This window comes from Solanum lycopersicum, chromosome 5 (genome assembly GCF_036512215.1).
Source record: "Solanum lycopersicum chromosome 5, SLM_r2.1".
NCBI lineage: Eukaryota > Viridiplantae > Streptophyta > Magnoliopsida > Solanales > Solanaceae > Solanum > Solanum lycopersicum.
This window is the reverse complement of record NC_090804.1, coordinates 1,538,834-1,680,726: the sequence shown is the minus strand read 5'-3', so window position 1 is coordinate 1,680,726 and position 141,893 is coordinate 1,538,834. Positions and strand designations below refer to the sequence as shown.

General features: G+C 31.8%; 17 protein-coding genes across 30 annotated transcripts; 7 read left to right on the top strand and 10 right to left on the bottom strand.

The window, feature by feature from the left end:
* Positions 1-1,116: 1,116 nt before the first annotated feature.
* On the bottom strand, positions 1,117-7,779 carry LOC101250988 (uncharacterized). The gene is made up of 5 exons (XM_004238699.4): positions 7,083-7,779; positions 6,128-6,478; positions 3,415-4,017; positions 1,957-2,248; positions 1,117-1,393 (listed from the first exon to the last, which is right to left on the bottom strand). The coding sequence occupies exons 1-5, from the start codon at positions 7,320-7,322 to the stop codon at positions 1,374-1,376; spliced, it is 1,506 nt and encodes a 501-aa protein (XP_004238747.1). The 5' UTR covers positions 7,323-7,779; the 3' UTR covers positions 1,117-1,373.
* Positions 7,780-13,483: 5,704 nt separating this feature from the next.
* On the top strand, positions 13,484-16,249 carry LOC101255593 (LEAF RUST 10 DISEASE-RESISTANCE LOCUS RECEPTOR-LIKE PROTEIN KINASE-like 1.5). The gene has a single exon (XM_004239324.5). It carries the CDS (start codon positions 14,018-14,020, stop codon positions 15,938-15,940), a length of 1,923 nt encoding a protein of 640 aa, XP_004239372.1. The 5' UTR covers positions 13,484-14,017; the 3' UTR covers positions 15,941-16,249.
* Positions 16,250-16,898: 649 nt separating this feature from the next.
* On the bottom strand, positions 16,899-24,107 carry LOC101250691 (uncharacterized). Its single transcript, XM_004238698.5, has 14 exons — positions 22,809-24,107; positions 22,521-22,673; positions 22,338-22,436; positions 21,551-21,652; positions 21,185-21,328; positions 20,527-20,621; positions 20,315-20,444; positions 20,133-20,237; positions 19,479-19,585; positions 19,353-19,404; positions 18,667-18,756; positions 18,489-18,573; positions 18,024-18,088; positions 16,899-17,228 (listed from the first exon to the last, which is right to left on the bottom strand). Exons 1-14 carry the CDS (start codon positions 22,956-22,958, stop codon positions 17,139-17,141), a joined length of 1,467 nt encoding a protein of 488 aa, XP_004238746.3. The 5' UTR covers positions 22,959-24,107; the 3' UTR covers positions 16,899-17,138.
* Positions 24,108-25,339: 1,232 nt separating this feature from the next.
* Positions 25,340-26,696, bottom strand: LOC101250402 (glutathione S-transferase U17). Its single transcript, XM_004238697.5, has 2 exons — positions 26,102-26,696; positions 25,340-25,856 (listed from the first exon to the last, which is right to left on the bottom strand). The coding sequence occupies exons 1-2, from the start codon at positions 26,417-26,419 to the stop codon at positions 25,485-25,487; spliced, it is 690 nt and encodes a 229-aa protein (XP_004238745.1). The 5' UTR covers positions 26,420-26,696; the 3' UTR covers positions 25,340-25,484.
* Positions 26,697-27,192: 496 nt separating this feature from the next.
* On the bottom strand, positions 27,193-29,105 carry LOC101255298 (glutathione S-transferase U17). Of its 2 annotated transcripts, none has more exons than XM_010322348.4 (2): positions 28,652-29,105; positions 27,193-27,729 (listed from the first exon to the last, which is right to left on the bottom strand). In XM_010322348.4, the coding sequence occupies exons 1-2, from the start codon at positions 28,970-28,972 to the stop codon at positions 27,355-27,357; spliced, it is 696 nt and encodes a 231-aa protein (XP_010320650.1). In that variant the 5' UTR covers positions 28,973-29,105; the 3' UTR covers positions 27,193-27,354. The 2 variants fall into 2 exon arrangements, with proteins under 2 accessions (XP_010320650.1, XP_010320651.1); XM_010322349.4 differs by lacking the exon at positions 28,652-29,105 and adding an exon at positions 28,042-28,443.
* A 106-nt stretch (positions 29,106-29,211) lies between these two features.
* On the bottom strand, positions 29,212-31,072 carry LOC101249821 (glutathione S-transferase U17-like). Its single transcript, XM_026031023.2, has 2 exons — positions 30,725-31,072; positions 29,212-29,744 (listed from the first exon to the last, which is right to left on the bottom strand). The coding sequence occupies exons 1-2, from the start codon at positions 31,043-31,045 to the stop codon at positions 29,388-29,390; spliced, it is 678 nt and encodes a 225-aa protein (XP_025886808.1). The 5' UTR covers positions 31,046-31,072; the 3' UTR covers positions 29,212-29,387.
* Positions 31,073-32,304: 1,232 nt separating this feature from the next.
* Positions 32,305-38,417, bottom strand: LOC104644350 (pentatricopeptide repeat-containing protein At1g05670, mitochondrial). Of its 10 annotated transcripts, none has more exons than XM_069297730.1 (7): positions 38,346-38,403; positions 35,679-37,362; positions 34,890-35,516; positions 34,632-34,704; positions 34,158-34,331; positions 33,254-33,651; positions 32,305-33,155 (listed from the first exon to the last, which is right to left on the bottom strand). In XM_069297730.1, exons 2-3 carry the CDS (start codon positions 37,270-37,272, stop codon positions 35,014-35,016), a joined length of 2,097 nt encoding a protein of 698 aa, XP_069153831.1. In that variant the 5' UTR covers positions 37,273-37,362; positions 38,346-38,403; the 3' UTR covers positions 32,305-33,155; positions 33,254-33,651; positions 34,158-34,331; positions 34,632-34,704; positions 34,890-35,013. The 10 variants fall into 10 exon arrangements, with proteins under 10 accessions (XP_069153831.1, XP_019069568.1, XP_069153830.1 ...); XM_019214023.3 differs by having other exon boundaries at positions 33,254-33,637; XM_069297729.1 differs by lacking the exon at positions 38,346-38,403 and adding an exon at positions 37,487-38,342.
* On the top strand, positions 32,941-33,643 carry LOC138348483 (HIPL2 protein-like). Its single transcript, XM_069297733.1, has 2 exons — positions 32,941-33,170; positions 33,250-33,643. Exons 1-2 carry the CDS (start codon positions 32,941-32,943, stop codon positions 33,641-33,643), a joined length of 624 nt encoding a protein of 207 aa, XP_069153834.1.
* A 669-nt stretch (positions 38,418-39,086) lies between the features above and the next one.
* Positions 39,087-41,500, top strand: LOC101254998 (putative RING-H2 finger protein ATL21C). The gene is made up of 2 exons (XM_004239322.5): positions 39,087-41,140; positions 41,239-41,500. The coding sequence occupies exons 1-2, from the start codon at positions 40,306-40,308 to the stop codon at positions 41,280-41,282; spliced, it is 879 nt and encodes a 292-aa protein (XP_004239370.1). The 5' UTR covers positions 39,087-40,305; the 3' UTR covers positions 41,283-41,500.
* Positions 41,501-44,097: 2,597 nt separating this feature from the next.
* LOC101254694 (UPF0481 protein At3g47200-like) lies at positions 44,098-46,401 on the bottom strand. 2 transcript variants are annotated; one of them, XM_010322339.4, is made up of 3 exons: positions 46,140-46,401; positions 45,338-45,958; positions 44,098-45,222 (listed from the first exon to the last, which is right to left on the bottom strand). In XM_010322339.4, exons 1-3 carry the CDS (start codon positions 46,260-46,262, stop codon positions 44,452-44,454), a joined length of 1,515 nt encoding a protein of 504 aa, XP_010320641.1. In that variant the 5' UTR covers positions 46,263-46,401; the 3' UTR covers positions 44,098-44,451. The 2 variants fall into 2 exon arrangements, with proteins under 2 accessions (XP_010320641.1, XP_025886806.1); XM_026031021.2 differs by having other exon boundaries at positions 46,052-46,178.
* A 215-nt stretch (positions 46,402-46,616) lies between these two features.
* On the bottom strand, positions 46,617-53,323 carry LOC101249547 (hydroxyproline O-galactosyltransferase GALT6-like). Its single transcript, XM_004238696.4, has 7 exons — positions 49,836-53,323; positions 48,835-49,070; positions 48,464-48,754; positions 48,240-48,368; positions 47,977-48,150; positions 47,286-47,393; positions 46,617-47,153 (listed from the first exon to the last, which is right to left on the bottom strand). Exons 1-7 carry the CDS (start codon positions 50,701-50,703, stop codon positions 46,944-46,946), a joined length of 2,016 nt encoding a protein of 671 aa, XP_004238744.1. The 5' UTR covers positions 50,704-53,323; the 3' UTR covers positions 46,617-46,943.
* A 13,306-nt stretch (positions 53,324-66,629) lies between these two features.
* LOC101254386 (LRR receptor-like serine/threonine-protein kinase GSO1) lies at positions 66,630-68,752 on the top strand. Its single transcript, XM_004239320.5, has one exon. It carries the CDS (start codon positions 66,774-66,776, stop codon positions 68,682-68,684), a length of 1,911 nt encoding a protein of 636 aa, XP_004239368.1. The 5' UTR covers positions 66,630-66,773; the 3' UTR covers positions 68,685-68,752.
* A 455-nt stretch (positions 68,753-69,207) lies between these two features.
* On the bottom strand, positions 69,208-77,190 carry LOC101249264 (uncharacterized). The gene is made up of 9 exons (XM_004238695.5): positions 76,614-77,190; positions 74,294-74,377; positions 73,704-74,195; positions 72,211-72,346; positions 71,852-72,014; positions 71,060-71,188; positions 70,525-70,719; positions 69,757-69,879; positions 69,208-69,665 (listed from the first exon to the last, which is right to left on the bottom strand). The coding sequence occupies exons 1-9, from the start codon at positions 76,801-76,803 to the stop codon at positions 69,570-69,572; spliced, it is 1,608 nt and encodes a 535-aa protein (XP_004238743.1). The 5' UTR covers positions 76,804-77,190; the 3' UTR covers positions 69,208-69,569.
* Positions 77,191-91,741: 14,551 nt separating this feature from the next.
* On the top strand, positions 91,742-97,132 carry LOC101248972 (transcription factor BHLH094). The gene is made up of 6 exons (XM_004238694.5): positions 91,742-92,460; positions 93,285-93,473; positions 93,608-93,673; positions 95,460-95,528; positions 95,646-95,714; positions 96,562-97,132. The coding sequence occupies exons 1-6, from the start codon at positions 92,164-92,166 to the stop codon at positions 96,688-96,690; spliced, it is 819 nt and encodes a 272-aa protein (XP_004238742.1). The 5' UTR covers positions 91,742-92,163; the 3' UTR covers positions 96,691-97,132.
* Positions 97,133-98,974: 1,842 nt separating this feature from the next.
* Positions 98,975-114,843, top strand: LOC101248674 (phospholipid-transporting ATPase 3-like). 2 transcript variants are annotated; one of them, XM_004238693.5, is made up of 27 exons: positions 98,975-99,557; positions 101,256-101,321; positions 101,769-101,830; positions 102,173-102,254; positions 102,412-102,522; positions 104,185-104,262; positions 104,428-104,524; positions 105,157-105,263; positions 105,549-105,614; positions 105,935-106,056; positions 106,147-106,231; positions 106,326-106,403; positions 106,503-106,619; positions 106,761-106,907; positions 106,978-107,082; positions 107,863-108,005; positions 108,780-108,881; positions 108,972-109,035; positions 109,108-109,320; positions 111,048-111,213; positions 111,299-111,378; positions 111,463-111,702; positions 112,158-112,379; positions 112,461-112,628; positions 112,742-113,101; positions 113,181-113,287; positions 114,259-114,843. In XM_004238693.5, the coding sequence occupies exons 1-27, from the start codon at positions 99,387-99,389 to the stop codon at positions 114,563-114,565; spliced, it is 3,666 nt and encodes a 1,221-aa protein (XP_004238741.1). In that variant the 5' UTR covers positions 98,975-99,386; the 3' UTR covers positions 114,566-114,843. The 2 variants fall into 2 exon arrangements, with proteins under 2 accessions (XP_004238741.1, XP_019069588.1); XM_019214043.3 differs by having other exon boundaries at positions 98,978-99,557; positions 101,774-101,830.
* Positions 114,844-116,925: 2,082 nt separating this feature from the next.
* Positions 116,926-126,796, bottom strand: LOC101254091 (disease resistance protein RPV1). Its single transcript, XM_004239319.4, has 5 exons — positions 126,172-126,796; positions 121,206-122,313; positions 120,204-120,587; positions 117,649-119,247; positions 116,926-117,558 (listed from the first exon to the last, which is right to left on the bottom strand). The coding sequence occupies exons 1-5, from the start codon at positions 126,657-126,659 to the stop codon at positions 117,040-117,042; spliced, it is 4,098 nt and encodes a 1,365-aa protein (XP_004239367.1). The 5' UTR covers positions 126,660-126,796; the 3' UTR covers positions 116,926-117,039.
* A 3,831-nt stretch (positions 126,797-130,627) lies between these two features.
* Positions 130,628-140,603, top strand: LOC101253784 (disease resistance protein RPV1-like). Of its 2 annotated transcripts, none has more exons than XM_010322337.4 (6): positions 130,628-131,330; positions 135,897-137,010; positions 137,269-137,694; positions 137,996-139,105; positions 139,178-139,684; positions 139,819-140,603. In XM_010322337.4, exons 1-6 carry the CDS (start codon positions 130,849-130,851, stop codon positions 140,452-140,454), a joined length of 4,275 nt encoding a protein of 1,424 aa, XP_010320639.1. In that variant the 5' UTR covers positions 130,628-130,848; the 3' UTR covers positions 140,455-140,603. The 2 variants fall into 2 exon arrangements, with proteins under 2 accessions (XP_010320639.1, XP_025886804.1); XM_026031019.2 differs by lacking the exon at positions 130,628-131,330 and adding an exon at positions 134,554-134,714.
* The last annotated feature ends 1,290 nt before the right edge of the window (positions 140,604-141,893 follow it).

Sequence of the window (141,893 nt, the reverse complement as noted above, 5' to 3'; positions counted from 1 at the left end):
AGTTAGTAGTAAGATACGTATAATTATTTAAAAATATAGATAGAATTAGTATTATATGGTATGAATATAGGTCTAACAAGATAATTTCCCCTAATCAGATTATATTATGGCCAATTTACAATGAATAATGAATCTTGAGCTTCATCCCAGATTTATATGTCCAGTATATTATATATATGTATTTAGTGTGATTTATATATATATAAAATATATATATACTATCTTGTTCGTGTACCTCTTATCTTGCTCATAATTCAATAATTTTGGCTTCAATTTTATATGTATAGTAACAAGCTCACCTAATATACATGATTAATTTATTTACTATTCAATAGATAAAAATAATATAATTTGAGCTCTATAAATTTAATATTCTGACTCCGTCTCTAACTTCTTATCAATTTTGGAATGGGTCCCATACCTGCAGAGATTAATGGTGAAAATAATGTATCAATGAAATTGTCAATTCAGCCACTTATATCTGTACCTGCAGCATTAAATTTGGTAAGAACAAAATTTTTGGAAGCTTAGAAATCCATTAATTTAGAAACTAATTTACATAGATACATTTCAATTTATAATATTATAAATTTTATCAAATTTTAATACGTCTATGTATGTTGAGATATATGTATCTCAAAATATATGAAGTTAAAATTAAATATAATTTATTCTAAAATCATTACATTCAAATAAATTCACATATATCTAGGCTCCCTCTCGTCTCACTCGCCTCTCAGCTACATGTGAATCACACCAGATACATATATTTGAAATTCATAACTATTTCATTTCTCTGCCTCTCCAACTCGCTGGCCTCTCTTTTCTATTGCAATGTATCTGATAGTAAAATTATACTACGTGTATCTTTCTTAATATATGATACGAAACTTTTAAGGAGTAATATAATACTTAATTATTTAAAAGTAAAGATAAAGAATTTATAGTATAAATATATATATATATCAGATAAAGTAGTTTATATACAATTTTATACCTAATTTATGTTTGTGAAACTTTTCATTAAAAGTATAAAAAGATTAGTCGTAAATTATTGTTTTTGTAAGTTGTGGTAGTTCAACTATATATCTATTTTGCAATTTTTCCAAATGTCACATAGAATGTAAATATGAACTAAAAACTCCACCAGATTTCAATTTTCAATTATTCTGTGGAAGTGTATATGTATGATGATGATATTAACATCAAGAGCAGATATTGTGTATATCTCTCTGAATACTCAAAACCTTATATACAAATGCTTAATAAACAATGGAGATACACGTTTACGCGATTTTACTGATACAAAAATCCATCTACTGCAACAATCCGCGATAAGTGCTCCACGAGTAGGGCTACAATGGCCTTCTTGGTTATGCAATATCACTAGCTTCTGAAACATGCCATAACACGAAGATTAACACGTTAACAATGAAGACGAATTCAAAGTATAGTAAGATAAGCTTCATTGTGTATGGGACTCAACAACTGCTACAGTTATGTAACGCGGTAAGAATGATGAGCTCGCGTGGCTTACAGAACACAAGAAGTACTCTCAAACTAAGCACTTGTGTCATCAATTGATACCCTCGAACGAGCATTCAAGCCATCAATTGACAGCCAAAATGATGCAACAAAGTAAGCTTAAGACGAGCATTGAGTAAGTTTCTTAATTGGTTTATGTTATGTTGGTTAGAAGGCAATCAAGGGCTGGCATTGATGATGTTTTATTCAAGAACGGAGGCGTGAATGATTCAACGAGACATTAGTGATTTTGGTTGATTCCAAATGGAAGGTGAAGGGTCAATAGCATCAATAGTATTATTTTGATTGCTATAAACGTTTATAAGTTCGTTATGAAACAAAATTCTCAAACAGAACGATGGATCTAAAATTTCAAACTTTCACGAAATGAAACCAAAGTTTTAAGACCAAGTAGAAGAGTAAAAGGCTCACCTTTAGATGAAGATGGCAAAATAATAACGTTCATATTTGCGTTGTTGGGAGGAAGCTGCAAACGGAGAGGATAAAGCTTCCCATTCAAAGCACTCCGAGTACACACAGTAATATCCTCGAGCCCAGTTTCCTCCTCCAATCTCTTCTTTAGATCCTCAACACTATTTCCCTTAAAAGTTATGCAAAGTCCCTCGGCTCCTTCGTCAATTTCTCCAAATTCATCCGTAACGTGATAATATATAAGCCTTCCATCTACCAACTTAGGCGGTGAACTAATCAATGAATCACTTGACTGCCAAAAGAAAGAAAAAAGATAATTGAGTATCATAACATAATAATTATTGAATTCCGATTCCAAATTAACAAGTTCAACCGACACTTCTATCTATTGATTATAGCAAGTGATAATATAAGTTGACTCGAACACCAATATGTTAAAAGAACACTCCTAATGGTCATAAGCCAAAAGGGTAAACACACTCGAATACAATACGAGACCAAGTCATATAACAAATGATCTCGTATTTGTCCACAACCATAACAAGGCTCCAAACCAAATTGCTATCGAGCCTAATTTTATATTAATTCCAAAAAAAACAACATAGTTCTTTATTCAGTAACAACTTAACTTCAAAATATTCATTTCATTCATCCTTAATAAGATGATCCATAGCCACACAAACACTTACTTAAAATCATAATTTTCAAAAGTCTTTCTTTTCTTCTTAAACTCTGCGTTGAGTCAAACTACATCTAGTAAATTGGGACAGATGGAGGGAGTAGCTACTCCTCATAACCAAACAACAAACAACGTAATCCCAACTTCTATCCTGAATTATGGATCAAACCAACCCCCTTAAAGTCCATATCAACAACAAACCAATTTGCTAATTGAAAAATGTTTTTTTTCCTTAATTGGGACACAAATAACCCGAAATGAAGAGGAGAATACAATGTACTTAATCAAACCCTCACCAACAAGGTCAAAGTTAAAATACCAACTATCAGAGCTACTGCGATTCCCAACGAACCCCATAAGGTCAAAAGTTCATATACCAACTAACTGAGCTACTACGATTCCCAACTAACCCCATAAGGCCAAAGTTCAAATACCAACTAACTGAGCTACTACAATTCCGAACGAACCTCATAAGGTCAAAGTTCAAATACCAACTAACTGAGCTAATACGATTTCCAATGAACCCCATAAGGTCAAAGTTCAAATACCAACCAACTCAGCTATTACGATTCCCAACGAACCCACAAGGTCAAAGTTCAAATACCAACCCCATAAGGTCAAAGTTCAATTACCAACTAACTGAGCTACTGCAATTCCCAACGAACCCCATAAGGCCAAAGTCAAATACCAAACTAACTGAGCTATTACGATTCCCAACGAACCTCATAAGGTCAAATTTCAAACTTTATATAAATTGAATGTAAAAATTGAAGTAATACCTCTTGTCTCGAAAAGCTGTAAGATTTTGATGAACCAGTAGTAGTAGCAGAACTCGATTCAGAAGCAAACGAATCAGAATTACCACCCACCACCGTCGTCTCCGCCACCGTCTCCGCCGTCGAATGCGCCAAAATTTCAACAACATGAACATCCCAAAGAACCCAATCTTGAGTTTTCGTCCTATGAGGAATATCATGAGTAACAGAATTTCTCCATGGAGGAAGACCCCCATTTCCCCTCAAAAATTGCCCATATCTCGTCCTCAGCTTAACTTGATGTCCTTCTCTAATGGGTTCCCATTCAATTGAAGAATCAAGTCGATTAGGCAAAGTTTGAAGAACTTTTCTACCAGTCATACCCAGAAGAAATGGCTGATTCGAAGCTGTTAAATATTTCCCATAACAACTCTTCAATCGAATAACATTTTCGGTTTTTTCAACAAATTCAACTGTCCATTTCGCGTTTTTTGATGCTCCGTTACGATCTTGAGTCACTGATTCTTCATCTTCTTCAGCTGTTAAGTACTTCTCATGGTGACTCTGTAAACGAACAGCTTTTGCTTTGTGAAATAGCTCCATTGCTGATCTTTTTGGTAAAGAAATCTGTCAAAAACAACACCAAAAATTATGAAATTTGTGAAAATTTTAAGGATTTAAAACTTGGGGTTGAGAAAAGATTGGATTTTCTTGAGTATTTTTTATAGTAATTGAAGAAATAATGAAGAAGTTTTTTTCTTTGTTATGATGATGACAGCCATGTTTGATGGGGGAGACGCAGGAAAGCGCGTTAAATATTTGACACGTGAGAAAATATAGGTTGACACGTGTGAAGATATGTGTTTTTTTTTTTTTTACTAATTGAAGTTTTTCTATTTTTAGACATGGTCAAAATTAGATCATTAAGGAATGGAAAAAAAAAATACACTTTCATATTTGGTTAAGTTTGTTTAAAAAGATAATTATGGTTACTTTATTTTTTTTATATGGTTAATTGATTGGTGGTGCAAAAATAGTAAATTGTCCTCACAAAAGAATCTAATTATATCGATAGAGTAACACAAAATTTATACTTTTCATATATATAACTTAAAATTTGAAAGAATTTTTTTTTGATTCTGGCTCTAGAATGAGACTAGAATGAGACGAAGAAGAAAGTTTACGATATTATTAATATAAAGTAAGCTTTAATAATCGAAACAAAAAAAAACATTTTTAATTTTATGAAGGTTCTAGGTTACTTCCTTTGTATAATCTTTTTGGATCAACGTTTGTCTCATCTCTATTTATCTTGTGAGACTTTGTGGTCAAATTTTTTTGATTCTCGATATTTAAAATTATTTCAATATGAATTTAAAAAATTGACCTATATTAAAAAAATATTTATTTTAATTATACAGAAATTTGAGATTCTTAATTAATAGGATAAGAATCTCAATCATTTCATTACGACTGATTTATTTTTATACTCATTCTAATAGAATCATTAAAATATAGATTGTTGGTTTATAGAACAAGAAAAGGATAAAGAGGGTAATTAATTATCTCATAAAAGTAGGAGTGTATGTTATGAATATTCTTTATTATAGCCTAAGGTTTCTCAAATATAATAATATCAAAAATGATGGGGCAATAATCAAAAGTAGGTCAATTTTGTATCCTTCTACAAAAATGTATTTCAAAAAGTTTTTATCCAAAAGACATAATAAACAAGCTATAGCCAATTTCTAAACAAAATTATAGGACTCAATTACATTCAAGCTAATAGTTAATTTGGGTAAAACTTCGAAAATTTATTTTTTCTTTTATTCAAAAGTATTTTTCGAATAGAATTACAGGTTATGTTTAACTAATCAGTTAAAAACTTATTTTTTTTTAATATTAATACATCAATATGCATCAGACAATCATCTCAAAAATACTTCAAAAGAAGAAATTGTTTTTTTTTCTTCAACTTCTAAAAAACAACTTCTGTTACTATAGAAAAATTAAGCTTAGCCTAATCAACTTTTTAAAATAAGATATTTTTAATTTTCAAAAGCTTAATCAAATATACTAAAATGGTGATATTTACTTAATTAACTACTTTCTTCAAAGAAGAAATTGTTTTTTTTCTCCAATTTCTGTTATTATCGAAAAATTAAGTTTAGCCTAATCAACTTTTTAAAATAAGATATTTTTAATTTTCAAAAGCTTAACCAAATATACTAAAATGGTGATATTTTACTTAATTAACCACTTTTTCTCAACTCTTTTAGTTGAGTTAGCGATCATAATTATATCCTTTTAATTACTTCTTTATCTCAACTTCCTTTTTTGTTGTTAGTTGTTACGTAGTGAAGTATACTTCCACCTAATTATGGTTTATAGAAATGTAACATAAACTCCTACAAAGAAGTATTAATTTTCCTAATTAGTAATTAGTCATATTCCCATTTAGCTAATAAATCTAAAGATCTAGCACTAAACGCAAAAGACAAGCTAGTAATTATGTTAATTATTATTAGAATCATGGTGGATCAATATAATATCTTTAATTTTTAATTACAAGATTCGAATACTAAGTCTTTCATTTAATGGATCTTCTATATGAATTCAAATTAATCAGACATTTTACTCATTTAATAATTATAAATCGCAATAATGACCTAATAAAACAATAAGGCAATACAAACGCAAAAAAAAAATAATAAGTTGACATAACGAAATAACATACCTTAGCCCTCCTAGGTGAGAATGAAAAACTTGAATGTACAGAAGTCGGAGATCCTAAATCCAGGCTTAAAAGCTCATCAGAAATCGATGAAAAACTTGAAACCATAGTTAAATATTCCGTCAACGATTCATTTTCGGGCACATCAATAGGTTCAACGTTCCACAAAATCCAATTTTGTGTACTACCACTATATGGATTATCATGTGTTACTTTATTTCTCCATGGTGGCATTCCTCCATTTGCACGTAAATATTTTCCTCCAAAACCCCTTAATTTTACTTGAAATCCATCCCTTATTACTTCCCATTCGATTCTCAAGTCCTTCATTTCTTCGGGCAAAGTTTGAATTACCTATTTAAAATATAATTATATATATAAAAAAATATGTAATGTTTTTTCAAAAATAAAACAATTACATCATTAAACATAATAAGCATAAATAAAAAACACGAGTCAAATCTTGAGACTATTCTTTTTTTTCAAAGAAAAGCCATGTTTGATCAGAAAAATATTTGAACACTAGCGGAATCAGAATTCAATAAAATAAACATTTTAATTTTTTTTTTATATTTAAGTGAAAAATACTTAGCACTAGCAAAATCAAAATTTTAATTAAGCGCAACCAAAAATCTCAAGACGATTCATTTTTTTTTAAAAAAAAAACTCATGGTTAATCTAAAAAAACATTTAAGCAATAACTTTATATAATAAAATTCAACAAAGAAAAAAAAAATCACAACTTAGAATTAGAACATGTGACCTAATTCAATATTTCAAACCCCTTTATTATTGATTTTTTTTTTTTAATATCAAGAACATTCAATAATTTATATAACAACAATAATATATTTAAGAAATTATCTAATCAAAACGTATTAAAAATATAATTAAGTAAATAAAAATATTAAAATTACGACATATTTTGTAATTAATAATTACTCTAAGTAAAACTTACCTTTTTTCCGGTCATGCCAAGAAGAAACGGCTCGTCGGAAGCCGTGAGATACTTGCCGGAGCCACTTTTAAGCCGTATAAAGTGGCTGTTTTCGGCTTCAACAAGTTCAACAAGCCACCGGGCTTTTCTTGATGAGCCGTTTCGGCTTTGTCGGATATTTTCTTGATCATCATCGGCTACAAGGTATTTGTCTAGATGACTTTTTAATTTTACAGCTTTGGCTTTGTAGAAAAAATCCATTTTAATAAAAAAAAATTGTAATTAGTGATGAATATATATGGAATTTAAGTAAAAAAAAAAAATTGAAGAGGAATATTAATAATGGATTTATTATGGAAAGGGTATAGGAATCAAATATTGAAGAATTAAATAATTGTAGTGATTTTTTTTTTGTTTATATAAGGGGAGAAAAGATAGGTTTTGTTTGATGGTTTTTGTATTCTTTGTTGAATTGATTAAGGAAGAGACTAGAGGGACAAGAAAGTCCATTTTATATTCATTTTGTAATATAATATATAGTTCTAACGGTGGGACTGTTTCGTCCTTGATCAAAGATCTCGAATTTAAGCTTTGAATATGAAGAAAAACATATTGAAACATAACCCCTCAAATAGGTCTTACAAGACGCGATTTAAATTTAGTCAGAATTTTAATATGAATTTCTGATACCGAGTGAGAGAAAAAAATATTTATATACGGCCCTTTCTAATCTATGGCAATTTATGAATAGTGAAACTTAAATTATTTTGTCCAAAGTGTTAATATAATATACATAATAATTAGGAATTACAAATATTTTTTAAAATCAAGTTAATAGTACTCCTTGCTTACTATAATTACTTAATAGTTATATACGGCCTTTTCTGTTATTTTTATTTTTTTGTTATTCTAATTTATGATTTTTATTTTTATTCATCACTTTATTTATTAAAAAAAAAGTGAAATTTCTTTTTTACATGTTCTTATTCTTAACATTTATGTCTTATTTTCAAAACTCATTACTAAATATCAGTAATTATTATGTTAATCTACTTATATCAAATAACGAAATAAAGTATCTATTAAGTGGTGTGATTGTAAAAGGAGAAGTATTTTCACACATAAATTTATAGAATTTGAAGTGAAAGTTAATTTAGTTATTCAATTAGCTAATGATGATTAGTGTAAAGATTATGGCTAATGAGATGTGAAAAAGAAGAAGACTATTAAGAAAAGGTAGACCGTTGAATTTATTAAATAGTGAAATTTCGAGGCAAAAAATTGATAATAAATTTAATAATCATCCACGCGTTTAAAAGTATATGACTAAAGTCTTTGGAGAAAATAAAAGAAGTTTCTATGTGTAGTATATTCCATGAACCATTTCACTTTATTTTGCGTTAAATTAGGTTTCAAATCTGATTAACGAGTTTAACATCTTACTCGTATTAAAGTGGGATATTTTCATTTTCTCAATTATTTTTTTTCAAGATTCTATATAAGATGAATCTGATTTTGATATTATCATGTCAAATTCAGTTTTAGGCCTTGTTGATATTTCAAAAATTAGCTTAAAAACTAAAAATTGTTCGATCTTTATATGGAATTTGAAAAATTCCATCCCTATTAATGTGGAATTCACAAGGCATCAAAATATTAAAGATATGCATGACTTGTGTCAAAATATTTTTTAAATTTTGTGAATATTTAAATATTTCACGCAGAATAGTAATTGTGATATAAAAAGTTAATATTACTAAATAACATAACAAATTAAGAAAAAACAATTAGATAAATAAATTAAACCAGAAAAAATACTAGTAGCTTTGAAATTAATAAAGTGTGAATATGATATAGGTTCATTATATTTGTAGATTTTTTTTTGTTAGTATTTTGTATACATTGAATGGTGTATATAAGAAGACAAAAGGTATACACATTAATGTGGCATAAAATGGATTCAATAACTTGATCCAATGGATATATATCCTCTAATTCTTTCATTTTCTTGGTCCTATTCGTTGTATATTCAAAGAAAAAATTGTATATACAACCAAAGAAGATTTCACGTCTTTTATATATATATATATATATATATATATATATATATATATCTTCAGATCGAAAGTAGAGGATACTTATCATAGATTTTAGTGATACTTAAAAAAAAGAAATATGTTAAAATATAGATTCTGGATAGTAAACACTCCTTAGTTTTTGAGGCAGTTACTAGTGATAATATAGAGAAATAAAATTTAATGACAGTTAACTAATAACGATAAAAAATCTAGCACTGTTTATTAGTAATATGCATATTTATTGATGCTAAAAGCTACTTTTGTTGTAGTGTACATGCGTCTCTACTTGGAAAAAAAACGTTATCATATTCAACAGTCATAATTTTAATAAATGATTAATGATAATTTAAATAAAAATACAATAATTAAATTATAAACTAATCAAATTTCTTCTCAATTTAATTTGATTTATTAATTTGAGTTAACACTCCTAATAGAGACCATTATCATATGTTTAGGCAAATAAATAAATAAAATATAAATATTGTGCACGTATGGAACTTTGCCTATTTGGAAAATTTTAATGGAAATGACAAATTATGGCAGCAACAAAATAGAGTGAATATTATATAAAGTGGATAAAGGTAGGTATGGTAATTTGGTAGGTAAATGTACATATCCATCACTTGTGTGATGGCACTTTTGCCACTCAAAATCTAGTTTTTTTTCCCCAAATATTTTAAAAGGTTAATAATTTATTTATAATTCATATTTATATCACATGTAACACTCTAATTTATTAGTGATATAGTCTGCTCTGAATCTAGGTCTACACGGCTTTAAAATGTGTCACTGGAATGTAAAATATATGCTTACTCACATATTCAATATCTTTATTGTATTTTGTTGATACAAGTCCTAAGTGTTACATAATATTTGTATGTTATTAAATTATTATTGCGTAAACCATGATGTTAATATACATTCTTACCTTGTTATAACTTGTTCACCATAAGTTAATATGATTTTATGTAATAAATATCGAGTGTAAATAAATAGTTATAAGGTAAAGCCTTACTCAATATACTAAATATATACACCATATTCCTTAATAAATGCATGATATATATATATATATATATATATATATATTAGTTATTAGACTATCATTGCTTAATCATGATTAATAAATATACAATATTATCCTATTAAATAAGTTAATCAAGATAAGCGATATGATTTTGATGTAATATACAACAATATTTGAACATTTGGTAATTACTTGAACTATTATTAAATATACATTGAATGTTGACAGTATGATTATTTAATCTTGCACATTTAGTTGTTTTAACAACAATTCAATTGCATAAGTATATAAATTCAAAAAAAAAATATAAAAAAGTCTTTGAGATAAATTTAAACTTGATTTAGTTCTCTCATATTTAAGAATCCATTGTTTAAAAGTAAGCCAAGCAACAAAAAAGGGCAAAGGTAGCTAGGGATGGGGATTTATAAATATAAGTGTGCCTCTAAATTTATAAACTGATCAAATTGACGTATAATTTTTAGCTTATTTATGTGTTTACTGTTTAGTAAACATTCAAAGTATTTATAAATTAAAATTAGTTGATTTATGACTTTTCAGCTTATAAACACTTTTAGTTTGACAAAAATTTTAACTTTATACACCTAAAGAATAATCATGGTTGCATTGACGGAGCTTGAAAACCTGAGTTTGAATCTTCATGGTTGCATTTTTCTTGTTGTTTCTTCAAAACAAATAACAAATACAATGGAAATAGTTTCTATTGTTCTCGTAGTGACTCAAACCGCGAGTAAACTCATAACTTAAGAATTGAAGATGAAGATTGCTTAACGTAAGGAACTTGAAACTAAGAAGTTTTATTATGACTTATGAGTGAGATATCAAAACTAATTGCCCACTGCCTTCATAAATTATTGGAGACACACACTTAATTAGTATAGGAAATTTGATGAAAAAAATGATTAGCAAAAAATGGTAATGCTTTTGTGAATATATATTTCATAGTTCGATTTAAATGATTATATTTAATTAACTAAACGTTTATATATAAAAAAAAATTACACTATAAAGTATGTATACTATAAGTGATACAAAAAGAATATGTAATCTAATAAACATTGTCTAATTTGTCCTTTTTTTTTTCTTTTCTTGAGGAACTTTCATATCTAACGACTCAAAAATATTCTAATTATTCTCTATAGTTATAGTTTGATAATTACACTTTGTAGCTACATGTTATAGAGAGGAGAGAAACGAGAGAAACTGGGAGAGAGAGGAGAGGGGCGAGAGAGACTGGGAGAGAGAGGAGAGAGACGAGCGAGAGAGGGCAAAGATGGGAGAGAGGTGAATTATAAATGCAGATTGTTTAGATAATTGTATATTATACATATGTATTTGTATAAAGGCAAATGAGATTGGGAGAGGTAGGAGAGAGGCGAGCGAGAGAGGACAGAGAGTGGGAGAAAGGTGAATTGTATATGTTTATCGGTTAGATAAAACTGTATATTATCCATTTTATATTTGTATATTCTGGTAAATTATACATATACAACGTGGTAATTATACAAACTCGAAATCTACCCACGTAATTAATGTATAATAATAAACACGAATGATAATTATAGCAAACTATAACTATAATGAATAATTAAATAATATAAATTTGTTCAACCGCATAATTTTTCTCTTTATTCTTATTTTCCCCCCAATTTTGTGGGCTTTTTAATTGGAAAGCAAAATAAAAACAATTACTACCTAATTACTTTTTTTAGGACCTAAAATATTTTCAAAATAATTGAAATTGATATAAAAATATTTCTGTTAACTTATTGGCCACAAAGTGCTCTTGGAGTTAACTTTGTAGTCCTTATTTACACTTATTCACAAACGGCCCATTAATTGAATTAATTAATTTTCTCATTTAATACGTGATATATCTGATTCTTTAGAAAAATTAATTAACTAAAATTAATTTAATCCAACCTGAATCCACCCAACCTGACCCAACTAAAAATCCAATTATTTTAAACGTGAAAATCTATTAATCTAAAATACTTTTGGCGTAACTCAAACTCACAATCTTCGAGTTGAAAGCGAAAAGTTTTTACGTTTTGAGCAAACATTCCAACCATGTTTACTAATTCTTCCTATAATTTGAAATAATTACATATTGTCTCAATAATTAATAATTTCATATTAAATTTCAAGTCAAATACAACTAGATGCAGCTATCTTTATGATCCGATATATACAGATACATAAAGAGAAGGAGACAAGCTAAAAATACAGATAATGAAGATATAAAAACGAAAACGAATTTTGAAAAGGATTTGTGCATCCCATTTCTAGATCCACTCGAAAACCCAATATGGTGTATTACGTTGGTAAAAATGCTATAGTTCTAAAAAATTATGTCATGCTAAAATGTCACAAATGACAATTTTTTAAGAACAATTATCAAATAATATTTCTAAGTTTCATGTTGCTAGTTATGCTAATGTATACTCTAAAAAAATAAAATAACTTTGATTTTATCATTTATAAAGTTCAATTTTAAAAACTTTCAAATATTGATAATTATTTTAAAATTCATATATTGAGTTTAAAATATTTGAGTTGAGTGGAGGGAAAGATGAAGACTTTTTCATCATTTACGATGTATTGAATGGAGGGAAACAAATCTCATAATTTGATTCTTTTCGAAAAAATAGCAAACAAAATTTCCTTCAAAATCTTTATTTTGAAAAAATCTAAAACTCCTTACCTTTTCCTTTTACTAAATGATTAAAGTAAATCGTGACGAGTAAAAATAAATGGATTAATTTCGTAACGAACTTTATACTATAATATATAGGGTTATAGGATACTAATTTATCAAACTTCATAATATAATTAACTCTTTTCTTATATATGACAAAACTGATCAATAAAAATAAAAATTTATTTTAATAATAAATAACGAGTAAAAATGAAAATAGAAAGTACGTCACAAAAAGCTAAATGTGATTTTTTTTTGAATATTTAAAATTTGTAATATTGAATTTGAATCCACTCATTCGATGTTCAATCTATAAGCTAAGAACTATCTAAGATCTTCGACCAAAATAAAATATGATAATTCTGAAAATAAAATAAAAATGTACTCCTTATCTTTTCCTTTTACTAAATGATTAAAGTAAAATTGTGACGAGTCTTCTTATCTTATACTTCACACCGAACGAACGATCTCAAAACAAAATTTCCTTCTATTGAAAAATCCAACCCCCTTATCTCCTCCTTTTGCAAAAATGACCAAATAATTTTATTTTTTAAAAATAACTTTATTGGACCAATGATCAAAGAATTCATCATTTTTTGTTTTGTTTTGTCTTCTTCTATATTGTGTTCACGTGACCTTCCTCTTTTCTTTCTACCTCGAGACCCCCCACACTCCCAAACTCTCACTTCTCTACTGCCCAACATCCTAGGCAGTTGTGGTAATAGTTAAGAGAATCTCAACCCCAAATCAAGATTCAAACATTTCTCTTTTTTCTACTTAAAGATTCAATCTTTTTCTTTCTTTGTTGGATTCTGCTTTTGAATGGCTTCAGTAACTAGTAGGAGTTCATCATAATCATGTCATTTTTAGCATTTTTGGTTTAACCCCAAATCAAGATTTCACCTTTTTTTTTTCCTCAAAGATTCAATCTTTCTTCTTCTTTGTTGGATTGTGTTTTTTGAATGGTTTCAGTAACTTGTAGGAGTTCAGCATAATCATGTCATTTTTAGCATTTTTGGTTTAACCACAAATCAAGATTTCCCTTTTACTCCCCAAAGATTCAATCTTTCTTCTGTTATGTTGGATTTTGCTGTTGAATGACTTCAGTAACTAGTTGGAGTTCAGCATAATCATGTCATTTTTACTATTTTTGTCAATCTTTCTGTTCTTGGTTTTCATTCTTGAAGCAGCAGCAGCAGTTCATAGCTGTTTAAAATCTGAAATCTCATGTCCACCTTTTGCTTCTTTTCCCCCTTTTCCCTTTTCTTCATCTCCTGGTTGTGGTCATCCTTCTTTTCAAATCCAATGTTCACCTTCACATGCTGTTATTTCAATCAATAACTTGTCTTTCTCTTTGCTTCATTATGAATCTACTTCTTCAACTCTTCTTCTTTCTCCAGCTTCACTTTCACAAAATGAAATCAGCTCAGTATCTACTGATTCCAAGAACTGTTCTTTGCACCATAGATCCATTTCTCTTTCTGGTTCACCATTCAAGGTCTCTGATTCATCTTGCTCTAGGCTTTCTGCTCTTAGGCCATGTCCACCTACAAATCTCCCTAATTGTAGTCACTGTCCATGGCAATGTAAACTTATCAAGAACCCACTTCAGCTTCTGCATGAATGTGGATTGAGACACCATTTTGAGTCTGATGAAAGATGTCAAAGTGACATTCTTGGGTTTCTTGATGGTTTCTTGAAAATGGGGATTGAGGTTGAGTGGGATGAAGAACAAGATTCATATTTTACAAGCTGTAGGACTTGCAGAGCTAGCAGTGGTGTTTGTGGATTCAATTCTTCACACCCAAAGAAACCATTTTTATGTTTTCCATCATCACAAGTTAGGTACTCACCTCCTTTGATTCGACAAAAAAGCGCTAATCGTATAGTTATGTTGTCAATGGTCTTTCTATTAGTGTGTTTTCTGGTTGTTTTCTCTATTGGATCTTTAATTTTTCGTTCAAGAGATAAAGGGGCTGGTTCAGAAGAAGATCCCACTATCATTTACCTTCGTAGGCATCGATCAGCTAGTTTACTTCCACCAGTTTTCCCTTATGAGGAACTTGAAAGCTCTACAAATCACTTTGATCACAAGAGGAAACTTGGGGATGGAGGATTTGGTTCTGTGTATTTAGGGAATCTTGATGATGGTAGGCTTGTTGCAGTAAAGCATTTGCATAAGCATTCCCCCACTGGTACCAAAGCTTTTTCAACCAAGTCATTTTGTAATGAAATCTTGATTTTGTCATCAATCAATCACCCAAATCTAGTCAAACTTCATGGCTATTGTAGTGATCCAAGAGGGCTTCTTTTGGTTTATGACTATGTTCCAAATGGTACTCTTGCTGACCATCTACACGGTAACAAGAACTTGTACAAAAAAGGTTCTTTAACTTGGAGTTTAAGAGTTGATATAGCACTACAAATAGCAATGGCAATTGAGTACTTGCATTTCTCTGTTGTTCCACCTATAGTTCATAGAGATATTACATCAACCAACATTTTTGTAGAAAAAGATATGAGGGTAAAAGTTGGTGACTTTGGGCTATCAAGACTCTTAGTATGCACAGATACATCAGTAGCATCTGGTGATTCTACTGGTGAAGTTTGGACAGGTCCACAAGGAACTCCTGGTTATTTAGATCCTGATTATCACAAGTCGTTTCGATTGAACGAAAAAAGTGATATATATAGCTTTGGTGTTGTGTTGTTGGAACTAATAACAGGTATGAAAGCCGTAGACCAGAAGAGGGAGAAGAGGGAAATGGCATTAGCTGATATGGTAGTTTCAAGAATTCAAATGGGGCTGTTGCAACAAGTTGTGGACCCTTTTTTGGTGGTGGATGGTGAAGCAATGGAAGGTGTCGGTGCAGTCGCGGAGCTAGCATTCCGATGTGTAGCGGCCGATAAGGATGATCGCCCTGATTCAAGAGATGTGGTAGCAGAATTGAGAAGGATAAGGGGCAGGACTAGAGGAGTTGGAAGTGGTGGTATTTTGAGGACTTCAAATTCTAGCAACATGGTGGTTCCTGATGGGATTGGTCTAATTGACTAATTAGTCGATTATTTGGTAAACAGAGTTAATCGATATCTATACTGACCAGAAACAGTCAGTGTCATAGATAGAACGATAACTGTGTTGATGAGAGGTAACCGATACATAGTATGGTTGTGAGGTACCAACATCTCATTGAATAATCCTCTGTTTAAGTGTAAATGTGTATTGTACATGTGTGTGGGTGTGGGGGTGGGGGACTTTGGACTGAAAAGGTGTCAGTTGAAGTATTTGTTTGACTGTAGTAAAATGGAATGTTAATATATCCCACTTTTTTTTACTACTTATGAAATTACTTTTTTTGTTTCTCGACTTAGCTATGATAATAATTGAAGATGTTATTACTCAAAACTCAATGCTTAAACAAGTACTTGTAATTTTGGTAATTGTTTTAAGACACTATATTGATTCTAGTTTTGAGAGAATGAAAAAAAAAAATGGTTCCTTCCTTATATTTGATGGTAGGTTCGAAATAGTCCCTTAAATATACACTGAACAAAGTTGAATCGATTATTTTTTTGTTAAGAGTTGAAGGGAACTATGAAAAATTAAGAATGCATGTGCTTTAACTTGTCAAAACCAACTAGTCACTACCATTAGTGACACTATTTTCATGTCATTTTCAACACAAAATTGGAGCTATCAAAGTTTTGGATATCTATTTGGGAAACATCCACATGGATCAATTTGACTTTTTTTGCAAGTAATTTTGGCAAAAGGGACAAGGAATAACCTTGTGAGTTAGATAGTACAAACATTATTGGCCAACATTGATGGCACCATCTACTAGTCAATAAAAGTTAGGTCCCCTCAAAATCACAACTGCTATAGCATGTGCTATTTCATTGACAAATCAAAATACTACTTCATTTATTCAAGATTTTGTAAGTTCTTCTCTACCTGTGCTGGTGAAAGATAACATGTACATGAAATCAACAATCTGATCTGAATATCACCGTTATGAAAAAAAGAGATTATTTAAGGACTTCCGAGTTTTGAGTCTTGTTCTCCCTACAAGTGTCTCCGCCCTCACCAACGATAGAATTGGCTTGGGGGGACACTGCTTATAAATACACAACATGGAGAGACTTTACTACACATTCTACTAGAGGAGAGGGATACAAGAGGTGAAAATCACTAACATTTGAGAGGTGTGCAAAAGAGTTTATTTTGGATAGTTATCATCCTTTTGCCAAGATTAGTTGAAGTATGCACCTTCCAATGACTGAGCTTTTTTGCCTGCTTGTATAGCTTCTTGGTTTCTTGACATTGATGAATAACCTTTTTCCTGAACCAACAAGCAACAGTTATACATTATAATCCAATTCCTTCTCGCGGAGGACAAATCAAGGCTTGAAAAGTTGGTTTGTCGAGCAAGAGGAGAGAAAGATGAACAATGATTTATCGAGAATGACTAGAAAGGTGTAAACAAGGCCAGATATAATTTGATTATTGTGAACAAAATCAATATCTTCATAGATAGAGCCAATCATTATCGTCGACTGTAGGGTGGATGGAATCTGATACATAAGTCAATTAATAAAAGAACAGAAGAAACTTCTCATTCTACATCGTGCATGCGCCGACTTATTTTTGGTCCTCCTTAATATGCAACTAGTACTCTATGCCTTACAACTTGATAGCATCAAATTTGAGCCTTCAGAAACCTTATGAAGACATTAAATATGGAGTATTGAAGCATAGGATATTTTATACTTGGAATGTGCTTATACTTGTAATTGCATATGTACAAGAAAGAACACTCTTTATTGGTACATTTTTTCCATCTCACCTTCATATATACATAAAACACTCTGAATTTACTGCAGAATTTGGAGATACAAAGTCGAGGTAAAAAGTAATTCATAGTAGAATTTGCAATCCACGAGGTACGTATTTGATAGACCATTATCGATATGATTTGTCGATGCATGTTAGAAAAGAATAAAGGCTTATGTGAGGCAATTTAAACACCTGGATAAGGAGCGCTAATCCTCAGAGATGGCAGTGAAAAGTGCAGTTATTCCTGAACAATATACTCATCTTAGAAGCTAAAATAATGGATCAGAGAGCCAAGACGTACCAGGAGGCGCCACAAGAACGGGGTTCCTTCCCTCTTTTTTAGCTGCATCTCTATTGCCTCAATAGCTGCGAGTTCCAAAACCACAACTCAAGGATAAGTGACTACGAACTTTTAAGATTAGACAAAAATAAGTGTATACCAAAGAGTGAGGTTTGAAGGGTAGCAGAGAGATCCTAGGATCAAATTTCCTTCTTTATCAAAGAGGCCATACTTTTTCTCGCAACCCTACTTTGACTGCTCTTGAGCTGACGGTCTATAAGAGACAACCTTCCTACCTCACAAAGGTAGGGGTGAGGTCTGCGTACATCCTAATCTTCCCCGACCTCATTTGTGGGATTACACTGGGAATGTTGTAGTTGTTGTTCTTAAAGAGGCCATACTCCATTTTACAGGAATAAAAACTATCACCACCACCGGAAACCTCTAATAAGAATTTCTTTCAAAATGGAAGCCAAATGATCTAACCTTTTGTAGCCCGACCACTGTTTAGCAACATAGTGATCCAAACTTCATTAAAAACATCAAGCTGCTCGTCTGATGCTCCAATAATCTGCACAAGGTAGTATTTTGCTAATCATTCATGAAACAAATAAAATAATGCTAAACAAACTGCATGAGTACCCCTTGTTCATGTTCAAACTACCTTGTAGTCAATGGCATCAAATGTTTGTCCGAGCAATTCCAATGCCCGTTCATTTTCACCCTTACCATATTCGAATAACACTTCTGCAAGCTAAAATAAAAATGTAAAGAAAGAATTAAAAGTTAAAAATTGAAAGAAACAGTTTTTATCTATCAAATATCAAGCGTACAATTATTAAATGAATCAATATTTTCAAAGATGTGATTGGCACGAGAATCAAGCAACAGTATAATCAATACTCCCTCCATTAAAATTTGTTTGTTTTACTTTCCTTTTTAATCTGTTTTAAAAAGAATGTCTTCCTTTTTTTGGCAACTCTTTTATTCTAACTTTCAACATGGCATGTTAATGTTTACGGCCACAAGATTAAATGACATTTTGGTACCTTCTACGCATATTAGTGATCACAAGATTCAAGTGTCTTATAAATCTTGAAACCAAACAAACAAACTGAAACAGAGGGAGTAAGTTTAAACAGCACTATGTTTTCATCTCCCAACAGCAATCAGCAGAATGAATCCTTTGGGTCTAAAAAAGGCCCAAGTTGTAAAGACAGTAAAACGCATTAGGAAAATCTTTTAGTATTAAATAAAAAAGAATCTTTTGCTATTGAAAGAGGAAAGAAATTGTGAAACATTTTCTCCAAGAAGTAATGAAGAATTCAGTAAATAGAAAAAGGGACAAACCAGCACAGCTCTTTGCATATATTCTCGTTTTTTCTTGGTCATGGTAGAAATTCTACAGGAAAGCACAAAATTATCAGAGTACGTTGGACACAGCATAGTTATGAGATTGGAAAGAGCCATCCTGACCTGGACTTCAAACCCTCGAGTAACTCTTCTGCTTTAGAAACTTCGCCTGTATAGGATAGGGCCCATAACACCAATACATCCAGGTGCCATTCAAGATACCAGAATGCCTAATATAGAAGTGGCAGCACAAAGAAACAACATTTAGTTTTTATTACATTGTATAGACAGAAGGGGAAGAGGACCGCACAATGTAATTGCTAAATGGAAGTTCATAGTAATGCAGATCAAGTTTACAGTTCCAATCCGAAGTATCATTAACATTAATCTGAAAGGAAATGATTCATGAAAAAGCAAATGACACTGAAAGAACGAAACCTGATTCATATCATTTATCTATTTTCTCAACTGATTGAAGATTTTCTTCATCAGTTTTATTCTATTTAGTATGGGGTTACGGAGGACCTTTCTAAAAGCATGTATTGTTAAATAACTTAAATCAACACCTTTCATTTCACAATAATAACAAGTATATTAAATTTGTTCCATATTTTTTCATGAAGTCTTTGATGATTAGCTAAACAAACTAGCTTGTCATCCGATTTTCCACATTTCAAAGGTAGGAAAGACATACATATCCCAACTTAAGTGAATATGCATGCAATTATCCTAATAACCTAAAAACAGAAATTCACATGCTTCTGCACCTGAACTCACTTTATCTGTCAGACGATCAGCTAGGATCTTTAAACGGTCCCCAAATATATTAATCCCACCTCGTAAATATACCCGGAGTAACAAACCAACAGCATTCAAGTACACCTGCATACCAAGAAAAATGTAACTCTCAGCATATTTAAAGAACTAAAATGCTCTTTGACTACAAACAACTAACTTACTTCGGCTAAACTGGCATCAATTCTTTCCAACTCTTTCCAGATGTTTTGATCATAAACATCTCTTACTTTTTCCATGGGCGAATGACCTTCCATATAACAAAGCGCAACATGCCACCAATTGTGTGTATACCTGCAATATCCTAATGGTTAGCTTTTAAAAATACTATATTCAGAGCCGAACTAGGAGTGCTTTTATCAGATTCTGCGCATACATAAAAGATGACAAAGAACTCCAGGTTCTTGAGCACTCCTCCATAAATTGTACTGCTTCTTTAAAACGACACTCATACTGATAAACATGACAGAGCTGCAAGGAGATTGTGATAAAATAAGCAAAAAAATAGGATGCTAGAATATCAGTGAATGAATAAAATGCATTTCCTCCGACAAAATGATACAAACTACACCGCCAATTCCATCACAATAAAAAATTATGTCCATGCTTATTCTTTTTCTCCTAGGATAAAACAATAGGAAGAGATTCCCTCAAATGGGACCTTTGTTAACTATCTGTAGTATTATGATGACTGGACTAGCAATTAAAAGTTTGTAATGTGCAATGGATATTTCACTAGTTGGGATAGAGGTTAATGGTACAATTACACGGTTTGTTCTGTGCAGAAGATTTTCACGAGCTTGGTCTGGTGTTTGCCAGCAACCTTTGTAACCACTTTCTGGTTTGGATGCTTATATGGAAATATAGGGATAAACAAGCTTTTTGGCGGAGCCAATCCAACTAGTTTGGTAGTGAGGCATAGAAATAGTTATAGTTGATAAATTTTGCAGAGTAAATTCAAGCACATATAATACCACAAATGTGTTTGTATCAGCTAGAAAGGAAAGAGTAACTTGCAAACAGGAGTAACTCACAGCATGGTGTGTCCAGGCATCTTCACTATCAATCTCAAAGCCTTTCTTTGCAGCTTCTTTTGCCTCCGCATATCGACCAAGCTCCAATAGGGCAAATGCGAGCATGCCATAAATGTATCTTCCATGTTTATTTACTGGTAGGACCTGTAGGACAAAATCAAGAAACTTTACTAGGAATAATTGCATAAAAGGAATCGAAACTCACTTTTAAAGAAATGACCACATTAGTCACTCCTATTATGGATACTCAACCTCCAGATATAATGTCTAATACAAGTTATTACATATTTATTTTATTGATTTTGTTTCTTAAGTTGTCTAGGAGAGGAAGAAGTCAAGGCAATATTTAGTCAATATGGTATGAACCTGTTCAACAAGTTTCAGAGACAAATCAGGGCGACCCATGTAGAAAGAGAGCACTTGAGCGCGCTTTACCGTGACCAGATCTCTTGGGAAATCCTTAAGCAGCTGCAAAATAGGGAATGCATATATCAATCAAGAGATTAACACTGAGATCATCAAGGCAAACTCATAAAGATACTAAAATGGATACATGATGACAATTGTCACCACCTACTATTTGTCATTTGTCTTTTTGACTAATTTATTGTACAACATCCTTAAGGTTTTAAAGTATCAGATTCTTAATTATTATTATATGTCAAAGACCAACAAAATCAGATACTCCTTGACAAGAATTTTCTGATTCAATGAACACCAAATTTGAATTCTCAAAAGATCGTTAAATAACAGTTACTGTCTGATGAAACTGAACTGGGATTCAAATGATAATTGGAGTTGTTTAAAGAACATAAAACAGAAGAATGGATAGGACTATATACAATCATATGGTTCTGAAAAACAGAATATTGGAGAGATAAACTTTGACACACTATGATTTGATGGGAATACTAGCTAATTGAAACTAGGTCATGTATTCCAGCCATGAGAACAGTCTCTTACAGAAATGGATAAGGTTGCATACAATAGACCCTTCCCCGAACCCTGCGATAGCGAGAGTTTAGTGCCCCGGACTGCCCTTTTACTAGCTAATTGAAACTATTACAACTATCCATAATCAGAAGCTAACAAGACACCATTGTAGTAGAACAATAAGATCAAAAACAAAACATACAGCAATAAAAGAACCTACCTTTAAGTGTAGTTCAACAGCCACATCATCATCTCTATTAGGTAAAATCAAATAACTTACTACCTCAAAAACCACTTTCTCATACAAGCTAGCTTGTTCCTAAACAAAGAAAATTAACAACAAATAAGCAAAACCAAACTCCCAAATACAAAAATACAAACCAAAAAGTTGCAAAATTTGTACTAGACAAGACTTGGCAGCTTCAAGAAGTGGCATAGCACGCGAAGAATCAGCAGAACAAAGAAAATGAGCAGCCAAAATATTAGCCAAAACACAAGTTGGGTCTTGTTTTGGAGCTTCCAATATAACTGACCTCTCTCTTCCATAGCTAAGTACCTAAACCAAACCTCAAGAATCAAAGTTCACATAAACCCAAAATCAATAAAAATCTAATCTTTCTACTCAATACTGATAAAAATCTGATCTTTTTTACTCATACTGATAAAAATCAAGAAAATATGAAAAAGGTACCTGATGATAATAAGAATTAATGGCAGATATGCAAGAATCAGAACTAGTCTTCACTTGATAACCCCATTTGTCTACTTTGAATTCTTCCATTTTCTTGAAGTTGGTGGGTTCTTGTTTTTGATTTTGGTGAGTTTTTTTTTTTTTTGGCATATATAGAAAGATAAAATAGTAAAACGTGGAGGTTTTGCTTTTGGATAGCAACAAAAATTAATTTTGGTGTGTAATGTTGCTTCTTGATTAGGATAGGTTTTGTTTTTGTTTTAGTTTCTATCTATATAAAGAATGTTTTTTTTTACTACTAAAATATTTTTTTCTTAGTTTCTGATTTTGTGACTCGATTCTGATCTGATCTTTACTTGAGACGTGATATCGATGTCTGATTTCATATCAGAGATTCAATCTTAATCTCATCAAACTCCTGATACCTTTTGAGTCGTGAGATCGAATCTGAGGTTGGTGCCAAGTCCCCTGTTGATTCATGGTTAGGAGTAATTGAGTTACGAGTCTAGGTTGAGTTTCGAGTGTGGAAGGGTCCCAAGTCGGACATGTTAGGGTCGGGGCAGGGTTAAGTTTCTAGTTGGTTACTAGTTTGGGGTAGGTCTTTAGACAATCTTGGGTTGAGTCCCAAGTCGGTTTGGGGGAGGGGTTAGGTTTTAGGTGTTAGAGTTAAGGGGCGTTTGAATGAATTAGGTGGTGAGATTAAAAGAGAGTTCAGAAAGAAAAAGAAAATTCTGCTTTTGACAATAAGTCATTTTTCTTAAACTAAAAGCTATTTAAAAAATAATTTTTAAAATTTAAAAGAAAAAAAATACTTGTTTAATTACACAAATATGATAAATATTAGTAGATAAATTTAACTTCAACCATCTGTATCTGAAGTTGATTCTAAAATGGCTATAAACAATACTTCATAAAATTAGGCTATGCTTTAAATATGGTCCCAAAATAGGCTATTTGTGCACTTGTTCCAAAAGTACTTTTCTCATTGACAATATTTTTCCTTTTAATTTGTTACAAAAAATAGGGACAACTTTCTTTTTTTTTTTTTTTGAAAAGATAAACTTAATCTTTCCTTTTAATCTTTTGATGAATAGATCTGTACTCACACAAATACTATCAATTTAAAATTACAATTTTTTTAGAAAATATTCAAAAAAAGATTCACTTTCTTTAATTGTATATCAAAACCAACAATATTACATAATTGTTACTGCTCTTAAATAACTCATATTTTAGATTTTAGATACTATAAATTTTGAGTTGGGTGAGAGCTTTAAAATGTGTAACCAACTCAATTTATAAAGTTTTCGCACATATATATATTAAGTTTAACTTTAAATTATTAAATTCTGTTAAATCATAAAATTATTCGAAAGGGATAAAGACCATATTAGGCATATATTGTTAGGAAATATTGAATTATTTGAAATTTACTTTTAAAAAAAAGACTCAAAAAGTGGATATAAATAATTCCCATACCAGCTAAAATGAGTTTTATTTCTACTTACTCCATTTAGCTATGCCAGGATGCACATACTCACCTTTTCATAAAGCTAAACATTATTGTATCACATATACATATACTTGTATATTTTTACAAATGAATTCGAAATATCTAACGTTCATAATTTTTTTTTTTTGATGTAATAGGTAGTTGTTTGTTTTTGTAAATTATAACTAGCTTTTCTTTCATTCTTAATCACGAGTCTGTGTTTTTTTACTCAAAAAGATGTACATTTGAATTAATCTGACTACTTGTTTATTCGAATCTGACTACTTGCAAATAACTAGTCTCCCATGGATTTATGGTCTCATCAATCAAATAAGTTGTATCTTATTTGTATGATACAGATTCGAATTCAACATCTAGAGTCAATGATCAGATTGTCAATTTAAGTACTCTTTACTATTGTCCATTTTGAGTCAAGTCTAGTACGATTTTTCCTGAAATGCCTCACATTGTTATAACTATCCCTTCACCTAATATGTAATTTTTTTTCTTAACAACCAATGTGGGACTTTATACGCACATCCAACATGTTAGTGAATCCGGTTATTAATATTTTTTGATCAAGTTACATAGTTCGATTACTTTAATGTGACAAAAAAATAGTTTGTGTTGAAAGTAATACCTTGTTATCTATGTAGGCAACCCAAAACCTAGTGATGGTACAATAAGCTAAACAATTGTCTAACTTGTCATAAACTAAGAACTTAAGTGGCATCACACCAATTGTCGTTTGGCATGTAGACTAAATTATTTCGAGATTGTAATTCTTAGACTAATTTATCCCACCCGAGAGATGATGGGAAATAAAATTTATACTGTGTTTAGTAGATGGTATATAAATTTGTCCCGAGCTCAATCTTGGGATATCTCACCTTGTCAGCGTACCAAACGATTATAATTTTTAGCAAACATAGAATACTAAGATGACTTTGGTTTATGTTGTGAAACAAGAAAACAATAGATTGAGACTTTGACATGGTCACACACAACATTGCAGGCCTATATCAGCATATGTGACACATGATTTGAAGCAAATTTTATTAGAACTATTCAAAAGGGGATGAACCTTAGATGAGGTATACGAGTTCAACTGAACGTAATATTTTTGATAACAAACGTCTTTTATTATTTTTCAAAGCACAGATAAAGAAAAATCAGCAACATTATCAACTCAAGTTAGCTTTCTTCAACTCGACATACTTGTGATAAATTTCCACAAGTTTTTCAGTCTCTGGAATGATATCCTTTACGACATTGTGCGAGCAAAATTTCTCATCCCATTCAGCTAGGCTAGGCGTCTTTGTTTCGTCTAGTATCTTCAATTCATCCACGATCTCGATTACCTTAACCCATCCGAGTAAACTACCAAAAACAATGTCAACATAACCAATACTATCTCCACCAAAGTAAGATTTACCTTTGCTCATGTTGATAAAAGCTTCCTCCAGCAGCAAAGTCCCTTCAGAAATTTTCTCCACCATAGCTGCTTTTGCTTCCTTTCCTTCCACGTTCCTATAATCCGCTACCAATGGATACCACTGCAACCATTTGATGAAGTTAACTACTCATCTAAACGACTTTTCAAGCATGGTAACGTTCAGTGATCATACGTGAAATTAACCACAAACAACATATCAAGCTTAGTAGTTACAAATTCAACTACAACATACTGTAGTCTCACAAAGTGGGGTCTGAGGAGGGTAGAGTGTAAACAAACCTTACCTCTACGTTAGAGATAGAGAGGTTGTTTCTTATAAGTTGCAAATGAAGTTTAGGTGTTTACCTTTTCATCTATATAGGCTGCCCAAAATCGTGCTATGGCACGATCATAGGGATCAGAAGGAAGAATGGCGGGACCATTAAGCCAAGCTTCATCGATGTACTGAAGGATGACAAGGGACTCACAGATAGGCTTCTCGTCGTGGAACAGAACTGGGATTTTCTTGTAAACAGGATTGGATTTGAGAAGCAACTCACTTTTGTTAAACACACGTTCTTGTATAAACTCATACTCAATAGACTTCATCTTGAGGGCTATTTCAACGCGATACACATACGGGCATGCCCATGTACCTAGAAGCTTTACACTATTTGTTGCCATGACTAGCTTCTTCAACAACAAATATTGAAAGAATGACTAATAAGCAGAGTTTTTGATGCTTCTTGCACATAAGTTCTATCTAGTAAATTATGCTGGTTTGTTATAACTACCAAATAAACAATATTATAGGTGGGATCAACATGTTGTATTATGCTCATTAATTTAAAAATTCTGAATCCGCCACTGTATTCACATTGATTCTTCTCATGGTCTCTTAAACACAGATGTTGCCAAAACACAGATGTACAATTTGACTTAAAATACAAAGAGTTAGTTGGCATCTTTTTCTTTGTAAAGGCATCTTATAAACCATAAAGCTCCAAAACTACATCATCATCCTACTCATACAGCATAATGGTACCATCAATTTTTAGTATTTTAGTACTAATATCTTAATCATATGATAAGCAAATATGTATTTTATGCATAATTATTTTCTGTTTGTATGTTAGACGAACAATGTAGGATCAGCAAGATTCTCTTTGCCCAGGGAAAGCCACATCTTGTAGGCAGTAGGCACCCGGTTCAAGTCAGAAACTATAGTTACTGTCCTCTATGTTGCGTAAGGCACCCTATGTAAACTTTATAAGCGAGGAGTATATGTAAACTCCATATATGATAAGTGAAAAGTCTAAGTATACTTCGCTATGTAAAAGTTTTTCGGGTTTGAATGTGTTGTAACTCAACACGAATGTATATACGTTTTCAGCTCAGTAAGTTTCTTAATTCTGTTTGTTTTAGAAGATTTCAAGTTCCAAAACAGAAATAAAGACATAAATGATTAACCTATAAATAGTAGATCTTGGCTTCATAGTACTCATTTCTTAGTAGTTTTTTACACAATACCAAATGTTATTTCCATATATGGTCTTAGCTAGACTTTAGAGATTAAGAATAGATATCGAGGCTTCATAGGCTAAACGTGGCGTGTGGATTTAGCTAGATGCATTAGCTCTGATTTTGGGTATAAGGTTCTTAGCAGCCTCAGCAAGCTTATTAGTTTCAGGCATGACATCTTTGACAGAACTATCAGCACAAAAATCTTCAGCCCAATTGTATAAACCTGGAGTCTTGGCTTCATCAAGTAGTGTGACGTTGTTCATCTTCTCGATCACCCTCATCCAACCTAAGAAGCATCCAAGTGCAATGTCCACGTATCCAATTTTGTCTCCGCCAAAGAACTTCTTTCCTTTGCTGCAATTCTTGAAGGCGTCTTCCAACAACACCAGACCGTCGAACACTGGCTCTAGTGCTGTTTTTATGGCATCCTCTCCTTGGGCAACCGCAAAGGAACGGAATAATGGAAACCACTGCAGCATCAATAAAAATGTTTGTTAAGGAAATAGGCCTCAGCTAGCTCATGACGACAACTTTTTCTCTTAACAAATGTGAGACTCTTAACACTCTCTAGCACACGTTCAAGACTGAACATCTGGAGCGTGAACAAGCAATTAGAAATGTTCTATTCCTAATACCTTAAGATTTTAGATTACACGATCACACAATCTCAACATGGTATTAGAGTTTCCACCGCCAAAGAATTGGACACTACAACATGTAAGAGGAATTTTCGAGACATACTAGTCCTACAACGAGATAGTGATATGAAATATAGTCTTCACCTTTTCATCTATATAGGCTGCCCAAAATCGTGCTATGGCACGATCATAGAGATCAAACGGAAGAACCGGGGGATCATTAATCCAAACTTCATCGATGTACTGAAGGATGACAAGGGACTCACAGATAGGCTTTTCGTCATGGATCAGGACGGGGATTTTCTCGTATACAGGGTTGGATTTAAGGAGCAACTCACCTTTGTTTATCATATTTTGTTGTATAAACTCATACTCAATAGACTTTATCTTGAGAGCTAGTTCAACGCGGTTCACAAACGGGCTTGCCCATGAACCTAGAAGCTTTACACTATTTGTTGCCATGACTAGCTTCCTCGACAACTAATATTGAAGTTATGATTAATAAGAAGAGTTTTTGATGCTTCTTGCACATAAGTTCTATCTAGTAAATTATGCTGGTTTGTCCTAACTACCAAATATATAAACAATATTATAGGTGGGATCGATCAACGTGCTGTACTATGCTTTAACTATCAAGCACCCATTAATTTAAAATTCTGGATACGCCACTGTATACACATCAAAGATAATTGAATTTGAAGTGTTCTCTCTAATAACTTAAGCTTTTACAGTACTTACAAAGAGAGATGTGTACCTTATCGTCAATATAACATGCCCAAAATCGAGCAATGGCACGATCATAAGGATCCAAGGGGAGAATAGAGGGACCAGAATTAGTCCATTTTTCATCAATATACTGAACAATGTTGAGTGATTCACAAATGGACTTCCCATCATGAATTAGAACTGGAATTTTCTTGTAAACTGGATTTGATATAAGGAGAAGATCACTCTTAGAACTTAACTGTTCCTCCAAGAAATCATAACACACTGATTTTACGTTAAGCGCGATACGAGGCCTCATAACAAATGTACTAGGCCATGATCCTAATAGTTTCACATCATTTTCAGCCATGATCAAAGCAGAGTTAGAAACACAAATAGTGCTTAAAGTATGTGGATTGTGAAGTTGGGAGAATGTGTGGATGAGAAAATTTGAAAGAAGAGGACCTTATTAGTTTATCCATTTGTTGATAGATTCCAAAAAGAATTCAACATTTTGAAACTTGTGATCTTAAATACGTCATAACATTAACGTAATTATAAAACTTGTGGTCTTAAACGTGTCATTAGTACTCCTATGACTATGCAAGCTTCTTAGTAAGGAAATATAGAATTGTGTCATTCTTTCTGGAACGGAAAGAGTAGTAACTAAGTAGATCTTTGCTGAATATCTTATTACACAACGACAAGCAACTCTTTAGTACCCGTTTTTATCAAGACCATACTCTAAAACATCACGATCAAAAGAAGAACATACGGATTTAGCTCTAAATTTTTGCCCAAATGATCTTTGCAGCCTGAACAAGCTGATCAGTTTCAGGCATGACATCTTTGACAACGCTATCAACACAAAAATCTTTAGCCCATTGGTATAAACTCGGAGTTCTGGATTCATCAAGGAGATTTACGTTGTTCAACTTCTCGTTAACCTTTAACCAACCCAAGAAACAACCAAGTGCAATGTCCAAGTATCCGATTTTGTCTCCACCAAAGAACTTCTTGCCTTTGCTGTTAATCTTGAAGACATCTTCTAACAACACTAGGCCTTCAATCACAGTCTCCATTGCTGCCTTTTTCGCGTCCTCGTCTTGTGCTGCTGCCACACCACACAGTGCTGGAAACCACTGCAGGACCGAGTAAAATGTTAGTATGTTATACTACACGAGGCAGAGTCAGGATTTCTAATGTGATTTCCATTACATTAACTCAATATCAAGAGTATTTAACCGTTCATACACATAAAAGAGAGATTGTTATTGACATATTTGTTCAATACTATTTCCCGACGAACAGAATTCAGTTGAACCCCACACAGTGCTGGAAACCACAGCAGGATCGAGTAAAATGTTTAGTATGCTATACTACTCGAGGCAGAGTCATGATTTCTAATGTGATTTCCATTACATTAACTCATTTCAAGAGTATACAACAATTTATACACGTAAAAGAAAGATTGTTATTGACATATTTGTTCAATACTATTTCACAACTAACAGAATTCAATTGAACCCCTTTCATTACAGGTAATTCTAACTAGAAAATCGAAATACTATACTTTTTTTTTCTTCATAATAATGTGATTACTAATGCATTTAAACAACAAAAATATGTCGCTAGTTCTATTTAGCGTGACATACACAAAATTTTGTTAACTACGAGCAATTTAACAATCGATGATAAAATTGTGATTTATAGAAGACATTTTTATAGGTTTAACGTCTTTTTGACATAATTATTGGGAGGTCAGAAACACTTATTTTGAAGGGAAAAAAAAAGAACATTTTTGTTGAGAAGTGAAGTTTTTGGAAAATCAAATGCTTTTAAATGGAAGCAGAAACAATTTTTCTACCTTTTAATTAGGAAAAAACTAAAATTTAAAAACGATAACAAAAAATAATTTTAACATTATATATATATATTATGTACAAAAAGGTTCAACAATCCCTACGGGTCAAACCTTCTAAAATTTACTTAATATGTTTAAATAATATATCCAGAATTCACTATATCGATTCTCTCTGGAATTCAAATCGCATAAACTCAAAATTCTAGCTATGTCACTGCTCGAGAACACATGAAACTAAAAATTAACGAAAGCACACACCTTATCATCAATATAAAATGCCCAAAATCTTGCAATGGCACGATCATAAGGATGAGAAGGAAGAATAGAGTGACCAAAATTAGTCCAATTTTCATCGATATATTGAACAATAATTAAAGATTCACAAATAGGTTTTCCATCATGAATTAGAACTGGAATTTTTTTGTAAATTGGATTTGATTTAAGTAAAAGTTCACTTTTTGTACCAAATTGTTCTTCTAAGAAATCATAGGCTAAACATTTGATGTTAAGAGCAATACGAGGCCTCATAACATATGGACTAGGCCATGCTCCTAATATTTTCAAATTATTTTTAGCCATAATAAAAATCAAATGAAAATGTAATGAAGTGATAGTGTTTGATATGAGATATAAATAGTGTGTGTGTGGGGGAGGGGGCATGTACTAGGTGTGCGACTCGTTTATATCATGAACTGACGTAAAGTCAACAAAATATGGGAGAGAGGATAGGGGGACCTAGATCGAGCATTAATAATTATGAGTAACTTTGATTTGATACTCCATCTTTCTGTTTACATATCAACTGTACACGTTATCAAAAATAGGTATTTCTAAATTAATTATCGACTTACAAAATCAAGAGAGAATTACTATTTTATCCTTTGATTAAAATTAAATTGCAAAAAAAAATTGTAAAGTTTCAAAAAAAAAAAAAGGAATTGAAACTATTATTTTTATTTATGTTTTTTTTAAAGGAGCGTTATAAAGGGGCATGTGAACGATTAATATGAGACATGAGGAGTATTGTATACTAAGGAGTTGTTTATGCGGGTTAAAATTATGTAAGTAACGAAGTCATGATTTAATTATTTATATATATATTATTTATTTTACTTTATATAGTATAAAATAAAATAAATATATCAATTGAATTATAACTTAAAGGAGTATATATTTGAGTTATGTATGAGTATAATGTTACGATACCCTAAAGTCTTTTTAAACCAACCCTTACTCCCTAGCTTTCATACCCACCACTCACCGGCTTACTAGATTATATATAAATATTTTTAAAATTATATTTTTTAATCACTTAATTATTCTTATATAAATTTAATCGAAAATAATCAGAATCTAATACAAGTATCGAGTATCGAACGGAAAAAAAAGTGAGTAAGTTGAGCAGTCAAGTCCTTTACATGGAAAAATAATTTTGAGAGCAATTAACAAATAGAAACTTAAATGGATTATGTCTACCCCCTTGAAAAAAAAGTTAGATTATGTTTTTGGTATGCTTCATGGCCAAGAATTGAACACGTTAAAGTTGAAATTTGTGCTGTTTTTTATCTAGAAGAAGTGGGAACTTTTACGATTTTTTGATTTTCGATTTGATATTCGTATGAACGTCTGATTAAAGTTGAATTTGTGCATTACAAATTCATTTTTTGGCAATATTTTCGATTAGATTGTTTTCATGCTAACGCTAGAATAAAAGACGTTTGATTAAGAACACAAGGATTTCAACCATCACAGCACAATTTATGTTGGTTAAAAAAGTGAGACCTGATTATTGTTTGATTTATTGACTTGATATGAAATTTTAAAAAGTAAAAGAAAGATTTTTGAATTTTACAGTTAGATATATAGAATGGACTGAAATGTTGTGTTCAAAAATGTATGAAAAGTTTAAAATTAAAGAATTGCATAAAGACTAAAAAGAAAGTCAACCAAAAAAAATTAAAACTAAAAATTATATTATAAGCAGCCATGCCAATACCATTCTGTTGTTGCAGAGTTAAGTGCTAATGGGACTGCACCAAATCCATCATTGGTTGGTTTTTCACTCATTTGTGTACTTAAACAGCCAATCTTTGTTGGTCTGGTTCCTTCGAGCTTATACCAGCTCTGATACCATGTTGAATTACGTTACCACCTCCATTTCAAAAGGTTTCATTGCAAGCACCATATGTTGCAGACCTTGGACATTGGGGTAACTATTCGGTTCCTCGAGATAATCCTTATTCACAAAATAAGGATTTGCAGCCTGAAATCTGGGCGTTTGGACTGAGAGACCCTTGGCGCTGTAGCTTTGATTCAGAAAGGCCTTCGAAATTCATCTGTGCAGATGTTGGCCAGGTTCATTGACAATCTCATTTTTGTTGAGACCTATTATATCTCTGTTGGTTAAGATCTTGTCAACAGACATAACATGCTACCTGGTATCTTGACGTGAGTTTCTGAAAATCATTTGAATCATGCAGGATCAGTATGAAGAAGTTGACATCATCACAAAAGGAGGAAACTATGGATGGAGCATGTATGAAGGTCCTTCACGCTTGAAAAATGCTTCAGCTGGTGATTTCGAGGATCCCATATTCCCAGTGTTAGGATACCGCCATTCTGATATAAATAAAGAAGTTGGATGTGCAGCCATATCAGGTGGCTATGTTTATCGCTCCAAGACTGATCCCTGCATATATGGAAGGTAAATATGAACACCCTTGTCGATATAAAAATTGTACATTAGTGAACACAACTTAATAGAAGGATGGTTGCATTTGCAGTTACCTCTATGGAGATTTGTATGCTAAGAACTTTTGGGCAGCTCAAGAAAATCCGTATAACAGTGGGAACTTTACAGCAAGAGGCATTTCTTTCAGTTGTGCTCATGATTCCCCTCTCAATTGCAGCTCAGTTCCCAATAGTCCATTGCCTGCTTTAGGTTGCATATTCTCGTTTGGACAGGATAACAGGAAGGATACCTTTGTTTTAACAAGCACCGGTGTATACAGAGTGGTTCGTCCAAGTCGCTGCAACTACACTTGCCCGATGGAGATAGCAAGGACTGCTGAGAGCCCAGGTCCCTCTGCACCTTCAGATGGTCACGTTGCTAAAGCAGATCTCTGCTCGGTCCTTGTTCTTTACTGTCTGCTGCTTTTGACTAGCTTCATCCTGTAGCCATTGCACTGTGATTATGAGATTAGTATTATACTAAATAGACAAGATATAGTTTGTGGTGGAGCAACATTATCATGTCGCAGAAGATAGAATGCAACTCTTAAGATGAAAACCGTGATCAACCCTGAAAGCTAAACTATTTCCCTTGCTATTTTAAATAACGCGAGACTTTAACCACAGAAACATATCATATCATATATTTATACTACGTTTTAATTAGAAAAAACATTAATAAAAGAATAAAACAGCAAAGCTACCTCAAAGCAACATCAATTTCCCCACCAAAGAATTAACTTAGCTTCAGTTGATAGGTGATTGAAAAACAAACTTGATCAGAATAGATACTTGATTACTACTGCTTTTGACTTAAATTTAAAGTTAAATTGATTGCACGATCAACAATTTATCTTCTCCTGAAACTGATACCACCAGGTCTATGGCATAATTACCAACCGGTGAGAGCTATTTGAAAATTTCATACATATCAAGAAATAGTCATTGAATATCATCTAACCTCCTCCAACAGTTTAAACTGGGTTAAACAATCATGCATTCTTTGAACCGCTACTTCCACATATCAAAACAACAACTTTTCACGAATCTTCTCCTGGTTTCCGGTGCTTTTTGATATTTATTGGTGGTATACTCTAGTATACTTCACTGCAGTAGAACTCCAAGTCCACGACACCTGATTCACGAAGAAAGATGAACGTTAGATCAACCACAAGCACTTCTGCAGCTAGGAACATCAAATATAGGTTAAAATAATGAGGTGCCTTGGAGTTTCTGTCTTTACATCCTTAACATCAACTCTCCACCCCACCAGAATAAAAGTATAGCATAGCCATGTACAAGTCCATTTAAAGTTTTGCACCCTTACCAAAGAAGTTCATATAAAGGTTTGTATGGGAAAAAGAGAGAGTATAGTCTAACGTGTTCCGTTTTCCACTTTACTATAAAGGAGGAAACATGAATTTGCAATTTTTACCTAGCTTGCATGCTTCTTTCTGATCCAAGCGGGATTGTTTTAAAGGTGATTCATTGGTCCTCCCTTCACCTCCCTGCATCGAATGGTGCAAATCTAAGCAAAGAAAGAAAAAGTGCACCCAAATGCTAGATTGCAGCATGCATCTAAAAGTGTACTCAGCTTTAGTTCTTTGAAGAAATGGAAGTGAATTAAAAATTAAATACACAAATACCAAGTATAGTAAACTCGCATGTCTCAAAATATCATCTGACGACTTACAGAGTAACACAACTTGAACTGACTTCAGCACGAAAAAGATTAGCATCATTGGGAGCAAGACAACTAGTTTTTTGTCACTGGTTCCAAAAATAGCTACAGGATGCAGAATCATGTCAGACAACCATCATGCATTCCTGTTATCAGTCTTGTCTGTAAGACATTTTTCTACTGCTTCATCACAAAGCTCAAGCGCCAAATCAAAGTTCCCTTGTTCATAGTTCATATCCGCAAAGATAGAGTAAAATTCTTTATCTGCCAATAAACCATATCTTCTCATCTCTTCAAACAATTCTTTCGCCTCAGAATACTTTTTCCTCTTTAAAAACCCTTTGATGAGTGCATGATAAGTCTCTAATGTCGGAGTGAATCCCTTTTTGATCATTTCCTTGTGCAAAAACCAAGCCTCTTTCATATTTCTAGCTTTGCAATGTCCTCGTATCAATATGTTAAAGGTATTGGCATTTGGTACAACTCCTTGGTCCAGCATACCCTTGTAAATTTCTGACGTCATACACATATTATTTCGCACACTATACTGCTTCATAAGAGAATTGTAAGTAATAGCATTTGGTATTATACCCTTCTCCAACATCCACTTCAACAGTTTATCACCCTCTTCTAGCATCCCTGACATACAAAAGCCATTCATCAGAACGTTGAATGTAACTACTGTGGGTTGGAGCCCTCTAAGCAACATTTGACGAAGTAGTCCATGAGCCTTGCCCATCTCTCCTAATTTACAATAAGCATCCATTAGAGTAGTATACGTAAAAGCATCAGGACAGATACCTGCAGCTTCCATATCTTCCATCAACTTCAACGCTTGATTCACATCTCCAGCTTTACAAAAACCATTAACAAGTGAGTTGTATGTGTAAATATTCAGTTCAAGACCCTTTCCGCACATCTCTTGGAGAAGTTCATTTGCTGTTTCAAGTTCCCCTAGTTTACAAAGCCCATCTACTAGTGTAGTGTAAGTCACAATATTTGGCACAAACTGCATCTGAACCATTTTGTTGTGAAGAGAAAAGGCTGTCCTTATCTCCCCTGCCTTGCAATAACCGTCAATAAGTGTTGTATAAATGAATTCGTCAGGTTCTAACCCCCGGCCAAGCATATAATTCAACAACTTATCTGCTTCAACAATATTTCCAGTTTGACACAGACCAGAAATAAGGGTAGTATATGTTATCAAATCAGGGCTAATGTTAAGACTCTGCATCTCATTGAACAGGCCGTATGCAGCACTTATGTTCCCAGTTTTGCAGAAGCCATCTATAAGAGTTGTGTAAACAACATTATCCGCAGTGATTCGCTGGGAAGTCATCTCCCTCAGGATTTTCTCGGCATCATGCACTTTCCCTCTCTTTGACAAAAGAAGAATTATACTGTTAAAAGTAAATGCATTTGGCTTCAATCCTTTTACTTGCATTTCTTCGATGATCTTCATCACTGATTCAAGCTGTCCAGCGGCACAGTATCCATTAATCACAGTGCTGTAACTTACAACATCGGGCATACACCCCCTCAGCTCCATTTGCAGGAGTAAGTTATGAGCTTCTTTAACTTTCCCTATCCGACAAAGAGAATGGATCACTATATTATGAGATTCATTGTCCCAGCAAACACCCACTTCAGAAAATTCATTAAAGACCTTTAGCATCATTTTGTGCTCCTCAATCTCATGCGAGAGACGTGAAAGGAAAAAGTTACATGAAGAGACAGATAGAACTAAGCCATAGTGCAACATTTTATCAAAAAGTTTTCTTCCATAATCTAGACTTCCTAACTCTACAAGCACTTGGAAGAAAATATCAAAAACAAATGGATTAGAACCCCAATCCTTATAAGTGTATATTAACTTTTCAAGAAACTGGGGGAAGAAAACTGTCACATCTACACCGGGTCTTGCCCAAAAATCATGAATAAGCCTATGTACTATCCTTGCATCTTTCTGTGCAGCAGCAATATGCACGATAATACAACGGACCTCAATTGACGGGTCCCTCCGTTGACACCACCAATCAAAGAAATCTATAACCAGTTTGTAATCATTCTTTATGGTCATGAGAACCCAAACGATGTGGTCAGGTTTAATTTTTGATTCAAAGGGCTTTAAAACACGCCGAACGTGCTCAGAGTAACGTTGCTTAATAGAAGTCGATATGTGCTGCACAAGTTCAAAGTCTCTAATGGAGGGTTTTTTAGGCGAATAATCTGGAAAAGATCTCGCGGCAGTTAAAGTTAGGCAAGAACGCTTTGCAACTGCAGAATTAGTTGAATATGAAAAGAATGACATGTGTTTTGTCACAGAACCCAAGTATTGATGATAAGACAAGACTTGACAATGGTAAGGAAAAACAAAAGCAGAACACCTCCTCATATCTCTTTGAGAGAGCCATTAAAGCTTGCAAATGCCATGGCTCTCCTCCATGTATAAAATCAATTTATAGAAACTTCATCTCTTTGTCACCTGTAAAACAAATACGATGATCACATTAAACATTGATTACAGTAACTTTTTGTTAAGAGGTCAATTTCTGCAAATGCAACATCAAGAAAAGAAGGAAATCGAATAAAGCAAAAAAAAAATCAACCTATCTGATGCTGCTGCTATTGAGGAAGAGATAAAGCAAGAAATTTGCCACATTAGGAGGATGCCAGTGAAGAAGAAGGACCTTGGATTTACCAGAAAAAGAGATCGACTATAAAGAATCTATCAAAAAATATTGTTTTATCATAAAGAACCTATCTTTAAAACCCAATTCTCAAATTCTCAATTCCAATTACAATAAGAAACAGCAAAACTTAGTCCAAAAAAGTGTTTGTCTTTGGAGGGTAGAGTGTACACAGACCTTACCGCTACCTCTAAGTTAGAGAGCTGTTTCTGATAGACCTCGGCAATAAAAAACAGATGGGTAGACAAAAGTGCACGAAAACATAAGTAGGAAAACTGGAAAGTGGATTTTTTCTGGTCAGATTTCTTGGTGGAGAAAGCAGTGAAGGCTGGCTGATGCTGTTATTGCTTCACCAATAAATAAACATCCATAACAGAAACAGCTAACTTAAACATTCAACTCACTATTCAACAAAAAGGGGTAGCTCAATGCTCGGATAGTAAGCATCCTCCACCTTCAACTCTACGATTACGAGTTCGAATCACCAAAAGAGCACCAAAAGAGCAGAGAGCTAGGAACTTTAATATTTTTTTTTTAAAAAAAAAAAAAACTCAATATCCTGTAAGACAGCCAATTGATATATAAATGCTAATTCTCTTATTCTAAAGATAGAATTAACATATTCCATCCATAATAGAGTCTACAACATAAGCCAATCTCAAACTGTAAGCTACAAAAATGAAAATTAACTCAAAAAAACATCCAATTAGAAGGATAAAATGACATTTACAAGCTTAATTTATGAATAATCATTCAAAAAAAGGATTAGGGTTCTTACTAACACACAATTCTTCGCTGGAGAAGAAAGCTGGCGGTTGAATCCTCTGGAATCAAATTGGGCCTATGAAAATATCCATTATAAAATTGATGGGCCGGACATATGTTAGAAATATGGGCTTAGATTTGACAACCAAGTTACACATTTGGTCGGTCTCGACTAAAAATAATTGAGTAAATTTTAGATTTAGCAAATACAAAAATCACATCAGCGCTAGCCAAAACTTTGGCCATAGCAAACTATAGAACAATTCAATTGTATAAATCGTAGGCAGACATCTCGTTTGTATAAAAAACGGAACGATTGTATATGTATATCGGTTAGATAATTTTATATATATAACTACTATGCATATGTATCAACGATTGTGCTTGTATATCTGCATAAAATTTAAACTTGTATACATTTGAATCGAATTAAAACATTTGTGTTCAAAACTCTCTCTCTCTAGCGCGCTTGCTTTACACAATACAAATTATACATTGTATTTTGTATAAAGCAAGAAAGACAAAAGAAAACTAGACAGGGGAAGATTTGTATTGTATAATTATAAATGTATAGGACGAGATATGTATTTGTATATACATCTTTCTTTCTCTTTATACAAACACAATTTATACATTTGTGTTTATATAAAATGAGAGAGGCGAGGAAAAGTGATGAATGAGATTTCTGGGGAGGGAGGCGAATGACATAGTGTTTATCACGGATTAAATTAAATGAATTGTGATTATATTTATATAATACTTAAAAGTATATCAGAATAATATTTAACAATAAAATTAAGATAAGTGCTAACTTTTTTAAACAAACTAAAAAAAAAAAGTAAAGATTGTTATTACTATATTAAAGTGGCTCATTTGCTGGCAAGAGGAGCACCTATATATACTATATAGTATAATAATATAGTTGTGTTACATTACAAAAGATAAAAGATGCCTTTTTTCTTTTTTTTAGTGGAAGCATAATCATTGACATAATTAAACTAATCAAACCAATTATTAGAGTTCTCAAATATCTAAATATTATAATTAAATTAAATCTACAAGGTATTTCTCCATCACCATGCATTTACAAACTAGTCTTACATTTTTAAAAAAGCAAACATTAGAAACTTATAATAGATGTCCTTTTACATTTGCAATTTTTGGTGGCACTTAATTAATACACATGAAATAACCATAAAATAAAATTAGAATCAAAATTTGATTTCATAATTTAGTAATTGAGATAACAAATATCAAACTTTCTTAGTTTGATCTGGTATCGTAATCAAACTTCAATGTAGAATATATGTCCATTGTCCATCTCTACCTCCAGCCAACACAAATGTTGGATAACTGTATACATCAAAAAATTGAACAAGCAGAAAGAACTCTTGGTTGATATTATAATCAAACTTCGATTCGAAAAATTCAATTTTCGGTGATATATATTCATTGTCCACCTCTACCTCCCACCAGCATAAATGTTGGATAACTCTATCCATCAAAATTTGAACAAACAGAAAGAGCTCTTGATTCAGCATCATAATCAAACTTCGATTCGGAAATTCAATTATCGGTGATATATGTCCATTGTCCACCTCTACCTCCTACCGACGCAAATGTTGGATAACTCTTGATTCGATATCACAATTTTCGACGATATATGTCCATTGTCCACCTCTACCTCCCACCAACACGAATGTTGGATAACCCTAAAGAAAAAGAACTCACTTTATTTAAAACGTGAAACCTCGTGATTTCTCCCGGGATATCTCAAACATTGAGACTTTTTGATACTATGCATTACCAAGTCCAAGAAAAGGGAACAATCCCCATAAGGCCATAAAATAAGATCAATTTGACACTACCTTTAGACCTTATACATTTATATTTATATACCACTACTCTTCCACATTTCACTTCCTCCCTCCCCTCCCTTGCCTTCTCTACATTTTCATATTCAAAACCAAAACATGAACTTCCTGATCTCTTGCATTATATTCATACTTCTTCTTCCTTCACTAATCACATCACAAACTTGTCAAAAATCATGTGGCAATATACCAATCAAATACCCTTTTGGCACTGGTCCTGGCTGTGGCGATCCGCGATTTCAACCTTATGTTATCTGCAACAATCAACAACTCTCTTTCAAGACACACACAGGATGTTATCCTGTTACATCCATAGACTACAACCACCAAATCATGTACATTACTGACCCTTCTATGTCAACATGTGCTTGTACACAACCAAGTAAAGGCTTTAGTCTAGACGCTAACGCGCCTTTTTCCTTTCATGATGAAACAGTTTTCGCGTTGCTTGATTGTGCAACTGATTCTTCGTCAATCTACAAATCGAATAATGAAGGGACTAACTCAACTTTCCCTATGTGTGACTCTCAGGGTGCCCCTGTTTGTAGCTTATTATATTCTTGTCAAGCTATTAGTAGACTCAATTTACCAATTTCAACTTGTTGTGTTTACACACCTGTTGATCTTGGTCCCGCGTTTGAGATGGACTTAAATAAGTTGCAGTGTTCATCATACTCTGCTTTATACGGCTTTAGTGGCGAAGAATTGAATCCTCAAGTATGGAAATATGGGATCGCGTTGAAATACAAGTTCAATTTCAACAATGATTATCCTGATATGTGTGCTAATTGTGAAAAAAGCAATGGTGTTTGTGGCTATGGAGGACCTTATAGTTCATTTGTATGCAATTGCCCTAGTGGATTCAACACGACGAACGATTGTTTCCTTGGATCATCTTGGAGTAACAGCTTCAGAAATGTTCCATGGCACATTGGTATGTATTGATCAATTCAATCTTTGCGCTTATATGATATTTTAGTTCTGTCGTATTCACAAGAGCTAGCGTGCGTTTTTTTTTTCTTTTTCTTGCAGGGGTTCTGTTGATTAACGCGTTCATCGTGTTCGTGTTAATGTAGGATGTTACAATCTTTTGCTGGTTTTAATTGATTCATGGAGAATCCTTGGATCTTCTTGGTTTGTTGTAAAATGATAAATAATGGTTGAGAAAAAACAGGGAGGTTAATGCAAAAGGGTGGATTTTTTTTTCTTTTTTTTTGGATCATTTTTGTATGTGTTGGGTAATTACATTATGCTAAAATGATCAAATTTAATTTCTTTAGCTTTGTTTGAATAATTGTTCTCTTTATTTATATTTATTAACTTAAAGAGCAAGATGATACTCTATTCTTTGATAAAAATGAAAAAGTTGAACAAAAGGATACTTTTGGTTACAATTTAGTTGTTTTTGGAATACCAAAATTTGGATCTGACCTTTTATTCCGATGAACGATGTTTAACTGATTAAGCGGGACATAATTCTAACCTACAATCTTCGGTAATCATACATTTGGACAAAAATCATGCCTTGGGTAATCTGTAGTAATCTCAAAGTACATCTTCTGTATTCTGAGACATGTAACATACTTTTTAAAATAAGCAGATTTTAAAAAATTGATCAAATAGGTTATAAACTTACATTAAGTCGCAAAATGCACTTGTAGAGTTAAAATATTACGATGATAAAATTAGCCCATAAAATATGACTTGTTTTTTGATTATTCTGTCAGAATTCAATACATATAAAAATTGGATTGATTTAGGCGAAGTACGTTAACAAAATGGACCCATGAGAAAAGTAATCAAAATATTGAGATAATCTTTTATTTGATATATAAGAAGAAGAGAAGCTTTTTTTGTTAATCAAATAAATTATTAGAAAATAAACAAAATAAATAATTTTTTATATGAGTTGTCGAATTCATCTTGATTCTCTCTGATCAAATAAAATTTGAAAAGTCCTAACTACGTCATACGTTAATTCAACTAATTCTTCAATTAAAAATATCCGACAATTCATTTATTAATTCAATTCATTCTACCAATCCAAAATCACTCATTTATTACGTTAAATAACAAAGCTATAACGACCGACTTCTAACGCATTCCACAACTCCTCTCAAAAAGAAAACACAACTAAAAAAAAAAAATTACACTCATTAATTAAAGACCACATACTTTAAGTGATAATATATTAATATACTCCTAGCATGAAATAGGTCATAATATGTTACACTAGTTGAAAATATAAGGCTATTTTAAGAACTTAGAAGAATCAAATTGGATATATATTATTTTATAAAAATAACATACACAAGAAGTGATAAAAGGAATATGTTCCTTCTTTTGAGCACCCTCCACTTTAAAAGAATCATTTTGTTCACCAATATTCTTTCTTTTATCTCCAAATAAAATTCCATGACAATGGTAGGCAAAAAAAAAATGTTCTCAAATTATTCGAATATCAAAATTTCATGAAAAATTCATCATGCTTTTGGCTTTAATTAATGTATAAAGAATTCTACTAAAAGTTTTAAATATGGAGATAAGCATTCTCTAATTAGAGCAATTAATTTGGACTTAATGACTAATGTTGCTTCACTTAGAGACTTCATAAGGTAAAAAATGTCTTGTCATTAATTTTATTACAATTCTTTATTTGTTTGTAATGAAAACGAAAGAAAAGATTTTTTGATATTTTATTCAGGGATAACTTTTTTGATCGCGTCATTCTTCAACTATGTATTAAGATGTGAGTAGAGTTTTTTTTTATAAGTAGCACATATTATACTCGAGATCTCTCGAGCCTCATATCGTACCACTTTCTATATTTCATTTTAGGAATAAAGCAAATTTCTTTTTTAGTATATAGAGTTCTCTTTCGTTATCATGATCAGATAGAGCACGTAGAGGAAAATATATTGATCTCACTTGTTTATTAGTCAATTTTTATTACCTTTTCTAAGAAATTGAAATGTTTTACTTTTTTTTTTCTTTTTGATCCTTTTCTAGTAAGAAAATACTAGCATATTTTTATGCTAGCATCTTATCACCCCTTTTAATTTTTTTTTTTTTTTAAATGTTAGCATAGCAATATATAATTGATCATAAGGTGATAATAAAGTACTTTAAAGGATTCCAATCTAGACTAGCTAGATTCTTGGTATCCTCATTGTGATAAAAAGCTATATGTATTGGATCATGTTTCTTTAATACTAAATTTTCTATTTCTTCTTGATGAAATCCTTAATTATATTGTATAAGATTTATTACTTATTTCTTTGAGAAAAAATCCAAAATAAATAAAATCAAATAAGTTTCCTTTTCGCGCGATTCGAACAGCACTAAATTCAAATATCACATCTGGCATGGTTCGAAGAGCACTAAATTAGAACAAAAGGTTTGTCATCACATAATTGCATGCAATGAGAGCTCGATCGATCGTTTAGCAGATTGGTTAGACGGCTAGTAACTCACTTCTGACCTGTGTTTAATTGCCCGATCATAGTGATGTTAATTGTGGTCACATTCATAAATAGTTTGATCATCTTTAATCTATTCCATATATGTATGAGAATTCACATAGCAACTCTTATTAAGTTACTAGAAATGTATTTATGAAAATTCTTTTTTTATGAACCCTTGCCGTTATTCTTTGAGTGTGAATAGGGTAAACACCATGACATGCAATAACTCGCAAACATTTATGAAAATTCTTTTAGAGAGAGTTTCATTACTTTGAAAAAATGGATGACCTATTATCTCTACATGATGTAAACACTTGTAGATGTATTCACAAGTAAGGCATAAAAACAGAATCTTGATAATGTCCAAAAAAGAGCAAGTATAGACATTGTCAATAGGCTTTGTAAGTATTGTTCACATGCAAAGGCATTTCTTACTGAAATATGCTTTACTTGAGCCGAAGGTCTTTTAGAAATCACCTATGTACAATTCACTAGGTAAGGTAGGATCTACGTACACATCATCCTTCCCAGACTCCACTTGGATTACACGGGACGTGTTCATTTCTCACTGAAACCACATATAGAGTAGGATATCAAGTATTACATTCATCACATAAACACCACTTTACTTTTGTGATAACTAACATATGGACTTGAGGAATCAAAGTGAATTAGAAATAAGATGCACCAGATTAGTTCACTTCAAAATTTGGTAACAGTCGTCGTCTTTCTCCAATAGAGAAAAGTGAAGTCTTTGTACTTCAATGTGAGGATATTGTCGTTAGGAACGTGGTGGATAATAGTAAGGATAGATGCTGTATATCGTCTGAACAATGGTGAGGGCGAAAAGAAAGATAGCAGCAATGACAGACAAAATGGCCCAGGGACTTCTGAAGTAGGTGTGAATAAGATTGGCTCTCCATTCATTCCATCGCAGTTTGCAATAGTCACTTACCAGTTTGTGTACTAGATCAAGGCTGCTATCTGGATCCAACGTAATGTCCTTCGATAGTGAATTGAATAGCTTAGCCACAGCTTGATCGCTGCCAATTGCATTCTGGATGATGCCATTAGAGTGTAACAAGCTAACATCTTTGGCATTGTCAATAATATTATCCATGAAGAAGATGTATGAGGTTACTTCATTTCCTGCACCTACATGCAATCTCTCGAAAGCTATTAGGTTCAAGAACATTGACTCTGTTGCATCGTCCACCACGATCAGAGGAAGCTTAAGTATACCACCATGGAAGGATATGTCCTTGAGGCTTCTAGTTTTACTCATCCTGAACACAATGCCTGCTTCATGAAGCTCCATAGCAGAACGGATTATCTCATCGCCACTACTCTGGTTGCTAACTTTGGGTGCTTTCCTTGGACGAGTCTTGCCCAACGTAGGATCTTCCCAAAGTATGCTCTTTCTGTACACATCCAATACATGTAAACATTTCCCAAGTCCTTTAGCGCGGCTATGAGGATTGCAGAAGTCCAGTATGAGCTTATTAATGCATTGCTCATCTTCCTGCTGAATGCCATCGAGTAACCCTTCAATCTGTAAGGGGAATCAGATCAAAAAAGGTCACTGATCAAAGTTGAAGTAGTTAAATAAATAAAAAGTGTCACGTAAACGAGATGTGAGCATGTGTTTAAACGAGGGAGAGAAAGACCTTTTCCTCTTGATTTTCAATGGCAAGTAATCTTTCCAAAAGGAGCATAGGCAACTGATTTTCAAGCATCAACATATCGCGTTTGAGATAAGGCATGAGATGGAGCTTTCCATGATTGCTGAAAATCGGATCATTAGGAGCATAGTCGTACTGTTGAGGATGCTGAGATTGATCTATAAGTAGACTATCAGCAGCAGCTGTTCTCAAGACCTCCAGCATGAAACAGCCATCAAGAATCATCAACCGCAAGAAAGCATTGGTATCATTTTGCCATACAGGATCCAGCAAGGCATATGCATCTTTCAAATCTTGAGCCACTTGTTGTAAGGAGTCAATATAACATGTTAATGATTTTCCAGATCGCTTGAGGAAATGAAGAAGAGCTCGGTGCTTATGAACTTCCATAGTCTTGAGATGATCTGTGCCATGATGGTAAGGACCAAAAGAAACTACCTGAGGTTTGTAAGCTTTCTTGCTCACATCTGCAACACCAACAGGTACTCTATATATGGACCGCTTCTTCCAGTGCTCTGCCTCCACCGTTGTCAGATCCTCCACGTGCATCAGCTCATCGTTTACCTTGATCACCCACTCATTTTCCATTTCAGATAGATTCAAGCACTATAGTATGTATCAAGAGATATAAACACTAATTTAGAGGCACAGTTATGAAACACAAATAACAATGATGTATAAGTTTCAGAACAAGAGAACCTTATACTTTGTGAACCCATTGGTATTTCTTATTTTCCCTCCCCAGAAGTAAGCTCCAAACTTTCTCTTTCTACAAGCTTAAAAATACCTTGATTACGCAGCTGGTTCTCAACTTCTTTGTCTTCTCTTTATATGCTTTGCTTGTACAATAGGATAATTCACAATGTCTCTTAGCTTCAGTTGCACCTCTATTATACCAGGATTGCAACATTTATTTTTCTTGATAACAAAGCAACTGTTTTACTGTTCTATTTTCTGGTCAGAAACTCTAGCACTTTTGATCAGTCTCTATATGCCATCTTTTCGCCTTCACTTTCACGTGGAACTGTCAGCAATGCAGCACAGATAAAAAGAACTATAATATTGGATACTGTTTCTGTAGAACTACTTATGGATACACCACCTCTAAATCTGTTAATGTTAGCAAGATCAGAACTTCCCTTAAGGGAACACAAAAAAATAAGGTATCTGTCACCAACTAGGAGAAATGTTTTTCAGATCCGGGACAACCCAAAATAGCCAAGAGTTGAAAGGCACATAGAAGAATGTAAATTGCAAAATGAGATTGAAAATGAGCCATTCACCCTTGAATTTCATATATAAGAGCTTAAGCTGTCATTGTTTTCATACAGTTTAACGAGACTGACGTGTCAACTAGCCTGGGGTACAAGACTGACGCCCCAACAAAAGAATGAATGAAGTAAATATAATTATAGCACGATAGGCTAATTTACTCGAGCAATATGTACAAGCTCTTCCCAGGAACTTATCTTGTCTCGCTTCCTTTTCCGTGTTGCCTAACACTAGCTAACAGGGTATGCGCGCCTTGGCATCTATCTTGTCTCGTTTCCTTTTCAGAGTTGCCTAACACTAGCTGACAGGGTATGCCTTGTCATCTCACATTACAGCACTGAGGTTTCCCTTGGTTCAGCAACTTTCTCCACAGGCAGATCATTTGCCTTGGAGATTGATAATGTGCAGTGTAATAATCATCAATGCACCCAAACTGACAGAACTTCAAGCTATGCACATACTCTACGGGCCTGGAACTGTTGAATTGTTCTACCCACATTCCCATGCTCACGTCCTCCATCTTAAACAACTGCAGCAGGTCAAATATATGTTAGATATGATTATTTCTCTGTCCAGGTTTCCACAAGGGACCGGGGGGGGGGGGGGGGGGGGGACAAGAGAGAGGTTAGGATTATTTCACAAAGCAGATCAAGGCACTTACCCTTAGCTTATGTTTCTCAAACTCGGAAACTATGTACTCTGCAATGTCAAATGAGATGATGTAACCAGGCCCATTGGCATAGGGTGGATAATCTTCTTCAGGCCATTCCTGTCAATTCCCATGGGAAAACTGAACATCAGTAACTAGTGAATGTATAAGAGGTTCAAGGACATAAAGGAATTTATTACATATGAAGCAAACTGCCTGAGGTTCTTGATGAATCCTCTCATAACCAGATTCTATCAAAATACAAAAATGGGAGAAGAAGACGATGGTTGCAATAAGCTTGGTATCGAACTTAGTACAACGGCACTATAAGGCCAGATCAAATCAGGGATACAGAAGACCAAGCCTCTTTTCCATGGCAGTCCCACTACACAGATGAACTCTTCACTGTCATTGTGATTTGCATCATTGCTACGTTGGAGCTTGGTGCATTTTGGTTTGGTGCTGCTCACTTAATGGGCTGTCTTGGAAACTTCTACCATCTACTGTTAGCATGCAAAACGAGCGCTAATCTCATGGTAGTCCTTCGGCATCACTCTCAAGGACATATAAGGGTTATGATTTACCACATGAAAACAGAAGAAACTGCAGATATAGACTATCAATTACTATGCCTAAACCCCATCCTGGAAATCAGTAGACTACAGAATTTGAAGTGTAATACTGACAAAGTGAGAGAGTCTACCTCATAGGTGACTGCCCATTTACCATGTCGAAGGGGCTTATGGTAGTAATTGATGTTACCAACATACAGGCTTCTACCACTAGGGACTTTCTTAACTTCCTTCATTACAGCATCAATCCTTACAAATGTGTCATCGTCACATTTCATTACATACTTCGCTGTGACTGTACGGACCTGGAATATTCCACAAGTACATAAATAATAAAAGGATGAGAAATTCTGAGGCAATAATGAGCATAATCCAATTTCATCCTCACACTTACCCCATACTCACAAATTGCTACTGTCTTCAATACAACAAGATCATAATTGTCCATGTAAGGGACTATTACTATATCACCAAAAAATTCTGCTTCTTTCATCAGCTCCACATTTATCTCTTTTCTTCCATGCTGCAGTATTTCAATTCAATTATAAGCACATGCAAGGCTCCAAATATAAGATATTGCATTCATCAATGGAAACTTGTGTCAAAGCCAAGTCTTACCATTGCCACAAAAAAACGGGCTACAACATTTGAAGACTTAAGTGATGGATGCTGCATCCAAGATTTTCTCACGGCCATTCTCTCAGAAAAATGATTGCCTGCAGAAAGGATGCCAATAAAAAGCTCTACAGGTTCATCGGGAAGTGGCGGAGCTTGCCACTTGGGTAACATTTCTAAATGCCTCTGTGGAGCAAAACTTGGATGTGTTGAAGGTAATGAAGCAGCAAATACAGAATGCACGTCAATATCCCCGTTAACAAACAGACCCGTCGCATCCTCAAGAGTAAAACCCTATCAACCATAAGAAAATGTTTAAACCGATATGCATCACAAAAAGGCATTAAGATAAAGTAATCTTAGACAATACTCACAGTGCGATAAGGAAAGGAAGTAATATGTCTCCCATCTACATTGATGTGATAACCTTCTAAACCAGCACTGACAGTAAGTACAAACAACTTGTTCTCTACAAAAGGGTATGGCCAGTTAATTGAAACCTTCTTTGTCCTCCCACCAATCAGTCTCTTCAACCACCATGTGGCCTTTGATTCTTCAGAGTGATCATCATCATCACGTATCCACTTCTCACACTTCACCTGTCCATCCACTTCATTCATTCCACAGAAAATCACAAACACAGACAACACTAAGTGAGAATCTTAACCATTACCATGCAGCAGCACAGTATACATCAAAAATCAACCATAGATGTTCAATTAGTCGAGGTGCATGCAAGCCAGCAGAGAAATCACGGCTATTGAAAAATAAAGCTCCCAATTCAGTTTGATCAAGTTTTATACTTGATCAGACACAGCTGATTAAATCATCTATAATTAACAATATCTAGCAAGATTTCTGGTCAGTACGAATTCAGCTCAGATAGCCCTAGAGAAGTTCAAAGTCTTTCCTTCCATATATATAGTTGTAAAATTGGACATTTAACAACCAAAAACAGCACCACAACAACAGGAGAATCTAATGATTCCAACATTTCCTAAAGAAGAAGTGCAAGCATGAAGCAATTATGTAAATAACAACGACTCAGCATACGGATCGACTACGACTTAATCTCAACCTACGTGGAGTCAGCTATATCAACGCCATTATATTCTAATAATACTCGTTTCATTACGATACTGGTTCAGTAACTTCTCTTTCAAGACAAATTCGGTGTTCACTAAACTCATTTCATTCCAAAACTAGTAAATTAATTTCTCTCTTAGGCTAATTAGCATTTCACAAAAAACTAGAGTTTCTCTAAATATGAAATTTACCCCTACCAATACATAATACAGGTGCAACAATGATTACGACCAAACAATTGACTAATACAAAAAGAAAAAGCAATGCATTTACAACATAAATTCCTCACCAGTGTCCTCACTAGGCTTGGATTTCCAACCATCACACCTCATCGCAGACCCCCACTGCATCCTATAACACGTATTCTGCTCGATCACTGGCCTTCCACTCCAATCCCCTTTCAACCTCGGATTGAAATGCAGTATTCTTGGAGGGTCCTCTCCATCAACTGTCTTCAATCCTTGCAATTCCATCATAAACTGTGAAACCATCACAGTCTCATCATCATCCTTCACCAATGTAATCTTAGGATCCTTCTCTTCATGAGCCCACCGAGGCGTCCCCACTACTGTTATATGAGACCCTAAAGTCATTCCACAAGGTATCACCATAATCTTCCCACCAGCTACAAACTCACTACCCCACAAAGACACCGAATCAGGACACGACTCAGTCCGGTTCTGAGTCCCACTCACTACCTCCCCCTGAACTTTCCCCGATTCAATATCCTGAAATAGTTTCTTCCCAACTACAAAAGCATCCCTAACAACCTTATGCAGCTCAGAAAACTCTTCCTTATCAAAACTATCAAACACCTTCTCATCAAAAACCAAACCTGAAATTCTCTTAAACTCTACCATCTTCCTATGAGGTAATGAAAACCCCATTTTAGCTCTCCTTGACATAACCCTTGAAGGAAAAACTGAATCTTGACTCGAACCACTCAACTCACCAACACTATTAAGCCTGCTAAACTTGGAATTATTATCAAAAGGTGTAGAAATAAGTTCATACGATTCTAAACCAAACCCAAGTTTAGAAATCAAAGGTATTTCCAAAGTAACCAAGAAAAAATACACAAACAACAAACCCATCAAAACTTGAATCGATCTGAGTCGACTCACTGACATTACAGAGTCGAACTTAGCTCGTTTCATTTCAACCCCAAATCAAAACAAAACAAATAAAAATCAAAACTTTCTTTCTGGGGTTCTTTCTTTATAGCATAAAAAACAATTCTTTTCAACAAAACTCAAAAACATAACAGATCAAAAACCAAGAACAACAAAACCCAAGAACCCTAACAGTTCATGAACTCAAATTTTTCCACAAATTTTTAAACTTTTTATATCCAAATGTTGAAAACATTTAACATTTTGTCTGAAAAAAGTTATGATTTTTTGAAGTGTGAACAGATCATTTTGCTCTGTGATTGAGGCTGGCTTTGGCCGTTGTGAAGTGGGGTTCAGAAATGTAAGAAGAACGAAAAAAACGACGACGTTTAGTATAAAAATCTGAGTAAAACGCGGTCGTTTTAGCTGAAAAAATGCGTTACGGTTTATTAATAAACTGAAAACTCTTCAGGTTTTGTCTACTTTAGTTAATTCCAGTTATTAAATATGTTTGTTCGATTTTAATTTAATATATAATTTTTTTAAAAGTTTGTGATTTTCATTAAAATAATTATATTAGATATATATTTTTCATAAGTTTGTTGTACTTAAATATTCTATATGAAAACTTGAAATTAAATTATTGTTGAAAAGGAAAAAATACATTTTATATTAAAGAAAGTAATAATTAATATAACTTTCTTTGTTTCAGTTTAACTTTTTTTTTTTCTTAAATAAATTGTGGCATTTTTATGGCTATGAAAATTGTTTTTTAAAATATAAAAAGATTTATTTGTTTATTTTGAAATTCAAATTTGAGAAGTGGATTAATCTTAGTTTTTTGTGTCGTTTTGCTGGGCTCGTTTCAGTTAACTTAATTAAGTTTATTAATTATTTAATTAAATACGAAATTTTTAAATGACTTTTAAAAAAATTATATCTAAAATAAATATTAAGGATATTCTTTTAATTTAGCACCATAAAATATAACGAAAAGTATCATTTTTAATCAATTATAAAATAAAGAGTATTCTATTTTAATTGATATGATAGAGTATTATATATATAAATTGATTGGATTTTACGTGAGATTGTTAAAAATAACTTTTTAAATTCTGAAATAGAAGTAGATTTGCGTAAACTTTATTCAAATTCTATTTTACAAACCTATATTAAAGATGTTATTGTAACTTACCGAAAGTGAAGCCTATAATTTCGAATTGTTATTTTTCACATTATATTCAAACATTTAACGAAAAATCAAGACATTCAACAAGAAAATTATGCAATTCGGAAAAAAAAAGCCGTTGGAAGGAAAGCTTTTGGACCATGAATTTTTGGTTGATAAGATGATAGACTTGTGGTGTTGGCTTTTTTTTTTTTTGGTACGTTGAAATTTGTCCTATTTTTTAATCTTTTTGAAATTTTTGAAATCTTGAGCACCAAAAAGTTTTTGTCTTTTTGGACCATTATTAACTATATATGTATATACCAATAATTTGTGAAAAAGAATAACGACACCATGATGAAAAAAATATGTTAAATTCAAACTTTTTAATAAGATTGTTCAATAATCAAATAAGACACAAGTTTAAATTTATTTTATTAATAAATTATATTTTTAAATTTTAATCATTTCACTCGTTTAACTAGCAAGCTCTTATGTTTATTCAATACATTTAACAGATAAGTGAATAAAATTACATAAGTATTAGTAATATAGATATAACTTATAAGTATAGTAGATATTATATTATTAGCAAATCTAAAAATTTTAAAATTTTTATCAAGTATACATATCAAAACCTTAAATATACCTTTTTCCTTTAAAGCTTATAGCTACAAACATGCAATCACATTTATTCATAATTTAAGTTATTATTGTATTTCTAAAGAATAACATAAAATATGATACATTGAAGGTAATTTATAGATACAAGAAATTTTTCTTTCGAAGTTATACGATAACATCAAAATAAAATGATACAATCTAAAAATATCTATAGTGTGCGTCTTTTGTTCGCCTAGTCACCTTGATGATGAAGGTGATGAAAATTCTTTCACTATTTTCAAGGTTCATTATCTTAACGAAACAAGCAAAATATAATTAAGATTACTTCATAACAAAGTTTACAGAAAAGTAAACTTCTCACTCCATAATTAATAAGAGTAAAATGGTAAACTTACTACGTCATTAATTATTTTGTTATTAGGTATGTCAATTCAAAAGTGGACACGTAAAAAGAGACAGATGAAGTATATAATGTCATATAGAAACTCAAAAGTTATGCGGGAAAAAACAGTCATACAAATAACTCTTGGGTTCTTCACCTTACATGCACTTGCAATTAATTTGTGATTGTGTTCTCCACCGTACATGCACTTGCATTTAATTTGTAATTATTTCTTTTGGCTAACTCATTATACAATATAATTAATAATTATTTAATTTCCATGCTAATAATAACTCATAATCTAAAAAATGATTAAAATATTATTACTTCATATTTAATTAATAGATTTTAATTTTTTTTCAATTAACAAAACAGTAATTCAACTTTGAAAATAAAATTATGTAATATATGAATAAGTTGGATCAAGAGTAAACCATAAATTAATTGGATCGGAATCCCATAAAGTAACACATTTACTAATAAAATAGGAAAAAAAATTAGATTAAAAAAAACGTATATAGCTGTAATATTAATAATCATCCACATCCCCATCGATCGGAATACTTATACAATATTATCGAGATAATAGCACCAATAAATGCAATCAAACCAAAAAATATAAGCATGATATGTAGAATTGTGTGACCAAGATCATGATTAAAATTAAAAAAACTCGAACTTTGATAACCATCATCATCATCATAATCATCATCATTCACCTCCTCTTTTGGATTACTTGTCCACTTACCTATTAAGAAAAATATTAATGACGTAGTGAGCTTATTATTTTACCCTTATTGATTATTGGGTGGTTATATATTTTTTTCAAAGTGATTAGTTATTTAATTGAGGATTTGATTTGTTAAAATAGATAAATAATTAAGGACAACTATAAAAAGAAAAAATGAATAAAATAAAAATAGTAATAAAGTATCAAATTTTTTTTTAATGGAATTTCTTTTACATTTTATGGTACTTTTTATACTTTACATGTTTACTATAACCGAAAACATATATTTGGAAATTTAATATTTTTGCAAATTTTATATAACCAGAAAACATATATGGAAATTAAACTTTTTTTACCAAAAAAAAAAGAAGAAGAAAATTATGCAAACTTTTGCCTAATTTCTATGCATGCGGGCCATATTTTTTCTCCACTTTCCTTCTATTAATTAAGTATATAATATAGGTCCCACTTCTTATTTAATTTTCTTTATATTTTTTCTCCACTTTCCTTCTATTAATTAAGTATATGAATATTTATTTTATTGATAAATTATATTTTTAAATATTAATCATTTCACTCATTTAACTAGCAAGCTCTTATGTTTATTCAATACATTTAACAGATAAGTGAATAAAATTACATAAGTATTAGTAATATAGATATTAATTTTATAGGTAATAGTTAGTATTATTAGGATAGAGAGAGTATTTTATTAATATGAATATGTGTTATATTAATTCCCTTATGTAAATAAATATTTACATTGTCACATTTAGAATTACAATTTATTCTACATTTTCTTTTATTTACATCATAATCTTTTTATATTTTTTGTAAAATTATAAAATTTATTTTTTAAGTTATTCACTAGGGACAAAATTGGGAAATACAGTTAATAATTAAAAACATTGGAGTATTCATATTTTTTTGGCAAAACAAAAGAACTACTCTAGGAATTCTAAAATAGTGGTAAGAGGAAATAAATAATTAAAAATATTAATAAATGGAGGAGTTTTATAATAATATGATTAAAAAAACAAGTCCTATTAGAATTAGTTATTTAATTTATTAATGGAGAGAGAAGCGGATACTTTTTAATTTGATTCACATGGTATATAATGTTTAATATTAAATTGAAATTATTTATTATTTAAATACTGACAACATAATAATAATTAGGGACGAGCTTACGATTAATTGATAGAATTCTATCAAAATTTCAATTCAATTCTTCAATTTTTTATCATAGAAAGATGTGTATCAAATAAATCGATTTTTTTCAAATTTCATATTTTTAAAATATTATTTTTGATAAAAATAAGTGAAATAAAATAAAAACGAAATCTAAATATCAAATACAGAAAAGACTTCACATATTTAAATGTGTTAAAGAAAGTAAGAGATTACAATTACAATTACAATTAGTCAAAAATCACATTTATTCATATATAATAATAAGTATGTATTTATATTGATAATATATAATGTTGAATAATTGTGACATTTAACAATGACTTAAGTTCATTTAATTATCCCCATGAATGACCTTTTCTTTCTAATTTGGATAAATTAATAAACTATATATATGTTTAAATATTTTTGTTTAATCCCTACTATTTTATAGAAATACAAAGATTTTTATTTTTTTTCGTGTCAGATACTTTATTATGAAAAAATCCAAAAGCAATTTGATTTTAAAACAATTATATCTCTCCCTCCCTCTTTTCACTCACACAATCAAATCAGTTATCATATTAATCAAAATTTGAATTTCAAGAGATTGTTCTCTCCAGTAAACTAATTTCATATCTGTAAATATTTTCATCTTCTTCAATTTTCTTCTTTGTTTTTGAACTCCTTCATGTTAAATTCGAATTACCCAAATAGTTACACCTAATACAAATGAAATCTTTGATTCTAATAATATCTAATGGACAAAAAACAAATCTAAAAGGTTACATGATCCTTTAACAATGGCAAATCAAAGTCCAGAGAATGCAAAAGCGAAAAACGATGTACCTGCAGCATCGAAAGCAAAAGATGAAAAACAACGAAAAAAAAAGCAAAAATGTTGTCTGCCCTATCTCAACCTACACTATCCAGGATATGTATTTTGAACCATGTATTTAGTATATATTTATTTTGTTTTAAATTTATGTCTTCCCCTGTTGAACTATTGAATCCACAATATTCAAGGGGAAATTTGTTCAAGATATTATGCAACATAAAAGCGACGGTCTGTAACTATCGAATCAATTTTTCTTTGCTTACATATTTGATTTGTTTTTATAATGTATCTTGTTCTTTTTTGTAGTGACTGCAAAATATTTTTTGTTGTTATTATTGAATTTCTGAGCGATGAAATCAGCATCCCGTCTAATGATTTTCGAAGTGACTATCTTCGTACAAGGTATACAACAATATTATGAAAGTATGGTCTCAAATAAGGCCAAGACGGAATATGTTAGCGAGAATGATGATCCTACAAGGCAGAAGATTGACTACACTCCACCAATAAAAGTTGATCTTGTTAATTCAGAATAGATTTTTGTGTATCGATTCACCGACAGTTCTATGATCTATTGTTTTTAAGATATATTAATTAGTATTGCTTCCCTTTTTGAAGATATGTCTTCTAAATATGAAGAGTTTTTATATTGAAAATTGTTTATTTCGCTTTTCATTTTATTTTCAGTATATTTAATATGTTGTTAAATGTTGTCTCTTATAGCTTATAAGTATAGTATATATCACTATACTAGATATTATATTATTAACAGATACAAAAATTTTAAAAATTTTATTATGTATATGATACACTATTACTTTCAATATAACAAATTTGTATGTATCACAACACCTAATATTATATTTTTATACCTGATACAAATCAGTTAATTTTTAATATATTAGAACCTTATAACATTATGTCTCTATAAATTTGGTATAAAAACACAAAGCAATACAAAATTCACTTAATCATAAATTAACAATAAAAATATATAGGCAGAATTGAAAAACGTAACGTTTCAATTTGTTGAATCAGAATTTAATAAACTAAAAGTATTTTTTAATGTAAACGTTTGTAACAACGGAAAGAAATGTTATAATTTGAGAATTATTATATCTAAACAAATAAAGTACTCCAAAAAAGTATTGATCTAGATTCCTCTTTCAGAAAGAAAGTACAAGTTCTAGATTGAGGCCTTTTTGTCCACATCACACACAACAATTCGTGTTTGATGTTAGTATTTCATCTGAATCTTCTTTCTTTTTTCCCTTAATCTACTGAGCATTCTTTTCTATCTTGGTGGTAAGACAATTTCTTTCAAAACATATTTGGAACCGACCAATCACTTTGTGTGCATTGATTTCATTAGAACTGCATAACACACTAATACATACCTATACTTATGCCAAATATATTTATTATTTAATGTTTATTGTATCATTCCAAAAAATAAAATACACTTCAAGATACATTATTATAATTCGCTCAATAGATCATATATATTCTTATGTTATCGTACATATTAATGTCCCCATAGTTTTACATGTGTTAAATACAAAAAATAATACAAAACACATCTAAATCTATCACAATTGTCCGTTTCTATACATTGATACATTAAAAGAGCAAAGATTTCAAACATATATGATACTTTATAATTATCAACCAATGATACACAAATCTAAACACCTTACACATACAATGCAATACCCAATACATAAAATGCAACCTAATTGTGAATATAGTTTGCAAATATTTGTTTATCATGAAATAGTAACAAAAAAAATTCAAAAAAAAAACAAAGAAAGTTATATGATCCGTGTATTACAAGATAATTTGTTCACATACCTTTTATTAGCAGATCTTTTAACTCATCTGCAATGGCGGAAATAAGGTTCACAAATAAAATAATTTCCTCAATCACTATTCCATCACTTCTGTATCGTTCGTACCTAACATCACTTTCTCATATTGTCGAATTCCTTAACAATATCGAAACATTCATTATGAATCTTCACAAAATTTCGCTGCAAATTTTCTTGAATCAAGTTTTTGCAGTTTTTTGGAAGAAAAGGGAGACCTAATTTGAAATTTTAATTTCATAGTTATGTTATCTTTTAGGGATAAACTGATTGATAGAACCATTTTTGGGACAGAGTGATTGGTAGAAGAAAGAAACGTGCGCTTGATTTGTGGGATTCAATTATATTTTCTGTTTTTAATCCCTTATTTAGTGCAGTAAATTGATAACAAAAGAAAAAAAATTACAACACACCTTCAAACCTTAACGTTCTTGGAAAAATTTAGCTCGACATTCCTCTGCATTATTGTCACGCAAAATCCAAGCTCCTACAATTAAAAAAAAAAAATTAAAAAGAATAAACATGTAAATGATGTTTGGACCGAAAGGAGAAATTATATTTATATATGAAAATATTAAAATGAAGGGAAGGTAAAAAAAAAATTTGTAATTGATATGAAATTATAAGGCTTAATTGCTAATACTTAATAAAAAAATAAATGTGTTGAAACTTGTCATAATTTAAAATTTAAAATTGAAGAAGTGTTTTTTCTAAAAAAAAATTTATAAATAAAAGTAGTACAACAGAAGAAAAAGGAAAGGTAGTAAGAATTAATAGTATTAGTGAAATATTTAAAAGAAAATTGTCTTTAATGTTTTGTAAGTTTAATGGCAATAAATTAAATGAGATAGATTGATATAAAAAATAATAAAAGAAAATGCACATTGGAGAAGAGATAGATAAGATATATTTAATCTTTAAAAAATAATAGAAACAGAAGGTATAAAAAGAGCACATCTATGTTAATAAAGAAAAGAGATAAATAAAACATTTTTAATTTTAAAAAAATAGAAATAGGAGGTATAATTATAATAATATTTTAAAAAATAATTGAAATAGAAGGAGATAATAAAAACTAAAATAAAAAATCATAATAATAAAAACTTTTTTTTAAAAAAAAAGAAGGTTGAAAATGACACAAGGAAAAAAATATAATAAAAATAGAACTTTACGTATTTAAAAAATAATAGAAATAGAAATATGATAATAAAAATTAAAATAAAAAATTATAATAATAAAAACTTAAAAAAAAGTTGAAAAACTACGTAAAGAAAATAAATATAATAAAAATAGATTCTTACGTTCAGCCATTTGTAGCCTTTTGAAATTCATTAATTTTAGGGAGGTATAGTATTAATTAACTAATTAATAGCAGCGTATATATGTATGTACATATAATATTATTGTGTAGAAAATAGATTTAAAGCCCTAAATTATTTTTAAAAAATAAATAAATATTGAATAAATTGGAGGGCTAAAGCTGATGTTAATTGTAAAAATTAGACAAATCACATATTCTAAGGGACAAATTGCATTTTATCCCTATTGTATCCATATTTATCAAAATCCTTTTTTTAGAGTAATCTGGATACTTAAAATAACATAACGATACTTAAATTATAGCGGGTGGATATTTTAATTATTTGTTTGTTTTTAACAGTTACAGCGCAATAAAAGGGATGAGAATTATCCCACAATTCATGTTGACGTTTAACAAATTAAGCGTCTAATCTGCATAAACATCATGTACTAATTTATCTCATTATTGAATTTCAAATATTGAAAACTTCAAATTGTGAATCGAAAAAAAAAACGAGCTTATTTAAAAAAAATTTGAAACACAATTTGTGAAGATTCAAAAATGAATATTTTGATCTTGTTACGACATTATGGAATATGGGAAAGTGTTGTTATATATGAGCGATACAAAAGTGATGGGATAGCTTTCATGAATCTTATTTCAGCAATTTCAGCTGAGCTGGGTATTGATGAATCGAAAAAAATATCGAGATTAAATATGTTGTTGAAGATATGGGTTTAAATTGTACATAGAAATTAAGAAACACGAGGTTGGATTCGGGACGTATCCTCTAAGCATATATACTTTAGATAAAGGTGTTGAAGAGATACTGAATTTCGATGCAACAGGTGTCATCGTGTGTGTTGAAGAGATACTAAATTCTTGATCATTATTTTTTTTTCTTGTTTTATGCTTGATGTGTAATAATGTTTCTGGATATTATTAATTGCTAATATGATTTGAACTTTTTCATTTGATGTGATTAAAACCATGTGAATGTTTCAAGCTACAAAATGTATATTGATACTAAATATATTGAATTTTGACTGTATTATATGAAGTTTAAAGAAATTGACAAATTTATAACTTGTTTAATCTCATTTACATATAATAGTAAATATATAATGTATCTTATAACAAAATTTTGTTATCCAATGGTAAATATATAATGTATCTTGTAACAAAATTTTGTTATTCAATGCAAACAATAAGCGATACTAAATATATACAAAGTAGGATATGATTCAATATGCTGAACAATACTCAATATATTTATTACATGATTTTGTATTAATTGTTAAAGATACACAAATTTATTTTTTGATAATAAAATATTTATCATATACTTAATAATATTATAGATTTTGTGTATCTGATTGTAATATTGTATCATACATTTTGATTTACTGGAAAACTCGATATTTGGAGTAAATTATTTTATATCAATTTGTGTAACAATTGCGTAAATGTAGTATCAGGTATACTTTGAACGAAATTTATATGATATCATCATTTATTTTGTAAATCTTACTTTTACAAAATAATTTATATGTATTGTTAATTAACTTATATAATTAAAGATAAAAAGTTGACAAAATTATAATTAATACTAATAATAATATTTTTTTCTTTTTCATTTCAACTTACACCCTAATTAATAAATAGTAAAAATAATTAATTAATTAAAAAACAAAGGAACATTTCTGTCTTCTCCCCATCTTCCCTGCAACTATTCATTCTTTACCCACACCCACCCCCTCCACCTTTCTCTCTTAACATCTCCAATTCTCCAATTCTTTTATGATATTGATTTCTTTTTTTTTTCAAATAATCCGACGAAATTTTATTATTTTCGTTGAAAATATATTTTAGCGGGTCTGATTATTTTTTTTTCTTGTAAGTGTAATAAATGATCATCAGACAATAGGCGAAAGGTTTTAAATCTTAATTAACGCTATTAGAATGATAGATGAATGAGGGGTAAACTTAGACAGGGATCAATGATATAATATCGACACCGATGAAAGGATAAAATTCGAGAAAGGGAATGATTTACATGTGGTTGAAGTGCAGCAACCCAATAGAAAGGAAAGCAAGATCCGACGGAGAAGAAGAAGGGTTGAGGCAAATTTACTGGTGGCTGAGGCGTAGTAACAAAGAAAATACGTTCGCCGAAAAGAAAAAAAAGAATGAGAGTGGAGGGTGGAGTGGGGTGGGGTGGGGTGGGGGGTCAACTTAACATAATATTTTGTTTTCTAAAAATTGTTTTGGAATTATTTGAAGAGTTTATAATTTTTTTGATTCAATTGTCACGTGTCAATATTGTATTGGTCTATTTTTCATGTATACACGCATGTTTGTGCTTTTATTAATTATCATTTTGTGTTAAATAGGTATAGATTTGTTAAGATTTAAGTGTTCAATAGGTACTAGCCTTAGTTGAGGTATCTAATTTGATTATACGTCAGATTTGATTGAGTATAACATGAGGAAAATTGAGTGTCCAACTCCTTTTCACGGTAAAAAATTAATTCTTAGTTTCCCCCTTTTTGATTTTATTGTATTGTTGGCAAATTATATCTAGCTGAGATAAGTTGTATAGCAACTTCCGAAATAAATTAAGAAATATTATAATACTAAACTTATATCCAATTGAAAAATATGAATTGAAAATCAACACATAGAATAAAAGTTTTATCAAAGTTAAGGCAGTTTAATCCCAACATGAGAACAATTAAGACCAACAGACATACAAATTTCCAGATACATTCTGAAATATACAACAATAACAAAATAAACAAACGAAAACATAAAAACAATAACAATAACAAATAAACTAAAGAAATCTTCCGTGTTTGTGACAGTAAAAGTAGTAGTAAAATTTGGACAAACAGAGCAACATAGTACTTGTTATCCAAATTTCTGGGATGAAGATATCTTTGTGACAGTTGGACTCGACTTTGCTTTGAAGACGTATAATATAATCAGACATCCTAATTGTTGGCTCTTCCTCCTCAGTAGCAATGACTTCTTGCACATACTCCATCAATAGCTCTCCTTCCGCCACCATTTCGGCATGTGTTCTTATCAAACCAGTCATAATCCTGTTAAGATTCCTTAATTCACGTGTGATCGATCGAGATAATCGCAGATAGTTTTGGTATATTGAATACAACACTGAAATAATCATTACTAACGCAGTGACACAATGAAGATCATTTCTAAAGAAAATCGATATGGCTCCAAAAAGAGTAGCCAATATCATATTTCCATATTTTTGTTCCAGTAATATGTCAATTTCTTTACCTGACTTTGAAGAAATTTTCAATTTGATTTTGCATTTGGGTTTCTAGAGAGGTCAACCTCTCTAAATATGAAATTGAAACAAATTATTCACTAGTGAAGGTCGTTCTCACAAATATAATACTTCTAACTAATCTAACAAAATGTTATATTTGGACAATTAAAATTAGTCGAATAGTTATAAACTAATCTAACTAATAGTCTGATTGGGCCCATAATTCGGCATGTGTTCTTATCAAACCAGCCATAATCCTGTTATGATTCATTAATTCACGTGTGATCCACCAAAAAAATCGCAGATAGGTGATGTCTATTGAATACAACACTGAAATAATCATTATCAACGCAGTAACACAATGAAGATCGTTTTTAAAGAAAATTGATATGGCTCCAAACAGAGTAGCCAATATCGTATTTCCATGTTTTTGTTCCAGTAATATGTCGATTTATTTACCGATTTTGGAGAAATTTTCAATTTGGTTTTGCATTTGGGTTTCTAGAGAGGTCAACCTCTCTAGATATGAATTTGAAACAAATTCTTCACACAAATATAATACTTCTAACTAATCTAACAAAATGTTTAATTTGGACAATTAAAATTAGACGAATAGTTATAAACTAATCTAACTAGTAGTCTGATTGGGCCCATAAAAAATTAATAAACATGATATTTATATATATATAATTCGGCATGTGTTCTTATCAAACCAGCCATAATCTTGTTAAAATTCCTTAATTCACGTGTGATCGACCAAGACAATCGCAGATAGCTGATGTATATTGAATACAACATTGAAATAACTATTATCAACGCAGTGACACAATGAAGATCGTTTTTAAAGAAAATCAATTTGGCTTCTAATATGTCGATTTCTTTACCGTAAGTAAGTAAGCTATTCATTTATATTTAATAAATATCACTTGAAAATTAAATATTATTAAGAACATGGAGTGTAAGGATATAGTTGGAGAAACATATTATTTTTATCTTAAATTCGTAATGAGACACTTATTCTAAAATAAAAGGAAATAATAAGTTTTTATATGTTTGAAAAAAATAATTGATCTACTAAGTTAAGTTATATACGTTTGAAAAAATAATTCTAATATCTCAAAAGAAAGTATTCATATTATTAGATGATTCATTCCTTAATTTCTTTGCTAATAATTCTTTAGTATATAAAAATAATATTCTAACGTAACTACAAATAGTTACTATCTCCGTCTATATTTAATTGTCATGGTTTCTATTTTTAAAGTTCAACTATAAGAATTTTGACTAACATTTTAAGATGTATTTTTTGAGCATATTGATATGCAAAATATTGTAATTTATAGTACTTTTCGTATAATTTTTTAATATCGTTATTATTGAAAATATCAAATTAATGCAATCTAATTTAATTTTGAAAATTAGTCAAATTGACTTTTGGAACGCAACGTGACGAATAAAAGTGGACGAAAAAAGTATATAATTAGGTCAAGTAATGTTCAATGAAGTTGTAGATTCATGTTTTGTTACTATATAATAATTTATGGTTGAGATTCATTTAAATTATGTAATCCTAATAATAAATTTAAATTATATACTCATCTTAATAATACAAACAACAAAGTTGTCAACTATTTTTATTTTAAAAAAATATCAAATAAAGCAATTAAGTGTATTCAAGATAATATTTTTTTTAAAAAAATTAAGATTGACAGATATGTGGATCGAGAGTTGACGATAAGACAAAATTGATAATGCAAATACTTTCAATCAAGTATATTAAATTTTCTTTTTCAATCTTAATGTTTTTTTTAAAAAAATATTAGTTTGAGTATACACTTAATTGTTTTATTTAAAAAATAAAAATAGTTGACAACTTTGTTGTTTTTATTATTACGATGAATATATAATTTAAATGAATCACAATAATAAATAATCATATAATACACCTCACATGAATCTATAAGGTCATTGAACATTACTTAACCTAATTATACTTGACTGAATCTTTGTCCTTATTTATTGGCTATTAATATTTCTTTCTATTAATAACCCATTTAAATATGAGGTGAGAATTAATTATTTGATAAGTACGCATCATTAATATTATTTTATGCAGACTACAGAGAGAGCATAAAATAGAGCAAATAATGCACTATCTATTTGACAAACATAATATTTAGTTGGACGACTATTTAAATTATTTTTTAATTATAAATTCAGAATCAATTACTAATAGAAATGGACATAAAGATCAAAATTAGATATATAATTCTAATAAAATAAAAATTTAATCAACTCTCTAAATTTTAACCGATCTTTGTGGAAGCTTAAAGAGCCTACTAAGATTTTGTTCAACAAACGATGTCAGATGATTGGTTGATCTCTCCTTGAAATCCAAGAAAAGTTTGAATTTATATACTCCTTACGTCCCTTGTTACTTGTCCACTTTTGATCAGCACACTTATTAAGAAAATAATTAATGACGTAGTAATTTATCATTTTACCCTTATTAATTATGAAGTAGATGAAAGGTTCTATATTTTCAAATTAATTAGTCATTTAATGGAGGATATAATAAATAAAAAAATTGTCCTTTCTTGAGTTGTCAAAAAAGACAGGTCATTAGGGACAACTATAAAAAGAAACATTAAATTACATGAACTGATAGATTTTAATAAATAATTACTAATTTTAGCAACTTTTAATTTATTACCAATTATAGTAATATTTTGTCAAATCTGCAATATGTATTAAAAGTGAATTACGTATACAATATATATAAATTATATATGAATTATAATTATTTTTTAAATATATCATACTTGTTTGGTAAAAATTGACACATTGTATTACAGATATATTAAAATGTGTGATAAATGAATTATCTAACAGTAGAATTTGTATTATATGTAAATAAAAAAAATATTAAAAATATGAATTGAACTTATATTATAAATGAATTAAAAGTGATCAAGTAAAAAAAAATATTATTATAAATAATAAATATTTTTTTATTATAATATATTTACGTAAGTTTTCGAAAGATATGTACTTCTATTACATATAATTTTTTACGATTATGACCACTTCAAAGTTGTCAAAATTTTGTCTTTAAATGTAAGATAATGCCAAGTTGTATATAATTAAAACCTAAGAAATAATTACAGATAACTATTGTATAATTTATAATTATGATTCTCAATTAATGACACATAATTCAAGATGTTGTATAAAATGACCACCCTTCTATCTTTCTTTATTAAAAATATTAAATTTTTGCTTATTATGATAGTTTTCAAACCCATTATGCAATTTACTAATCTGTATAATTTATATTGATAGTATAAAATAATTATCTTGCTAATGTATATTCTTTTTCATCTCAAATAAAATGTTATTTTTTAAAAATCATATTTCATGCATATAACGGAAAATAATACTCCGTCCATCTCATATTGATTTAACATGTTCTAAACCCTGCCACATGAGATTTCAAGTACAAGTAATTGTTTACGCTAAAAGTTTTTTGGTCTTCACGGAGTAACATTTAATTTAACTAAAATTTTCCAAATCCGAAAAATTAGTTTCCTTTCACATTGTAAATCGTACTATCCAAAATAGTGAAAATGAAAAGTGTTTGATAATATTTCATTCCTTGAACGCTCATGAATAGTAGAACAAATGAAACGTTAACTACTAAACCATAGATTACTCGTTTTTTTTTCTAGCTAAAGTTGCGACAGCTTCGAATTAAAGGAGAATAAGGATATTACGGAAAGAAAATTCTCAAAAATCTAAAAATCGTAATCCCTTTTAGAGACCAAACAGCTTCAATCTCGATCATATATGTCAGAAAAAGATTAAAAACCACAAAATCGACACTTATTTTGAAACGGAGAAAGCATACGATTAAATAAAGAATAAAAAAAGACAAAACAAGCATCTTCTTAGGACAAAATAGTGCTTTGGCATTTTTGAGGAACCAAAAGCTTTGGTCATCTGTCAACATTGCTGGCAAAAGCAGAGGATTAGTTTAGTTATCCTAAAAATTTATTGGGAGAAGAAAAAAAAAATCTTTCCTTTTATCTTTATTTGTCCAATATATTAAAAATAAAATTAATTATCCTAACTTTTCTTATTCAAATAATTAGTAATCACACCTTTATTTATTATTTGTAGGAAAAAAGACAAATATACATTCAAACTATCGTAAATGGTATGCAGGTATCCTCCTTCATACTTTTGAGACATTGGTGCCCATGTCAACCAAAAACTAGAGTATATATGTCCTTTCACTCTAACGAAAGACTAAATCGAGACACATAACGCAATCTCATCCGTCGATAAATGTCGGATCGACGGACAGGATTACGACACGTGTATTTCCGTTAGTATAAAGGATATATATATTCTAATTTTTAAACGACAGGAGCATCAATGTCCCAAAAGTATGAGGGGAAGTATTTGCATACCATTACAATAATTCGGAAGTATATTTATCCTTTTTCGCACTATTTTTTAAACAATATGCCAAGTCTGGACAAGTAAAGATCGACGGACGGAAGGAGTAATCTTTAATAAAGTCTAGATTTGTTTTGTCTCCATTTCTTTAATATTTTTTTCTAAACAAATGCAAACAACATGCTTTTCAGCATATTACAATCTGTAAAGAGAGAAACAAAATCATTGTCTTAAAAACAATATTTTGGCTATCATTTCATTTCACAAAAATCTCTCAAAATGGCTTCTAAAGTTGTTTGTTTTCTTTTACTGCTAACTCTCACAACTATTTGTAAAAGTAAATCTTGTCATCCAAATGACTTAAAAGGTCTTCAAGATTTCAAGTCTGGGATTCATACAGACACTTCTGGTAGACTAAGTAAATGGATTGGCCGCGATTGTTGTAAATGGGAAGGTATACTTTGTAGTAATTTAACTAAAAGAGTTGTAAGTATAAGTCTACCAGGTCTCTATACTTCAGATGATGCACCAATTCAATCTGTTATGGAAGGGGAATTGTCACCTTCAATCACACTAGTCAATTATCTTGAAGTTATCGATATAGGTGATCTTACTGGTATAACGGGGAAAATCCCTTCATCGATTGGTTTACATCTATCGAATCTCAGAAAACTCAACTTATGTAGGAGCAAGTTTACTGGTGCATTACCAGAAAGCATTTGTGAGTTGTCTAAACTGGAAGAATTGTATCTCCAAGAGAATGGTTTTTCGGGATCTCTTCCCGAGTGTATAGGAGGTATCAAGAATCTAAGAAGAATGGATGTACATTCTAATAAACTTTCTGGTGTCATTCCTGAGTCTATAACAAAGTTGAAAAAACTCGAAAGTTTGTGCCTTCAAGAGAATTTCTTGACAGGTAATATACCAGAAAACATTGGTAATATGCAAGAATTGAAAGAGGTTGATATGTCTAATAACACGTTAACGGGGATAATCCCTCGTTCTATTTCTAGACTAAAGTTTATGTCAGTGCTTTACCTGAACTCCAACCAGCTCGAGGGGGACATACCGTTGCCTTCAAAGCCTGGGGAACTGTCTTCTCTCAGCTTTGTAAGACTGCAGAACAATCGGCTTAGTGGAACGATACCTTCGTCTATTGGCTACTTGACATCCCTTCAGAGAGTTTCACTTGAAAACAATCAGCTAAACGGTTCTATTCCTTCTAGTATAGGTAATTTAAAGTCACTAGAAATGTTATATCTCAGTTACAACCAATTATCTGGTCAGTTGCCAAGATCAATAGGCGGGATTTCTGAGCTTCTTTACCTGAGTATATCTCATAACATGATTGAAGGACCGTTACCTCGTGAAATTTCTTCCCTTTCAAATCTTCAATCGCTGGATCTTTCATTCAACCGTCTGAATATGTCAACCATTCCCAAGTGGCTCATGCAGTTGCCATCACTATCGCGAATTTACTTGGCAGGATGTGAAATTCATGGTGAAATTCCAGATTACATACCAAAGTCATTGTTAGAACTAGACTTGTCAGCTAACCATCTTTCAGGAAGGATACCAGCTTGGATTGGCAGCTTTTCGAAGATGTATTCATTAAACCTTTCAAAGAACAAGTTCGTGTCTGAGATTCCTTCAACTGTCATGAATCTCGACATTCTGGGAGTGTTAGACCTTCACTCAAACAAGCTAGAAGGCAGTGTAAATGCAGTTTTCCAGATAAAGAGCAGGTTTGCACAAGGATCATTGACATATCTAGATCTGTCTGATAACAATTTCTCAAGTGGTGTCGAGCAGATTGGCATGGGAGGACAACAACATATCCAACACTTAAATTTATCGCGTAACTTTCTCAAAGGTAGATTACCAACCTCTGTAGGAACATTGAAAACACTACAGACTTTGGATCTCAGTTACAATGGATTAGGAGCTAACCTGCCAACATCTCTGGCCAACGTGACCGTTCTGGAGAGACTGATGCTGCACAAAAATCAATTCACTGGCAGAATCCCTGAGGAGTTTTTGAAGCTGAATAAACTGAAAGAATTGAACCTTTCAGATAATCTTCTTGAAGGAAAAATACCTTATGGGAAGCCATTTCTTGATTTTCCGCAGAGTTCATTCTCTGGAAACAGAGGTTTATGTGGGAAACCACTTCTTCCCTGTAAATCTTGAGCTTTAGTTGCTCTTCACATAATTTTCAATATAGAGGATCAAACTGCTCATGCAATTCTTTGCTTCAACTGTTAATGCAACTCTCTGCTACCTAATCACTACACACATATAGCAAGTAACGTATAATTCATGATAAGTAGCCAGATATAACAACATATCCTGAGTAATCCCTCGAGTAAACAAGTGGGGTCTACAAAGGGTAGGATATACGCAAACCTCGCTCCTATCTTTGTGAGGTAGGGAGGCAAGAAACAAACTTTACACAAACAGTACAAGTATATATAATTTTGGCGATAATCCAAACACAATTCCATTGCAAATGAAAACCTTCCCCTCACAGCAAACATTCGTATACAAGAACACAAGCACTAAAAGTATCCGACTTGGTGAAAATCAACAAGTGTGCCCTACACATATGAAGAGCTTTTCCACCCTCACGTATTGTCATTTACGATGAGAACACTTAAAACTCATGTTGCTGAAAAGTAATTGAACAGATTTCTTAATTATCAAACAAAAAGAATGAATTAGAATCGGTTCCATTAACTGTATCTCAATGTTGTCCATGAATTCATACACATATATAGCTTTATGTAAGCTATTGATTTGTCCAGAACTCATGTCATAAAACGCTAGGTGGCATACGAGTTGGCCCCAAACAGGCAAGTTCAAGGAGGATCTGTATGGTGATCTGAATGTGAGAATCATCCTTAACAGTTCCCGTTGAACCTGCTACACTCTTAATCTTCCTGACATTGAAGATTTTGATAGTCGGGGATAAAATGAGACAGACAGAGATAGGAACCAAATGCGAGGGACAACTGAACTTCTCTAAGTTACTTCTTTATTTGCAATGTCTGTGCAGTAGCTAATTCAAAGGGCTCTCTATTCCAACCCCAGTTGCTGATAATTCGCATAGTCAATTTCATTTAACCGTACACAACATAAAACCTGCTCCGGCAATTCTTCAACTTTGTTTCCCTGTTTGGAAAGTGGTAAAAGACGTTACCTAGATGGAAAAAATGATTTCCAAGGAAAGAAAAATAATGGAACGTTTGAGACAGATACTTGCCTGAATTGTTAGCCCAACATCCAAGCAACAGAGCTTTAGTCTATCTAGGAATGTTTCAAAACCCTTCCTAGAGATGTAACTGAATCTATGCATATCTATGTCAATCTCAAAGTAATTCTCTCCCTGCAAAAAGATCATTAACAGCCGAAGTAAGAATCAAAAGACGTTCAACACCTAGTCATATATTTCTTTCTCAATGCAGAAAACGGGCAACAGTCTAGATGTATGCGAACTAAAACAATTTTTCATAAATTTCAGATCGAAAAATATAAGTGAAGATATCTTATGCTTCCGTAACCGTAACAAATGCAAAGTAAAACCAATAAACTATGCCTACTTGTATGGTCTAAAGAAACATAATGCAAGAAAACAATATAAGTCCACAGGAAAAAAACTAGTACGTTCAGATGAGAAGTTAAAATTCGAGATTAAGTCATGCAAAGAAATTATATTTTATAGAGTTAAAGAGTGCCTAACATGATTTGCGACAAATAGTTGGTCCATGTTTCATCAGTCATTCTAGAAACAACTTTTAGTTCATTCAGTAATCTTTGTTGAAATGTAAACTGCTTTATTATCCTAGTCCCTGTGGAACAGTCTTAATTTACTACTGGACACACCAGATAATTTGAGGACGTTTCCCAGTTCAAAACAGCATGTTTTCCTTTTCCCAAAAACTAAATGTTAGAAGGGAATGACAGGGACATTTAATAAATTTGAGTAAAACATATTCCAATTTGAAAAGAACCAAAGTTTGCAAAAATTTACCTTGTAAAACTCGTGTTGAGGACGTGATAGAACAGGTTTTTCATTGTAGGCATGCATAAGCTTCCTCTCTGCTGCACTTAATGGGAGTTCCTCCATATTTGCTACACGACCTAATATCTTCAATCGTTCCCTAAAGGGTGCAGTATGTTCAACAGGAAAAGCCTTCACTTTTTCCACTTCATCGTCAATCAGTCTCTGTCCAAGATAAGACAAGGTGAAGAAAAGTGAAAATTAGTTCAAATAGGAACTCGATTGTTTGCAAATAAAAAATAAAAAATCTGACTCAAGTAAATATGATGGCCACTCATGAAATATGGAAGACATGAATCATGACAGAAAGCTATAAAAGACGTAGTGAATATGACACAACACTTCAAAGGATGTATAAGCAAAAGTAGATAGAACTGCAAATGAAATGGGAAAAGATGATAGTATCATATGAAGAAACCATCACTGCAAGAGAGGGACTTGAAACCAATCATACACGGAAAAAGAAAAAGAATACATATGAGAAAACATGAGCTCTCAAACATACCTTGATACTCTCTTGAAAATGAAGAGGAAGTTCCTTGGCGTAACTTTCTGAAAGCTTAAAATACAAGACAAAACTCATCCCTTCACCATCAGTTTCACTTTGAAAAATTGCAGTTGGATATAATGGGATCTGCAGAAGAAAAATAGTTCTGCAACATGAGGGAATAATTAAATATAAAGCAGCTAATGCTACGATTATTGAAAATTACAATAGTCTAAAGTGGCTAATCCCGAGAATACACATTAACGAAGTAACCAGTGATGTCTTCATGGGTACATTTAATTTCAACAGCAGAACATCAGAAAGGCTGAGTTGACTGTTAATGAGAGGACTTTGGGAAATTGAAAAACCAAAAGAAAAAGGCAAGGTTAAGAGTGCTATGAAATGGCTAAAGATACATGACATAAATGACTATTTAAATAATGGAACTTTGTAAGATTAGGAGTTTAGGACACGCCATGAATAAAGTAGGATTAGTGGTTATTGGTTACACTACATTCATTACTCAAACTGCCCCATGAGGGGACCATAAAGTACTATCAATCGACACCCTTTCATACAATGTAAAATGATTCAGCAGAATACTTTCTACTTTGAAAATAAAAATGAATTGCATCTATAGCATGGAGACATTACCTATCTTTAATTAAAAAGTTACACAGACAGACTTAAAATGAACAAAGCAGATAACATTTACAACAACTTTCAGGACCTTGAAAGCTTTTATGGAAGTTAGATCAAGAAAAAGACGACATAAATACTCATTACTATGATTTCAAAAACCAATCATACCTGAACATTCACAACAAGGATGGGAGGAAGTGTTCCAGATTGTTCAATGAAAGGAAGTTCCACAAGTCGGGCAATATGAAATATTTTTCTCTGGCTTAAAAATACATCAACTCCAAAAGGATAATATGCTGCATAATTTGGAGCAAACACCTTCTTTTTATCCCTGCACAAAAGAATATGTGTGCAATGAAATACCTTATACAACACATGAACTAGTGCAGTGGCAGCAGGCACATATAGATATGCATGTGGATGATTATCATATAGATGCAGTGAGGTTTTATATGATAAGAGACATCTTTATCTATTTTTTGCATGTAGCTGTGTGCATGTGAGTGCTAAGAGAGGGAACACTTTACCTGAAGTAGTTTTCTCCTCGAACCCTGAAAGTGCCCGGTTCAATATGGGACCAACTATCAGCCATTTTCTTCTCCAACCGGCAAACTGGTACTTGGGCACCAGCTATTGGTCTTTGAAGCAGGGCTTTAGATGAAACTGTACCACAGAAAAAGATAAGAGTCAGTTTGTTTTGCCTCAATTCCCTGATCTGTTTAGCAGTTGGTGTGTACACCTCCCATCTCCAAATTAAAATCTAGAGTGCAACTTCTCATGCTCAACATTGACTTATGATGCAAAATTATGCACTTACTCTGATCATAGTTACTCCGTTCCTCATCTCTTTCTTTTTCTGATTTTGCTAGTTAGTGTAATAGAGCAAGATCAACGAATATTCTACACTCTTTTAGAAAATAACTCAATAATTTACACCCCCAAAAGCAGATTACTAAGATGAAAAGCTCACAAACAATGTTCCCCAAGTCAATAGAGGAGTAACTGTATCATCTCTCACATCAAATGCACCAAATATCCTCCATTTGGATTCTGCATTAACAAATGACATCCCTGAAATATCCCACATCCACGCTGCCCCGTGAAATCCTTTTTATTGTAATGTTCAATGCTAAGTCTGATATCTTATTACTTATAAGGGGTGTTGATAAAACAGAATGTTGCATACATGCGTAACATCGTACTAGTCTATGATCATCTTTTAACTTTACAACAAAGGCCGCGTATTAAGGTATTCATCCACCTGCAGCAGTTCAGACTCATCTACTCTCGGCATAAAGTACACAGCGTTGAGCTCATGTGGATTCTAGATAACATTTGGTCTTCAAAATTTCAGAAAGGGAAGGAGCATTAAACCCAACTGAAATACACACAACATAAAATCTCTTAACAGCAGCATCAGAACAGGTTTTCTATACCCAACACTTTTTTTCAATGCCTCATACTTCAGTAACTACACTTCCACACAAACTTCGGAGCACTTTGCTTATTAATCCTCAAAAACCTACTTCAGTTATACCTTGGAAAGAAGATAAACAGCTCAAACATTGTCCATGTTTGTCTGCAAGTAATATTTTTAGGAGAGCTGAAGATAATTTCCAAATAATAGTTCTTGTTGGCATCAGATGGGACAAAGTTTTGGCGGTAAGATGATAATAGTTGAATATAACAAGTTCTCGTTGGAAGAAAAAAAAATCACCACAACAATATTAAATCTTGCAATAGGCTAAGGTCAAAAAAGCAATTCATGAAATTTCTTCATTCTTGCACATTGTTGATGAAGCATAAGTCAGTTGACTCATTTGTGCAATTGATAATATTACTGTCTTCAATAAAATCTTACCTTATCAAAAAACTAGTTCCAGAATGCACTAACAATTATTAGGAACACTTGACAATTAGACAGAGAAACTCAATCACTCGGGGATGCACATGCACAAACATTGCACTGAAGCATCTAGGCTTAGATTGGAAGCGGAAAAGAGTAGACATAGAAACTTACGTAAAGCAGCAACAGGATTTTCTTCTTTCCATTTGAAAGGAAGTTTTATAGCAGCTTTCTTCTTTGCACTTGGAGAACTAGCGCTAAGAGAGTGTCTCTTCTCAACTGGTGCAACAGTGGATGCAAGACAGGGCAAACAGTTGTTTGAAAGAATTCCACAGTTATCCAACAAGCCATCCTCCCTTCTACTGCTTCCATTAGCAGAGGAAGAGATCTCATCAAGGAACACAGGTTGTACCTCACTGTGAGGTCCATCAAGTCTCATTTTTGAGTCTGCATCTTTTGGACGCAACATACTGCTTGGGTTGATTGACGTTTTAGCTGAACCACTGTCAGAGCTACAAGCAGGATTGCTTGTTGATAGTTCTCCTTGCCTCAGCAGGTCGGAGGATAACCTGTGGTGGGCATTGACATCAACATCCCCATGGTGGACATCTGTTGCTGAAGCAACACTAGTCCGCCCACAATCAGAGCCATTGAGTGAAAGCACATCTGCAGAATAGTGTGATTAGATTTCTATTCTTAAATTCACAGCATGTCATTTTCCCAACTGCAGTTAGAATGTATAAACTGAAATGAAAAAACCATACCATCAGCAACACTCTGGAAATCTTCATCACTGCCATCAGATTCAAATCTTGCAGAAGAATCAAACCATGCTTCTTCAGTACTTCCTGTTATTGCATTATACAGTAGCACAAAATGTTAGAAAAGGCTAGTTCCAATGGTTTATTCACTACAGAGTATTCCGCTTTAGATTGGACAGACAGAAGTATAACATGAAGCTAAACTATGAAAAGTATCCCTCCCAGGAATGATTGGAAGGTAAATGAAGATGTGATATAGATGATATTCATCATGATCTAAACGACGCCTGCTTAGTTCCAGTTTCAAAGGAACATTGTGGATTTTAGGATAAGTGGAAACATTGCAAGGATATTAACAACTTCCGGTTATTTAGCATTGTATAAAATAGATAAAACGAACCATCAATTTTTATCATAAGAAAACAACATGTGTCTTTGTTTGGGACTTCAACTGGTACAATTACCCCCAAGCATACAGATAACCTCAGTATATTTCTAACTTCCACTAATCACATTGTCTCTTTTGACACAAAGAATATGCTACTATTCAATTCCTTATGTTATACTCAAACTACTGCGTTTAATTTAGATATTCGACCTAAAAGAAGAGAAGTGACTTAAAAATTAAAGTTCTTAGGGAGCCAAGTTTTGTTAACTCAATTATGTAACAATGTTATGGTTTAAGACAAAATTAAAAAACTGAGTAGTCAAGTGAAGGATAGCCTACTGGTAAGGACCCTCTACCTCAAAGTTGGGCGGGCGTCTAAATCACAAGGGAGCAAAGTGGTAACGGAAAATGTTGGAGAATTTGAGGGAGTAGGATTTACCGTATACAATTTCAAAAAAGACAGCACATAACCATGTTTGGCAGTAGGCATAAAGTAAACTCAATCCAGAAGACTACACTAATGAACCTAGAATAAGCTATATAAAATTCCTAATGAGTAATTATCCCAATTCACTTCATTCAAGAAACAAATTGTTGAAGAAAATCGCCAGCTCCATTCAGGTGCATGACAATTTAAGATACCAAAGGTAAATGAGAGTTATAGCTATATCTCATCCAAAGAAGAAAATCTAATGCCTTCCTCAACAATTTGGCATCACCTCCTCATCTTTCCAGTTGTTATATACAGCAATATATAATGTGCATTGCGATTTAGAGTACCAAACCATACACATAAATCGATTTGTATGGATGCAGAGCATAGAAAAAAAAACTGCCAAAACAGTTCCTTTTCATTTCCCTCTTCCTCCTCCTTCTCTATAACGGTGTCGGCGCATCACCTGCTACTTTTACGCCATTAAAACATATTAGCACATTCTCTTCAACTGAACCACTTCTTTAGGCTCTCCCTAGGAACAAACCACTCCACCCTCTCCTATTTAGCAATATAAGAAAATACAACAACAAAAACACATCCCATGTGATCCCACAAGTGACTCAAGTGAAAAACGGCAGTGAAGAAAGCATATCAACTAATAAAAAACAATAACAACAACAAAAATGAGCTACTCCAAAGAAAAGTTGATTTTTTTTCCTTCAAAAAGCATCTAACCAAACCTCCAAAGAAAAATGCACCCCACCAACCTCCATATCTCCAACCTTCAATTCAACTTAACCAAAACAAGTCAAGAAATCAAACTCCAAAAACACAGATTAGTTTCACTCTCCACCAACATTAGCAGATTAAAAATTTGATTGTGTTAGATTTCTAAATTACTCACACACCTAACAGCTATTATATCAAAAAACTCAATTTTCTTCTCGATTCCAATTTTCTTCAACAGAGAAAGTAACTTTCAATAATCACAATTACATTGATTTTTTCTCAAATGCTCACTCAACTAAACTTATTATATCAAAAACTCAAACTTTCTTCATGAATCCAAATTTCCTCAACAAAGAAAGTAACTTTCAATAATCACAAACCTCACTCATGACTCAACTAATAGTTATCGTATCAAAAACTCGACTTTCTTCTCGATTCCAATTTTTTTCAACAAAGAAAGTAACTTTCAATAATCAGAACTACATTGAAATTTTCTCAAATGCTCACTCAAATAACCATTATCATATCAAAAACTCAAACTTTCTTCATGAATCCAAATTTCTTCAACAAAGAAAGTAACTTTCAATAATCAAAAAGCTCACTCATGACTCAACTAATAGTTATTCTATCAAAAACTTGACTTTCTTCTCAATTCCGATAATCTCCAACAAAGAGACTAACTTTCAACAATCACAATTACATTGAACAAGAAAACTAACAAAATACCAAAAAATGTACACACAAACAAGAAAAATAAAACAAGAAAGTACCATTAAAAGTGGGATTATTGAAAGAACGATCCAAAGGGAAAGACTTATCAACTTTATCAGCTGCTGATCGATCTGATACATGAGAAGACACCCTTTTCTTTACAGCTTTTCTTCTCTTCCTACTCTTTCTCCTTGAACCACCTAATCTACCTCCAGCACAACCATCTGGTCTTGATACACAACCCCCCATCTCTCCCTACCCACCCACCCACCCCTACTAACAAGATTATGAAAAGGGTGTTTCAGAAACAGGGAAACAAATTGTGGGTATCAAGAAAAATGTAATCTTGATACAGAAAAATGAATAAAAATCTGATCTTTAGAGAAGAATAAAGGTGAAAAAGAAGAACTAATTTTTTTCTTCCTTTCTTATTCTATTTCAATTTTCCTCCTCCTCTCTTTACATCCTCTATATACCATCATAGTTATAAAAAATTCTTGAAAATAAAAAAAATCACTTTTTTATTATTTTTTTTCAATTTACGTGAATTTCAGAGCTTATTATAAAAAAATTAATAAAAAAAAACAAACAAACAAACAAAAATGAAATTCCAAACTTCTAAGTTCCACCCTGGGAACAGAGAAAAGTCAATTCTAATCGTATTAAAACTCTTCTCTTTCTCTCACTCGGCTCGGCTCGGCTCGGGTTGGGTCGGATCGAATCACATCAAATCGAAAAAATAATTTTAATTGTCATATAGTAGAAATATACGGATCGTTTGATAGTTGATTTAGAATAAATTATGCATATATTAAATGTTACATGTTATGTTTAATAATTGATTAAGACGTATATTTTTCATATATTATATTAATATGATATTCGATTTGTAATTTAAAAATTTGCTTAATGAATATAAAGTCATGAGAAAAATTATAATAATATTTTATGTAAGAATAGAAGTTAAAATAAATAAGATACGTGAATAAGTAATCGATCTATAAATAAAATTACATATGGATTCATTCATAATTAATTCCGTACTACTAATTTCTATATATAAATCTAATGATCCTTTTATCTCATATTAATTATCATATTTCTCGTTCACGCGCCTCTAAAAAAAGTTATAAATATAAAAAATATATATATATTTTTCGTAATGTTGACAATTAAAATAGGACGAAAGAATATATCAGTTAGATGGTCGTTGTAGTTTGGATCGGTCAGATAACGAGGATCACTTGATATGTCATGCAGCAGAACCGCCGTAGATACGAACGTGTGCAATTTTTTGTCGCAGTTCGCACGTGTGAAATATGGTGTGATTACGTGGGAAGAGTAGTCAGTTTTTTGTTTTTTTATTTCCTGAAGTGGTCAGATTTTTTACAATAATGTATTTTCTTTTTTGTCTACTTTTAGAATTTTATTTATAATATTTTAATTAAGTTACTAAATATATCAGAATCAAAATACATATAATTATTTTTTTTGCTATTTTTCTACAAATAATGATTTTGTTGAACAGCCATGGCACCCAATTGGTTTGTAAAAGATATGCCTATTTTTTTATTTTATAAATGTGATAATGGAAATTTATAAAAAAAAATTAGCATTTTGCTAATAAGTTTCTAAAATTTGAATATTTTATATAAAAATTCTCAAAGAGAAAACTTATCTTTTTTTCACTTGGTGTTCGGAACTTAAATTAAAGTCCGATAACTTTGAATTTGCGTCGTAGATGATCTCATTTGAAAGGAAGCGTTCCATACAAAGAATTATTTCATAAGGTATTAATCTAAAAGAAAAATATTCATATCTCATCAAAGAATAAGTTTGTCTCGCATATTAATTTATTGAACAATCAAGAAATATAATAGGATGAATTTTTCCTCCCTCGATAATTTAAATAAATCATACACGTATAACACGTAAATAAAAATCAATCAAATTAATAAATATATCATATATCAAAAATCAAGAAAAAAAATATAGAATTAGTTAATACTATAATATATTAACTAATTCTCCTTTTATTTGGTTAAAACAGGAAATAATATAAATAATATTTTTAACTAGAAAAGGAAATTAAAGCAGAGTTGTGAAATACGTAAGCATATCTTCCTATCATTTGATGAAATTAAAGTAAAAAAAAAAGGAAAGAAATTTGCTATATACACTCATTTTATACCTATTTAATAATTATTCAATTATCTTTATTTATTAAAAATTTCTTTAAAGTGAAAACTTTTAAAAATAATTACTGTTTCTTATCTTAAATTCTTAAAATTGATACTATCGTAAAATATATTTTTTACTAAATTAATACTTATTTTTTATACCTGACTGAGTAGTGATGTTTGTTTTAAAAGTCTCAACTACCAAAAATGGTCAAAGTTTGAAGAATTTACATCATTTATTGGGTGGTATAAAAGTGTAATACTAATCATTTATTGAGCTCTTTTTGCATTTTGTTTCACATAAATTTAAATGAGAAAATATATCAGCGGAAATTTATGTAATTGATTCTAATTTATTTAAAATTGAAATGTATTTTCTTCATTTATTTTAAATTTAATATGGTTCTTAAAATACAGTAATAATTAGTATAAGTATTTTATCATGCCGTTCATATTAATTGTCTTAGGTTTTGATAAATAACTTAAAAAATAAACTGATATCGACATTGGAGACAGTGAACCGCCCATATTAACGTAGATCATTCACCAGAAGTAACGAAGAATATATAAATGAGCAAGGATGTAATTAATGCAAATTAATAACTCGTGCTTACTAAAATTTCCTTGTTGAAGATCAAAAGTTACAATGATCTATAATTTTAATTTAATATATTTTAAATTTCATAATTTTTATGTCCGATCACACGCTGGATTTCCAAATTTTGGTGTCAAATAAAAATAACACCACTTATTATATCTTCCTTTTTCGTAGGTGAAGTCCGTGGGAAATGCATGATACCATGTGGTTGATTTTTTTTTTATATAAAAAAATAGTAAAGTAAATAAATATAATATAATATAATATAATAAAAGATTTGACTTTTTAGATTTTTCTTTTTTTAAAAAAAATTATGGTAGGTTTAAAGTAAGTTATGTGAAACTTCCTCTTTGGCATTAATCATTATGTAGATGTAGACATGCTTGACACACATTATTGAATTTGTCAAATATAATTTGTTAAAATATTTAGTTACTACTGTTATATTTTTTATTAGTGTTTATTTTCTATTTCATATTATTTAAGTTTGAGGTTTAATTATGTTAAACATAGACAGTCTAATATTTTTCGTATCATATTAAATCTAAATATTTTTTTTATAAAAGATCTTATATATATATATATATATATATATATATATATATATATATATTTCCAATTATAGACCTTAGCTAGCTAGTGCATACTTAAACGATAGCCCTAATATTGACTATTTATGCATTTACTTATTTATATGATCTTTTCGTTAAATTATTGACTCTGATATGAATATTCTGGCTCAAATAATTATATATGATTCGTTTTATTAAATTCGTATAACTTTTTCTTTAGTAAAATCTCCTCATCAACTCTCTATCTTTCAAATCAAGATTTTCAATTTAACTCAGCTACTTAAATCACTTTAAACTATTATTTTATTTTCCTCCAATTCAATTAAAGTATTTTTGTAAAAATAATTACTGAATATTTTTCTACTACGAAAATTAAGTGGGAAGGTATTGTCCTTTCTAGTACTGATAGTGACACAGATATTTAATATTGAAAAAAATAAATCAATACTATTAATTTTATATTGCACTTAAATAAATTATTGGTGAGGACAACTCACAATAATATTTGGAATTATTATAATGAAATTAGAGGTCGTTGTTAATGATTAAGTGCATCTTGATTATGACCAATCACAAGATATCAATATGAGATATTAATTTAAATGCACCAAACTATTGTACATACACGGTTTAATAATTGAAAAATCAACATAAATAATTGCTTATCTAAATAATAGTATATATATATATATGATTAGCGAATATAATTAATTTTTATCAACCAATCAAATATGTAAACGTGAAATTATTAATTAATTTTGATAGCATGAAAAAATAATTCATTTTTCATGACGTGGAAACAGGGTCGAAGCCAATATAGTGTTAGAGTTCATCTGAATCCCTTTAGGCGAAAAATATTACCAGTTATACATAATTAAAATTACTAGTAATATATATATATATATATTAGATGTTGAACTCCTTTTGATTAATTTGAGATTTACTTCTTCAGATTTTAAACCTCATTAAAAAATGACAGTTTCGATCGGAAATTTTGGATGTGACCTATGGAAGAAAAAAAAACATAATAAAGCTAATAATTTGGTAAACATGATTAGCTAACTATAGGAGAAATTAAATATCAAGCATGAAGTGGACCCTCTTAATTCACATTAATTCACTCTAATCAACTTTATGAATTGAACTTGAGGAGTCAATAAAAGCTGTATAAATACTCTTAATTATAATTATAATAATTTTAATTAGGAAGCAACATGTGACAAGTACACTTAAACATCCACTTAACATCATTTTATTAAGTAAAATAAAATTGACATTTGATGTAAGGAAAAATATCATCATCGTACATAACTAAGACTTAATTAGTATGGATTAATTTATATAATTTTATCACTAGTTTTATATTATATGAAATTAAAATTTATACTAACTACTAACTAATACTCTTATTTAATTTTAATTATGTCTAGTAGTCCCTTAAATAATAAGAAACAATTGTAACAATTTAAATCAAAGTCAGATCAATAAGATATTTTTCTCTTCAATTTAAATTAATATTATTGAGTTTTATCGAACTTTTAAAAAAAGTTATAGTTTGTACCTAACTTTAAAAATATCTTAAAAGTCATTAATAGTAGTAATAAATCATTGAAAAAAGGAGGAGAAATGAAGATTTGAAATAAGTTAAATTAAATGACCATAGCTTATAGGGCAATAGCTATAACTATGAAAGATTTGAAATTTACATTTAAGATTTTTAGACTAAAAGAAATTACAAACATTTGATGAGCTTGAACTATTTCATTAATAATAAAATAATCAGAAGTTTAAAGTTTAAATTATTTATAAATAAGAATGACAATTTTTCGATAATTAATTTATAAAGATAATCCTAGTCAAAAACAAAACATATTCAAATAGATTTTAATGTACTTTGAGATAATTAACTTCATTACTCTCTTAAAACTCATTTTTGACTAACTCGAGTTCTTTTGAAAACTCAAAATCACGATACACCATAGCGAGATGTCCTTGTCATCCTCGATGCAGGATATCGAACACAAATCTGAAGTAATCGAATTGAATAGTAGGGTTTCACTTAACCAATGATGTTGAACCGAAAAATAAAATTTAAAATTGTACAATATCATAACGAAATGTCCTAGTCATTCTCGATGCAGGATGTATATCCAACACAAATCTGAAGTAGTCGAACTAAATAAGTAGGGTTTCACTTAACCAATGATGTTAAACCAAAAAATAAAATTTAAAATTGTAAAGCACAATAACGAAATGTCCTAGTCATCCTCGATGCAGGATATCCTCGAGTTAACCAATTGTCTTGAACCTAAAAACAAAAGCTTTTCTTTAGAAAGGAGGCATTGCATGCGTGTGGTGTATATGAATTATTGACAAAAGAGAAAGGGTCCCAATCTTATAATGATAATCAATGAATTGTATCAATCAACACTCAATGAAGACGAAATCCAAAGCCTTTTTAAGAGTGAGACACTATTTGTCCTAGCTAACTACTTTTTTTAATTTATTTCTATCCATATATCAAATTAAATATGTGTACAAAATTATTATAAATAATAATAATAATTAAAAAAAAAAGGACATGATCTAGGCATTGACAGATATTGACAAGAAATTATACAAAGCATTCACTCTTCTTTCAAGTGAAATGATGTACACTTTGAATTTATTGCAAAATATATAGTACACTTATTAATATATGCTCCCATTTATTATCATGTGATATGATAAGATTTTAATCTTTTTAAAAATAATTATTATGATATTCGAGTTAATTTATACGCATAATACACTTTATTTATACTTGAAGCATGCTATCCCCCTACCAATGTAAGTGTGCGAGTCAAAATGCGGCCTTGACCCTCCCTCCCTTATTTTTTAAACACGTTTATTGTTTTCGATTTAAAAGACATAATTTTTCAGTATGTCTCCAGACACGACCCTCAACTTCCACTAGTTAGTGAACGGTTCTTTCACACTGAAGCATGTCGGACCCTAGGGTGGGCATAGAGGCGGAGCTAAGTGGGGCTTTATGAGTTCAAACGAACTCGCTAGCTTTTTCATAGATCCTATATTTGTATTAGAAAAAATTAAATAAATATATGTATATTAATATGCGAACCTCTAAACTCCTAAGTTTAGCTCCGCCTCAGGTCGTGGGCATCTTCTGTAGCGCAAGGAGGGGAGTAGCTAGAGCTACCTTAGGCTGTCCAAGGACACCTTTTGTCATAAAATTACGTTGTATATATACATCAAATTTTAAGTTTAAAGGATATAGCATTAAAGTTGGATATCATTGACAAAAGTTATATCTTTGAGGTAGTATTAATAATTAAATATCCATTTGAGCGAAGAAGTTTTCAGATCGAACCTCAAATAGCACAATATTTTTTTGTTTTATTTACAATCACACATCATTATTTTTGGACACCCTTAATAAAAAATTTAGCTCCGCCATTGAACACAAGAACGTCAAATTCACACAAATGATTAAAGAGTATTTTAGATAACATATTTTTTTTTTAAAAATAAATTTAAATTTTATGTCAAATCAAATAATATCATACAAATTAAAAGGAAAATAATAGTAATATTAATTACACATATATATTTTTTTGAATATACAACTGTTTATCAAGGTGGCGTGCAAAGAGGCACTGTGAAGGCACAGGAGAGTTAAGAAAACAGCTAAAAGTGTCGAGCAAAGGTTAAATGTGATTGAGACACTGATCGGGATCGTCGGGGGTAATAAATATTCTTTTATTTTTAATTAGAGATTTCGAATTTAAGTCTGTACGAAATTGTCTTTGTTAAAGAATGTTTTAACCCTATTATAAAGTTTTTTCGTGAAAATTTTAATCGAATCGAACTTTAATATGAATACTGAATGTCAAGCGGATAAAATAAGTGATTGGGACATTGGAAAAGGAGTAGGGTCTTTTGCCCTAATTTTTGTACGTCCTTAAATAATAGCACATGGATCCTATAGATAAGTCTTTTACTATACCATTATTGACTACCCATATTTATCATCATTTCATTTGGAGTAAATGACATTTAATTATTTCAAACAAAAACATTTATATATAATTATTAAAAACAAATATAATTGGAGTTTATAGTTTGTGATGTGGTGTTGACTATAAAGTTTTGATAATTGATAACTATAACAAATATTATAAGTAAGAAATTGATAGTGTTTATGATAATTGACAAACGATTATGAAAGAATCAGATATTCAAGCGCAGAAATTTTTTACTGCCTATTGAAGATGATTGTTGATCAATGAATAAGTACAAGGCAAATTTCAAGTGCACTTAAAGAATTTAATTTATGTCATAAGTGCTTGGATCAACGAACAAGCACTCAGTACACATTATCAAATTTTCATAAAAGGAAAGAGCATTAGAATTAGGTGATCGATATCACATGAAGGTCGAATTAAATAAGAAAACTAAGTCTAATTGAGATTTTTTATAATTTCTTGGTAAGTTTCAATGTGTTTCTATTAGCTATCGTCTTTATTGTCTATAAAAAAAATCTTTTCATACTCGTACATAATCGTGAATTTTTAATCTGAACATTCTACCAAACGACCCATAATATTATGTTAATAAGCACCGTAATCTTATTTATTTTCTCCTTAATTATTTTTTGAATCATATGCTTTGGCACCTAAGAATCAAAATTTCAAAAGAAATTGAAGGAAAAAAATTAAAAATATACTAATATTTTATTGCACCTTACACAAGGTGTACCTAATTATTATATCGTGGCAGAATTGACAATACACATATTTATGAAAACGATTTTGCTTTTGCTTTTTATATTTTATTATAATATATATATATATATATATATACTTAAGAGGATAATAATAATATACGTATTCCTTTGGTTTTAATTTGGTCCACCTGAATTTCTACTCAACCAACACCTCTAATAATTATTTACGTAAAAAGGAATGGACTACAATTTAAAAAAAAAAAAAGTAAATCGATATATTGATTCATGAGTAAATCGATACAATTCTAAACAAACAAATATCCAGCGAAACAAATGAATTGTAATAGCTAACGTTTTTATTAGCATTAGTTATGTGTCATTAGAATCAATGCAGCTAAAGGATTTAGGGACATACAACGAATGATAATTACTGCTAAAAATATATATTTAGCAACAATTAAGAATTAAATATCGTTAATGGTTATTTTTATTGTAGTATATGTGTTTTGTTTCTTACATTATTTTATAATAAAAAAGTCTAACCTACCTATCAAACAAAAAATTAAAGCAAATGTTTGTCAATATTCTAAAAGGACATCCAATAAAATTAAGTAGAAAAGGTCAATTAATTTACTTTTCTCATGTATGGTTGTCAATATTACTGATACGGATTTTGGTGGAGCAATGAGATCATTTCGTCCTTAAATGTTAATTAGATCGGATCTCGAGTTTGAGTCTTAGATATAAAGAAAATTTTAATGAAAATATTTTAAATTTAATCGAAGCTTCAATGTGAGCTCTGCCTTGTGATGCAACGATGAGATTATTTCATCCTTAATTAGATTAGGTCTCGAATTCGAGTCCTAAATATAAAGAAAATCTTGATGGAAACATTGAATTCAAATTCAATGTGAGCCCTGCCTTGTGGTACATCGATAAGATTATTTTATCCTTAATTAGATCAGGTTTCGAGTTTGAATCCTAAATATGATTTTTTTTTGATAGAAACATTCATTCAAATTTAATCATAACTTCAACGTGAGCCAGATAAAAAAAATAGTTGCCAATATTGAACGGCATGTTTATTAACCACGACTAATTCTCATTGTTGATTGGTTGTCTTGGTTTTGTATTTTTGTGGTCGACATGTATGTATGGCACTTTTCAAAATGCTGGAAATTATTTTCATATTTTGTGTGTTACGTGGTTGGCATGTATGCCACTATATAAGATAAAAAGAAAATCTTTGATCTTTATCGCGGGGTGTTAAATGAACGAGTTATAATATATTGAATTAATAATTGAATTGATTGAAGTCACAGTTTTGGACTTTTATTCTCATATTGTAATGATTCTCAATTTATGCTTTTCATGATAATAATTTTTTCAATTATACTTTTTCATATTATAATATTTCTTAATTTATGTCTGGATATGACTTAGTTGCTATAGAACTTATCCAAAGCTAGATATAATTTCGATTATTAAAGAGCAATAAGATCAACTAATTTAACTGCAAAACGTGCAATTTTATATCAAAATTGACATACAATTGGGTTGAAATGAATCATATCAAAATGGACTAAACAATAGGTCACACTTCGATTCGCTTTTAACTCTTACTAAATTATAATTTATTCATTTATTATCTTATGATTTACTTAATTTACTTGCTAAAACTTTTTTTTCAACTTACAACTCAAAAGGGGAATCGGAAACGAAGAATTTCTTAAAAATAATTTGACAAATTTCTAAGATATCGATAAATGATCTGAGTCAATAAATAAATGAATGGGACTGCTCTTGATAGTGTATATATATATAGTTATATACACACTATTATAAGTTACATATACAATATATATAATGTATAATTAGTGTATATGTTTTTATATCCAAAGCCAACCACAAGACTTGAGGTGTTGTGCTATTTTCAGTCTGTATGTAGTTATTAAGTTGTTGATTATACAAGTGGTAAGCAATTCTCCAAGTCCAACAACCTTAGGTAAAGTATGATAGAAATCAAATCACCATCAGATGATTTTGACGTGGTGCAGTGAATGAGGTTGTTGCTTTCTTAATTAGAAGTCTCGAGATTGAGTCCTGAATATGAGAAATCTTTGGTTGGAAACGCTAGTCCTCGACGAAGAGGCTACTCGATACTAATTTGAAATAGTCAAACTTCAATATGAGTATTAAACATCAGATAAAAAAATAATAATTATATAAGAAAAGATCAAGTCAAATTTGTATGCTCCTCAACTAATTTATTGGTATATGATAATATACCTCCCACCAATAAAAGTGTGAAAATCAAATTTTAAGTCAAAGTCATAAAAACTCATGTATGAACAAAGGGAACATATCAACCAAAAAAATAAGAAAGTAAATCCACTTGACTATGAAAATTATTATTCTTAGTTGGACACCTTTTTATTTCTTAAAAAGTTAAGCTTAAAATTAAGATTCTATTTCAACAAATTAATTCAATGAAAAATTAATTTAAATTGATAGACTTTTATTTAGGTGAAATATCAATAGTTGATTGACTTTTTAAAACAACTATCCTGAGTTGAGTAACTTTTGAATTATAAAACAAAGTTTAATGACTTTCTAAAAGAACTATCAATAACTGAGTGAATGTATGATATCATCTCATATCATTTTATATTATATTATCGCCGTCTAATAACCAGTGAAACTCGGATTTGGGATTTTAAATAAAAATTTCAAATTAAAATTAATTTTTTTTTCCAAATATCATAAACAAATGTTGATTTCAAATTAAAATTTTAAATTTGAGCTTCAAATTGCATTTGTCAAATACTTGCTAATTTTGGGCTTAGAGAAAGTCCAGTATGCTTGTTGGGCTAAGACTTGGGCCCTAATAAAAGAATTTAAAGAAGGGAAGGCCCATTATCGAAGGAAATTCCTTTTCGAAAAATGTATTACTTCGTATAACAATATTTTCTAATTTATCAAGCATAAGAACATAAATATTACAAAACGTATACAAATTTTGGGTCGATAAAAGTAATCCACGACTTCAAATCTTGGTTTACGATTTTAAATTCTTGATTTTTTACAACAATTCGTACTCTGTACCTCAAGATTCAAGTGAGGCCGGAATATATAATGTTCATACACCAGAAAATAAATTTGTATAAATTTTATATGCAATATATGTATATAACTGTATAAAGTTCATGTTAGGTATTTGTATAAATAGTTTATAAAGTTTAAGAAAGGGATATTAGGTAAAAAAATCATGTTTAAATTCTGTATTTCTTTTGTATAAATTTCTTGTTAGAAATGCAAAAGATATGTCGAAAAATTTATGGTTAAAGTTACATGTTAATTTCACGTATCAATCAAATAATATAAAATTTAAAATATTACCTAAATCTTTCCTTTCCTTTTAAAAAAGTTACCTTGTAATATGATTAATATTGTGATACCATTAAATATCGAGCTGCAATTCGTCTTATTAATAGATGAGAAATAAAAAAAAAAAGGTATAGAGTTGTCTATGTGGTAGGGTGCATTATACCTCATGAAATTTTTAGACGCAAATCTGAATTCGTCAAGCTCAAAATAGATTTTAAACATCAAACGAAAAATAAAAAAAAAGTTATATCTAATCTAATGGTCACGATCGAATTCACACAACATTCAAATAGTATAAGGTTCAATTAGTACTTTTTCCAAATTCACAACCACATTTTTTTGTGGTACATACAAGAAGGACGAACCATAATAACGCGTTTTTTTTCTTTCTTCATATAATATATATATATATATATATATATATAAAATATATATATTTATATAGAAAAAAGAAACTCATTGAATGGGCATTTTCTAATTAAAAAACTCTCACAAGTCACAATAATAATAAGATTGAGACAATATTTAATATAGGACCTTGACAACCCCATTCTTGTTTGTGTACATTTCATCTATCAATTTTCTTAGAGACAAAATCCAACAAAATGGTCCAAATTTCAATTTCTTGATTAAATTTTTCTAATAATTGTCTTCCAAAGGCTTCAAAATAAATGAAGCAATGACTAAGAAATATCATTTTCTTATGGACCCATTCATCAAGAAATGAGACGTCTAGTATCAATGCATTTGCATTTTTTTCCGAGTTCGTTTGATTAAAAACTAGTTATTTCGAAAAATTAATTATATTAGAATTGTTATTACATTTTTAATATAGGATAAAAATAACAATGTAGTTTTAGAATAAGTTATATATGTTGACATTAATGTAGAATAAACTTATTTTATAATTAATCTCAAAATTAATTATCGCTTATCTCTCCTGTTATATGAATTTTTTGTTATAGCATGTTTTAGCTATCTACATACACTTCACAGCCTGTTTCCCTCTTTATTTTCCTGTTTCTTTTTTTTTTTATGCCCCAATAAAATTAGGGAAATGTCATAAATAGAGTTATTGGTGAAAAAAATAGTGAAATTTTGCTTAATTACGAGACGTTATAGTTATTCAGTCTCAAAATATGACGAAAATATATTTATATTTATGTGAATATATAATCATATAGTAGAATACATTGTATCTGCAACTCTAACTTAATAAACTCGCTCATTTATTAACTTAACTCATTTTGACCCTTTTAAATTCAGTTAAATCTACTGATTTAACCCTCTAATTACAACATTCAAGTAGTTTAATAATCTCCTAATACTCTTCTTAAATCATAGCTTTAATTTATCTATTTATTTTATTTTTCATTGTTCATTCTAATAATAATAAAAAGAATAACACTAACAATCCTTCGCAAAAACAATGGTTTTATCTTTTGATTCGAGTTTATCGTATCGAACTTGCCTAATGCGATTTACGTTTTTTATATAATTTATCAACCTTGTTTTTGCCATTTGAATTGAACTTGTCACATCGAATTTGCATACTTACAGGTTATATCTTCTATATGCTTCGCGAGCAATGCGAAAATTCATTTTTCCATGCCCTTCAAATCATGAAATGGACATGAATGATTCGTGTAAAAATAGAACTTTCCTAAACAAGCTAAAGATTAAAGAATATATAGCCATAGTGTGGTAATCATAGTACTATATGATATTTAATTTTTACATTTTTTGATTTAGAAAATGACAACATATTTGACGTCTTAAATTAAAAGATGTGCACAAATCACAATATATATTAAAAATGTCTTTTTGATCTTTTGCCTTTATAAACATTTCATGCAAAAAGTTAAAATTTATGAATTCATATTCGTTCGATGTGAAAATCAAAAACTCATATCAAATGTATTGTTTTAAAATTAATCGAAATATTTGATCAAACAACTCTATCCCACTAGTATTCTATCTCACCCTAAATTATTTATATATAAATTCTTTAATATTATCAAAAAAATATCACTCATTTTTTTAAAAATCATTTTCCCTTGTGCCTAACACATCCATTAAGTTAAAATTTATACTAGAACTAATAATTTGATTTCGAATAGTTCAATAATTAGCTAGGCATGAAAAAACAGTTTAAAGCAGCTCTCAAATTTCTATTTATAATGAAGGTTTATTTGGTATTGGTCAATAGCAAAAAAAGGAGTTTGGTCATATGCCTTAAATATTTATTCTATCATTAATAACAATGAAAGGAATTTAAATAAATAATAAAAACATCAATTACGTAATTTATACTTACATGCAAAGTAAAATAATAACAACTACTGTTAGGCAGAATATAACACAGTTTTAAATTAACGAGGCTATGACCTTAGATAAAAAATTGTGAAAGAAACGAATTAGGATATGGTAGGTTGTCTTCTTATACATCCATACTAACAGTTATAATATTGCTCAGCTATTTTTTCTTGATCAGATGATCTATCGGAAATAACATTTTCTATTTTAACTTAGAAGTAGGGTATAAATATAAAAGTGTTTGTTCTTTCTATCCTCTTGTGACTTCATTTTGCATGACACTATACGGGATATATGGTTATTTTTATCGTTGCTCAAATCACACACAAGAAAAAGAAGAAGAATTATTATTCTGAATCTATAAAGTTTGATTAGACGTTGAAACAAGATTCATGATTTAAAATTTATTTTTATTTACTTCAATCTCAAGTATATATTACAATAAAAATTTGACTCACAATCAAGTGTTTATTAATATTCATTGAAATTTTCAATACACGAAGATAATAAGAAGAAAAATTATTATATTAATTTACGTGAACTCATAAGCGAATCTCTATATTAGCTTGTCACAAGCTAATTTGGACTATATCAAAGATAATATGACCTTAATTAGTACTCATAATAAGCAAATAATTACTAATTTAAAAATAAAACAAAACAAAGAGAAATCATTAAAAAGGGGAAATTTAACAAATATGGAAAATCAAGCAAAATTAAGCAAATTATATATTTAACTAAAAATTTTCATTATCTATATAACTTGTACACAAGTAAGACCTACGTAATCATAATTATAACAATCATTAGTCAAAGAAATTTTAGTTATGCCAAAATGTTAATTAAACCTCCCTTTCATGATAATGATTAGCATTAATTTAATTACTACTTAAACAAAACCCAAAAGATTAATACATTAGAAAATGACCCTCTCAAATTTTAACAAATTAAATGAGACCCACATACTTTAATTATATTACTACTTGACAACAGCACCATTGGCTCTAATCCTAGCCATTAGGTACCTCCTAATCTTAATTTCTTGACAATTCAAAAAGTTTGGTATTTTTTGTTTTTTTTTAATCTCGATCTATCGATGAAAAATTATATAGAAAAAAAATATGATACATATATAAAATAAATGTTATATCTCCTATTTTATTTTTGTATATATATATTTTTTTATAATTTTTTAATAAAAATCTGATTTCACCATTTATAAAAGCATGATAATTATTAATTGTTACCGCTCAATAAAGTTGAATAACATGTATGTCTAACCCTAATTCAATATCATGATATTTCATTCAACTACATTTATTCCTTTAGTAAAAAAAAACAATCTGTTCATACAATCAACAAGGAGAAAGACACTACTAGTCGGAGGAAAAGAAGTCTAATAGGTGATAATTGAATGATGTAGAGTCCGAGATAAACATACAAAGGAGAAATAGAATACCCTTCCCCGTCTTTAATTACCTGTTCACTTCTTTTTTTGTTGATATATCCCTTGAAAATCGTAAATAAAAACGATACTTTCGAAATAAATATTTTTAATAACGTATAGACAAAATAAAAGCTGTAACTGGACCCTCCGAAAATACCTTATTCAAAGTCATTTCTTTTCAACTGCACAAAGAGTCTCCCTCTTCTTCTTCTTCTCTCTCTCTAATGGTGGTGGTCGCTATTATACGCCAGTAGGTACAGTACGCACCATCAACTTCCATTTTTGTACACACAGAGCTTCTATATATATCTTCTCTCATTCACATTTCCTACGTGAATGCCTAATAATTCACCATTCGCTTCGGATTTGGATCGGGTATTGAAATGGATCCACAAGCTTCCATGATGAACCACGCCGGAGGATTTCAGTCTCCGCCGTTTAATTTATCTGAGATCTGGCAGTTTCCGATCAATGCAGGTGAAGGTGAGACGCCGTATAGTTTTCCGTTGTCTACGGCGGCTGCGCCGCAGAATGTGAGTGATGATGTTCGGAATAATGATCCTATGGTTCTAGACCGGAGAACTAATAATTACAGCGGTGGCGGCGGTGGTGGTGCAGCTAGGAAGCGAAACGAGGATGATGAATCAGCTAAAGGAGTTTCCACTAGCGGCAATGGCTTGGTATTCTATCTAGTTCACCTCATTTTGCTTCTGTTTAGCTGTATTAACTGTCTAAATGTTAGTTAATGTACTGTAGCTCGATATTCTAGCTAATTTACCTCAATTTTCTACTAATTTAGCTGTATTAACTGCCTAAATGTTAGTTAGTTATATTATAGCTCGGTATTCTATCTAATATACCTCAATTTTCTAATAATTTGCCGTATTAGCTGCCTTAATGCTAGTGAAATCTATTATAGTTTGGTATTCTATCGAATTACCTCATTTTCTTACTAAATTAGCTGTAGAAACTGCTGTTGATGTAAGTTGAATTCTAATGTACAGTTTGTTGATATTTATTTGCCATGAAGTCATGCTAGGCAATTTTATTGCTGAGCGTATGTTATTTTCCTGATTGAGTAGCTAGCTCTATAAGTATAGTATAAAACAAAACTGAAGATAACTTGAGAAGGCGGGGTAGAGTACGTTGATTGATTGATTCTTCTTTCGTTGTTGTTGGTTTGTTCTCATTGTTCTACCTGATTCTTGTTTACGAAGTACTTTCGAGGGGATTAGACATTTGATTATTCTCCAGCTTTAGAGAACCGGAATCTTCATTCGAAGTACAAAGTATTTGTCAGTATTGGGATGAAATGGGCTCGAACAGAATGGTGTATGTGGAGGATCTGTTTGCAGATTCTAACTAGTGTGGGATTGTAATTAATTGATTGATTGGATGTAGAATCAAATATCTCATATTGAATCGTGCATTGTGAGAAATACTGATTATTTTCTTCTGCCTTGTTAATTTTGGACTTCTAAGATTAGTTTGGTGATTTGAGCAGACTGAATCTGCTAGTAAGCGGATGAAGGTTACAAGATCAAATGAGAATTGCGAAGCTAGAGGTGACGGGGAAGGGAATTCAGTGAAATCTGCAGAACAACCTGCAAAGCCTGCTGAACCGCCAAAAGATTACATTCACGTGCGGGCAAGGAGGGGTCAAGCTACTGATAGTCACAGTCTAGCAGAAAGAGTAATTTGGCTAATTTATTCTCTTCTAAGTCAAGTGTCAATTTTAGACTGTTGTTGGAACAGCTTTGACATGATATGAAATGCTGGTAGTAGATGAAATATATGGTCTTGCTGATTGAACTTTCTGTTTTGCAGGCTAGGAGAGAGAAGATAAGTGAGAGGATGAAAGTCCTCCAAGATATAGTCCCTGGTTGTAATAAGGTGCGCTATTGCACCTTCAGTTTTCTTTTCACTGTTTAAATCCGAAGTGCTTGATTTTCATCTGCTGTTTTTTCTGTTTTCTAATGGTACTTGATTAAATACTTTCTGTCTCTGATATTAAAACTTTTGGAGTTCCCACCTTTAGGCGAGATGACATAGTTTTTAGGTTCACTAGCAAAGCCTGCTCCCAATAGTGAACTTCAGACAAAGCCTCACAATTTTTTCTTTCAGTTTATGTGGAAGTACTAATTGAGTGAAGGATAGAGTCCAACTTCCAACAGAAAATGTTTCAAGTACACCTATTCTTCTTGAGAAGATTTGGCTATAGCATTTTTGTGATGAATTACTTGTCAAGCAAACCTCTTGAACCATGGTATTTTATTTGACAAGTAAAGCCAACCCATGTAATTTAGGTGGAACTTATATTTTATTTTGTCGTTGATAAGTAAAGCACTTGTCCCATGTTATTATTTTGGTGGAACACTGGTATTTGTATTTGTTGCCTTTCTGGTTGTCGTATTCAAATAAGAACCTGTCTGATCCAAAAATTATCAATTTTTGTTAATTTCTTGAAACTTGACCTTGTTTGAATTTTGAACTAATTTCTTTAACAAAAGCACATGGACTTCTTTGTATATTCCATGCCCACACTCTTTAGTTGCTTACATATCAGATCATGCTCCTCTCATTTATGATAACAGTTTAAGTGTAAGAATGTATAAACTGAGCAATCTACTCAAAACTATATAGAATTGAGAGGATGCAATTGGAATTAGAAAGGAGGGGGAATAGATTAAAAAGAAAGAAAGGATTAAGTATTAATAGAAAATAATGAAAACAACTTATCATTCAGTTACAAACTATAATCCAAGTGAGACGGGAATTCATTCTCATACATGGATTCTTACGAGGGAAGAACTCAAGAGGGTCCAATGAGGAGGTTCGGACAATTCCATAAACTCACAAGGAGTATCTTCACATGATCAAATACTAATGAACCAAAACCCTAAAGATAAACTATTTATACTAACGGTTACATGAGATACTACTATTTAGCTTAATGTCCTTTAGCTACATCCTAATTGAAAAGCTCAGTCAGCCCAATTTGATATTTTGTGCTTCTTGACTCAAAGATCTTGATTGCTATATCCATGGCCTTGATGATGAGTCTGGCATTTTGGGGAGTTATCACATCACTGACCAAACAATCCATGACTAAAACAACAAATGTTCCTACTTATTAAAAAAATTAGACAAATGGTGTTCCTTTGGTTACAGTATCTAGAGTGAACCTAGAAATGTCTCAAAAGCAACTGGCTTTCGCCACATTAATGTAGTGGGAAGGTGGAAATTCAAGCTTCTTTGTTCATGATATACAACGCAAAAGGAGAAGAAGGCATAATGTTTGGAATGTTATTCCTCTTTGTTTCGTGTGGGTCATTTGGGAAGAGAAGAATAAGAGAGCTTTTGAAGGGGTCGAAATGAACTTTGCTCAACTGAAGAGTAATCTCTGATCCCTTGTTTTTTTTGGAATACCCACGTAGTTCTTGTTTGTTTAGAGGATTGAGTGTCTTCCGTAGAGAACCATATTTTGTAGATTTCTCCTCTTTGGTATATCACATATATACAGCCAAGTTGGCCTTGTTATTATCATAAAACTTTTACTTGATAAAAGAAAAAAGCTGCCAATGAAAAATATGATTGTAATAAATAAACATCTAAAGCTGAATTAATGTTTTTGGTTGAAATGAGATGGAGAAACTTAGTTTGATTGTTTTGGTTACAGGTTATTGGCAAAGCTCTTGTTCTTGATGAGATAATAAATTATATTCAATCATTACAACACCAGGTTGAGGTATGTTTCCCCCCTCCCCCAGGAAAACAAAAAAAGTGTATTAGCATCTGTTTTGTTTGCTGTTGGAGTGTTCTAATTGTGAGAATTTTGTGGTAATTTGTGGTCTTGATTCTGCAGTTCTTATCAATGAAGCTTGAAGCAGTTAATTCAAAAATGCCAAGCATAGAGGGATATCCATCTAAAGATGTAAGTTTTGTATGAAGTCAGTCCTGCAGTTCATTCTGTACTAGGACACATCAATGACTAATTGGTAGAGTGACCCACCTTGGTCTTGTGTATCCTTTCTTAAACTGCACCATACTTTTTTGTCGAAGCAACGTCAACTCAGTGCAGTCTCACCAACCTTCTTGCTTACTTGCATATAGGGGTGATTCTGTGTCTAATTTAACATCTGCCCTTTTTCAGCAAATGGGTGGATAAATATGTACCTGGCAACCTTGATTATAGTACTTAACAGGCCACCTTTTAGTTCTTGGGGGAACTGAGTTGATTGTGCTGCATTCAGCAAGCTATTCTTGTTTAATGTTTCGTCATTAGCACCTTGAAGTAATACTTGCTGGATAAACATCTTTCATTGCTACGATATATTTCTGAGACTTAGCTGAATATGTTTAGGACCGCTTTGAAGTTTATGGGCTAGCAAAAGTACTTACTCTGATACAAAGATTTGCGACCATGAACATTTTCTGATAAAATGACTGGTGGTGTACTCATTTCTTTGAATTTGGTCCTTTGTCCTGGATGTCTTTTATTTAAATCGCTTTACACACTTTATCCACGCGGGATTGCCAATTTGTGTGAATCAGAGAAAGCAGTGCATTGAATATTAGCTTCTGATAAAATAATAAGATGTAAAGAAAAACGGAGTCAATAATTGTAAAGACAACTAGGCAAGGGGAGTAGTTCTATTCTTTGAACTTATTATGGAAAATATTAGTGAGATAACACATCGATTTGTGCTTGGTGAAGTGTTTTCCTTCTCATATTTCAATTCTTACTCGAAACAAATGACGTATTGTTTTAATTTTTCTAGTTCGGACAGCAGCCATTTGATACAAATGCTATGGCATTCAGTTCACAAGCTACAAGGGAATATACCAGGGGAACATCACCAGATTGGTTGCATATGCAGCTTGGTGGAGGCTTTGAAAGAACAACATAAATTTGCATCAGAAGGTTAATAATAAGTTCATTGGAAGGTTCCCTCTTTTGGTGATTGCCAGAACACAAGACCAGTCCAGGTTTCTTTGAAAGCTTATATCCAGTATCTTTATCAAGCACAAAATTGTTGAATGTCTAGTACAGCTGATAAACAGACAACCACGTTTTCCACTTCGTTCGTCTATCGTGTTATACTTGTGGCAGGCACCATATAAGTATTCTTGTGAAAGTGCTTGTTTAATAATAGGTAAAGAATTGGGTGTATTAGTATGCTGAAGTTGTAGCTAAATAAAGTGGTCTGTCCCGTCCTTAAAACCATTGGTAGATAGCATCAAGTCTTGTAAATAGGGAAAATCAGTGTTTCTGTGTTTCGATTGTTCAACAAGTTAAGACAATATACTTTATACCAAATGAATGATGCCTGCAAGTTTTTGGATCTTCAAGTTTCTAGCCAATACCATTTAAAGATATAGTACATTACCTTTGGGTGATCCAGTGGTTTGAGCTTAGGACTTATATGATGGGAGGTTTCAAGTTCGAAACCCCTTGTCAGCGAAAGCACAAGGAATTAACCTTCTGGATCAAGCTCGTAACATCGGGCTTGCCAAGTACGGATTATCTTTCCTATGTAATTTACGAGCTATTTCATAAAAGCGGAGGTTTTACCCCGTGCACATACAAAAGAGTAGCTAGGTCAAATGCTCGAGTGAAATAAATTGTAGTTGAATGTCATTGCGTGAAAGGATGGCAAATATTCTAGTTTCTAGTGAGTCAACCTTGAAAAATGGAAAAGGGTTGCGATTTTTAAGAGTTGTTGCCATTTTAAAGCTGTTCCATTGCTAAATATATTATACTACTAATAATTTACTCCCTCGTTCACAGTTTACTTGTCACTTATTCTTAAAATTAAAATAGATTTTTATTTTTACTCATCAGATTTGACATATGAAGAACATTTTACTTGTCACTTATTTTTAAAATTAAAATAGATTTTCACTTTTGTTCATCACATTTGACATATGAAAAAAAGACGATAATCTTTTTCATATTTTACCTTGGATAGTAAATACTTATTTTTCAAATCATTTTCCAAGACATCACTTTATAGGTATAGTTTGGTAAAATACATCAAATAATAATAATAATTATTTTCTTAATGAGTGTGTCAAGTAAAATTCAATGGTCGAGTATTTACTAAACTACTTTTATTTATGTTTTAATAATTTAAAATCTAAATTGATTTTTTAACCTTTCTTAGTAGTTATTTAAGAAAAAATATTTAAAATATAATATATAATTTTCTTTGTTTTTGTTAGAATAAATCAATCAATCATTTTTAAAAAAAATATAAAGCTAAATAGAAATGAAAATTGACGACACCTTAACTAACACGATGTTTACGATTAGAAAAAGCCAATAACTGCTACGTACCAGAAAATTTCAACGGTCTTTCAGTTACAATGCACCTTGTGCGCACGCTAGCACTATGGAAACGTCATTGTTCCTTGCCAAGTCAATAATCATAATATAATAACAATAATAATAATTTGATTTAATAAATACTTCGAGATAGAATGAAAAAAATTGAATTTGATTAATTCAATAAAAAATAGGAAAATTTGTTAGGCAAGCTATTGTTCCATTCAAATATAAATTAATCTTGCTTACAAGATGAAAATTTAAAATATTTACAAAAGTTAGAACTTAATATCTAATACACAATAGAAACAAAATTATTCTTATTAGTGTTATTTCAAATATGACTAGTATAATTCTTAGCTAAATACAATGCTAATTTTTATTTTTTGGTCAAAGTAAAGCAAGACCCTTGCCATCTTCTTCCTATAATACCTACATAGTTTAATCGAAAATATTTTTAAAGTTTATTTTAATATTTTTCCATACGTTTATATATAATTTACTATAAAATCATAATTTTCTTCTAATTATTCCTATGTATTCAAAGAGTTAGAAATTTTAAAATCAGGTAACAATATAAAAATAATTTTTATTTTGTAATTTACATAGTTTACGTGTGAAGTACACATATTAATAGGCCTAATAAGGATTATTTTTGTTCATTTGATTTGAATTATATTAATCACTTCTAGTATATATTGATTCACTTCTATATGTACATTAAGAAAAAAACAAATCGAATCAAAACACATAAATTAAATACCATTTTTATTATTTTATTATTTTTTCTTTATTTATAATTTGTGTACAAAATATATCACGTAAAATTCCATATATATATATATATATAAAAATGAGAAAATATAGATAAAAGAATTAATATTTCCTTTTTCGTATTTTTTTCCCCAAAAATATTGTCTTCTTCAACGCGGTTAAGAAAATGTGAAAAACAGAAAAAATGGTTGAGAAGTCCTTGAAGCCTATGAAGAAGAAGAAAAGTTTGAATATATGAAAAATTCATTATCTTTGAAAAACTCATCTTCTTCGACTTCCTTCAACTTAATTTACAATTTCAAAATATACGAAGAAGAAGAGGAGGAGGAGGAAGAAGAAGAATTGCACCGGCGACGACGTAGTTCCGGCGAAATTGTAGACGGAAATTAATCTGTCCGGTGATAACAACGACGTAGAAGGCGAAGTGTGTAGGTTTACGGTGGAGATCAAAGCGTTTGTGTTCGTTCGGGGAAGAGATATTTGTTCCGCCGAGATCAGAGAAGGATGCCGGGGGGATGGAGAGGATCTGGATCGGCGGGAGGTGCAGATGCAGCGATGAGGAATCGTATTGCTTCTTCTAAAAATATACGTCTCGGTAAAGTACAACCACAAGCACCTGGTCATCGAACCGTGTTTTGTAATGATCGTGACGCAAATTCTCTCGCCAAATTCAAGGTTTTTTACTTTTTATTGATTTCCTATTCTTAATTATTGTTAAATTTTGTGTTTTTTTGTTTATTATGACCAAATGCCTTGCTTTAGAATGGTGCATGTGGGTTTAGAATTTGAAATGTTTTGAGTTTGCTGTGTTTCTGGGTTTATGATGAATAAAGTAGTTTTTTTGATGATGGAATAGTGAATTAGTTATTCAAAATGACTTGGTCTTTCGTTATGAACTCTTTTCATTTCATTTACTTGCCTAATTATGGTAGTAAGTATATGTTTTTGAAACAGTGATAATCTGAAGCTTTGTTTTATTTGTGTGTTTATCGTCAAATCAAATGCATGGGTTTGGAAGGGTGGATATTGGTCTAGGAATTGGTCGATGGGTAAGGACTTGAAATGTTTGAGTTTTACTGTATTTTCTGGGTTTAACAAAAAGTTAATTCCGGTGCACTAAGTTTCCGCTACCCTCCGTGTTGGGGGAAGGATCAGGTTACGTTGAATCAATTGTGTGTGACCTTACCTTGAGTTTCGGTAAGAAACTGTTTTCACTTTTTGACCCATGATCTCCTGCACAATGACAACTTCGTAACAAAAATCTTTGTTACATGGATTTGTTTATGAGTATTGGAAACGTGAAAGTATGCGGTATGGTGTGTCTAGGTTTTTACTATTTTTAGTATATTCTTCAAGAATTCACACGAAGTACCAAAACTGTTGTCATACCAATTCAACATGGCTACATCAAGGTTAATGAAGAATCAATGAAATATCAATGGCTTACTAAACCGTTCCTCATTCTCGACAAATGTATAACTGCTTATTATAAAATTACTTTTTTAGGGCTTTATGCTTATCAATTATTTACAATCAACTTACTTAAACAGGCTCTAAATCCTTTTTCCTTTTCCCTTTACTAGTATGCTATTTTAGTTGCTGCAAACTACAGGATGTATTTGGGTACTCCAAGCAATTTCTAGTTTATTCTATGTTTCTCATTGCTTTTTAGATTTTGTGGTGTTTCTTCTATCTGCTGTTTTTTAATGCATCAGGTTTTACCTAGATTTACAGCTTACACATGCAATGTGACTAGACAATTTTCTGCTGATATTGTGTTGTACAACATAAATTTCGTTCCAAGGGTGTATGGCAGTTTCCTTGTTGGTAACTTTACCTGATTAAAGAGAAACAACGAAAATGTCATTGCATTCTTATATTGATTAGCTGTTTTACTTATGTCCTAAAACCAGTGCTGTTAAATCATTTAGAATGTATTTTGTAAGTGTGCTCATCTTCCTGTGGAGGCCCTCATTGGTGATGTAAGTTAACTATCGAGGTAAAGTTGACATAGGAGAAAAAGGGAAACATGTAGCTCAGTTTCTTTGTCTGTGAATCTGCTAAGGTCCACTAGGAAGCAATTTAAACATGCTTACGCTGACAAAGATCACTTAATTGTTTTATCAAGAAAGCTCTCAAAGATAAGTTGCGTAATGAAGTCCAAATAAAAGTAGTTTCAGTTTCGTTGTCTATGAAGAGATAGATTGTAAGCAACAAAACTTGCCTTGGACTGATCAGGATCACTTAAATCCTTTATGAAGGAGCTTCCAAATGCTGTCTAGTGCTGTCCATATACAATCACTTTCCATTATATTCCTCATACGTGTTAAACTGCACCTGAGTCAATGTGGTGAATTCCTTTTCCCTTTTCAGGGAAATTCTGTGTCGACTACAAAGTATGACATCATAACATTCTTGCCAAAAGGTCTATTTGAACAGGTAAATTCTTTTATCTCCCATACTGTGTACTATTTTTTCTTTCAGCCATTTAATATCTCTGTATCTCTACCAAGCTTAAACTGTAAGTTTTAGTTCATACGTTGGAGGTCACATGATCCTCAATAACTTCCTGGAAGAACAAAATCATGTATACCATGTTGAGATATATCAACAGAGGATGTAGAGAGAAGTTTCTTGAGTAACTATAAAGATTTGAAATAGGTTCATGCATGCTATATGGTACTGGTGAAGAAAGAGCTCAGGAAAAACTAGAATAAGATATAGTGCCACTGTATCTATTAAAAAAAAAGCAGTAAAGATGTTTCTTCTCTTTAGATTAGTTATTACATAGCTGTATGTATGAATACCCAATCAGCTGTATGATTCAATGTTTGTTTTTCTATTTATCTTCATCTTATCTCTTCACCCTTTTTTTTATACTGACAGTTCAGGCGGGTGGCTAATCTGTATTTTCTTATGATCTCAATTTTGTCATGCACTCCAGTCAGGTACGTGAATTTCTGTTATCTTCATGTATGTCTCCCCAAACACCAAAATGTTAAATAGGGGATGTGCTCATGAGAGTAAGTGGGGGATACTTTCTTCATAAAAAAAGAAAGTAACTGGGGGATTAATGTATCACGAGAAATGAAATTGAGCCTATAACAAGAAAATTTCTCTTTATTTTGGTGATCTGGTGATAAAAATCATCTTGCAAATTGTTTTAGAAGCATTCTCACGAAAAAAGGAAAATCATTCTCAAAAATTGTTTTACAAGTGAATTGATACATTGTATTAGATGAGCTATGCTTCCTGTGTATTGATTTCTGAAAAGTGTTGCTGTGTTGCAGTCCCGTAAGTCCTATAACAAATGTGCTTCCTTTGAGCTTGGTGCTTCTTGTCTCTCTTATTAAGGAGGCTTGGGAGGATTGGGTGAGTACTGTTGCTCCTTTTCCTCCATACATATGATTCATAAAATGTCATTTTTATGACATTCTTAAGATAGACTAACAGACTACTGGGTTTTCCCTTTTGCATTTGACCTATTCACTTACATTTCTTTTTTTTTATTCCTTTGGTACTTTTGCAGAAGCGTTTTCAGAATGACTTGTTAATTAACAATACTTCTATAGATGTATTTCAAGATCAGCAATGGGTCAGTGTACCTTGGAAGAAGCTGCAAGCTGGAGATATTGTGAGAGTAAGTGTAAATGTACAAAGAAGTCATTGCAATTATGTTCTTTCTTTTGCATTAGGGTTTGTAGGGTAGATGGCGTTCTGTGCAATATCCAACAAGCTATGCAGCTTTCTTGGCTGAGCTCTTTTGTTTTGTCTGTATTCTGACATAAGACTTATCTTTTGTTAGCTTGTTATGTGAAGGTTATCTTCTGTTAGTTGTTTATTATGTTAATGGCTATTTCACATGGACCTGTGTCTGTTTTTAATTATCAATTATGTTTCAACATGGGTCCAATCACGTCTTAGAATCTTCTTCTCTGCTTTGACTGATCCATATATACAAGTTTCCTAGTTCACTGACATGTTTGGAGATAAGTACCAGGATAGCCTAGGTAAATGGAATTTACAGACGGAACCAGTTTATAAAAATAAGAAATGGAATGCACATTTCTATTGTTTGTCATTTTGTTGAGAAGTGCTCAACTGTTTCCAACATATTACTTTTTCCAAACGCTAACCGACTCTTTGATCTCATAGTTCCAGAAGAGATTTTATTTTGATCATAAATCTGGAGAGACATCCAACTACTTAAGGTTCAAACAAAAAAGCATCTAGCTAATCTAATTTTATTTAGTTAAATGCTTTAGTGCGAGCTAGGAGAGTGTGGTCGTATACCAGAAAGAGAAGCAACACCATTCTACTTGCAATTTTGGAAAGAGATTGTTTCCACTCCTCAAATTCTTGAAATACAAGTCATCTAAGGAGAAAGTTTGTATTAAGTCAAAGCTGTGTGGATAGGATTCTTTTTGCAAAAATGTGAGAATCTGCTGTTGATGTTGTCAGAGATGGATGTCTGGTTGTGACATCAGTTAGTCACATGCATGGCCTTTTAAATGCTGGTTTTGAATGAGCTATATTGGTGGCTATAGATAATTACTAAAATATAAGAATTCATATTACTGTACATTTCTCTCTTGGTGGATGGATTCACATGCATTGCGGAAGATGCGGAATAGTTGGTACTGGCATCCTCTTAATTCTTTTGAGAAAGATTTAGACTATTGATTTACCTGCCCCTTACTGGCATTATCTCTACTCCATCCTTGGTTGGGCATTGCCATGTCAAAGACCAAAAATCCGCTATTTAGTGACCTCCAAAACTGCTTTGTGAATAGAGGCTGACCTACCTAATCATAAATTTAAGACTGTCTTCTCATTATATTGAATTGGTAGAACACAACTCAAGAATGCTGTTTTACACATCATTGAACAAAACATAAGATAAATACTGGAATCTCATCTTTAGTAGCTGAGAACTTTGAATCTGATCTCTAAAATTTATAATGGTTAAGTCCGTATATTTGTGGGGTTGAATCTGAAGAGTTATAGACAGACACCAATCTGCTTGTTCAGCTCAGTCAGTGAGGTACTACCTTAGGGATATAACTATCTGGCCGTCATTAAATTTGGTAGACCTTCTCAGATGATTATGGAGAATTTTCAAATACACGCTCCACTCATTCTGTCTTAAGCAAAAATTTTACGGGAAGGAATTCAAATCTCATTCTCAGAAATAGTTGCAGTTCCTAACGGAATTTGTTTTGTGAAATTTTGACAAAAATAGGAAATACTCTTTATTTGAATGAAGAGTTTTAGGTGGTATAAGTTTGCTATTCTTGTGCAGGTTAAACAGGATGAGTTCTTTCCTGCAGACCTTCTTTTTCTTGCCAGCACAAACCCTGATGGAGTCTGCTATATTGAGGTTGTACTTGATCTGATCAATACGATCTTTTATAATTTCCTTTATGAAAAAAACTAGCTTGGTTTGGATTATTTTCGGGAGGAATAATTTTTTACTTCATAAATGAATGCACTGGTCTCTTATCTCTACCATCTTCTCTCTTTATTTCTACATGAATTACTACAGACCGCAAATTTGGATGGTGAAACTAATTTAAAGATCAGAAAAGCACTAGAGAAAACCTGGGATTATGTGACTCCCGATAAAGTTTCTGGATTTACAGGTTGGTCTTCTCTGCAGCTGCGGCTCAGTCTAATGTCTCTGCACAATCATGCATGTATGTGAACTTTCTGATGTCCAAATGCCATCATCCTGAATTTGCTAACATTTTATTGTAATTTAGTGTCTGAAATAGGCATGCTGAATTCCTTCAATCTATCTTTTTTGCTTTTCCTGTTTCCTAAGCATCAGATTAGGTAGAAATTAGAATCAATGACAACCATCAAAATCGGTGAAACATGCCTTTTGATGTTATCTTGGTTACATACTTTTAACACCAATAGTGGTTTAGTTTTATTTACTTAGCATGTAAGTTCAGTAGGTCATACACTGTTGTATACTTATTTTCTGACACTGGTGTTAAAAGTTGAACAATTGTTAACATGCTGTCCACATAAACACACTCATGTTCAAATATATGTTACTGCAAACAAACAAATTATAATATTTAGATTGGTATCTGTGATATACTGCAGATACTTATCAACAGATATGCTATTGGTTTATCGTATATGTCACATAATGATCTCGTTATACGTCTTAAGTGAAATCTTGACTCTTTGATTCTGATGCACACACGAATATGCCTTTGATGGATGTTCTGTCTGATGTGTCCCGGTATGTTTCTTTTTCCAGGAGAAGTACAATGTGAGCAACCTAATAACTCATTATACACTTTTGCTGGCAATCTGATTATTCAAAAGCAAACCTTGCCACTCGGTCCAAATCAACTTCTATTAAGGGTACCTTTTCCCATGTTTTTATTTTTCTTCTTTTGTCTGTCTGTCTCTCTCTCTCTCTCGTTCTTACAAAGACTGTGATTAGTACTATCAAAATGGAGAACTTCTGGTTTATTGATTCTTATTGGTGGTTCATGTAAAAATGACCTGCGGCCTTGTCTTTTCCGTTTGTGCATTACATTTGGAGTTCCTCTGCTGTTTTGCTATACTTCTTCTCTGATGCAGAGAAAGTATACTTGTTGAATTTGTCTTAGTGTTTTACTTCTTGATATTATCTCTGTTTTACAGGGCTGCAGCCTGAGAAACACAGAGTATCTTGTTGGGGCTGTCATTTTCACAGGGCATGAAACAAAGGTATCAATTCTGTATTTTAACTTATAAGCTACCACACACTCATATACACTATCTCTCTCTTTCTCTGCCCTCTTCCTCTTTTATTTTTCTTCTTGGGAGCGCAGGTTCATTTTGCTGGCCATAAGTAGGTTACTCATGCCATTAAGTAGTTCAGTAACAATTCTATTCTATTCATGGATATTTTTGTGTAAACATTTAGGAACATCCTCTCTTCGATGAACATTCAATTGGGTTATATTTATTACTTTGCTTTGTGACCTGAGTTTTCCTTTGCTTAGGTTTATATTCTAAGCAAATTGTCAACTGCCTTTTCACTGCAGGTTATGATGAATTCCATGAAGATACCTTCCAAGAGAAGCTCTTTGGAGAAGAAACTTGATAAGCTTATTTTAACTCTTTTTAGTGTTCTATTCAGCATGTGTCTATTGGGAGCTATATGCAGGTTCGATTAGTTTCTACAACCTACCTGCCAATTTTAGAACACTGCTTTATATTCCCATCAGTGTTGAAAAGGTTGCTTGGATCTTTGCAGTGGTATCTTCATAGATAAGAAATATTTTTATTTACGGTTTGAAAGCAGCTCAGATGCGCAATCCAATCCCGACAATAGATTTGTGGTAACTATTTGATTTTCTTGACTTGCAACTTCTCAGTGTTTCTTTTGTCTTCTCTTGGTATTTGTTTCTAATTACTCTTTTGTTTTGTGCTCAGGTTGCTGCTTTGACCATGTTCACCTTAATCACTCTCTATTCACCAATTATTCCCATCTCTCTCTATGTCTCTGTTGAGGTGGATCTTATGACAGTTTTTGTTGTTGTATCTGCAGAATTTTGATTTTGTAGTATCTTTTTCTCTTTTTCTTATCTTTTCTCTGGTTTTCACTTACAGATGGTTAAGTTTATTCAATCCACAAAGTTCATCAACAATGACTTACACATGTACCATGCTGAGAGTAACACCCCTGCACAGGCTAGGACATCTAATTTGAACGAGGAACTTGGGCAGGTAATTTTGAGTCAGTGACTAGAAGTATGGTGAAATTAATTTGCTCGCAATGTAGTGTGTCCATGTTTACCCTTGACTCTTGTTTACGCTGTATTTTTAACTGTCAATCTCGAATCATTAATCATTGATCTCTATGGGTAGGTGGAATACATATTTTCTGACAAAACTGGAACCCTTACGAGGAACTTGATGGAATTCTTCAAGTGTTCTATTGGAGGAGAGATATATGGCAGTGGTATTACAGAAATTGAGATGGGAACTGCACAAAGAAGTGGAACAAGAGTTGAGGTAAACATCTTAGGGATAATATATAAAAGGATTGATGGCTTTGCATTGTCTTGATTTAGAGAATTGATAGGTACACAATTCATCAGACGAGCCACGAGAAAAAGGTTTCAATTTTGATGATGCTCGGCTGATGCTCGGTGCCTGGAGGAATGAACCTCATCCTGATTCATGCAAGGTATATTATTGAATTATCATGGTGGAATAAAATCATGAAAATCAGTTGGTTTGTGCTTGAGTGTCTGTTTGAACAATGAAATATCATTAACTTGCTGATTAAGAAAACACCTGAAAGTGACTGCTGTTGTTGTGATTGGCCCCGTCTCTTTTTTACTTGGGGCCTTTTTGTTGTTGTTAACATAGTTATTAAAATCAGATATAGCTGAAGTTTAAGTCGCACTGTTTAGTTAAATAAAAAACTTCTATTCCTATCCTTTGGTTTCTGCTCTTTTTTATATTTAGTTATTTTTGTGGCCTTCATTATATAAGTATGCAACTCATTGCAGTATTGATTTCCTTTCTCGTTCCTTGGCCTTAAACTCAATGCCCATCTTTCCCACATTATCAATAGAAGACTTGATAATGACTGTGGTTTCCTTTTATTTGAGGAACATGTTGGGGCCATATATTAGGAAAAGGTGAACATTTATATAAACAATTTCTAGATATAAAGCCCATCTTTCCCGCATTATCAAGAGAAGACGTGATAAAGATTGTTGTTTTCTTTTATATGGGGAATATGTTGGGGCCATATATTAAGGAAAAGGTGAACATTTATTACAACTTTTGTATATGGATTTTTCTGGGGAGTATATAACTTGGTTAGTAACTTTTGCATGTAAATATCCCATTCACATTAGAGTTGATATGGTGCAAACTTTCACAAAAATGCAGTCTCAATTTCTTCTTTAGCGCTCACAGACCTCCAACCTAACAATGACCAAGGTTGTTTGTTCAGGAATTTTTCAGATGCCTTGCTATATGTCATACCGTGCTTCCTGAAGGTGAGGAGACCCCAGAAAAAATACGATATCAGGCAGCTTCTCCTGATGAAGCTGCTTTGGTTGCAGCAGCAAAGAACTTTGGCTTCTTCTTTTACAAGTGCGTGGATACTTACAATTTTAGTTTTCCCTATCAGAAAGATAAAGTAGAATTTATGCTACATTATGCTGCTGGAAGTGATATAATTTCGTTGTGAATCTGTTAATAATGTGAATATATATATGGAAGCCTAGGAGGTAACTAACATAGACAATTTGGCTAAAGAACTTGAGCATTGCTGTTTTCTCCAAGTTAAAGTGGTGAGACCAATGACCATTTTATGGTAGAGTGCATGTAAAACTTTTGCTTTAAATCTTATTATTCTTAATTTCTTCAGGCATGGAAAGAAGAGATTCAATTGAAAGTGAATTTCTGTTTCTGGTGCTAACTATTAAGAACATTTACAGAATATTTTGTTGTACAACTATAAGTCCAAGAATAGTCCAGGTTAGATAAGCATAATAATCACCATTTTGGTGGGTGGTGGACTTGTTTGCTGTGGGGGTAGGAGAATTTAATTGTAGAGTGAACAGGGAATGGAGAAATCTTGTGATGGTTGAACTTAATTATTGGCATTTATTTTCTTGAGGTTTCAACTTTTTAATCGCATGCTATTTTTCTGGGTGGAAAATTAGGTAAGGGACTATTATTATTGGTATTTGATTGATTGAAAGAGTAATTCTCTGGTAGATCAGTTAGCAGAAGTCATTGTCTGTTAATACATAGTTAAGGTATCAAATTATGTGAAGAGTTTAGGTTTGCTTATTTTGTGTCATTATTACTGCCTGCTATTCTATTTGTTTCTGGTCCGCTGTTAAATTTACACTTTTACAGACGTACTCCAACATTGATTTATGTGCGTGAATCACACGTTGAGAGGATGGGACAGATCCAAGATATTCCCTATGAGATTTTGAATGTCCTTGAATTCAACAGGTGTTTGGACTTTCTCACTTTCTATATGCGTTATCTGTTTGATGGTATGAGCCTATGAGGTTTGACTGTTGTCCTTATTTTTGTATTCAGTACGAGAAAGCGTCAGTCTGTTGTATGTCGCTATCCTGATGGTAGATTGGTACTCTATTGCAAGGTAAGCACTTACAAAGAAGGATATTTTAGTTGGATTACTTGCTAGAAAATATCAGACAACCTCCTTTGACAGGGTGCAGATAATGTTATTTATGAGAGGTTGCGTGATGGAGAAAGTGATTTGAAGAAAAGAACTAGGGAGCACTTGGAGCAATTTGGTGCTGCTGGACTCCGTACACTTTGCTTGGCTTATAGAGATCTAAACCCTGATGTGTATGAAAGTTGGAACGAAAAATTCATTCAAGCAAAATCTTCTATTCGAGATCGAGAAAAGAAACTGGATGAGGTGTGTATCTGTAATTCACACTGCTGTTATATTTTCCTTATATTACCTTATCAAAAGAAACACTGCTGTTGTATTTTCCACATTTGTTACATTTAGGAGGAGATCTTTTGTAATGATTGTTAATTCATTGTTTGGCAGTTAAATTCTTCTTTTCTTGAAAATTCACTAGTCCCTTTTGGCAATGGTTGTTTTTGTTCAGCATGTAGTCTAGAGTATCAACAGTTCCTTCCATTATTATCCTTCCGGCTCAAGGTGCCAGACACAGATTCCAAAATTGTTTTCAAAGTATAGTTTGATATATTCCAGAGAATGGCTGATGTAAATTAAACTTCATTAATAGCTTATTAGTAATGCCCCCGACGCCTTTGGTCTAGTGGTAAGAGTGCAGCTTGTGAGGTGTGAGTTAGGAGCACATCACAAGTTAGAACTCTGACAAAAGCCTGGTATTAAGTGGAGAAGGGTAGAGGGTGGGCCCAATATCCACCGAGATTCGAACCGTGCACTAGCGACCCTCAGTGGTCCGACTCAGTATGAATCTGGATTGGTTGACCAGTGGGCTTTGAATACCTGATGGTTAATACCCCTAGACTATGGAATTGGGTCATGGGGCGGGTCAAATATAGGGGTGAAGGCGGGGTTTTAATTTCAACAAATAAAAATCTGCCATGTAAAAAAAATAATAATAAATTACTTTAAGAGAAATCTGTTAATTTTAATGGAAAAAGTGAGCCAAAAGCCCAAAATGGTGAATGGAGGGTATTTTTAGCAAAATAGATGAACTGAGGGTATATTTAAACCTTTTCAATAGTCTAAGGGTATTTTTGGTCCTTTTACCCGAAAAAGAATTAGTTGGCCAGTGGACTTTGGATACCAGATAGTTAATAAGCAATAAAAGAATGTACTGTAGCTTGGAACTCTTTTTTCTCTCTCCTCTCTTTTCATTAAAAGAAGGTATCATATTATCACTTATAGCACCAAGTTACTGTAGTTTTGCAGATATATACAAACTGAAAAGAGCATCCGTTGTTAGAAATGGAGGGAGCTGATAAAACCTAACACTAATCTACATTGTTCACATTTTGAAGATCAAACCAAAAAAAAAATGAGAGGATATTTCAGTTGATGCACCGAGGAGCTTCTTTCTTCAAAGCATCTGTTCTTTCTTGCTTGCCGTAACACTCACAAAATGCACATAGCTATAGCCTAAAACTATAAGTTCCTCCTGTTCTTCTGGATAAATGTTCCCTTTCAGCACCAAAGAACATGTTTTAACTCCTTTTGTCCATCTTTAGATGAACAGACACCAGGTTTCACAATTCCTTGGCAACCAAGCAATGAATAACAAAAGATGGCTAACTGAATCTGTCTCCCTTTCGTGCAATAGCATCTGTTGCGCAGAGAGGATAATCCTTTTCAATATATTATCCTTCCCAAGGAACAATCACCCAAATCAAGCTACCTTATGGGAACTTTAGTTCTCCAGATAGCCTTCTGTGTAAAGTCTACTGTTGATGTAGCATTTAGTGCCCTTATAGCCAGAATAGATAGGATATACTACTTTGTTCTCTGTTCATCACAGTGTGTCTTTTCCTCAGCCACCCAGTTAAATCCTCCTCTGCCTAGAGCTCTTCTTATTTTACTATACTTCATCCAGAATTTTACTGGTGGATAAGATATAAGTGCTTATTTACGTGTCATTATTTTTCTAAATGTGTAGCTTTACGCAGGTGTCAGAACTGATAGAAAAGGATCTTGTATTGATTGGATGCACTGCTATAGAAGACAAGCTTCAGGAAGGTGTACCTGCCTGCATAGAGACTCTTTCAAGGGCTGGAATTAAGATTTGGGTGCTTACTGGGGATAAACTGGAAACAGCAATAAACATTGCTTATGGTTGGTATAAGTAATAGGCAGTCTACAATTTGTTGTTATTTATTTTCCATGTGATATCTTGTCCTGATTCTCTTGTGTATTGCAGCATGCAATTTGATCAATAACAGCATGAAACAATTTGTTATTAGCTCAGAAACTGATGAAATCAGAGAAGTGGAAGAGAGAGTGAGCATTGAGCAGCATTTCTTGATTTTCTTGTTTGTCAGTTGAAAAATCCGCAATATTTAACAATTACTTGTTTTTCACAAGGGTGACCAAGTGGAGCTTGCTCGTTTTATGAAAGATACAGTCAAGAATGAGCTGAGGAGATGTTATGACGAAGCGCAAGAGCTTCTCCATTCAGCATCTAGACCAAAGTTAGCGCTAGTAATTGATGGGAAGGTGTTAATGTATGCCTTAGACCCTAATCTTCGTGTAATGTTGTTGAACTTGAGCTTGAATTGCAGTGCAGTGGTTTGCTGTCGTGTTTCTCCTTTACAGAAAGCTCAGGTGCGGTCCTAGGCCACCTTGGAACTTGTCTAACCGGCTTGTAGTTTCTTCACGTCAATACATGTTTTTAACTACAAACATGGATGGAGTCACCAATTTTAATCTGTCCCTTTCATCAATTGGTAGCATTCTTAGTTCGTCTGTCACATCTGCCTCGCAGCGTAAAATTTTACACATATTATAATATGTTACATCAAATCTGTTCCTTATCTCGCTGTATCACTTTGTAATAACATTAGCATATATGTATGTCTTGAAATGCTCTTTCGGGGTTCACATTTCATTATCAACAATTTTGGTTTCTTCAAGAGTGTCAGCGTTACAGTTTAGAGTTCTGGTGATATTCTTGGGAGTTGCAAATAAAAATACTCTTATGTTTGTGAAGTTAGGATGAGCTTTTTGATTGTCAAAACTTGTAGGCAGAACATATTTAGCAACTTCTCGATTGCTTTCAGGTAACCAGCTTGGTTAGGAAGGGGGCTCAGAGAATTACACTTAGTATCGGTGATGGTGCTAATGACGTGAGTATGATTCAAGCTGCTCATGTTGGTGTTGGAATAAGTGGACAGGAGGGAATGCAAGCAGTGATGTCTAGTGATTTTGCAATAGCTCAGTTCCGCTTTCTCACTGATTTATTGCTTGTCCATGGACGCTGGTCATATCTTAGAATATGCAAGGTTTACCTTCATCCGGTCTGCTCTTTGCAAACTTTTATGGTCTGTACGGGTGGTTATGTGATCTGGAAGTTTTATGTGCAGGTGGTGACATATTTCTTTTACAAGAATCTGATGTTTACACTCACTCAGTTTTGGTTTACCTTCCGCACTGGATTCTCTGGTCAAAGGTTCTATGATGATTGGTTCCAGTCTCTCTACAATGTGATCTTCACAGCGCTTCCTGTTATTATTCTTGGGCTTTTTGAGAAGGTATCTGATTTCTTTTCATTTTTTTTTAGTTTTAGGGATGTATGACAGTGATGATTGTTTCTCTAACTACGATGCTGTTTCTTGTTGTTTATACACATTTATTGTGCATTTAGGATGTCAGTGCATCTCTCTCGAAGAAATATCCTGAGTTATACAAAGAAGGAATTAGAAATACATTCTTCAAATGGAGAGTTGTGGCTACCTGGGCTTTTTTTGCAGTATATCAATCATTAATCTTGTATAATTTTGTAATCCATTCGAGTACGAAGGGCATGAATTCATCTGGCAAGATGTTTGGCCTATGGGATGTCAGTACAATGGCCTACACCTGTGTTGTTGTAACTGTCAATTTACGTCTCCTTATGATGTGCAACACAATTACAAGATGGCATCACATTAGCGTTGGAGGGAGCATATTATTATGGTTCATTTTTGTATTTATCTACTCGGGTATCCACTTGCACAAAGAACAGGTGAGTCTCCGCACAAGTTTTGGTATTGCTTCCTAAGATCAATTCACTTTCTAATGTGGTTGGTTTGTATTCATCACAGGAGGGTATCTATTTAGTCATCATTGTTCTGATAAGCACATTATACTTCTACCTTGCGCTGCTTCTCGTACCAGTTGCTGCACTTTTTGTTGACTTCCTATATCAGGGGTAAGTCTCTGGAGTAAATTTTCTACTTCTTGGAATTAATATCATGTATTACATTGCCGCATAGCATATTTTGCTAGATTGTTCTTTCAATTTAAACTCTCTTCCAAATTCACAAATAGGCTGCCTCTCAAGGATATATCACTGTCGAAATAAAACCGTGAATGAAAATGTAAATTCACAATGTACTGACTGCCGAGATATCTGAAAGCAATTGCATTCCCTACAGGAAAATGTGTCCCCATATAACTAATGCCAGCACATTTGCGGAAAATCTTGTTCCACGAGTCATCTTTATGTCTTAACGACTTTATTTTCATTTCACATGAAATATCATTTGTACGACCAATCTTTATTATCTCTTCTCTTGCATTGTTATGACTCAAGGGTTGTCTCTCACTCTGTTTTACTGATTATGATTCTATAAAAGCTGTGCACCAGAACTTCTTGACCTTCATATAGTTTTTAAGGAACGAGGAACAGATGTGAGTCAACTGAGATATTATTTTGTCTCACTCGCATTGTCAATATAGATCTATTTTTTGCTGTTTGTTCTTTCTATGCTGCACAAAGAACGATTCAGGATTTTAAATTTTATGGGTTCAAACTTACTAGTATGTTCTTAAAATTATGGGTTGGACAATATACTTGTTGCAATTGTAGTCAATTTTCACTCAGAAATTTATGCTTGGGTTAAAACGAATACTAGGTTCAGATGGACCTATTGCTTGAACACTAACGCTGCAAGTCCATAGGCAGCACATCCTGCTTGATACAGTTAAAATAACCTTTTCGGTTCTGATTTTTCTTAAGGACACGAGTAGTCGAACTCCACCTACATGGTGGATGTTTGGGAACTCACCTGGTGAACTTCATATTGACAAATTTCACTTTTCTTTTCCTTTCTTCTGGTGATTTACTCTTGCTTCGATAAAATTACTCGCGTTCCTAAGTATCTAGTCTCTTCATTTCAGGGTACAAAGATGGTTTTCCCCATATGATTACCAGATTGTTCAGGAAATTCACAAGCACGAAATCGACAACAGCAGGATTGGTTTATTAGAGATCCGTAACGAGCTTTCTCCAGATGAAGAAAGGAGATACGCCATAATGCAACTTCCTGGACAGAGATCAAAACATACTGGTTTTGCTTTTGATTCACCCGGTTATGAGTCATTTTTCGCATCTCAGGCTGGCGTGTTGGCACCTCAGAAGGCGTGGGACGTTGCTCGGAGAGCAAGCATGATGAAATCACGACCAAAGGTACCTAAAAAGAGCTGAGTTCCCTAAAATTTTGTACAAATTTTCTTCTTTAACCTTTCTTCTCTCCTATACAGCTTTTAACAGCTACGTAGAATTATTTCACTCTCATTCTTCGTACCGTTTCGAGTTAATTCTACAGTTACATACATATATATATATATAGTCTCTAGTTGTGTTTAGTGAGATTGTAGTAAAAATAACTGAGAAGAAAACAATAATGTACATTATTTAATGTAACCATCCCATACACACTTGCCAACTTCATCTTTTATCTATGTCTTGATAGTTCTGATTTATTTTTTTATGAAACATTATACTATGCATAGATTAATTATTTAGATCTGGAATCAATGTACAGATTAAAAGTTTTAATTGATCAAAAGTGCATAAAAGAATCACATTTGTCCTAACGAATAAATCCAATTTTCATCGTAACTATAGATACCGAATAATTTTATCCTCATGTAAGTACACTTCGATATCAATTGTTCTCCATATCTTTTTCTTCAAAATCACATAATAAAATCAATTCTGGTGAAAAAACTATTGCGATCTCTTTATCAAGGTTATGAGTATTAGTACAACAAAGTGGTAATGATAAATTTGTTGGTACTATTTGATCTTGTAATATTTGTACCATATTTCGAATGATGTGAGCTTTGATTTTGGGTCTATGGTGTAAAAATTTCCTTTAACCCCATATTCGTAGGAATAATTTAATTTTACAATTAGGACGATATACAGAGACTATGATAAAAGTCAATAAAGTCGGGATCTATTATTAGAGAATTATATAACTTGGAGCCACACTTGAAACGCATTAAAAGTTTTCTTGACCCCATATTCGTAGGAATAACTTAATTTTACAATTAGGACGAAATTAGAACGATATATAGAGTGACTATGATAGAAGTCAGTAAAGTCGGGATCTATTATTAGAGAATTATATAACTTGGAGACGCACTTGAAATGCATTAAAGATTTGACGCTGAGTCCGGAGAATATATTAAAAATAATATCTTGAGGAATCTCCATGAGAAAGGCCATCTCTTATGTTCAACTAATGTGTATGTATCATTATTTCATCCATTTAAATTAAAAAAAATCCATATACAAACCTTATTGGAAACTAATTGTTTTTCTCCTTTTCCTTCTAGAGCTTATATTGTTTGTTTATGTACGATTACCATAATTCATAAAGAACTTAAAAATAATAACGTAAAAAATATTTTAAAAGGAAAGAAAGCAAAAAACAAAATAATAATAATAATAATATAAAAACAACGTAACAAAAAAAAAGTACTGTGCAATAGTATATGATAAAGAATTTTATACTTTACGTTCCAAACAAACTAGAATTACTCAAAATAATGAATTTCAATATACAGAATAAAGTCAAATATTTGAAGATTAAATTTATATTATGTTTGGTTGAACTTTGGAGGAATAAATTTAATTTGGAACAAATTTGTACCTTCGACCAAATAAAATATAAGTTATTAATCCCTAAATTTCATACTTTATTCCATTAAACTCGATATTATTTTCTTCTAAGTGAAAGCAAATATGAATTAGTAATATATGAATATATAATCTCTACATAAGTAACTGAAGTTTCTGAGTTGGAATATGAAATAAATTGCATATTAACTAGTTATATTTGCTAATTATCACAATCAATCCATCTGCACAAATTTTTTAATTCAAATTAATCTTGTCAAGCCACAAACGAAGACGAAGTATTTAATATATATGCAATAACTAAAAAATTAATATTCTTCGAATAATCAACTAATCAAGCTACTAAAATTTCCTATCATAAAATCTTCTTTCAAAATTATTATGCATAAATTTATTGTTGTAATAACCAAAGAAAATAGATATGAGGAAAAATTATGTGCAGTTTTAATGCCTCGCCATGACTTTCTTTGTGCTTAGAGTGAAATGTTAGAATCAACGAGTTGCTAAATTAGTAAAATTACTTTCTTTTTTTTCTTTAAAAAAAAGGATTAAAAAGAAATATAAGACAAACAAATTGAAACGATGAAAGTACATGACTATGAATAACTAATTTTTACCTAATTAATTCCTACGTAACTCTAACCAGCAACCAAACGACCCCTTAAATTTTGGAGTTTGGAATATGAAATATATTGCCCAACAACTAGTTAGAGTACAAGTTATCACAATCCATCTATCTTCAACAATGTTTAAGCTTTGCCAAGCCACAAACAGAGAAGAAGCATTTAATATATATATATATATATATATATATATATATATATATATATATATATATATATATATATATATATATATATATATACACACATAACAACAACAACAACAATATGTTTGGTGTAATCTCACAAATGAAGTCGGGGAGAGTGCATACTTTTATTTCTACTTTTAGAAGGTAGAGAGATTGTTTCTGATAGACCATCCGCATTTATAAAGTTCTTGGATTCACATCCACTCCCTGTATGCTGAATTCATTTCTGGGAATGAAAGAAGTTAGCAAGTTTCTTAGACACAGATTGCTGAGATTCATCAAACAAATCCTCATCATTGTTATCAAAGTCATCATCATTTTCGAAAACCAAGTGCATTCCATGCTTCTTCAGTTTGAGGCCATTAAAACGCGGATTCTCCCTAACTACAACCTGCAGTCTGTCACCTTCTTTCAACATAAACGTAAAACTGTGTTCTTGAAATCGACACAAGTATAGCTGATCTTCATCCGTATCAGGAACCCCCAACAAGTACAAAGTCTTTGTATGTTTAGGTTTAGCATCACCTGGTGTGGTAATCGTTGCTTGTATATCCACGATTGCTGGGACTTTGTGTCTGAAATTGTCCTCTACTTGTTGGTCTAGAGAGAGAACTATGCCAATGATCACTCCCTTGAGATCACGATGCTTACGAGTTGAGAAGTTAGGTACTTCATGAATAAACCAATCTGGAAGGTCATCCCCTGGAACACAGAGATACTGCATATGCCTTAGAGAATCCTGCATTCAGAGTTTTCGTTAACTAGATGTAGAAATGTAAATATAATCTTGACGTCTTAGAGGGTGAGGGAGGAGCGAAGAAGAAAGAACCTTAGAAATAGTCCTTTTTATAGAAGGCAAGCACGCGTTGCAACCAACTGTATACAACCTTTTCAAAGATTTCAAGCTTTCAAGGCCAGGAATATCTGTTATCTTCTTGCAATTACTGATTTGGAGATCTTCCAAGTACTTCAAATTTGCTACGCTAGCTATCTGTTCCAACGCGGAGCAGTTTGCAGCATGTAAACATACCAAACTTGAGGGAAGGTCAGGGAGAAATTTGAGCTTTCTGCAGTTTGAGAGAATCAAACGCTTGAGAACACGCAGTTTTTTCATGCTAGAAGGGAGGCTGCAAAAATCATTGTACCCGAGGTCAAGTTCTTCCAAAGCAGCCAACTTCTCAAAATCATCAGAAATATTCCCAGATATTTTCCAAGCATGAGCATCTAGGAATTCCAAGGATGAGAGATTCGAAAATGATTCTGGAAGAGTAACGCGTTTAGAACTTTCTCCATTTTCCATATCCAGCAGCAGTTTATCATCTCTAAGCTGTGGTGTCTTTCTCATCTTCAGTAGCTTTAAGCTTGAAAGCATTCCAATTTGATCAGGTAATTCTGAGACAGCAGTTTCCGTCATATAGAGGTAACACAACCTCTTAAGGCTTCCAATTGAAGCCGGAAGATGTTGAAGATTCAAACAGTTGTTCAGGTTCAGCTCCCAAAGTTTTTCCAATAAACATATCTCGTCTGGCAACTCAGAAATTGATGTATTATGTAGGTCCAAAGTAGTTAAACATGACATCTTTCCAATTGAGCTAGATAAAGATCTGATTGAAGTGCAGTACCCCAGCTCAAGAATCTCAAGGGACTCGAAGCTTCCTAACTGGAAACTTTGTTCACTAACTGAGGTCCCTTGTAGACAAAGCCTAATCAATGACGAGAAGCTATTCTTGAAATTGGGCAACTCACTAAAGGACTTGCAATTGCTGAGTGAAAGGAACTTCAATTGAGATAATGAACCAACAGAAGGTGGCAATTCTTTTATGGAGCTGTTGTCAAGATAAAGTCGTATTAATGATCTAAGATTTCCGAGGGAATCAGGAAGTGAGATGAGTCCCTTGCACATTCTCAAACTTAATTCCTCAAGATCTTTCAAATTTCCAATTGAATCAGGCAATTCCTTTAAAGCTGATCCACTAAGAGATAGAGAGCTCAGCGAACTTAGATTCCCGATAGCTGTAGGCAACAACTTCAAAGACCAGCAATCATTTAAATTCAACATCTGAAGATTCTTCAGGCGGAAGATAGAGTTAGGTAGCTCTGTTATTGCGGTACCATCAAGAAGAAGCTCTCTCAAGGATTTCCAGCCACCTAAGTCCTCTGGTAATTTTGTTAGACTTGAGCAATCAGATAGGATAAGTACTTCAAGACGTTTCAATCCAGACACATCATCTGGAAATGCCAAAAGATTCTTACAACCCTTCATGTTTAGAAGGGTCAACATAGTCAAGTCTCCAATTGATGGATGGATCTTAACCAGTTCATTGCATTCCTCAAGAATCAGCTTCTCCAATTGAAGTCCAGATAAATCAGGGATGTCCTTAAGTTGGCGACACCTACGTAGATTCATAACCTTCAGCTGCTCTGCCATCTATCAAATGAAGATTTTCTCAGTCATTGCATAAAAGCTTGCAGAATATCCCTTTGAGATCAGTAGACAGTAAAGCCAAGAAGTTAAACATTAAGGGAAAGGAGCTGATAACGCCTAGCTTTCAAATTAATACAATAAAAATTGTACCTTTTCCTTGTGTGCTTCAGCTTCATAGAGCCTGAAAAATAACTAGTCATTTACTTATAACCACAAGTAGGGTATGGGAAGGGTAGAGTGTACGCACACCTTACCCCTACCTCGTGGAAAATAGGAGGGGTTGTTCCCGAAAGACCCTCAGCTCAAGTAATACATAACAAGACAATTTTGAAAAAGACAACACAGAGAAAGAACAAGGCATAGAGAGCAGAATAATTTGGTAAACAAAGCACAAGAAACAACCGGTGGTAGCAGTAATCGTAGAACAAGAAACTATAAGAATAATGCTAATACTATCTACCCACCAAATCTACCCCCTAGGGAAGTGAGACAGCCCTCAACTACCTTCAACCCTAATTGCGACCTGTATATTCTCCTAAGGTCATGTCCTCGATAAGCTGAAGTCGTACCATGTCCTGTCTAAATCACCACTCTTCAGTACTTCTTCGGCCTACATGTACTTTTCTTTAAACTCACCTCTATCAACCTCTCACACTTCCTCACCGAGGCATCTGACAAAGTTTTATCGGCCTACCTCTACTCCTCTTTAAACCCACCTCTATCAATCTTTCACACCTTCTTATGGGAGCATTTAACAAAGCTTTTTCCTCCTACCTCTACCTTTCTTTACCTGACAAAGCTTGTGAATCTACAAATCATCTATGGATGATTAAAGGGACATGTAGTATTTTTAATTAATTACCAGCAAACAAAGTTGTCTAAAAGGAGACATGTAGTTCTTCCTACTTACCATCAAACAAAGTTGTAAAGAAGGAGATTGGTTGAACTATTTCACTTACCTTGTTCTGGTATAAATTCCACTTTTTCTTGATCCAGACCTGTGTGATCATGCTCTCCGATATATCAAGAACTGCAATCTTTCGGGACAACAACTCTGGAGGAATAACTTCCAAAGGGCAACCTTTCCACTGCAGCCACTTTAGGTCAGCAGGTAATAGCTTGAAATCTCCAACCAATTTAACATGATTGATTTGGAGGAGTCTCAGTTTGACCATGCACTGAAAAGCTCTAGTGTGAAATGTTGAACCATTTGCCGTCCTACCTAGGCCAATATACTTTTCAAGTACTTTCTTCAAAATCAAACAGATCCAGGATACTTCCTTAGGATTCTGATCTTGATTCCTCTCAAAGTGAAACACAATACCCTCAATGTTACTTGTGCCCTTGAATTTATCAAAACAGATAAAAAAATCAAGAGGGGAAGCTAGAAACAACTCACAAAAGTTAAAAGCTTAATTAAATAATGAGTGAATAAGCCAGGTGAACTGCAAAATGCTTCTTGGTTTCTATTTGAAGGTATCTTTGGCTGCAATTTGTTACATTATACTAAATTAACAAATAGTAATACACGTAGTATTTTGTGAAAGAAAATTTTTTAACTCCTATTACTAAAAGATATACAGTTGGTAATACTTTTTCAAAAGCATACCACAACTAGCTCACTAGATAAAAAGAGGAAATTATGCAGTAAACAGATTTTATACAAATAGATGTTCAAGTATTTGAACTGTGTGTAGATTAAGAACCTAGAAAAAGATAGTGAATTACCTGCTACAATCAACTAAATCACACTGATAATAGAATTTTTTACAAAAAAAAATATGTTGAAACTTCTGACCGGGCAAGCAACACGAGCCAGTAGAATACTTGTTTAGCCGTTTAACCATCATGTAGTAAACAGGAATCTCTCCAAATTTCATCTCAATGAACAAGTAGGTACTAACTTCAAGTTAAACAATACTGTAAATGCAAAAGGTGTCAACTAGATCTTAAAACCATACCTTGTAGTTATTTAGGACAGTCATAATATCATCGTGATTCCACAATCTACTACGCTTATCAACATCTCCAGAATTCTCACGTTGTACGATTTGTCTTCCCATGTCTTTGAGCTGATCATGCATCCACAAAACATTTCCATCAACTATTTTAAGAAGCGATTTTGCTGTGAGTGCTGTTATTGCAGTTTCAGCGGCAAAACCACAACCCTTAAATATTGCAATTGCATCTTCCCTTTCAAGCCTTGTATTAAGAAGAAGACATGCTAAGTCAAGAAAGATGCACCTTTCTTGTTCATCTAGAGCACCAAAACTTATTTCTAAGATATCTTGAAGTTCACCTGGACGGATCTGTCTAAACTTTTGCACTACATCTTCCCACTCCTTCAATCCTTTCTTATAGAACAATGAAGATCCAAAAATTTCCAAAGCCAGAGGTAATCCCCCACTAAGTGTTACAAATTCATTAGCAAGATCCAAAAACTTCTTCGGAGGCTGCTCTTTTCCAAATGCATGATAACTTAGTAACTTAAGTGAATCAGACAAGTAGAGCACTTTTACCTCAAAAGTGTCGTTTACAATACTTGGATCTAAGACGTTTTGATCTCTAGTGGTGACAATGATTCTGCTTCCTTGGCAAAACTGGTCTCTACCACCAATCAATTCACGAAGTTGGTTTGCATCATCCACATCATCTAGGAAAATAGCAACTCGCTCATTATTCGCAGATTCATTTATTAATCGGATACCTTTAGCAGTACTGTCTATGATAGGCGAAGCGCCTGAGTTAAGATCACAAATGAGTTTGCTTTGAAGAGTGACTAAACCATTTTGTTGCCTTGCAGTTCCTTTAACATCTGAAATAAAGCTACGTTTCTTGAAATCAACAACAAGCTGATTGTACAAAGCCTTGGCAAGAGTGGTCTTGCCCACTCCTCCCATTCCGTACAATCCTACAACTTTCACACCATTTGCTTTAACGTCGAGTAGCGTGAGCAATTGATCAAGACGAGAATGAAGTCCTACGGGGTATTTAGCCACACCTATAGGTGTATTATCAAGTTTCCCCAGAACTTTCTTGACTAGAGATTGGATTAAATCTGCTTCTTCCCTGGCACAAATATGACAACAATGAAATCAGATGAGCAAATTTTCAGCCCCACATTCAAGTATAGATTCATAATCATTTACAGGGTTTCTTTTACACAAGAATAAAAAAGGCAATATAAATTCAATTTTATTCTTTCTATGAACTTCTTTGATCCTCAAAATATCTAGAAATTTTTTTCCTCCAACATAGTCCACCAAATGCAGGCTAATTCTTCCATCATTTCTTCCGAACAGAACAGATTCGAACTTCTCTTAGAATAGTTTCCCGTGTGAAATGATGAATAGACAAAGGTGGATTCAGGATTTCTATAACATGGGTGCACCGCTAAAAAACGGAGAATTGATCCATGTTCCTCCAAGTAAATAGCTCAAAACTTATTATTCAACCAAGTGCACCACTTAGCCTTTTTGGAGCATGAGAGTCAAAAGATAACATCTGATCAACTCCTAATTTGGTAGAGATACCATGAGTTCACGTGCACCACCATTAAATTAGGTAAGCTATAAATCCACTCATTTTCATAGGATTTATATATAGGTACTATAAAGTATAAAGGATTGATTATATATTGCAATTCATCACTACATCACATAAGGTTTTTGCTCAGGTTTTCCACTTAGCTTTATAAAACTCTACTTTGTATGGAACCTATCTTTTCGGAGTGAAGGATTGTGACTAACACCCTCAATAAGTGGTGGAGTCAAAATTTTATATCAAAAAGTACTACCCTCGGTCAAGGGTAACTCCGCCTCTACGCCCAACTATACCACACCAACACCTCATAAATCATTTGTTACCTTTGGCATAACCTAGCTCATACCAACCATATTGTCTCAACCTACTCCTTCATCACACACACTATCATCCTAGAACAGACCCAACTTACACAACTTCTAAGGGGTCGTTTGCTATTGATATTAGAGAAAACAATGCATGTATTAGTGTTATTATAAATTTTTTGTTTGGCACAACTTTTTAACTATGTATAACCAATACAAAAATATCATTAGTCATACATTCTACTTTGGTATTACCATATATATAATTAGTACATAACAAATCATGATATTAACAATACAACAATTTTTGATAGATGCACAAGTATGATTTAAACACAATTGTCCCTAAAAGTATACAAAACTAAAGGAATATGGAGGAATTTTTTGTGAAAAATATTTTCTTTTTTAAAATTATTGAATGCATAATGGCAACATAACTAATCTTTACCTTATTAATCACTAATATACTCTATAATTTTTTTTATAATCCCATCATCACTAATATACTCTATTAACCATTTTTCTATAGACTCTACTAAACGACCTTTAATGTAGTATAGTTCAACTTACTAGTTATAATAACAAAACTAATGGAACAGTTTTTTCAGATGATTAGTTTACAAATATGGTCGAAGTATACATTATTTATACACTTTGTAAATATATTTAGTATAAATAGTATATACCTTATCTATATAATAATGTATATATATTTGGTAAATTAGATGATCCAATGGTATTTCTAATTAATACAATTATTAACGATTATTTCATAGCTCGAACTTGTAATGCAAGTATACATATCTAGAAAATATGTATGTGCTACCCAAATTCTTGTCGTGGCCTAAACTTCTATTGGTAGTTTTTTAATTTTATTTTTGAAACAAAAGAGTTTGATTTGAATAAAAACCGAATTTTAGTATTTATTTATTTTCCATCAATACATGGGTTTTGCTATGAACCTATAGGCTTACAACCATACCAAATAATTAGCATACATAAAAGTAAGTGATTTTTTTTAATCAACATGTCATCTAATTATAATTATGATAAATGTGATTGGATTTCTCTCCTTTTTTTTTTCTTTTTCTGTAGTATCTCCATGTTTGGCATTGAAATTGTTATAGTTCTGTTTAAAAAGGGCAGAATCAAAGTAATGGGGTTGTTTTTTATATTCATATATATATAAAAAGTTGAGAAAAATAAATTAATGAACAAACCAAACATACTTAGTAGTATATATACATTTAAATATTATTAGAACATATAAAAATTATTGAGTGAACGTACATAAAAGTGAAGCTTTAATTATACACAGTAAAGTAACCCCCAAAAGAAATGACATGGGTAGTATAAGTTTATGATAATATTCTCCATTTTTGTTGTATACAATATCAAAATTAATTGAATCGAATGAAAAGGAAGAAAAACTGAAATTATTGAATCAACACGAAAAGTATCTAATATTGATGAAAATTAACCTAAAAATCAATCAATAGTATTATGTGCCCCTACTTATGTGATACATTTTAAATTTCGAGATTTAAACAAGTCAATCTTTGATTATAATTTTTTCATATATCTTTTAAATATCTTTTTACGTAATTTACAAATATATAAATCTCATTTTAAGAAATTTGAAGATTACTGTAGCAAATTCCCGATCGAACTTAAATTGTTTGACTCTCAAAAAATAAAACGTATTACGAATATAAATTTCTTGAAATAATTAATTGATTGAATCATTCCTATAGTTCGATGCCTAAAAACAGCTAGGTTAGGACTTAGAATTATTCCCTCTGCAACAACTATTATGACATGGTTGAAATTTCAAGATTTAATCAAGTTTTTTTTAATCAAAATTTCTTTATATGTTTTTAAAAATAATTTAAACTAATTATCGTGATATATAATATTTTAACGTAAATTTTAGATATAAAAATTTTATTTTTAAAAACTTTTATATTTGAATTCACTATCAAAATTTAAAACTTTGAATCTCAAAATTCTAACTAAATCGCGTAAAATTTTCCGAAGGTGTCTTTTGATTGCCATGAAAGGATAAGAACTTGACCATCAATAACAAACAAAGCAGAATTTGATGAATGTGAAAGGAGCTAGGCTAATTCGAATTTAAAATTTAAATTTTATGAACTTAACTTCTAATAATTTTTGAAATTAATTAACTTATTCTATTTCTAAAAGTTATGAATCGAAGTAAATGTACATGTATTAATTACTTATGATAACGTATATATATTATATTATGAAAGGGAGTTGGATTAGCTTATATAAATTAGAGGTGGGCATTTGATTTTTCGATTTGATTTTGCACTATTCGATTTGAATTTTGATTTTTGATTTTGTAAAAATATAATTCAATCCGATCAAAATAAATTGATTTGATTTGATTTTGCTCTATTCGAATTGACTTTTTTTGATTTGGTTATTCGATTATATCAATAATTAATAACATAATCAAAGTATAATATAGAATCCCTTAAGTATACTTTCTAATATAAATCATAAGAAAAACTTAACCCATGATACTTAAGAGTTAACTATTATATAAGATATTTAACGATAAAATATAAATATAATCATCGTGAATGGCAATAATCAAAAATGGACAAAAGTGATTAACTCCGGCTTAGTTTATAGCCCATATATATATATATATATATATATATATATATATATATAATTTTAATTTTTTCGATTTTTTTTTTTTAAAAAGCGAAATCAAACCAGAAAAAAATCAACTCAAATGAAAATTTTGTTTCATTTGATTTGATTATTTGATTTAACTCGAGTGCACACCCTAATATACACTAATCAACTTTTAAACATATTTAGATTAACTTATCTATTTTTAAAATTTTATATCGTATTTTCTATCATTCGTTATCATGATAAAAATTTTAAGTAACTTATCAAAATTCAAATCAAATAAAACTCCATTCACCTATTTAATTTTTTTTATATATAATTTGTATTCTTTATTGAAAATTTTAATTTCGCTACTGTAATTTATTCGAAAAAACTAAATAGGGATGAAATTGAAGTGTACTGTACGTACCAGAACCTAGAATCCCAACCGGAGGTATTAGCAGCTTTCGTCAAAGCATCTCTCCACCGTGAAACCTTCTCCGGCGCCGCCTCCAGCAAAATCTCATGCTCGTCAAAATGCTTCGCAAACGTACCTTTCTGTTTCCGCACATTCGACGGGTCAACTTCATAGAAAACCGGCAACAATAGCTTCTTACAGTCCCAGATCTTCGCTAGTTCTTCGAGGCACCATTTCGATTCAGCATAGTTCTCCGAAATCACAGCGATCGAAGCCGCTGAATCCTCAATCGCAGCTACTAGCTTCTTCGAGATCTCTTCACCGCGATCCAGATCTTCGTTGTCGATGAACGTCCGTACGCCGTTCCGTACGAGTTCATTGTAGAGTTTCCCAGTGAAACCATGACGAGTGTCTTCTCCTCTGAAACTCAGAAATATATCCCATCGGAATCTGTGCCCTGAGGTCATGGACCACGCCTCCTCCTCCTCCTCGTCCGCCATAGCCGGAAATTCCCTTTTTTCGTTTCAGCTCTGTACTGGAACTTGTATGTATTGTTTATATATCGTACGGTTTACGGTTACAGACCTGTCAGCGGGAAAATCATGAACGGTTCATAAAGTTTTTGGCATAATAATGCGTATTTTAATTTAGCTTCAGCTAACATATATACGAATAATACATATATTAAACGAAAAATATAAACATAATTTATCACATAAAATTTCATGTAGTATAAAATTACATTGGAAGTCAGCTAAAATCAAATTAAATGCATAGGTATAATTAACTAGTGCATATAAAAACGAAAAATCCTAACACTATGTGCAATATTTCCCTAATATTGTTCGTAGACATCTCTAGAATTTCTCAAACAAAAAAAATATATAATGTATTACTTATATATTAAAAACGAACATGCAAATATAAATATATATTATATATATACATCAAACAAATTATGAGAATTTTTGCTAAATTATCCTTTTTTTTAGGGTTTATTTATTATGATTAGTGTGTAAATCTTCAAACTTAAATATAGTTGGAATTAATTTTATTCAAATGGTTCTCATCGCCTCGTTGGTACCTCTGTATTTACTTCTATGGAGTATTAACTACGAAACTTATTGATAATTTAATTTATTATTGATTCATATTAAATAATACAGTAACTAATATATTTTGATGTGAATCGTTAATTTTTTTTTTTTATAGTAATGGTAGTTTGTATCCATTGAATAATATCATATAATCATTTCATTCTTATCATGTCACTCATAATCTTTGAAATTCATTTTTCAATAGTCCATTTGTACTATGATATTGGTGTAAAATTTGGAAATTTAATAAAACAACTTGTGACCATTTTAAATAATGAATGTCAACGGTTAATTATTAAGCATATCACAATTATGAACTGAGAATAAAGGACAATACTCGTTACAAGAAGTATGATTTATTTAAGCTAGTAACCTACTTCCCCCGTCCAGAATTGTTTTTCATGTTGCGCTTATCGAAAGTTAATTTAACTAATTTTTAAAGATAAATTAAATTATATTAATTCGATATTTTAAAATAAAAAAAATTAAATATTCTAAAACTACATGAAAAGTACTACAAATTATAACTTTTGGCAATATTAATATGATGAAAAAATTCATCTTAAAATATTAATCAAAGTTTTTATAGTTTAACTCTAAAGATAGAAATTATGACAAACAATACCGGACGGAGGGAGTAATAATTAATATCAAATATGATAATTCAACGAAATAAATATGAAAATAACAGACAATGTCATGGTGCTAGTTTCCAACTTACTTACACTAATATGAAATAAATAGATTTGATAAATATTTGGAATAGCAAATTTTTGTATGCTTAGAAAATATTAAATAAAATTATTAAGATTTTTTTTAATCTGCCTATCTCAAATTTGTCTAGTACTAGTTTATTATTATTATTATTATTATTATTATTATTATTATTATTATTATTATTATTATTATTATTATTATTATTATTATTATTATTATTATTATTCGTAAGATCAACATTTTAATTTACCTATGAATTCACATTTATTTATTGGATATGGTAATTGAAACGAAAGTTTGAAAAAATATAACATTACACGCCAACTATATTCATCGTACAAATAAAAAAATTTAAAATATTACTATAAAATTCCAAAATTAAATCGTCAACCTTGTTGAATCGATCAAGTTATTTAGTAAATTTAAAATTTGTGGTCCCTTCTCAGAGAATCTTACTTACCAATTAACTCTAATTAAAACATAGTACTAGCAAAAAAATTAAAACAATTTTAAAAGTCAGTAATGTCAATTTCCCCCACAATTAATAATTAATTTTTGTTGTTGATGTTTAGCTATTTGTATTTTTTTTTATTTAAATGTCACGTCTCTAAACATTTGACATGGTTTTATTAAACACCATCTGTAATTATTTTTAGGAAATTGTTTATATTTTTTCGTCCTTTTTTCCCTGTAAAATAAATAGATTTGACAGACGTTCAGAATAATTTTTTGGTCATTATTTTTCTCTATTTTTTAACAGAAAAAAACTTTGTTTCCTTAAGCATATAATTAAAATTGACGAATATTTTATTTAAATATATACATCGTTGTTTATAAAAAATTGTATATTAATTTACTTCTCATCGAATAATTTACTCGTAAATCAAAATTGAAATTTTTTTATTGGACAAAATAGTTGAACTGAAAGTTCGAAAAAGTCTACTATTTCAACCAATAAAATATATTAGATTCCAAATTTAAATCATCAACTTGGTCAACTTCTGATAAAATTGTGGTACCTTCTCAGAAAATCTTACTCACTAATTAACTCCAATTAGCAGTATAATATAAGTAAAATAATTTTTAAAAGTCAGTTATGTCAATTTTCCACTCAATTGATAATTATTATTTTTTTATGTTGATAATTAGTTGTTTGTATGTGATTTTTATTGATAGTATATGTCATGTTCTTGTACTAGGAGGCCCCAAGATTTGACATGGGGTTTTAGTATATTGTGTGAGTTTGAAAAGGGTTAAATATATGTAGACATTATCTTCTATCTCGTAGGTAGAAAATACTTTTTCAGTAGTCTTTTAATTTATTGGGAAAAAAATAATTTTAAATAGTATAATAAAAAAAATAATGAAAATTAAAAAGTCATGACAAAACATAATATAGACAATAGTAAATAATCCTAAATGATAATCACAACAGATAAAATAATAATCAAAATATTATGAAACAAGAAGATGTTAGTAGTCCAAAAGTTTCACCCATGGCTTACATACACTTATTAAAAAGGAAATGTTTTTTTACTAAAACATTTATATTATATTGTATCGTATAAAATTAAAATTATATTTTAAAAAACCGCCTTAATTTGATAAGATATTGGTAGAGCATTTTCTAAGATTTATGGTCAAGCTTATTGTATCAAACTTTGAACACCCCTAGTTGCATGAAGAATTGAATATCTTCCAAAAAAGTGTGTTAACCCTAAAATAATTTTTTTCAACCTAAATTCAAATTAATCAAGTCTCAAAATAAATGTTAAGCATTCACGACAAACCTAAAAGTAAAAGTAAAACCAAATTTATTATAAAAACATTTCTATTATATAACTAATTTTCCATATAAAATGAATTAATTACATATTATCTCACTGAATTAATAATTTCATGTCAAATTTCAAATAAGATTTACCTAGATGTATATATTTACCCCACAAAATAAACTCTAAAACACAAATACACTGGGAGTGAAGGGAGCGAGAGACGAGAGAAGCGCATGAGATAGGAGAGGGAGGCGAGCAACAGAGGTGATATATTCAGATAGGTGTGAATCACACAAGATACATATATACAGGATACCGAATACATTGTAGATACATTCCAAAAATACGTATACATAGGAAGAGAGACAAGCGTGATGCGAGTAACAAAGTCAGTACATCTCAAATACATGTGAATCATACTAAATACGTGTATCTAAGATATTAGATACTTTTGAAAATGCATATACATAGAGAGAAAGGTAAGCAATATAAAAGAGAGATGGACGAAGGAGATAGTATATCTCGCAAACATGCACATTCACTTGGATGCAATATTTATATAATAATACATAAATATGACTCTTAACTTGGCGTCAATTGGCAACGATGACGTTTAACTTTGAATGTGCACAAGTAGACACTTAAACTTGTATAAAATCGAACAAGTAGACACAGACATCCTACATAACATGATACACGTAGGATGCCACGTAGGACACAAAATTTTCATATAGATTTCATTAGGATGAATGTGTCAATTTATTCAATTTTATACAAATTTAAATATCTATCTCTATATATATAATATAAAAATTATACCTATTCTAACTTTACGTATCCAATATCTAAACGAGCAAACTACCTATATATAAAGATCAAATTTTGGTACGAATGATGATTTCAAAAACTCACGAAAAAATATCAAAATAAGAAAAAGAAAAGAAAAGGAAATTCCTCTTATGACTCTCTCCTTTTACATATACCTTACGTACTGCACACCAAAAGCATTTTGACAGTACATAATACACAGCTACCTCTCTGAAGTTGCATCCTTTAATTGATCCCTCAGAGTAGACCGATCGTATCCAATTTTCTCTCTAATGGAGGAATTCGAGCAGCAGGCAATTACTGCTTCACTCTCATCACTCCGGCTGTATTACGATATTTTCCTGAGTTTCAGAGGCGAAGATACTCGAAACAACATCACAAACAGCTTATACAACGCCTTATACTCGAAAGGCATTCGAGTTTTTCGAGATTCCGAGGGATTAACTCAGGGCGATGAGATCTCAACAGGTCTAATAGAAGCAATTAACGATTCTGCTGCTGTAATTGCTATAATTTCCCCAAATTATGCTTCCTCGAGATGGTGCCTCGAGGAATTAGCAACGATCTATGAGCTGGGTAAACTCGTTCTGCCTCTGTTCTACGGAGTTAATCCGTCGGATGTACGGAGGCAGTTAGGGCCATTTCTCGATGGATTTAGGGATTTGGAAAGGAAGTTTTCACCGGAAAAAATGGCGAGGTGGAGAAACGCCATGGAAAGAGTTGGAGGAGTCTCTGGTTGGGTTTACGATAATGGGTAACTATAATTCTCTCTCTAAATCTTCTTATTTTTTTTATTCTGTTTAACAAATTGGAATCAAATTAAATAATAGATCTAATTGATAGAAACCCTAGAATGTGATTATTAAGGCTAATTTTGATAGTTAGAGGTTTCGAATTTGAGCTTTAAGAAGCTAAATTCGTGTGACGTGGAGCTGTTGAGCTCCTACATAGGGTAGATGATGGTGGACTTATTTGGTCTCCTTGTATAGTTTCGGGTGTGAAATTTTTGTCCATGAATATATCATAAATTATAATTAAAAAATATATATAAATATTGAGGTATGAAGATCTATCTTGCTTTTTGTTAAAGAAAAATTCAATTTATGGTGCTATGATTTTCATCAATCTACTAATTATTCTCTCGATATGTCCTCTCTAGGAGTAAGGCGTAATAATTCAACATCTGAATTAATTAAAGAGTCTAAACCTTCACCTAAAGAATATCTTTCTTTAATATAAAATTACTCACTTTTATCGGTGAGCTAAAATCTGTCAAATTATTTTTTTTAAAAAAAAAAGCAAGAGAAATTTTTACTTATTTTTTACGTTCGATATGTAAATAAAAAATATTATTATTTACACATAATCTAAATAAACATAATAAAAGGTGGGACTAAAAGTGTGAGATTATGGAGATAGGAGTTGTGGAGGCCGAGTGATGATAAAGTGTGTTAATGGGCGAAGAAAAATCAACATGAAATGTTATTATTGAAACTTATTTTCTTTTCTTTATTATAAATTATTTCATTTTTTTTAGAAAATGCTTATTTAAAGAGTATGAAGTATTTAGCTTTAAGTTTTAGGAAAAAGTTAAAAGTGCTTTTGAATGATAGCAAAACTATTTTGGAAGTTTAATTTTTTTTCATGATTAATCATAAATAAATAAAATAAAAATATTAATTTTTAAAAAAATAAATATATTTTTAAAATTCGATCAAACAAGTTATATCACAATTTAGGTAGATTTTTTAGTGAAAGACACCTTGTTAGCCTAATTGAAAAACTAGTGGATGTATCAATCTATCAGTATCATAAATTTTGTTTTCCTCTTAACATTAATTAATGAGAGTGACCCGGCAATTGCAATAATTTTATTTGATAGTCGAGTAATTTTCAAGAATAAATAGCTTATAATTTAAAACTCGGTGAAAAATAGATTTGATATTATATACTTTTTATATAATTTAAATATTGGAATTTTATCATCCACCATATTTAAACTCAATCATGAATCTAACACAATCATGATACTATTAGTATTATTTTCTGTCTTAAATTATAGGTCGTGCTTTTCTCTTATTTATGTGTAATCTTCTCATAATGAAGATATTTGTAGTTTTTAAGAATAATTACTGCTAAGGGTAAATAAAAAAAGAATAAAGAATTTTATCTTATATTTATAAAATTATAAATAATTTGAGATAATTAATTTTGAAAAGTATGATCGATAATTTGAGACGAAGAGAGTAATAATATAATGTAATGGTATTCCGTATTTAGCTAATTACTTGGAAATGCACTGTCCCCATGCATGCAACAAGTCTACGTACGTACTTAACGAATAATATATTGTGTAAACCAGAATAATTAACTCAATAAATTAGTACTTATTCTTGAAAAGTTGTGCTAAATACCAATTATGTGGTTCCATTATTTTATTCCCTAATTCAACACATACAAATTAAAAGAGTCTTTGACTTGCTAGTGTACATTAATTATATTATTAGAGCTTAATTATCTCCTTTTTTTATTGGTTGCTCTCTCTAATTTAATTAATTTTACGGCTAGCTAATTGCATTTTTGACTTCTTAGTCATTGATGAACTTTTAAAATTTGATCCTCGTAATATATTTGAATGAGCATCAATAATCTTCAATTAACAAAAATGTATATATGTGGTTTCTTTATAGGAAAAATGATAATATTTTTAAAATTATGTTATCGTCAAATATAGAGTAACAATAAAAGAAATTCCGAAACACATGGATAATTCCATAATTTAGTAGTGTACATGAAGTTTAATGGCTATATGTCTACCCATGTATATGCTGTTGTTTGAGAATTAATCAAACTTATATACGAAGCTTTGGGTATGGAGAGAATTATGTTCAGAGCGTCACTTCTGAATGAATCCTATTGTGTACGAAATACAGGCTTTGAACATCATAAAAAAAACAAAAAAAACAACAACTTATAATATGCTAAAAATACATTATTATCAGTAGGCTAGATTCTAATTCCATGTAACGAAGATCGATACATGAAATGAATCAATAATACTTATGGGCTTGGGCTTACTCTTTAAAATCTAACAAATTTAATTTTGGCCCTCTTCGATTAAGTCTTCCTAAATGGACCTCTATAATTGTAAGATTTATCCAAATATGTCCTTATCCACTAATTAGAAAGCTTAATTACTTAGTATTTACGGTAACTTATCGAAATTTTATTAGTGTAGGAGTTAATTATTTTGATACATATTATTTTATAATATTACGTATTTACCAAATTTAGGTGCACCCAGATACATCTATTTCAAGATATATGAAATCAAAATTAGGTGTAATTTGTTCTAGATACATTGTATACAAGTATATTCGCATGTGTCTAAATCTCGCTCGCCTCTCTTCCATCTCGCTCGTGTATCTAGTATTCGAAATACATATATTAGTGTGATTCACATGTAATTGAGATACAAAAAAAATAAATTCCCTCGACTCTCTCTTGTTCTCGCTCGTCTTTCTCCCTATTTAAATGTATCTGACAGCAAAAAAAACATCTTCCTAGATGTATTTGACTTGATATCTGGTATGAGATATCAATTAATAAAATAGAATATAGTTATTTCAAACTAGTGTGATTTTATTAATTTTTCCCAATATTTGTCAGTGTGATTTGTACCACTTGGTGTCGTCTAAAATTTTAGTTGTAAGAGGTCAAAGTTCTAATTTAGATAGCCATAATTTTAAAACTTTTTTTTAACAGCAATGGCCTGCACCATGAGCTCCATTGTTGATTTAGGTGTCACCATTTTATTTATATAAATCAAAGATGAAAAAATTTTAAAAATACTTTTGACGTACCGTAAACCTCATGTCTAGAAAGAGACATGGATTGAGTGGAAATGAAAACAAATAGATTAAGGTGGTTGAAAAATGGTTGTAGAATAAATGTTTAAAGTGACACATAGCCGGCCTAACTTTATTTTTATTTTTGTTTGCACAACTTTTTTTAAAGGTAAATTATTTGGCTTATTATATAATCAGTAACAAGAATCTGAACCTCATAGTACAACCATTTTGTCTAAAATCTAAAGTTTGACCTAGCAAGTAAGAAAACCAAATTTCAAGAAGATGAGGTATGTTCTTCACTTGAGTATTTTATATTGTTTATATATCATACTTCCTTCGTCGCAATTTAAGTATCTTACTTTAATTCGATACAAAGTTGAATAGCTAAAGATACGAGTATTTTTGAATCTTATGTATGTTAGTCTTTAGAATTTTGTTGTCTTAAACTTGTAAGGTGGGATATTGAAAATGACAAACTTACTCAATATAGAAACAAGGTAGGACAGTTAAATTGAAACGGAGGGAGTAATTGGTTATGGATATAGATGAATTAAGGTTGGAATTGACCTATTGGTTTGAGGTTAGAACTTAGAACCATGGGCTCATCTCAAGGTGTTTGGGTGATTTTGATTGATTTGCGGATGAACCTCATATATCTAGTTGTGTTAGATGATGGATAGGTATATAGATAATATAAATGAGTGATAAACAATGGGCAAAACTTGGAAGAGATGAGATAAATTTTAGTGTTTCAATTGTATGGTTATTTGTAGGCCTAATAAGCTGAGTTTTAGCTGTCAACTTAATCATGTTGAGCCTCTAATGACAAAATTAGGCTACTTTATGAGTAGATTGACTATTGTGGGATGTCGTTGAATGAATGCGCAAGTTCAATCGAGTTAAGTGGAGACATACCTTCTAAACAAAAGAAGTACTTTTAAAAGAATACATTTCAAGTGTTTGATCAATTTTCATAATGAAAATTGATATTTATGATTTACATTGTGGGCTTGTGCTTGTGGGAGCGAGTTTCAACATGTAAAATGATGTTTATGCATATGTTTTTACAACGATGAACCTCATGATCATGTTTTGGATACCTGAGGGTATTTGACTTTGTTTTGATGATTAAAGCACATGTTTTAATAATCGATATGTTGGCAATATTTTGTGTTTTAATGTTTGTTAGACTGTTGGCAATTCCTTCTTTTATTATCTGTTGGATATAATCCATATTTGTTGATGTGATGGTGCCGTAAAGAGCACATCAATGGTGACTGATATAGGGATAAGGAAGAGTCCATTGGGTAAGGAGATGCTGCTGAATGCCTTCACGACCCCTTAGTTTTGTGTCGTGACATTATCATTTCCGTTTACCTCTGAACTTCCTCGAATATGATTTTTAGGAAATACAGATACAAGACCTCCTAAGTTAACTTGATCTTAATTAATTTGCTTCCATTCTACAGTGACGAGTCACAGTTGATTCAGTTGGTGGTGCAAAGAGTTTTGGATGAATTAAGCAATTCCCCAATGGTTGTAGCTCCGTTTGTTGTTGGAATTGATTACAGTCTGGAAGAACTCATAAGACAGTTGGATGTCAAGAGCAACGGTGTCAAAATCTTGGGGTTGCATGGAATAGGAGGAGTTGGTAAAACAACTCTTTCTAAGGCTCTTTACAATAAACTTGCTTCTGATTTTACACACAGGACTTTTATCTTGAATGTAAAGGAAATAGCTACTCAACAAGGCATTATGTCCCTTCAGAAGAAAATCATACAGGGTCTCTTCCCTAGCAACGCGTTCTCCTTCTCCCCTGCTAATGCCATTGAGGGAAGAGAAAAGTTCAGGCGAATGCTTCGAGAAAAGCGCATCCTGCTGGTCTTAGATGATGTTGACGATGTTAACATACTAAAGGCACTAATTGGGGGGAAAAGTTGGTTTTTTGAAGGAAGCAGGGTTGTCATTAGTACTAGAAACAAAGAAGTTCTGATAGAAGACATCGTTGACGAGACGTTTGAGGTGAGAGAATTGGGTGATACTGACTCACTAAAACTATTCAGTTACCATGCATTTAGAAGACCAGACCCATCCCCAACTTTTCTGAAATTATCTAAGCAAATTGTCTCAATTACTGGAAAGCTACCATTGGCTCTCGAAGTTTTTGGTTCTTTCTTGTTTGATAAAAGAAGCGAGGAGGAATGGGTAGATGCTCTAGGAAAGCTAAAACAAATTCGCTCACCCCGTCTTCAAGACGTCTTGAAAATAAGTTACGATGGTCTTGATGATGAAGAGAAGTGTATATTCCTGGATGTTGCATGTTTATTTCTTGATCAACTAGATAAGAAAGTCGAAAATGTAATTGATGTGATGGAAGGATGTGGTTTTAGAGCCAGGATTGCTTTTGACACATTGACCACTAGATCATTGATTAAGGTGATTGATGGTGGGGACTTGTGGATGCATGACCAGATAAGAGATATGGGAAGACAGATTGTTAGGCAAGAAGGCTTTTCCGATCCTGGAAAGCGCAGCAGGCTCTGGGATGTTGCTGATGTTTTGAGTGTGCTACAAGGAAGAAAGGTATGACTTTCTTTATGAATTTAACTTATACACTACGCCCGTAAATTCTTATATTGTCAGAATTTTCTAACCTGTCTTGTTTTCCCTAAACAGATCCTTCTTTTTACGAACAGTTACCTGTAGTCATATTAGGTGACCATAAAGAAGTTAACGTCCTTTTGTTATGTTCTACAAGAACTTCCAGCTGCTTTCTTCTGATTATTTTGCTGCTAAACTTATATTGTGATAGAAAAATTTGATGTGTTATAAAAACAACAGGGAACACAACATATCCAAGGGATCATCCTGGATCAGCACCAGAGGCACTCATCAAAGATCAAAACCGCAAAAGCAATTACTAGAGAGCGATTTCAAGAAGTTCCCAGTTTCAGTTCTGCGTTAGCTTACATTAAAGAGTTATACAAAGGTCAATTTCAAAATGATGCAAAAGAAACCAATGAGTTAGTATTGAATACTGAAGTATTTGATGGAATAGTTAATCTGCGGCTACTCCAACTTGATAATGTGAAACTAGAGGGAAATTTGGGGAAGTTACCTTCTTCACTGAAATGGCTCCAGTGGAAAAGATGCACTCTTTCAAGTTATTATTCTAATTATTACCCAAGTGAACTTGCCATACTTGATCTCTCAGAGAGCCAAATAGAGAGGATTGGAAGCGGGGAATGGACCTGGAGTCGTAAAAAGGTATGCTTTTACATTTTCCACATATATAATAAATTAATGTCAAGAACTTGCTAATGATGGGTGATAATCTGGCAAGAAGAAGCTAAAAATTCTCTTCTCAGCTATGATCATTTATTGTTATAATAATGAAGCATCATTGGATTATAGAGCTCCCAAAGCGAAATCAGAATCACAGAATTTTGGTTCTATACAATTAGAATACCTATATTGCATCCTTTAGTTGATGAAAGTCCTGATATGGTCTCATTTCTTTTCAAGCTCAAATATATATTCTTTCACCATTTTTTTCTATACTGTGCAGGTGGCCAACAAGTTGAAAGTTATGAATATCTCTGATTGTCATAAAATATCAGCTATTCCCGATTTATCAAAGCATAAGATGTTGGAAAAGTTGATAGCTGAGCGTTGCAGCAACTTGCAAAGGATTCACAAAACAGTTGGGAATTTGACAACTTTACGTCATTTAAATCTAAGAGATTGCCGCAACCTTGTTGAATTTCCAGGTGAGGTCTCTGGGCTGAAAAATCTTAAAAAGCTGATACTCTCGGGTTGCACGAAGTTGAAACAGATACCTGAAGATATAGGCAAGATGAAGTCTTTACAAGAACTTCTATTAGATGAGACTGCTATAGTGAATTTGCCCTCAAGTATATTTCGCTTAACAAAACTTGAAAGGTTAAGCTTAAACCACTGCTACTCATTGAAACAACTTCCTGGGGTAGTAGGAAATTTAAGTGCTTTGAAGGAACTCTCTCTTAATGGCTCTGCCGTGGAAGAAATACCCGATTCTATTAAAAATTTGAAGAACCTTCATACACTAAGCTTAATTAGGTGCAAGTCACTTGCTGCTCTTCCCCATTCTGTTGGCAACCTCAAATCTTTAGCAAATCTCTGGCTTTATGGCAGTGCAATAGAAATTATACCAGAATCTATCGGTTGTCTATATTATCTTAGGTCCTTATCACTTGGAAACTGTCAGCAGTTGACTGCATTGCCTGTTTCAGTTAAAGGATTGGCTTCTTTGGTTGAGCTTCAAATAGATAAGGTTCCGATCCGTTGTCTTCCACATATTGGAGCCCTTAAATCACTGAAGACTCTCGAGATAAGGAACTGTGAGCACCTTGGATCACTACCCGATTCCATTGGAGAATTATTAGCTCTTAGAACAATGACTATTACTCGAAATGATGCTATCACGGAGCTGCCAGAATCAGTTGGAGAGTTGCAGAATCTCGTCATATTGAGATTGACCAAATGTAAGCGTCTGCACAAACTGCCAGATTCTATTGGGGAACTAAAGAACTTAGTACACTTGTTAATGGAGGAGACTGCAGTAACAGTATTACCTCAAACTTTTGGGATGCTATCGAGCTTAATGATTCTGAGGATGGGAAAGAAGCCTTTCCTTCAGGTATACTGTGGTGAAAATTAGTATAAATATTATATGTTGAATCCACATTTTCAAAAAATTACACTTGTGCAGGTACCACAAAGTACTGAAATCACAGAAACAGCTACCTATGCAGAAAGGGAAACCGTACCTATTGTGCTTCCTTCATCTTTCTCAAAGTTATCCTTGTTAGAAGAACTTAATGCACGTGCATGGCGAATAGTTGGGAAAATACCTGATGATTTTGAGAAACTGTCATCTTTGGAGTTCATCGATCTCGGTCACAATGATTTTTCCCATTTGCCGTCTAGTCTGAAAGGACTACATTTCTTGAAAAAGCTCTTAATTCCCCACTGCAAACAGCTGAAAGCTCTTCCTCCTCTTCCTTCAAGTTTGCTCGAGATAAATGCCGCAAATTGTGGGGCACTAGAGAGCATACATGATATCTCAGAATTAGTGTTCTTGCACGAACTAAACCTCGCAAATTGCATGAGTTTGGGCGACGTCCAAGGTGTCGAATGCTTGAGATCCTTAAAAATGTTACATATGGTTGGATGCAACGTCTCTTGTGCCTCTATTGTTAGAAACAAACTTGATAAGGTACTATTTTCTCCTATATGCTTTCGTAAAAATGTTTTCCGGATTTTTTTTTCCTGTCATACGAAACACGCCATTTCTTTCATTCAATTTCTTGCCAAAACAGTTACCTTAATGACAACTGTTTTCACACTCAGCTTGCTGTGAAGAACTTGGATAATTTGAGTATTCCAGGCAATGAAATTCCAAGTTGGTTTACTCCGAATGAGGTGCATTTCTCAAAGCACGAAAACAATGATATCAAAGCAGTGATTATTGCCATAGTTGTTTCTGTGAACTGTGCTGAACCAGATGATTTACGGGATGAACTGCCTGTAGTCCCTAATATCTTTGCGAAAATCATTAGAGCAAATAGACCAGTATTTACTACTGGCATGTACTTGGCAGGAGTCCCAACAACGTCCGAGGATCAAGTTTATTTATGCAGGCATCAAGATTATCATCCATTAGTATCTATTCTTGAAGATGGAGATTCTATACATGTCGGCTTGGGCAACTTACCCGTTACAGGTATTGAACTGAAGAAATGTGGAATACATTTAGTACAAGAAAATGATGATGACTATGAAGGTAATGAAGAATCATTGGATGAAACCCAACAATCTGTATCAGAAAGATTAACCAGGTTTTACGGAGCCTCTAACAGAGAGAGCAATATCTTCAACTCGAACTCAGCTCAAGAAGACGGAGAAGGGGATGGAACAGGTAACTTTCTTAGTTTTGTTAAGGAGATTTTTTGTGCTCTGAAGTACCTTTTCTTCAAGAGATTTTAAACCTCATGACCGCGGTTGAATATGAACGTCGTGTGTTTGTTTATACTGTGAACAACAACGTACAGATAGTTATGCAGTGAACAATAATGCAGTGAGAATTTAAAAAAACTGTTGTTTTTTGACATAAATAGAAGTTAACTCTTGTTAAATTTATGCTGCCACCTTATTTACTGGAAAATCTGGTTCTTCAATTGCTTAACAAGAAGTAAAGTGCGGAATGTAATCAACACAAAGAATTTTATCGTGAAAAACTCTTTGTTCAAGGGAGTAAAATATCCACTACCTTTTTATATAATCCACCTTCACCGTCCTTAGTGTTTGCGTAGATTATATAAAAAGATTTTTGGGATAATGAATCCTACTTACAAATTAAATACCTAGAAAAATCACTTATTTATAATATATTCCTTCGTACCAAACTCACCCTTAAAAGTAAAATGGTTTGCTGGTCTAACAAAGGAAGTTTCATGAATTCAATCTTTTCTTTTTTATTTCTCACTTGTTATACGATATCCATATTTTTTGTTTTTTATTTTTGAATCAAGCATTTTGATTAATTATTATCAAATCAAAGTTGAGAACATCATGAATCAAAGATGGAGATCTATTATCCACTCCATAGCATCAGTCATAAAACCCCAAGCCAGAGCTAACTGGTGGAGCACACTATTTCGTTGATCTTTTTAGGAAAGACAAAGAAATAGAAGTGAAGTCATAAATAAGTGCTTTACAATCATGAATAATAACATCTAAGTAGTAGTTTTCACAGATCTTTTCTAGCGCTTGTTTAACCAAAAGATTATCCTTCTCTATAATTATCGGGGCTACTGCAAAGTGTTTCTTTAGCCAGATTAGTGCTTTTCAAACACCCAATGCCTCGGCCTTAAGTGGATCATGTTGTCTTCCTAACCGACTAGTGTGTCCTCTGATGAAGCTTCCGGAAGCAATATCCCACGAAACATCAATATTGCATTTAAAGAAGTTCTCACCAGGAGGACACTATTTTGTTGCAGACGTTATTTGTCGTGCTTCAGTTCGATCTTGTCAAAATCGGTCAGCATTTTAGATAACAATTTCAAGTCGTAAAGATCTTCCCTTCCAAACAAGGCTATTTCTAGCATTCTAAATTTCCCATAAGATCATGATTGCTTCATGTAATTTGTCAAGAGTTACGATATCAATTCACGATTTAAGTCAATCCAAAGGCGACAAACAATATCCATATTAAAAAAAGCAATTAAATCCAAATTTGCATAGAAAAAAGGTCTAAAAACAGATGTGGTGGCCCAATGATTCCAACTGAATATTTCTTTCCCTTTTTAACCCTTTTAGGCAAATTTGCCCCAACTTGAATCTCAAAAAAACTTTAGACCAAGTCTTGTAACTTTGCTTGTTATGAGTCCAATAAATGTTAAAGGAGAAAGCAAATACAAAAGAGC

What these genes read in the sequence shown, in the direction of transcription:
- LOC138348483 (XM_069297733.1), top strand. Translation starts at nt 32,941, where the DNA reads ATGCAGGATCAGTATGAAGAAGTTGACATCATCACAAAAGGAGGAAAC. An exon ending in GATCCCTGCATATATGGAAG is followed by an intron (nt 33,171 to 33,249) that starts GTAAATATGAAC and finishes TTGCATTTGCAG; the next exon opens with TTACCTCTATGGAGATTTGT.
- LOC101250988 (XM_004238699.4), bottom strand. Translation starts at nt 7,322, where the DNA reads ATGGATTTTTTCTACAAAGCCAAAGCTGTAAAATTAAAAAGTCATCTA. An exon ending in ACAGCTTTTCGAGACAAGAG is followed by an intron (nt 2,249 to 3,414) that starts GTATTACTTCAA and finishes TTCTTTTGGCAG; the next exon opens with TCAAGTGATTCATTGATTAG. An exon ending in TTTGCCATCTTCATCTAAAG is followed by an intron (nt 1,394 to 1,956) that starts GTGAGCCTTTTA and finishes GGCATGTTTCAG; the next exon opens with AAGCTAGTGATATTGCATAA.
- LOC101248972 (XM_004238694.5), top strand. Translation starts at nt 92,164, where the DNA reads ATGGATCCACAAGCTTCCATGATGAACCACGCCGGAGGATTTCAGTCT. An exon ending in TAGTCCCTGGTTGTAATAAG is followed by an intron (nt 93,674 to 95,459) that starts GTGCGCTATTGC and finishes TTTTGGTTACAG; the next exon opens with GTTATTGGCAAAGCTCTTGT. An exon ending in AGGGATATCCATCTAAAGAT is followed by an intron (nt 95,715 to 96,561) that starts GTAAGTTTTGTA and finishes TAATTTTTCTAG; the next exon opens with TTCGGACAGCAGCCATTTGA.
- LOC101249547 (XM_004238696.4), bottom strand. Translation starts at nt 50,703, where the DNA reads ATGAAACGAGCTAAGTTCGACTCTGTAATGTCAGTGAGTCGACTCAGA. An exon ending in AATGGGCAGTCACCTATGAG is followed by an intron (nt 47,394 to 47,976) that starts GTAGACTCTCTC and finishes GGGAATTGACAG; the next exon opens with GAATGGCCTGAAGAAGATTA. An exon ending in TTGAGAAACATAAGCTAAGG is followed by an intron (nt 47,154 to 47,285) that starts GTAAGTGCCTTG and finishes GACCTGCTGCAG; the next exon opens with TTGTTTAAGATGGAGGACGT.
- LOC101254998 (XM_004239322.5), top strand. Translation starts at nt 40,306, where the DNA reads ATGAACTTCCTGATCTCTTGCATTATATTCATACTTCTTCTTCCTTCA. An exon ending in AAATGTTCCATGGCACATTG is followed by an intron (nt 41,141 to 41,238) that starts GTATGTATTGAT and finishes TTTTTCTTGCAG; the next exon opens with GGGTTCTGTTGATTAACGCG.
- LOC101255593 (XM_004239324.5), top strand. Translation starts at nt 14,018, where the DNA reads ATGTCATTTTTACTATTTTTGTCAATCTTTCTGTTCTTGGTTTTCATT.
- LOC101253784 (XM_010322337.4), top strand. Translation starts at nt 130,849, where the DNA reads ATGGAGGAATTCGAGCAGCAGGCAATTACTGCTTCACTCTCATCACTC. An exon ending in GTGTGCTACAAGGAAGAAAG is followed by an intron (nt 137,011 to 137,268) that starts GTATGACTTTCT and finishes TAAAAACAACAG; the next exon opens with GGAACACAACATATCCAAGG. An exon ending in TTAGAAACAAACTTGATAAG is followed by an intron (nt 139,685 to 139,818) that starts GTACTATTTTCT and finishes TTTCACACTCAG; the next exon opens with CTTGCTGTGAAGAACTTGGA.
- LOC101250402 (XM_004238697.5), bottom strand. Translation starts at nt 26,419, where the DNA reads ATGGCAACAAATAGTGTAAAGCTTCTAGGTACATGGGCATGCCCGTAT. An exon ending in CAGCCTATATAGATGAAAAG is followed by an intron (nt 25,857 to 26,101) that starts GTAAACACCTAA and finishes AAATGGTTGCAG; the next exon opens with TGGTATCCATTGGTAGCGGA.
- LOC101249821 (XM_026031023.2), bottom strand. Translation starts at nt 31,045, where the DNA reads ATGGCTAAAAATAATTTGAAAATATTAGGAGCATGGCCTAGTCCATAT. An exon ending in CATTTTATATTGATGATAAG is followed by an intron (nt 29,745 to 30,724) that starts GTGTGTGCTTTC and finishes TCGGTCCTGCAG; the next exon opens with TGGTTTCCAGCACTGTGTGG.
- LOC101255298 (XM_010322348.4), bottom strand. Translation starts at nt 28,972, where the DNA reads ATGGCTGAAAATGATGTGAAACTATTAGGATCATGGCCTAGTACATTT. An exon ending in CATGTTATATTGACGATAAG is followed by an intron (nt 27,730 to 28,651) that starts GTACACATCTCT and finishes TTGATGCTGCAG; the next exon opens with TGGTTTCCATTATTCCGTTC.
- LOC101254091 (XM_004239319.4), bottom strand. Translation starts at nt 126,659, where the DNA reads ATGGCGGACGAGGAGGAGGAGGAGGCGTGGTCCATGACCTCAGGGCAC. An exon ending in GGTTGGGATTCTAGGTTCTG is followed by an intron (nt 122,314 to 126,171) that starts GTACGTACAGTA and finishes TATTTGTGCCAG; the next exon opens with GGAAGAAGCAGATTTAATCC. An exon ending in CTGTCCTAAATAACTACAAG is followed by an intron (nt 120,588 to 121,205) that starts GTATGGTTTTAA and finishes GATAAATTCAAG; the next exon opens with GGCACAAGTAACATTGAGGG.
- LOC101250691 (XM_004238698.5), bottom strand. Translation starts at nt 22,958, where the DNA reads ATGCCAAAAAAAAAAAAAACTCACCAAAATCAAAAACAAGAACCCACC. An exon ending in TTAATTCTTATTATCATCAG is followed by an intron (nt 22,674 to 22,808) that starts GTACCTTTTTCA and finishes GGTTTGGTTTAG; the next exon opens with GTACTTAGCTATGGAAGAGA. An exon ending in CTCGAGGGTTTGAAGTCCAG is followed by an intron (nt 19,405 to 19,478) that starts GTCAGGATGGCT and finishes GCTTTCCTGTAG; the next exon opens with AATTTCTACCATGACCAAGA.
- LOC104644350 (XM_010322343.3), bottom strand. Translation starts at nt 37,272, where the DNA reads ATGAGGAGGTGTTCTGCTTTTGTTTTTCCTTACCATTGTCAAGTCTTG.
- LOC101249264 (XM_004238695.5), bottom strand. Translation starts at nt 76,803, where the DNA reads ATGGGGGGTTGTGTATCAAGACCAGATGGTTGTGCTGGAGGTAGATTA. An exon ending in CGAGGAGAAAACTACTTCAG is followed by an intron (nt 72,015 to 72,210) that starts GTAAAGTGTTCC and finishes TCTTTTGTGCAG; the next exon opens with GGATAAAAAGAAGGTGTTTG. An exon ending in TCCTTGTTGTGAATGTTCAG is followed by an intron (nt 71,189 to 71,851) that starts GTATGATTGGTT and finishes TTTCTTCTGCAG; the next exon opens with ATCCCATTATATCCAACTGC.
- LOC101254386 (XM_004239320.5), top strand. Translation starts at nt 66,774, where the DNA reads ATGGCTTCTAAAGTTGTTTGTTTTCTTTTACTGCTAACTCTCACAACT.
- LOC101254694 (XM_010322339.4), bottom strand. Translation starts at nt 46,262, where the DNA reads ATGTTGCAATCCTGGTATAATAGAGGTGCAACTGAAGCTAAGAGACAT. An exon ending in GAACCAGCTGCGTAATCAAG is followed by an intron (nt 45,959 to 46,139) that starts GTATTTTTAAGC and finishes TACATACTATAG; the next exon opens with TGCTTGAATCTATCTGAAAT. An exon ending in TTGAAAATCAAGAGGAAAAG is followed by an intron (nt 45,223 to 45,337) that starts GTCTTTCTCTCC and finishes TTCCCCTTACAG; the next exon opens with ATTGAAGGGTTACTCGATGG.
- LOC101248674 (XM_004238693.5), top strand. Translation starts at nt 99,387, where the DNA reads ATGCCGGGGGGATGGAGAGGATCTGGATCGGCGGGAGGTGCAGATGCA. An exon ending in AGGAGGCTTGGGAGGATTGG is followed by an intron (nt 102,255 to 102,411) that starts GTGAGTACTGTT and finishes GTACTTTTGCAG; the next exon opens with AAGCGTTTTCAGAATGACTT. An exon ending in TTCTTGGGCTTTTTGAGAAG is followed by an intron (nt 112,629 to 112,741) that starts GTATCTGATTTC and finishes TTGTGCATTTAG; the next exon opens with GATGTCAGTGCATCTCTCTC.